The sequence below is a fragment of the Leuciscus leuciscus genome, assembly GCF_965113295.1.
Source record: "Leuciscus leuciscus genome assembly, chromosome: 10".
In the NCBI taxonomy this organism is placed as follows: Eukaryota; Metazoa; Chordata; class Actinopteri; order Cypriniformes; family Leuciscidae; genus Leuciscus; species Leuciscus leuciscus.
In genome coordinates this window covers 6,936,197-7,053,087 of record NC_138734.1, presented here as the reverse complement: position 1 = coordinate 7,053,087, position 116,891 = coordinate 6,936,197, and the positions used below count along the sequence as shown (strand labels likewise).

At 38.6% G+C, this 116,891-nt stretch overlaps 6 protein-coding genes and 4 long non-coding RNA genes across 18 annotated transcripts in view; 5 read left to right on the top strand and 5 right to left on the bottom strand.

The window, feature by feature from the left end:
* Positions 1-1,421: 1,421 nt before the first annotated feature.
* Positions 1,422-17,752, top strand: napab (N-ethylmaleimide-sensitive factor attachment protein, alpha b). Of its 2 annotated transcripts, none has more exons than XR_014209108.1 (11): positions 1,422-1,599; positions 4,746-4,825; positions 5,014-5,130; positions 6,213-6,259; positions 7,257-7,334; positions 7,461-7,516; positions 7,880-7,964; positions 15,905-16,009; positions 16,117-16,185; positions 16,493-16,646; positions 16,681-16,812. XR_014209108.1 is itself a non-coding variant. In XM_082181456.1 (11 exons), the coding sequence occupies exons 1-11, from the start codon at positions 1,502-1,504 to the stop codon at positions 17,096-17,098; spliced, it is 888 nt and encodes a 295-aa protein (XP_082037582.1). In that variant the 5' UTR covers positions 1,424-1,501; the 3' UTR covers positions 17,099-17,752. The 2 variants fall into 2 exon arrangements, 1 of the variants encoding a protein (XP_082037582.1); XM_082181456.1 differs by lacking the exon at positions 16,681-16,812 and adding an exon at positions 16,997-17,752 and having other exon boundaries at positions 1,424-1,599; positions 16,493-16,543.
* A 137-nt stretch (positions 17,753-17,889) lies between these two features.
* On the top strand, positions 17,890-22,142 carry b3gnt2l (UDP-GlcNAc:betaGal beta-1,3-N-acetylglucosaminyltransferase 2, like). The gene is made up of 2 exons (XM_082181455.1): positions 17,890-18,566; positions 20,501-22,142. Exon 2 carries the CDS (start codon positions 20,770-20,772, stop codon positions 22,033-22,035), a length of 1,266 nt encoding a protein of 421 aa, XP_082037581.1. The 5' UTR covers positions 17,890-18,566; positions 20,501-20,769; the 3' UTR covers positions 22,036-22,142.
* A 150-nt stretch (positions 22,143-22,292) lies between these two features.
* Positions 22,293-26,687, bottom strand: LOC309507296. Its single transcript, XR_014209110.1, has 2 exons — positions 24,900-26,687; positions 22,293-24,739 (listed from the first exon to the last, which is right to left on the bottom strand). It is a non-coding gene; the product is annotated as an uncharacterized lncRNA (long non-coding RNA).
* Positions 26,688-26,722: 35 nt separating this feature from the next.
* On the bottom strand, positions 26,723-72,426 carry LOC309507283 (myelin-associated glycoprotein-like). 5 transcript variants are annotated; one of them, XM_082181451.1, is made up of 8 exons: positions 72,219-72,426; positions 40,926-40,980; positions 39,853-40,212; positions 37,816-38,124; positions 37,479-37,736; positions 34,701-34,785; positions 34,585-34,606; positions 26,723-28,550 (listed from the first exon to the last, which is right to left on the bottom strand). In XM_082181451.1, exons 1-8 carry the CDS (start codon positions 72,252-72,254, stop codon positions 28,389-28,391), a joined length of 1,287 nt encoding a protein of 428 aa, XP_082037577.1. In that variant the 5' UTR covers positions 72,255-72,426; the 3' UTR covers positions 26,723-28,388. The 5 variants fall into 5 exon arrangements, with proteins under 5 accessions (XP_082037577.1, XP_082037578.1, XP_082037579.1 ...); XM_082181452.1 differs by lacking the exon at positions 72,219-72,426 and adding an exon at positions 41,099-41,167 and having other exon boundaries at positions 40,926-40,969; XM_082181453.1 differs by lacking the exon at positions 72,219-72,426 and adding an exon at positions 41,099-41,162.
* LOC309507303 lies at positions 31,421-33,007 on the bottom strand. The gene is made up of 2 exons (XR_014209116.1): positions 32,890-33,007; positions 31,421-31,656 (listed from the first exon to the last, which is right to left on the bottom strand). It is a non-coding gene; the product is annotated as an uncharacterized lncRNA (long non-coding RNA).
* On the top strand, positions 42,863-56,187 carry LOC309507297. Its single transcript, XR_014209111.1, has 2 exons — positions 42,863-43,527; positions 55,100-56,187. It is a non-coding gene; the product is annotated as an uncharacterized lncRNA (long non-coding RNA).
* LOC309507294 lies at positions 67,038-72,259 on the top strand. The gene is made up of 3 exons (XR_014209109.1): positions 67,038-67,052; positions 69,995-71,680; positions 71,751-72,259. It is a non-coding gene; the product is annotated as an uncharacterized lncRNA (long non-coding RNA).
* A 6,060-nt stretch (positions 72,427-78,486) lies between the features above and the next one.
* Positions 78,487-82,495, top strand: LOC309507387 (uncharacterized protein). 2 transcript variants are annotated; one of them, XM_082181554.1, is made up of 10 exons: positions 78,487-78,852; positions 79,744-79,845; positions 80,043-80,275; positions 80,643-80,736; positions 80,840-81,039; positions 81,131-81,248; positions 81,335-81,426; positions 81,539-81,645; positions 81,854-82,030; positions 82,179-82,495. In XM_082181554.1, exons 5-8 carry the CDS (start codon positions 80,986-80,988, stop codon positions 81,623-81,625), a joined length of 351 nt encoding a protein of 116 aa, XP_082037680.1. In that variant the 5' UTR covers positions 78,487-78,852; positions 79,744-79,845; positions 80,043-80,275; positions 80,643-80,736; positions 80,840-80,985; the 3' UTR covers positions 81,626-81,645; positions 81,854-82,030; positions 82,179-82,495. The 2 variants fall into 2 exon arrangements, with proteins under 2 accessions (XP_082037680.1, XP_082037681.1); XM_082181555.1 differs by lacking the exon at positions 78,487-78,852 and having other exon boundaries at positions 79,695-79,845; positions 80,643-80,694.
* Positions 82,496-85,723: 3,228 nt separating this feature from the next.
* LOC309507242 (uncharacterized protein) lies at positions 85,724-88,183 on the bottom strand. The gene is made up of 4 exons (XM_082181387.1): positions 87,856-88,183; positions 87,201-87,268; positions 87,017-87,060; positions 85,724-85,933 (listed from the first exon to the last, which is right to left on the bottom strand). The coding sequence occupies exons 1-4, from the start codon at positions 87,980-87,982 to the stop codon at positions 85,843-85,845; spliced, it is 330 nt and encodes a 109-aa protein (XP_082037513.1). The 5' UTR covers positions 87,983-88,183; the 3' UTR covers positions 85,724-85,842.
* Positions 88,184-107,278: 19,095 nt separating this feature from the next.
* Positions 107,279-116,891, bottom strand: part of LOC309507280 (myelin-associated glycoprotein) — a 34,291-nt gene continuing 24,678 nt past the window's right edge. For all 3 annotated transcript variants that reach the window (XM_082181444.1, XM_082181445.1, XM_082181446.1), the window contains 5 exons: positions 115,878-116,186; positions 115,541-115,798; positions 113,492-113,576; positions 113,375-113,396; positions 107,279-108,681 (listed from right to left, as the gene is read on the bottom strand). In XM_082181444.1, the coding sequence (XP_082037570.1) occupies positions 108,520-108,681; positions 113,375-113,396; positions 113,492-113,576; positions 115,541-115,798; positions 115,878-116,186 (836 nt within the window). In that variant the 3' untranslated portion in view covers positions 107,279-108,519. The remainder of the gene's footprint in view (positions 108,682-113,374; positions 113,397-113,491; positions 113,577-115,540; positions 115,799-115,877; positions 116,187-116,891) is intronic.

The window sequence follows — 116,891 nt, the reverse complement described above, 5'->3', positions numbered from 1 at the left end:
TCAGGACTTCGACACGGTCTCTTTATGGAAGACGTTAACATCCCCCTATTTGGACTTTTCTTCAGGCCTGAATCCTGCAAGTTTCTCTCTGTGTGTGTGGTGACAGAGTTACAGAGGCTGTGTGAACATGCAGACATTTGAGATCCACCTCATAAATTGAGCAAGTGAACACAAATCATTATAATCATCTGCAGCTTATACTGAAGCTCCTAACAAATTCCTTAAACAAAACCGGGTGGTTAAAGTATTTGAGGGTAAAAGAATACGCAAATATATTGCCCATTAAACAGAGAAAGAACATATTTTAGTCAGTGTGTCAGCATAACAATATTCCCTTTAGGATACAATGGCATGTCATTTTCCATAAGTATACCAAGCGTTTGAATGTGTTCACATGCAAACTATAACTATAAGGGATAATTCACCCAAAAATGAAAATGTTGTTATCATTTACTCACCCTTATGTTGTTCCAAACCTGTATGAGATTCTTTCTTAGGTTGAACACAAAAGAAAATATTTTAAAGAATGTTTGTAACCAGACAGTTGACGATAGCCATTGACTTCCTTTTCTATTGGGTGCCTTCAACTTGTGCTGTCTGGTTACCAACATTTTTTTTAAATATCTTCTTTTGTGTTCAACAGAAGAAAGAAACTCATACAGGTTTGTAACAACATGGGGTGAGTAGACTAAATGATGACAGAATTTTCATTTTTTTGGGGTGAAATATCCCTTTAAGAGGGAAAAAAAGTGTTACATAAAGTCATCAAACACGTGGCAGTCTTGACTACATAGCAACCACACAGGCAAGAAAACACGCACAATATTTGTTCATGTCTTGGACACCGCCTCCACGCCGGGATTCCCTCACAGACCAGCACACAGGGGTCGTATACACGTCACCATGCCTACATAGGGAATTCCTCACAAAGATGCCCAGCAAACCGCATGATAGCTGGGCCAGTGTCATTTCACATTATCAGAGTGCGTCCTCTGGTGGACTTTTACAGAGACCGCACTGGTTTAAGTGTTTGACTCGTAGACTGTAACAAAAAAGAAGTTTGAATTCGATCATCGCTAGGCCTATATCCTGGAGCTCGGAATATCAAGGAGTAATTTAACACATTTGTTATGTTTATAATTTTAAACGTATTGTAGTGGTTCGTTTATAAGAATCTTTCATTAAGTGCCAAAGAGCGCAGAATTTTATTTAATTTTATTTTTTTAGAAAACCATATTAAAAATATTTGTGCTCATTTTTGACCTTTGAATAAAATTGTACTCAAAATGTATTGGAAATGAATAAATAAATAAATATTATATTAGGGTACTAAAAAAAAAAAAAAAAAAAAAAAAAAATATATATATATATATATAGAGCCCAACTTAACTTTTATTTTGAAAAGAAACAGTAGACGGGCATATTGGAAGTTTCCGGAGGGATGTGTTGATGTGGCTGGATTCCATAGTCTGCCGCTAAAGTTGATCTGTAAACAACACTCATGGATAACTCCGGTAAAGAAAAAGAGGCCATGGCTCTCATAGCAGAAGCCGAAAAGAAAGTGAAATCCTCGCAGTCGTTCTTCGGCTCTCTGTTTGGGTATGTTTTCTAACTTTTAACACACTGCTGATAGGCAAACCAGGGCAAACAGACAGTTAGCATGCTAGCAAGTTAGCTGTCAAACACTAACTTTATATAAGTAATTATTAGAATGAAAAGAAGAAGAAAAAAAAATTCCAAACATAAAATCTTGTGGCTCTATATCGCAAAGTTTGAGGTCTAGTCTTGTGATCTGGCGCTAAATGATAAAATAGTCTAGTCAGGCGACGAGAAATCAAGTCAGCTGACACCCTCTTCAGCCAGTTACAACATCACTCAGCGTATCTGATCACATGAACTCCGAGAACCATCAAAACCCTCATAGCTAAAAATGTAATTAACATTCATTTTATGGTAAATAAAAAAAACGTAATACGTGTGTCCTTCCTGACAACATTTACTGAACCGAAACAACTTCGGCTTACTTGACTACCTACACACACACACACACATACATTATATGTGTTTTGTGTATATATATATATATATATATATATATATATATATATATTAGAAAAATAATGTTAAAAATGATACAGGAGGCTTATATTAATAACGTTTATTTATAGCATAGCCTAGCCTACATCTCAATCAACATTGCAATTGCACAATTCCACGGGTATGAGCTCCATATTCTCACTATATCATACTATATGTGCAATAAAAGCCTCAAATATATTACTTTTTAAAATTATTTTAAATATATATATTTTGTTTAAAGGTTCATAAGGTTCATTCCATTTAAAAAAAAATATCCACATTCCTATCAACAAAATATATTTACTAATCAACATTCATTTTATGGTAACAAAAAGAATTGCTTAATAATGTGTCCCTCATGACAAATATTATATTACATATATTATTCAAGCTCTTTCGTATGTATATCGTGGCCACAAATTAACTATTCGTTCTTCACCGTTCTTCAAGCTCACATTATTAAGTTCAGTAATTTCACTTAAATGGCAATGAAAATAACCTATTAATTGTCATTTAAGTGAAATTACTGAACTTAATTGTATGAGCTTGATAAAAATGATCATTCTAGAAGAAAATTTCAGATGGCACTTAGAGGCTTTTGCATCTGAACTCTTCTCACACACACACACACACACACACACACACACACACACACACACACACACACACACACACACACACACACACACACACACACACACACACACACACACACACACACACACACACACACACACACAGAGTTGTAATCGATCTTATTCAACCCCCATTGCAAATCAGGTTTATTGGCAAAATGTACAGACGTTCAGCTGTTTGCATTGAACAAATCAAACAAAAGTAATTGAAATCGCTCAACACAACAAATGTTTCAAGTGGTTTCCCTAAATTCAACTGAAAATTCAACTTTTAATGACTTCTGCAGTCTCAAAATTATTCAACCTCTTCATGGCAAGCATCTTTAGTACATAGTAGAACACCTTTCTGCTGTTATGACCTGCTGCAAACGAGATGTATAACCAGACACCAGCTTCTGGCAGCGTTTCTGAGGAATCTGAACCTGTTCCTCTTGAGCAATGGCCTCCAGTTCAGTAATATTCATGAGATTAGTCAGGACTTAGTCAAGTCAGGTGACTGTGATGGCCACTGTAGAATCTTCCAGGACTTCTTCTGCAACCAAGCCTGGGTGGAATTTAAGGTATGATTGGGATCATTGTCCTGTTGGAAGGTCCGATGACGCTCAAGCTTCAGCTTCCTCACTGACGGCATGACGTTTTCTCCTAGGATTTCCTGATATACAAAAATGAATCCATCTTGCCTCCCACACGCTGCAGGTTTCCAGAGCCAGAGGATATAAAGCAGCCACAGAGCATCACCGAGCCCCACCATGCTTCACTGTAGGCAGACTGTCCTTTTCAGCATATGCTTCATTCTTCTTCCTCCAGACATACCGCTGATCCACAGGGCCGAAAAGTTCCAGTTTTGTTTTATCGCTCCACAGAACAGAATCCCTAAACTTATGTGGCTTATTAATATGATTTTGAGCAAATTGGAGCCGACTTTTCTTGTGCTTTTGGGTCAGTAGTGATGTACGTCTTGAAGTCCGGTATGCGTTTAACGCGCCTTACTGTGCAGCTGACACCTCAGTGCCTGTTGCCACCAAGTCTTGCTTCAGGTCTTTTGTCTTTCGAGGGTTTTTCTGAACCTGCCTTCTCAGAAATTTGGTTGCAGCCGTTGATCGCTTCCTTTTTCTGCCCTGTCCAGGTAGTGTAACCACTGTTTGTTTAACTTTGAACTTGCGAACTATGCTTCCAACGGTGTCTCTAGAAACATTTAGTACCTTCGCTATCTTTTTGTATTCTGTTCCTTGTTTGTAAAGGGTGATGATATCTTCTCTTAACTTTTTGGACCATTCTTTTGACTATTTCTAATAGGAATGCACCGAAATGAAAATTCTGGGCTGAAACCGAAACCGAAACTTCTGGATACATTTGTCCCAAAACCAAAACCAAAACCGAAAATAATCGGAATATCGGCTGCAAAGTGGGCACTTGCGAGCACCCTTCTGAAACCTAAAATGACAAATGGGACACCCTATGGTCTCATGGACTTAACGGGCATGCAGCAGCGATTGTAAGTCCACAAGACCGAAAGTGCACATGAAGTGTGCTCTTTGTGACAGGGCCTGAGCAGTTGCTTTGAAGTTGTGCATCTTCAGAAGCGGAGCCGCTTGCAAAGTTACAAAACATGCTGCGTCCATAGGTAATTCCTGATTGCTGAACACAGAGGGCCGGGGCAGCGCGGCATATTTTCGGCTAAAATTTTAGGCCTTTTTTCTCTTACGAACAAAAAACGAAAATAATAATATTATAATTTTCGGTGCATCCCTAATTTCTAACATGGAGTCAAATGTGACACTCAACAAACCTAGCCAGTTCAGATATTTCATGTGTTCTAGCTCAAGCAAACCTGGTGCAACTAATGAAGCCCTTGATTTGCATCAGGTGTGCTTGAGACAAATATTTAGCAGATTATATACATATAGTATGTACTCTATAAATATGTCTGCATGCCATGTGTGGAGCTCTGTAGTTTATGCTTTGTTATAATTTATGACTTGTTATGATTTGTTTGAAATCATCATTCTAATATTCATTATATTTCACCAGGGGCTCTTCAAAGATGGAGGATGCTTGTGACTTGTATGGAAGAGCTGCAAATATGTTCAAGATGGCCAAGAACTGGAGTGGTAAAGACATTACATTTAGCTTCAGTATAAATAACATATTAACATATCTACTTTTGACTTTTGTCATTTTGTCCTCTTCATTTACATGTGTGAATGGGACAAAAATGAGGAAGAAGTTTATGTTAAAGCATACAGTCTATTTATGTTTATTTAATGTTTGCATTTTGTTGTGTAAATGTGTTTGTTAGCTGCAGGAAATGCTTTCTCGCAGGCGGCCCTCCTACACCTGCAGATGCAGAGTAAACATGACGCAGCCACCAACTTCATTGATGCCGGAAATGCCTTCAAAAAATCCGACCCTCAAGGTATTTATTTAAATGTCACGTTTACATTTCTCAACTACTATTAACAAGTATGCTTTGGGTCTCATTCCCTAACTGTGCACACACATAAAGTTGTGTGTGAAATCAGTGTACAAAGATTTTCACGAATATATCATGATTCATCAATAACTTTTGCACTAAAATGTATTCAGAATTTTAAACAAAAATATGAAATATTATTGCAAGTTAAAACAACTGGTTTGTATTTTAATACATTTTCAAATGTTTTTGCTTCTTAATATTTTTGTGGAATTTGTGATACACTCCCATTCAGAAAGAAATACTTTTATTCAGCAAGGACACATTAAATTGATCAAAAGTGACAGTAAACCTTAAGTGACACAAAAGACGTTTGGAAAGTTACAATAGATTTCTATTTCAAATAAATGCTGTTCTAGTGAACTTTCTATTCATCAATAAATCCAGAAAAAAATGAATCAGTCTGCACAAAAATATTAAGCAGCAATAAAAGTTTTCAACGTTGATAATAATAAGAACCACTATTAATAGAGCACCAATAAGTCAGCAAATCAGCATATTAGAATGATTTCTGAAGGATCATGTGACACTAAAGACTAGAGGTAATAGCTTTTGAAAACTGTAATAATATATAATAATTTAGAGTTTTTGATCAAATAAATCCAGCCTTTGTAACATGAGACTTCTTTCAAAAACCTTTTAAGTGCATCTTTAGAGAGTGTCATGTTTGTTATGAGTGACAAAAGGTGAGTTTGCGCGGAAAGCCCTTATATGGGCGTTTTAATCAAATGACTTGCCTAACGCATGCGGTTGCTCATTTAGAATACAACAAATACATTAATGTTAAAATGAGGTAAAAAATTATTCATATGCATTGTGAATTAGTATAACAAGTTCTCCTGTGTGTACAAATATGAATAATTAACACATTTATTAGTGAATGAGACCCATTGTTTTGTTTTTTTGTGCACCAACAATACCAAAAAAATGGGTTCTTATTACTTTTGAGTTAATAGTTATCTAGCAATCTGCAGTTCATTGGAAATGATTATGGTTCAGTCAGATGTCTGTCATTCTCTCCACAGAGGCCATAAACTGCCTGAACAGGGCCATTGAGATCTATACAGACATGGTAAGAGTCTTTCTTACATCTGTGGAGGCTGTAGACAGTGTTTTAAAAACAAATAGAGCTGCTTTAGTGGCACAGAATCATTTTGACTCTTTTCAACTAGTCTTTTTGCAGTGAAAACTTGTTTTGGAAATTATTCAACATATCCAAAGCATTTGTTTATAAAACATATTGCAAGTTACTTAATACACCACTGGAGGGCACTGTAACCCAATGCATGTGTTTTAGTGTGCAGAGACCTGAGTTCTTATTCCCGCTTTCACAGACAAGATTTAAGCCTAGTCTCAGACTAAAATGCATGTTTGTGCTGTTTTAACTGAAATCAATTTGCACTGGCAAATCTTAAAATGTCAGTGCCATTGTTTTATCTCAAGAGGCACACCAGTCATGTTTTTTTCTAAGCCACGTTTATAAAAGATACTTAAATATCCTAATTAAACCAAGGCCTAATCCTGGCTTAATCCAAGCCCTGTCTGTGAAAATAGGCCTAAATGTCAAGTTTTTAATCACAATAAAAAAAAAAATGACAATATGACCTGTAATTCCTGATGAAACCACAGTCTCAAACTTTTAACTTGAGAATATCATGAGCAGATGGAAATAATCTCCAAAAACCAGTTACTGTTTTTTTTTATTATGTATGGGAACCTTAAGGTTGTCAAATGCCATGAGATGCGACTCCCCAAAAACTTGATATTTATGAATTCGTTTTTTAAGATATTTGTAAAACTGCTTATTAAGTTTTGATATTTTGAAATTAGATTAGATTTGAAATTAGATATTTTGCTTGCAGAATTTTTTTTTTAGCAGTATAATCTGATATTTTCGAATGGCTTTCAATGGAGGAAATAGTTTTCCCCCAATGTAATGGTGTAGTTTTTCGTCTGAAACTGACCAGCTGAACTCGTGAAAGACATTTAAAGACATTTGCGTGTTTCCTCTTGCCTGGGAGGAATGAACCCGCATCACTAGTGATTGTTTTGTGTTTCTCATCTTGTAGGGTCGATTTACAATCGCAGCGAAACACCACATCACCATCGCTGAAATTTATGAGACTGAACTGGTGGATATTGACAAGGTCAGACTTTTTTTTGTCACAATATTAGATAATTTTCTATTGTAAACCATCAAGTTTATACAAAATCTGAAAAGAAAATGTATTCACCTTATTCAGTGGTTGTTGTACTTTATAACCTTTTCTCAGGCCATAGCTCACTACGAACAGGCAGCAGACTATTATAAAGGCGAGGAGTCCACAAGGTACGGCAGTTTTGAAGCTATTTTTTTCCCTGCTGTTGCTCAATACTTATAGGTCTTCAGTGACGATGTTGAGAAGACCAGTACAAAATGGGTTATCTATAAATTCAGATGTTCTCCAGGAAATAGTTTAGATTACTTATTAAAAGATGTAATGAATAGCAAGCATGTTTGCTGAAGCAGACCTTTGCCCCCTTCACACAGTTACAGTACTATTCGAGATATATGGCCTTGTAGGCAATTTATGACACTATTATTCATTAGTTCATGGCCTTTTTGGGGGATTTTTCCCGTAATTGTAACAGAGTCATACTCTAGGACTGTGAAATAGTTTCTAATCTGTTCACTTTGTTTCTGATGCCAAAGTTCAGCCAACAAGTGCTTACTCAAAGTTGCCACCTACGCCGCTCAACTGGAGCAGTACCCTAAAGCCATTGAGATCTATGAACAGGTATACCAAACATATCACAGCCTTGGTTTCAGTGCACTTGATCTCATTGGAGATCCCATATAAGGGTCATCAGAGTCTAGCCATAAATATTTCCTTGTACAAATTTGTGTTGCTAACATTGATCTGAGATACGTAAATGAAGGTAGCTGTTAAAGGGATAATTCATCCTAAAAGGAAAAGCAAGTCATCATTTGGCCACCCTGGTTTTGTCCGAATGCCCTTCTTTCTTTCTTTCTTTCTTTTTTTAACCACAAAAGGAGAATTTAAAAAAAAATGTCCCGCTCACGCTCGTGAGTATAATGGCAGTGAATAGCGATTATCAGGGCCGGCGCTCCGCACACGCACATCACGCACTGCGCGTAGGGCACCAAGTGCTTGGGGGGGCACCAAAAAATCTGGGTCGTGAAAAATCATCACAATAGGGTACTAGTATAAATAACAAATAAAATATGTCTAAAGCATGTTAATATTGGGTTTAAGTGGTCGTTCAATGAGGCCTATTATATGTTGATCCGACGAAAATTATGTGTGTATTTAAGTGGTCCAGTGGTAGAATTTTTGCCAAGCGTGTCAGAGGTTCTGAGTTCTAATCCGCACTCATATCGTTTTTTTTTTTTTTTTTTTTTTCATCAAAACCGATTATGTTTTTTAGTGGTTGTATATCAGGCAGGGACACTTTTTGTTTTCTAATTGTACCGGAGCGAATAGAGAGTCTCTCCACAACGGATTGAAACGCGCGTCTGAGTGAAGGCTGTGCGCGAGCCAGAAACAAACATAGTATCCGCGCCACTGATCGCTCGGCAACGAGCACTTTGATCAGTTGATTTAAAAAAACAACACATTTCAGCGCTAGATCGACTCTTATTTAAAAAACGAATGAAATGAATGCTCTGCTGGTTAACTGGAGATGTTTTGTTTGTTTGTATTGGTACATTCGTGCCGCGAGATGTTTCAAAAGTGGTGGGGACATGTCCTACCCGCAAATTACGCCTATGCGTATGCATGTCCAGGGGCGTCGCTATAGTAGTGCAAAAGATCCGGGGCTTTAGCCCTGCATGGCTAAAATCTTTTCTTTTTTTTTTTTTTTACTTTGAAACTGCAATTAGAAGAAAAAAACCCCCCACAATCTCAGTGTTTGTATATTTTCATATTCACAGAGTTGTCAAATTATGGACAGAATTATTATATTGTGCCTGACCTTTGCACTTTTAACTTTCTGTGTTTACATTGTTCAGTTCCAAATCTGTGTTTTTAGTAATTGTGGTGGTATTTGGTATTTATAATTTTAATGCTTAGGGCACCCAAATGGCTAGCGCCGGCCCTGGCGATTATGCTTTATCAAGCTTTAAAAAAAGATGCAAAAATATCACAGGATTATCTCGTGTGACTCGTGCTGTATATTTCAAGTGTTTTGGACGTGTAACGATAGGGTTTGGTGAAAAACAAACCGAAATTTCAAGTATTATTTAACATAAAAAAACAAAGAACTCCCGCACACTATCCGTACTTGCAAAAAAGTATCAAATTCTTTATTGGCAACGTTTCGGTCTCATGACCTTCATCAGGCATATATTATTTAACGAAAAGCCTGACCTTGGCCGTTGGTCTTCTGTGCACGGCATGTGTTCATGAGACTCTGTTAGTGCCGCAGTTTCCGATTGAAAAAGCACGCAAGTCGTGGTCACTTACTGGCTCGAAAGAGGAAGCTAGCGCTTCTCCATCAGCGTGTTAAATTCTTTATTTTAAGGTGTTTTTTTATTTTATTATAAGGTGTTGTTGACCGGGGCCGGTTTCACAAAGCTAACCGTAACCCTAGTGTTAGACAAGTCTTAAATTTGCTCATAGACTAGTCTAATGCAAGTTAGACTGTTTCACAAAAATAAAGACTGACTTAATTTAGACCAAAAAAAATTTGACACCTTACCCCCAGGCTAACTTAGGTCTAAGACTCTGTTACCTTGGCAACCAGCAGTAACAATCAGTTACATTACAAACAGCCAAAAGAAAAGGGAAAATGGCTCATAATTTGTGGTTTGCTGACGACGTTATGGAGAGAGCTATGAGAAGGGAATATTTCCTCTTAAATATTTCTTTTTTGGCATCTTGTACCATGTTTTTGTATCTTTTCTGTACGTCTTTAACGCTCCGCTCAACGGTCGGATTAACGCTGTTAACTTTCATAGCAATCTTTTTCCAAATTAAACATTTCCTACTACATTCTCTGCTAATTTTCCCAAGTGAAATGTCCTTGTAACTGTTATACTCCTCCAACAAACACATATTTTCCGCTGGGGGTAAACTGCACTGAGCGGTTGAATGCGCTTGCTCGATCCGGCATGTTTTTTGTTTTGAAAAGTCTTATTTTACCCAGAATGCATTGCAGTGTAGTCCTACATAAGATAGTCAGTCTTAAGTGCTTTGTGCAACGGTCTGATTTAGATGTCTATCTGAAGTCTGACTATCTACTATAAGCCATAGTCAAAGTCTATCTTTATGAAACCGGCCCCTGGTTTTGTATCGGATGTTACTTGTGTGTTGACTCTGCTGCCTTTTGATCGCCTGCATCTGTCTTCTGGAATTTACCTGCTGCTAAAATGCGTCCTTGCTGGATTTTACTTGTTTTTATACGGGCATTATTTGGACTTTACGGCAAGATTTATTTCGACTACCCAGACTGCACTATCAAGGCTCGAAATTGCGACCATTTTGGTCGCATATGCTCCTGAAATTTAATCTGTGCGACCTAAAAATATATTTGGGAGCATTTGTGCAAGTGCTAATGGTTGTGGTGAGACCTGTTTTCATTTCTCTACAAAACGTTCACAAATTACTGTACAGTGTGTACCTTATGTGCGCTGATACGCAGTGTCCGGACCATCATTCTATCCAACGTTACATAACCAATCAAACTTCATCCTTACGTTCTTAACTTTTAAAGCAGATTTTAGATTGGTTAATATTAGCTGTCAATCACTCCCACTCCCTTTCACTGCTCTCCGTTGTCACGTGACAGGGAGCTGACTACGGCGTGAAATTTAAAAGGCTGAATAAGAGAGAAGATGACACGCTGACAGATTTCTTTTGCAAGCCGTCACCTAAAGTCACAAATAATCCTGAAGATGATGTGGTTAATGTGGATCCACCAGCTGAAATGAAATCGTACAGCTTTTGGAGAGAGTGGCTAAAAGATTTTGAGTGGCTCCGCTATGCTGATGGTTCAATGCATTGTGTTCACTGTAAAACCTGTGGGACAGAGTTTTGCAGGTAACACAGCGTTCGCAACTGAATCAATACATTAAGCGCGAGAGCTTGGTTAAACCATAGACTGTAAAAAAATATGGACGTAGTGTCGTTGACGTCACCCGTAGGTTTCTGAAGACCGTTTTTGAAGCCTAAAGTGGGCGTGGCTGACCGTCGCCATCTTGGCAGCGCGTCACTCCCGAATTTATTTATTTTTACAGTCAGACAATGAGCTGAGGTAACGTGACGGCTAACAGACAGCAGACAAACGGCTAATGATGACTAATGACCACAGCAGCGGGAATCCTCCTGTCAAAAGTGGACACCCTTAATTATGCAGAACTTTAAGGCTTAATATAATTTAAACGGATGAGTTATAAAAAAAAAAATCACCCCCCTCACAGTTGTCATGAAGGGCAAAATTAGCTGTATAGACAAAAGCCAGTTTTTGCTCCAGGCTGTAAACATGTTTTTTTCTGCTGTAAAGTTGGGCATTTCAACATGGGGGAAATGTAGCCTGGGTTTCCCCATGCTGCCTTGTGCGCAGCGCGATTTTATTCACGCTGCTAGGCAGCCTGGATTCCATGGACTAGATTTTCGCCTCAGCGAGGGGACCAATCACAGAACGGGGAGGGAGCAGCAAGATGATGACGACGTCTATGCGACACACCGAAGCAGTTTGTTTATATCTATGGATCCAACATGGCATCAGACGCGAAGTTACCTTTCGATGCAGCCTTAGATAGTGTTCTAAGTAGTTTAGAACGCAAGTTTATTTCGTCGTCTTCCTCGTCGAATTTCTGTCGCTCTACATACGTCATCTGGTATATTTGAAACGATTGGCTATGAGCTACGTACAGGCGCATTTGATAGACATTCGTAGCGTCCAATAAACGGCTCTGGGCATTCGTAAACCACGCCTCAAATACGAGAAAAATGAACATGTGGTTCCCAGACCACGTCTCAATGAGAAAGAGGTCTGACGTTAGCCAGCAGGGCCGGCTTTGCCGACAGGCGACACAGGCGGCCGCCTGGGGCGCCATCTGCTGGACGGGGTGCAAAATTGCAACAAAAAAAAAGTTAATTAAATGTATGTATCGTATTATGAAAGCTGCGCACACGCTGTACACTTCTACTTTGCACTGTCCACACACTGCTTGTATTTGTCCATTTCTTTTACTAGATTATACAATCCTAAAAAATGACTGAGTCACTCTGACAGGCAGCTGTCAAACTCACGCGCGTTGCTCAGCAACCGGGAGTGGCGCGAAAACATCTGACAGCTGGTTTTAGCGCTTTAAATGATGGGGTAAAAGTCCCCCCCCCCCCACCGGTTGTAGGCTATAAATGATCATATATATAATCTTTTATGATGAAAAGAACACCCAAGCCATCGGGATCGGCTTTCCGAAAACGAAGGGAGGAGGAAGAAGAACGGGCCCAAAGCAGAGGTATGTAGACTATATCATCAAGCTCACAGCCTACCCGGAGGAGATAAAGACAAGGATGACCAACAACTTTTTGACATTGACTCAATGACATTGGAAAGTGTTTGAGTTTGAGATTATCTCTTTGTGTAAATAGGGTTAGGGTCTCGCCTTGGGCACCAAATAACCTAGAGCCGGCCCTGTTAGCCAGGCTAGGGGAAATGCAGATTTGACTCACTTTTGCAGCCAGCCTCAAGTGGCCAGTTGATGAATTGCCGTTTAATTCACTTCCGTGTTGGTTTCAAGAGAGAGACAGGGAGGTTGCCGCTTGGGTTAAACACGGAGAGAGTGCCAAGCACAAAAAATGCAGGGACGACAAGTGTGTGGCAAACAAATCAGGTTCATCAGGTTCGATTATTAAGGCTTTTAATCATCAGGATGCTGCCGGTCGTTCCGCTCTACTGGCAGAGCTAAATGTCAAATTCTGTGGGTGCTCCTGAATTTTTGCCGGTGCTCCTAACTTTTTGAAGGAGCCAGTGCTACCAAGTAAAAAAGTTAATTTCGAGCTCTGTCTATGCTAAAATACTCTGCCATGGAACTTTTACAGCTTGGTCATTCTGTGCTACTGGTGTTTGGGAAAAACTGCGATCGCTACATCTTCTCCGCCTTTTCCGCTATCACTGTTATGCGGACGACACCCAGATTTATATCAGCTCTCAGCCTGATCTCTATTCTTCCTCTTCAGAACTTTCTGAATGCATTTTGGAAATCAAAGGGTGGATGAAACTCAACTTTCTAAAACTAAATTGCTCCAAAACTGAAATCTTATTAGTTGGCACTCCATCTAATGTCAGTAAATGTAATGATTTTAAACTTTCAGTAGACAACACTCAATTGTCCCCTTCTGGCCAGGTGCGTAATTTGGGCGTGATTTTTTATTTATTTATTTATGCTCAGCTAACTATTAATTCTCATTTTAAAAACATAACAAAGGTTGCTTTTTTCCATCTGAGGAACATTGCTCGTATTAGACCCTTTCTTTCTAGGCCTGATGCAGAGAGGCTTATCCATGCCTTCATCACGTCAAGGCTTAATTATTGCGGGTTTACCAGCAAATTCTATTAAGGGGTTGCAATGTATACAAAACTCTGCCATACTTGTTTAGACTTGTACATCCTCAAGCCATCACATTACTCCCGTGCTCCAGCAACTGCATTGGCTTCCAGTTCAGCCATGTATTGATTTAAAAATTCGGATTTTAACCTATAAATCAGGGTTGGCTCCAGATTAAATCTGTGATTTGGTTACTCCATTCATTCCCACTTGCACTCTCCGCTTTGCTGGCTCTCTCTCTCTGTGTCAGCCTCGTTGTAAATTAAAAACCATTGGGGGAAGGGCCTTTTCCTATAACGCGCCTAAGTTATGGAACACACTACCTGCATCATCTATTAGGGATGCTGCTTCTGTGGATTGTTTTAAGAAACTTAAGACACATCTTTTTAGTCAAGCTTTTAATTTATATTTTTATTGTGTATTTTATGTATATATATACACAATATTATTATTATATTTTGATTTTTTGATTTTGTTCTGTACATGCTGTTGCGCTTTGAGTCTGAGAAAGGCGCATTAAAAATAAAATTCATTATTAAAATATTCTATATTATCTAAACTATTCTATACAATTACACATAGAATGCGTAATTGTATAGAAACAAACGAGACGCGGACTGTCGAATGGGAAAAAGGCAAGGTTATAGACCCCTTTTCAGTTAGTAAACATTGTGACGTTTTTTTGTGGGCGGAGCTTAGGTGGAGGCAGAACGATTCCCCTGGCCACATCACTAACGCTAGTTAGCAAGTTTTGTTAGCTTGTTTTTAACAATGACTGGAGAAAATCCAATTTTATCTGAATATGTAAGGTCAGTCAATGTCCAGATCTGTGATTGTTATTTGGAAAAGTGAACTTTAATGGACAGAGCCAGATTGGCCGACCAGTACACGTTCAATCTGACAGGATTACCTCCACTGCACTTATGGCAACTGTAGAAAATGAGATGACACAAACAGTTTCCTTTGTTTAGTCTCTAGTCGTTAGCTAGCAAGTTACCTAACTGCAAGTTGTACGACTAACAAAGTTAGCTAACTTATGCGCTAAACAAATTAGCATTACGTGAGAAATCACTTAACTTGTTCCCCAATTTCTGATGGTATCTCTAGGTGGGCATGCATGGGAAATCTTTAGACACGTAACCAAACCATAATCCATCCAACAAAAGACAATAGTTGATTGATATGAAGTGTGCGCTGCAAACACGAGCATTTTTGATGATCGTTTCTGTCCAGTCTGCTCGTTTTATTGTGTTTAACCACAGCTGTCGTCTGGTTTTTTATCAGGCAAAATGCGATAATTTCCAATTGGAGGCTGGAGCATGTACTCCGTCGATTCTGGCACCCAACAACATAGCAAGATGACATTTTAGGCTTCTTATGTAGCCGACTATAAATATTAATAGCTGACAAACTAGCTTATTTGTATTGGCCGCCTCCAGTTTTCCCTTTGTTTTGCCTCCAGCTAACGATGTGACGTAATATTGACGTCGGCACAAAAAGGGTCTGTTAGACGAGAGTTGTATAACCCACAAACACGTCTGTCTAGAGTGTTTACAGCGAAAACAATGGAAAAACAGCTCAGTGGAATGCAAAAGTCTACCAAGAACTACTACTGTATGTTAGATATGTTTGCATGTGGGTGACTTGAAGAAATGTTTAGCATTTTTCTTATTTTATATTATTTCTGAGCATATATCAATCATTCTGATGATTCTTCTGCATGTTGATGTTGGTCGCTATTCACTGCCATTATATGGACCAAATATATTTTTTTCAAAATTTCGCTTTTTGTGGTCTGAAAAAGAAAGAACGTGATACTGCATTAGAACGACACCCAGGTGAGTAAATGATGACTTAATTTTCACTTTAGGGAGACATATCCCTTGAAGAGTGATGATACACATGTTTCACCAGTCACAAAAACATCACATTTATACCACAGTCCTAATATCACTTTTTCTCATTTTCTCAAGTGAAGCCTGATCGGATCTCATGTGTGGGTTTCATTATCTAATTAAAAGATCTCAAGAATGCAGTCAGTTTAACCTCAAACTCACTATTTGTACATCAGCTTGAAACAAGAAGTTGCATCTTTTTGCAAATGTAGATTTGGAGGAAAAAAGTTAAGCTATTTCTTTATTTGTGCTGGTGGGTTTCCAGGTGGGAACGCATGCAATGGACAGCACTCTGTTGAAATACAGCGCAAAGGACTATTTCTTTAAGGCAGCTCTCTGCCACTTTTGTGTGGACATGCTGAATGCTAAGGTATGAAACACCCTACAATTACGCATTCCTTCAAACAAGCAATGGAAAACAGCGGTGTCTTTTGCAGCTTCCTTTCATATTCCTTGTCTTTGATGCCCCCCTTGTAGCTTGCCCTCCAGAAATATGAGGAAATGTTTCCGGCCTTTTCAGATTCACGTGAATGCAAATTGTTGAAGGTAAGGTTGGCTCTCAGCTCAGTATTTATACAAGCCATTTTTGTATTCTTCCTGCTAAAGGTGGGTTTCTAGATTGCAATGATATTTAACCAAATCTGCTGAGAGTTCAAACTATACAAATTGTAATCGCAACTGTTTTAAACCAGTATGTTTAAACGAAACTTTCTGGTGATGTGAAAGTATTGTGAATAAACCACAATCATTCTGCCTGAAAAGTGTGTTTGGTGACATTAGCACACTGTGGTCCTGACAGTGGGATAATGCATGAATTATGTGCTTAAAATGTTCTTTTCTGTTTTTTTAACAGAAACTTTTAGAGGCCTTTGAGGAACAGAATGTGGATTCATATACTGACGCTGTAAGATGAGCTATTAACTGCTCTTTCCATTTGGTTTCACACATATCTACTGATTATTTAAATATTACACCATCCTTTGACAACTCAGTTTCACTAAAAACAAGTAAAACTTGACAACTCAGTTTCACTAAAAACAGGTAAAACTACCCATGTGACACGCCGAAAGCCTTTATCAGTAGCCATGATTCCACCCACCTATTTTTATGCAGTTTTTAGGGTATTGCGTTAAAAAAAAATGATGGATGGAAACACCAAGATGTGCATAAACAGCGAAATAAACCTAAAATTCTCGGGACAGAAGCATGTGTCCAAATTTTAATCTTAACCGTTGTATTTCATCAGATACGATCTGTAAACAGGGCTTTAAGTGTAAAATACCGAACTTGTCCTTTAAGCCGAACGACACCAACTTTATCTTCATCAATTTCACTGTCATTTCTCTCCATCCTTCAGGTGAAGGAGTACGACACAATCTCACGGCTGGATCAGTGGCTCACCACCATGCTGCTTCGTATCAAGAAAACCATACAAGAAGACGAAAGCGACCTTCGCTAAGATCCTCCTCCTGACCTCTTCCCCTTTCCGCTCGCTCTGCCTCGTGCCTTTAACAGCACAACTTCAATACGATGGTCGACTGTCTCTCTCTTTTACCACCAGCTCAACTGTCAGTGCCTTAATTTCCTTGCTTTACCTCAGACCACTCTCTCTATGACATGCCGTGCCGCCAGACCTCAAAGAACACTAAATAAAGTGGGGCTGGTTGTTTAAATGTGATTTTGAGCGAGTGTTGCGTGAGAACTGAAACCAGCCACATTTATATTATGGGGTGCTGTGCACACCAAGCTTCAGGAATGCTTTGTCATCTGGCTATTACTGTATTACTGAGCTCAAAAAAAGTAGTTCTTTCTGTTAACCTCTTTAGTTGTGGCATACATATTTTAATTCTTAGCGGAAGTAGGCCTACCTTATCTTGCATCTCTGCATATTTTGCTTGCGACTAATCTTTTTAATCAAAATTTTCCAGTTTGTTTGTTTTTTTATTGTTATTATTTTGGCTTAAGGAGAAGTAAAAGAAGGACTGATTCCAACATGTACAGGGTGATTTTATTTATTCTCTAAAAAGTGAAAGGCAAGTGCTGGCCTGTCCTGTAACGTTTAAAATATTTACTTTCATCTGTGATTAAATTGTCTCTCAGCTTAAAATCTAAATACATTGCTTCTGTAATTAATAGAGCTGCATGTTTTAATGCTCTGGTGTGCAAGGAAGTTTATAGAGGACATCCACCCAACATAACCACTTCCTCACCACACTGGAAAAATTTGAGATTCATTAGGGTCTTAATTATAAATATATTATAAATTAGAATCTTTTCATTGAAAGATGACATAAGAAGAAATTATATAAACCATTTCTCTGCTTTGTTTATAATGTTAATATTTACCAGTCACAAATAAGTGATCAGCGGTCTTGTAAAACGTGTCTCGAGAGACAACTCTTGAATTTGCATGTTGATAAATGAACGAGGAAACATCAAAATATTTTCATATCGTGACAACTGTTTTTATAAGTCAGGAACACGTTCATGCCCTCAAAATAATTTTGAAATGCTGTTGCAATTATTTGTAAATAAATAATAATAAAAATAATGACTTGTGAATAGTGCTATATTCTCTAATTGTACATTGCTATTCTTGTTATGGCGGGGCTTAGGAGCCGTTCCTTACACATCACATCTGCATAAGCATCTCAGGGATTTGAAGACATCTCTGTTTTATATCAGAGCACTCCGCATAATTAAACTCCCAAGAAAAGGTGTTAACAGTCTCATGGTTCAGTGTCCAGGTGTGTTGAATGATAAGCACCAATCATAGACAGGTGCTGATGGGGAAAAAAGGGAGAGGCCGACGTCGTGTTTTACAGTGAGGAACAAGCTCACACTCCTCGTGGGCAACAACGTAACAACGCGGTTCCTGTTGTGAAGGCGATCAGTGTGGACTAAGAACATTCATAGACGCTCACACGGTAAGTCCTAAATGTTTTTTCTCTCTGTTTTGAAAAACGTTTAGCAGCTAACGTTACTTTTAATTTAAATTTAACTTGCCAGTCGGTTTAATACTTTCCATAGTAAGCCTTTACCTTTTATCCACCGTTAGTAATAAACTATCATAGATGGTAGCCTATAGCCTACATTCATCTGCTCAAATCTTATTCAAATTTTTACAGCAGTGATACCGCGACGATTTAATATAGGATCTCCTCTAAGAGCGTATTTCTTTGTTTAATAACTACTTTCTTGATCTATTGCTTTCTTTTGTAACAAATGTAGTGAACCTTATATAACTTATTTTTTCCGAAAACAATGCTTAACACATTGTAGGTAATGTGATTTTTTTTTTCCAAAGTCAGTTTCGTTTCTAAACGAGTTTAGAACTACCTTTTTCAGTAATGATATGACTCTAGCTGTTTCTCAACCTAGCGCACTGTCTTTAGGCAGATGTGGCCAAAAATGTAGTCTAGAAGCAAGTGTTTAGACTGGAATTCTAGTAATGCTTAATGCATGCATGCGCATATATGTTCAGACTGATTCACACATACACATTTATTCATTTAGCAGACGCTTTTATCCAAAGCGACTTACAAATGAGAAAAATAGAAGCAGTTAAACTAACAGTATGACAACAATATAAGTGCTATGACCCTTCTGTTTAATCTAACGCAGTAGGCCTACATGTTTTTTATTTTTTATATAGAATAGAAGAGAAAGTGTTAGTATTACTGGATCAAGTGCTGTCGAAAAAGAAGCGTCTTCAGCCGCAATATGCATATGCACCTACACTGTTTAACAAAAACATTAAGTGAAGCAGTAAGCATTTTACCTTAAGTGTTTCGAACAGTTACATTTGATGAGGTATTATCTTGGAAATAACTATTTTGCCATGTAAGTTTTTGTAAACATGCTTAACATTTCAATTAAATAATGATTCAAGACAGATATGGTTAAAATAATAGTGGATTGCTTGTGGTTTATCCATAATACTGGTAATACTGGAAAGGCAAGCACATTCCTGAAAATAGCCATGGCTTTGAGATTCAGCCTAATTTAAAATGCTTTTAACATTGAATCAGGGCAAGGCTGAATCATAAGTCACATGTTAGATCAATCAGAATCCAAATACCGCTCCTGAAAGATAATCCATCGAGAAAGGAAACAAATATTTGCTTTAGATGTTTCTACAAGACCAAATGCACACATTTTCTAAGGTTGCCTGCGTTATCTGTCCCTGAGCTCATCTGTCCCTGAGCTCATCTGTCCCTGAGCTCAATACAGTGTCCTTACGGGAGTGAAATGTACTTCATCTATAGCGTGTACTGTTTAATTGGTCACCTGAGACCATATTTCCAATAAATGTAAAGCTTGTTTATTTTTAGATCCAAATATATGTTTGCCAATGTAGCTGTAACGTTGGCATCTACAAAGCTCTAGCCCTGTTCCAGTGAGTTTTAAAGAGGTTGTTCACCCAACAATGAATGTTCTGTCATCATTTACTCACCCTCATGTTGATCCAAACCCATACGACCTACTTCTCCTGCGAGGAGTTCAGATGATGCAAACTCTGAATCAACAGGCACCAATGCTAAATTTCTAAATATTCTAATCATTATGTTGACAACTTGTAATTAATAACTTCAATGAGCTCATTGTCTTAAATGTAATGCATTGTTTGCTATTTTAATTTTAATTTAAGCGAACTGTCACTTTAACTTTCAGAAAGTTAGTGTTTAGGCAAGGCTTAGAGCCCAGTGGTATTTGAGGTGCTATGTGATGTTCACAGTACAAAACCAAACAAACCGTACAAAACCAAACAAACGATCTTTGTTTTAATCTTTTTCAAACTGCTGTTCAAGAGGGTGTTCCTGTGATCTCACTTGCATTACTGTTTCCTTGTGTCTGTTAGGCTCACAGCTGAACTTGACATCAAATGGGAATATAATCGAAGAAACTGAATTCGGAGGAAGCTGCATATAACAGATGTTTGTCATGCTTATAAAAAGCAAGTGTAGGATCAACTAACATTGATCCCCCCCACCCCCACCCAAGAAAGAACAAGGAAACAGCAGCACTTCAACGCAAGAGCATTCTGTTGTGTGAACCCCACCATTTCCTGTTGAGACCAACTTCCTTTCTTGCTACGCAAAGTTAGCTTCTCTCAATAGTTGTTGTAAAATGAGAAAGAAGTATACAAAATTCTTCATCGTAGCAGTAGCTAGCTGCCTTTGCTTTGTCATATTCTATTCCAAACTAACGGATGTGGAACGCACACAAAGAGACTTTGCCACAATCCCTTCGGTTGCAACTTCCACTTCTAGAAAACCCACAGCTGGACTGACAAACACTATAACAAAAAAAAACAAAAGTGTTAGTCCAAATGAACTTCCTCCCCTTACAATTTCTGAGAAGTTCCGAAATGACATTCCCAAAAACGGTGCCTTCTGGAACCGAAAACTTCATTCTCTCGTCAGGCAGTTTGACTCCACCAACAATGAAACGCATAGGGAGGCGCATAAAAAGTTTCACTGTCAGCCTGAGAGTTTAGAGTTGCTACAAACGAACATTCAGGATATTCATTCGTATCCCCCTCTTTACGGAGACTTCCTTAAAAGTATGGAGTGTCGAGACCCACCGGTTCTTCACGATCAGCCTGGCAAGTGTGCGTCGGATCAAATTTTCCTTCTCTTTGCAATCAAATCCATCCCAAAGCACTTCGAGAGGCGCCAGGCAGTCCGAGAGACCTGGGGAAGAGAAGGGTCGTATGAAAACGGACTTCAGGTACGAACAGTCTTTCTGCTGGGTCGATCATCTGTGGATGATCCCAGTCTCGACAAAATAGTTTCATTTGAAGCTCAGCTGTTTAAAGACCTGCTCGTTTGGGATTTTCACGACACCTTTTACAACCTGACTCTCAAGGAGCACGTGTTCTTCAAGTGGATGCTGGATCACTGTCCTCAGGTGTCTTTCATTTTTAAGGGTGACGATGACGTTTTTGCCAACACTCAAGCAATCCTGAATCACCTGAAGTCTCTTGATCCCGCACAGGCCTCAACGTTATACACTGGGCAGATAATTTCTGATGCCACGCCATTACGGGACCCTAAAATCAAATATTATGTTCCTCAGTCTTTCTACGAAGGTCCTTACCCTCCTTATGCTGGTGGCGGTGGATTCCTCTTTTCTGGAAACCTTCTCCCATCTCTTTACCATGTTTCCTTTTACATACCCTTCTACCCTATTGATGATGTCTACAACGGGATGTGCTTTAAAGCAATTGGAATCACTCCGACCAAACACGATGGTTTCAAGACATTTGACATTCGGGAGCAAGATCGAGAGAACCCCTGTGTGCACAAAGACTTGCTCCTGGTGCACCAACGCAACCCTCAGCAGACCATGAGACTGTGGAGAAATATGCACAGCTCCATGCTGACCTGCTGATATGTTTGGGCAATTGTAAACGGACTATTATTAGACCAATTAGATGATGAATAAGCTGGCAACATTTTCTGGGGACAATAATGTGCATTAAAGTATCTTTCAAGACATTTCTGAGACTCTGGATGAAGGCTTTTTTTTTGTTTCTAGTTTTCACTTGGGGTTGAAATGACTTGGGATTGTTTCATTATTGTACTTGAAAGAGAACACGGGTGATGGTGATGAACACCATTTGTTTCTGTGCAATTGACACTGAGCTCTTTATAGGTTATCTTTAAGGCAGTGTTTCCCAACCCTGTGCCTAGGGGCACACCGACACTACACATTTCTGAACTCTTCCAAATCAAACATGCCTAATTCAACTCGTCTGCTCCTTTATAGAGACTTTAAGACCAGAAATGGATGGTCAGATAACAGACACATCAAAAATGTGCTGTTGGTGTGCCTCCTGGAACAAGGTTGGAAAACGCTGCTTTAAGGGTTAGATCGCCCAAAATTACTCTGTCCTGCAGAACGCTAATATTTTGAAGATTGTTTCAGCTGTTTTTTGTCCTTATAGTGAAATTGGTACTAAATCTTTCAAATTTCTAAAAAGACCAAGATTGTGTGAAATTAACTCCACTGGAATATCATGTCACTTCAGAAAATATGATCACGCTATTTGATGAACGGATCCAAATGGTTGCCATTCTTCTAAATATCTGTTTTTTTTTTATTATATTTTATTATTATTATTATTGTGGGTGAACCTTTATTGAATGTCAGACCTTGTTTTTCATGTTTCATGACGTTTGGTCACATTTTAATCTGTTCCTCATACAGAGATAACATGTTTCACGTGAGGGTGATAGAGTTCCCCTTCGAAGATTTTGCAACACTTTCCAGCTGATCACACTAATTTGCCATATTGAGAAACGGAAAACTGCTTGGTTTTAAAAAAGTAACTTCTGTGTGAGCTTAGCTTCATAATTTGCTGTGCTATTGAAAATAGATAATTAACCTTTTTTTTCCCCCTGCAAAATTTTACTAATGTGATTATACCTTTAGAATATGCAGTATTAGTGAAGCTGATGGAAGTTTTGAAAGTTTAACGTTTTGGCTTTTCGTTGACTTCAGCAGTTTGTCTTTTCTTCACAATATATTCTGTGTTCAATGGGAGAAAGAAAGCTACTATTTTTCAAGTTTGCATGTCCTCAAATTGGCATGGGAGTAAATAGCGAGGGTGGCAGTATTCCTTGGAAATCACTGTTCTTGGAAAGCACATGTTCCTGGAACATGAGCCTTGTGGGAGATGAATGTCTTATCAGGCATTATATATCTGGGCTGTGTTTCTCAAAAGCATCTTAAGCTTAAGTAGATTATAGAACCATTAACACCAATGGTCTCTACGATCAACTTGGCTCATTATGCTTCTGAGAAACACAGTCCAGAATGTTGAGCTATGACAAGTTTTGCGACTGGCAAAGTTATGTGAATTGTTTCTATTCGTGTGTAAAAATGTAACAAAGTATGAGATGTTGTATTTACACTCTAAAAAATGCTGTGTTGTTTTAACCCATGTGTGGGTCAAGTATAGACAATTCAATAAAACATTTAAAACAACTGTTGGGTTTGTCTGTATTTGACCAAAACATGGGTTGAAACAATCCAACATTAAGTTCAGTTTGTAGTATGTGCTGAAATGGTATTTAAATGTATAGGGCTAGGCTGTTATATCATCATTATTTTTGTTTTCCCCATGTCGCAGTATCCATGTGTGTCTCTGTGAATTATAATGAATTGCACAGCTAAAACATAATGTAAATTTCACATCAAAGTTATTGTGTGAGTGTTATATCTTGTTATATCCTAATGCAACTCAAGGGGCCGGTTCTGTTTAACAAGTATTGTAGGTGATGGACAGTTTCAATTTCATTTTGTATATGGAGGAAACATGCATTCACACAGAGCTCTCAGAAATGAGGAAGCTGTGGTAGGTAAGAATTCATCATTGTGACATGAATGAACAAGTAAGGCTACGTGCTGTGTGTCTACGTTCTTTGACACTTGCTTATGAGACTGAATATTGGTATCAAACTCTGCATCAACAAAACATCGTACAGGAACAGGATGTTTTGGGGCAATGATGTACTAAAAACAGGTTTTTCTTTAGCATTTTTCACGCAGAGATGACAATGTTTTCAAAATGATCCCTACTCATACGAATTCGCAGAAATGAATAAAAGCGTTGTATTATGCTTGCCAGGCCAGTAGCTGGAGATGTGACTGTAAAGAAACTACGTGCCTATAGACTGAACACGTAAGACACATGCACACAAATTCACCATTTTCACAAATTCGTGAATTATTTGTGAAAATTAAGCAATAATTAATTTACTGTTACAATAAAGACAGCATAGTTAATAATAAATAAATAAAAAGTTAATTTATAAATAGACACTAGAAACCACTAATTCAGTCACCATCCCCTACTGATTGAGATGGCCAATACAAGTTTGCATGGAAACTTTAATTATTTTCTGTTTTTCTAACATTAATCCTTGCCATTTCACTGGTAACATTGTTTTGTTGGCATACAGAGGACATTTAGGTAAAGTTATCTATTTATTGCTCTTTTCTCGTCTGTATTAGCATGTGGTGATGCTATGCTGATGAAAAAAAATAGAAAGATTCTATTTTGATTGATTTTTGTGTTCACTAGCAAAACCTTTGCATTCCCTCGAGAAACTTTGCTTTCACTCAAAAAAATCTAGGAACCTGGTGTTTTTATTTTTACTCCACATGTCGTTCCTACGGGGTCTCTACAAGGACTTGATGAAAAAATATGAGAAATTATAATTTAATGCTTTTGTGTTTGCTAACAGAACCTTTGCATTCCCCTGAGAAACTTTGCATTGACTCAAACTATATTTGAACACTTCTGCAAGCAAATTCAAAGTTAATCAGGGGAATGCAACACTTTTTCAAGAGAATGCAAATCTCCAGGAACAGGATTTGGCACCCTTGCCCTAGTCTCAGACTACATACCACATACTTATGAGTATGAGTATGTATGTACTCATACATATGTGGCCACATACTTAAACCCCTGCTTTAGGGGATCTGTACATTCCAAACCCTTTGTAAGATCTTCACACAGACCTTTTTTTCCTACAATAATACAAAAAGCACACAATTGACAAACTATTAGTTGAGTGAAATTAGAAACTTTACACAACCATTGTAAATTTAGCAACAATATTTATACAGAGACCTGACTGTTACAATAGAGCCAGCATTTTACTAAGTTAATAATAAAGTTAATTTATAAATAGACTGTTAAAACTATTAATACAGTTACCAATCCCTACTGACTGAGATGGCCAATACAAGTTTGCATGGAAACTTGAATTATTTTCCTTTTTTCTAACATTAATCATTGCCATTTCACTGGTAACATTGATTTGTTGGCATACAGAGGACGTTTAGGTAAAGTTATCTACTTATAACTCTTTTCTCGTCGGTATTTGTCTTGAGGTAGGCCTCATCCAAATGACGTATTGATTTCAGTACTTTCCTTTTTGTGGAATTTGGATTAGGTTAATGATTACTTCAAGTATGGATTTATGAGGTCGAATGGTACTGTACATGCTGATAGCTTGATTGTTTCTCATGAACTGAGGCACTAATAACTGTGAACAGGCTGTTTTTAAATATTTGCTCATTAATTTCCCCAGGGGCTATTTTTTATTATTTTTTTCTTGTTACAAGTTTTTAGCACTTTCCTCACAGATCCTGCTGATGTCTTTATCTTCATGTAGAACATTTGTAAGGTTGTTTGAGTGCATCGGTGTATGAGAACCCTGGTGGTAATTATTCTGTGAGAATGTGACAGTCTCAGAGACTTTATTACCAAACTTATTTAGAATCCATATTGTCAGTTTACATCAATAAATGACAGGGGAAAATGTGACATGAAAAGTTTTTTGTCTTACGGTGTTGATTCTGAACACATAATGATTGTGTTGTTTTCTTGGGCACAATATTTAAGAGCTTATTTTCAGTAGTCTAATTATATTCTGTAATATTTTGTTCTGTCTCTTATTGTAATTACATAATTATGAGATTGTTATTGGTGAGTTTCACTGTAAAATAGTGCAAAATGCCGCTTTAATTTTTTGAGAAAATTCACAGCAATTTCATGCAATTACTGACTTGAGAAATTCCACTGGTTGTTGACATCAAGTTTTTGGTCTGTCTGATATTTTAAGATAATTTAACATTTAGTCTGTTGATATTAATCATGAAAATTGAAACACTTTTTTTCAACTGGTTGTGGAGTTTAGAGAGATGATTATTTTACTTGTAGTGCCTCCTGGTGCTGAACTACAATATTCACTGTCCTTCCTCAGAAAGTTCACGTCTAGACTGCATGAGCGTTCCCATGACTATATTAATTATATTAATAATAAATTAATATTATATCAATACAAAAACGATTATGTCTATTTATTTCTATACCTATAATATGTCCTTAAAGTCCTATAATATGCATGACTCGTGTCGTCTGTTTTATGCAGTAATTGTTGTGTGTTCTCTTCAGAGTTTTTAAAAAGCACAACATGAAGAAATAAACTCATCCTATAATAATACTACAGCAAAAACAGTTCAAAATAGGCTATCCGTATTACTATTCTTTACCTGCCTCAGCCCTGCCTGTCGTCTTCTCATCCAGAGAGGTTTTCTGACCCAGGGGACGCAGGTATTATCCTGTGTCATCATCCCCATAAGACTCATTACTGAACCACTTAAAAGACCATCTCCTCCTTCAATGTCTCCATCTAAGGACTTATACAGAGATTGAACTCTCTATTGCCCCCTAGATCACAAGGTGTGGTGACACCACCACTTTATTCTTTTATTCTTTATTCTATGCATTGGCCAACCATTTGGTTCTTTGTTTCGTATACTTGCATATAATGTTTATGGCCTAACATTCACCGCCATTTGTTCTGCATATCTGCCTGAACGGCTCTTAACTCCAGGATGTTCTGGGGGCATTTGTACTTTGCTTGTGTAAATAAGTGTAAATCACATAAGATCTAAATTATCCTTATGAAAGAATGAAAAAATTACCCATTTGGCATGAAATGGAAGTTGTGGTAGTCTTTTTCTACTATTTTTTTTTTCACAGAACAAAACAAAAGGAACATTATCTGAGACAAGTGATAAAATAACAAGAGTAATACAGAGAAAAATAATAATAATAATAAATAAAAATATTCTGTATATATATATTGCTGCACGTAATATGAATGTTCACATCTCAACAAACATGATACAATAATATACAGCCATATAATGATATAAAATATATAATGTATATATAAAAAAAAAAGAAAAAAAAACCCCACTTTTTAATTTATAGATTTAAATATTCTTTAACCATGTGCCATCTCTGATTAAAAAGGTCAGTTTTCAATTGTAATGATGCAGTCATTTTTTCCATCATATAAATCTGTTTTAGTCTGTTTTCATTCAGTTACAGTTAGTGATTTCACAGACTTCCAATTAGCAGTAATGTTGTTGTTTTTTGGCAATTAGTAGTAATACACGTAAAATATATCTTTGGTCAGCACTGAAAACATCACCTGATATAACACCCAGACCAGTAAGAAAAAACATACATTTGAGGGAACTTCTCTTTTTACAATTTTCTCCATCTCTTCTTTAATATTTTTCCAATACGCAAGGATTACTGGACAGTACCAAAATATATGTGTATGGTCACCTGTTTTAAAAAAAATGTAGAGTAGGACTTGATTTTGTCCATGGGGAATTGATTGGATGGTTGTGGTTTGCTATTGCTGTGATCTCATGTGAGTGACAGTTTGTGTGTGAGTTTGTGTGAGTAACGGTAATTTACCTTTGCGGCAATAAACACTTATCAGAGAAGAGATTTGGCAAGAAATTCTTATTAAAGATTATGAGGGCACATACATTAAAAAAATATATATAATGATGCTAATAATGATTAATTAAAATAAATAAATAATGGTGCACATGTAAATCATTTATAATAAATGATGCAATGTTCCATTAAAAAAAAGGAACTCAAATTTGATTTCATGGAGCCTTTAAATTCTTTAATTGAGCAAAGTGAATGTATCACAAAAACAAAAATAAAACATACAGAAAAGTATTCAGAGTTTAATTATAATTATTGGAGGAGAAAAAGGGGAAAGGAAGTATCAACGACATAGTTCTGAACATAACAGATGTGAAGTTGAATATGCTGATGCTTATTAAAATGATCATTACTGGCATGCAGAAAGTAGACTAATTGTTCAGTGGTGATCCATATTCCACTTCTCACTTCAACAGTTTGCATAAATGTCTTCGTAGGAGAGATTATTTTTGAATGTGCTTTCAGGGTTAACGGTGCAGGTCTCCTTAGTTTCATATGTATTTGACTGAAGCTGATGGGTTTTTGTTGCCTTTGACACATTGGCATAAATGTCCTGATCTTGGTTTGTTTCCTGAAATGCATTAATACATGAGCTGTGAACTTGTACTTACGCTGTTAGCTTTATGATAATTCACTCACAACATAACATTGTTCTGAAAGCAATGAAGCACTCATCATGAGTAACACTGCAGTATTAGCCCAGTTTCAGTGTGCTGTAAAATAACGGTAATCTACTGTGGTTTTCAGCAATGTACTGTTAATTTACAGCTCTCTACCGTTTTTACAGTATGTTACCGTAGAAATACCATGGAACGCATATCATTTGGGAAACCGATTGCTTCAAACAGTTCGAGTTTAAAAACTAGTATTTATACTGACAAGACTGTGAACTTACTTCATTTGAGTCCACTGAAAAGGAATATCTCTAAATATAAAACTGCAAACATAATGTGTAATAGTGAATTAATTAAACTTTAACTCAAATCTTTGTGGTTCGTATTTAGCGAACAAAAGCACACATGTATGTGCTAAAGTACTTAGCAAGGAGATTGTCTCTGCATCAGCAACTACACAAGTTACTGCTTTTAAATAAAGCAACAGACAGCATAACATCAGTATTTCTCTGCTCATCTTTGACTGAAGCACAGGCTCTTTTCTCCAGCACAATGGTGACCCACAAAACGAATTAATTACACTAACAGATCTCTCCTATATCCTCTTGTGCAAAAACACATAAAACACTTAAATTTAATATTACTCTCCTTTTCAGTTATTGACTTCGCATAAATTTTTTCAAGTTTTTCAATATTTCAGTGAAATTAACCTTCCGTTTAGTAAATCTGATTGTTATGGTTTACAGTATATATACTGTATTACTGTATTACTGTTTTACTTGATTTTACGGTAATCTACTGGCAGCTGTGGTTGCCAGTAAATTGCTGTTGTTTTTAATCAGTTTGATGCCGTAAATTAATTTACAGTTGATTACCGTTAAATTACGATTCACTCTGTTTTTTATTTTATTTGACACATTTAACCCTTTTAACCCCACTGCAAAATCTTCAGTTTTAAATGAACACTTGTGTGTCCACACTACAGTGTTGAAGTAACACTGAAGCAGTGTTGAAGTTAATGATATTATTCAGTGATTAATTAACTGATGATTGAGCATTAGTGATGAACACCTGATGTTAACAAGCAGAATCACTGAAGGACAGAGGAACAACAAGAACAGAAAAAAAGTGAAAAACAAGAACTACAACTGACTTCCAGCTACAGAAGACATTAAATCTCTCAAGATCTCAGCAGTGGAGGATTAAACAACTCCAAAAAATAGCATTACCAGCTTCACTTATTACTAACCAGATTGACTTTATTTTTTCATACAACTACAGAAATTCCTATTGAGAATTAACAGAGGTTTAGATGTTGTTTTGTTTAATTTGACATCACCATTATTGAGATCAATGTTTGCTTTAGTTGGGCTCTTGACCCTTGACTTTAACATTAGTTTTTTCTTTGGCTGCTGTAACTGTTTTTAAGACACATTTGTTGTGGCAGAAACAAAACCAACAAAAATGAGATCAGGGGCCCGTTCTTCGTACGTTGCTTATTACATCCGAGATCAAATGACACATCCAAGATGATATCATCGTGCTAATCATGATCTGGCTAACTCGGTTCTTCGAACACACTTGCCGGATATGATTAGTATAGCTGGATTGAGTTATCTGAGATAATTGCGCGTTCATGCGCTGGTTGAAAAGGGGATATGTATCGATAGTAGAAACATTGATCAGCAACGCTGCTATTGGCTGTTCAGCGTGGCCAAAGAGCGCGCTCAGTTTTTCTCCTCAGCAGAGCAAGAACTAATAGTCGAAGTTTATTCTGAATTTTAATGTTTAATTAAAACGCCAGGGAACACCTCAAAGTCTGCAAAAGCCAGGAGAGAGGGCTGGCAAAAAGTAGCAGATAATTTAAATCCGTTAGAAGTGGCCATGTTAGATGTTTTTATCACTTATTAGCCTATATTTTTGCATTTTAATAATTGCATAATTACTTTGTTCATTGTAATGTCAGAGTCACCACACTAGAACATGGGAACAAACAAAAGTGAAGTACAAAAATATTCTACATAATGGTCATTTTTAATTATATTATAGTCTCTTTTATAAAAGACACTGTTAAATAAATGGATGTCTGTTTATAAAAGCAACCAAGAAAAAGGCTGAGAAAAAAAAAAAGAAGAAAAGATCTTAAGAAGTAGCCTACACTGTAAAATAATTTTTGCTGCATTAAATTAAGGCCGTATAGTCATTTCAACTGTTAAATCTTGAGTAATGAGGAATTGCTTTGACTTGTGAAAGTGAAAACTGATAAACTTATGTTAATGTAAAATATTTTTCCCGAGTGTAGTTCATTGTAATGACATTGTGTTTTCCTCTTTTGTGCACTTTTACATAATACACCAACACTTGTATCTGTTCCCAAGAAAGTGGTGGCTGAAATATGTGCAGTAAGTGGACATTTTCTAACTTTCCAAAGGAAAGAAAGTATAAGACTTTGTAATGTCCATTTGTTTCCATTGCACTGGACAGTGAATAAACCCTCTCAGATAACTGTCATATGGAGGAACTAGCCTACCTGCAAGTGCATAAATAAGTTTACTTAATTCATACTTGTATGCTTTATGGCTGCAATATAAGTTGCAGGATTCCACCACATCTACAGAAAGGCCTACAGAAGAGTCTGCACAGACAGAGGAGACATAGGCCTACAGGTGGGCAGTGGATAGACAACTTTTCCTTTTTATTTATTGCATGAGGCATGTGTCTAATATCTCTTGTTGCAGGCACTTGACCACTGGCTTTTCTTTACAAAGAACAATTGAAATAAAACTCAAGGAACTAAGTATATTTGTCTTTTATTAAACATATAATGAAAAGTTTTTTTTTTTTTTTTTTTTTTTGCAATGTTGTGTAATATGGCACATGCAACAATGTCACAGGCCCTGTCAGGTGTGAAACCCTCAGACTTTTCAGACACTGAAATCTTCCCTTTAGTTAGCCAAAGTTCATTTGATTGTGTGCCCTTGTCCTGGCTAGAGCTGCATTGTAACTGGTTTGGGTCAGGGAATGGGGTCATACTGTCTGCAGGCAGGAACATGTCATAATCACCTATGAAAAAATGCAGTTCTACCAGAAAGACTCGGGAGAATTATTTCAATAAACCGTACATTTATTGACAGCTCAGCAAGCTGATAATCTACAAAGTCATTTGGCGTAGGCCCTGTCCGTAGTGCATAATCCGAGAGTATCGGATCTGCAATTCCTGCCTAAAGATGAAGGCAGGGGCGCAGCAGACCCCCCGGGAGGTATGGACAGGACCATCCTGGTGGTGGTGGGGAGGATGGGGGTAATCGTCGCTTCAGTATCTGCGAACTCAAACATGTGTAAGTACCGAGCTTTTATACATGAGCATGAGAATATGATTGGATAGAAGTGAAGGCAATAGGTGACGTAGTAATTGAGTCTTCCCGGCAGAACTTATGCTAAAGCTTTCATTTCTGTTAGGATCAGCATAAGTGTATGTAATACAGTGAGCTTGATATTTAATTGTGGAACTTTCCTTACCACTTTCAAATAATGTGCATAAATGCAACTCTGAAAATTCTTAAGTCATACACAGATCCTGGCCATTTTGCTTTCACATTTGTGATATGGAAGATTTTAGTCAACTGCCTTTTTTTTATTTGATATAATATTATTAATCTGGAATATTAAGAATCCCAATAGTAACTGGGCGTCACATTTACATTGTGAACCCCCTTTCTGTTCACATAATCCCCTTCATTGAGGCCTTGATGGCAGTCTATGGTAGCCTGTAGTCTATGGTACCAATCACGTTAGTGAAGCCTGAGTGACATATACTGTAATCGGCATGGTCATGATTGCATGATCTTCATAAAAAATTATGATAGCAAAAAAAAAAAAAAAAAACTGCTTTAAAAAAACTGCTTTACAACATTGGGTCTTAAAAACCTAAAACTGTTTTTTAAACCTAAAAGCGCCAGGTAAACTCCGAATGACACGACAGACAGCACTTTCCATCAAGTTCTCCGCATCTCCAATAGTGTTTAGGAAAGAGCCACTTGCAAATAATCTTAGGGCAATGCAAACAGTTTGTGCTGTAGTTAAAACCCGACTCCGACAAGTCGAAAATAAATGTGCGTTTCCAACAAATTAATAATGTAAATGACAATCTCACGAGTCACGAGAAAAAATATAAATCTCAGAAAGTGCACTATCGCGCTGCGCTGGACTTCCCGTATCAGCTCCGCTTATGAAGCCACAATCTAATCCTGTTTACATGAAATAAGCCTGCTCCCGAGCAGGTTTAAGTTTACGGACCTGTTGCTATGACAGCAAGTCCAGGATGAGCGTCGAAGAACCAAACAATCCAAGATCATGCCAAATCGTCAACAATCAAATCCAGCTAACTGAGTTAGCGACGTACGAAGAACGGGCCCCAGGTGTTGCTAGTTATGTTTTGATTTTGACGTCATCACATGATGTTTGGATCACCGATCTTATCCCGTGTCTAATCCCTTTTCAAAAAATTTTTGTTTTAATGCTCCTAATGTTATATTACTACACTGTGAAACTATAGCAATAGATCCAGCAGAGCTACGCAATCAGTTATGAAGGATTTTAAAAATCATCCTTCACAAAAAAATTTTTAACTAAGACCTTAGACACACACAGACATCAAGAATCAGCCAATGAATCTCAACAATGGTGACAATCAACAAAAAAGATATCAACGCTGAACCTCATAAAACACGCAACTAAAACTCAACACAAAACCAATAGCAAAAATAAAAGCAAAAAGTAAAAATTTAAGAAAATAACCAGACAATTCAGCTGCATAATTTGTTCATGCCACAATGCATGCTGGGAATAATGGACGATTTTTTTGTACTATGCTGGTACCCATCATGCACTGCAGCATTAAACATTTGATTGTCACCATTGTTGAGATTCATATGCCGATTCTTGATGACTGTGTGTCTGGCTGATATAGAAGTTAAAATGTTTTGAGCATTAACTGTTTTTTAAATCCTTCATATTTTCTGGTTGTCAAAACTCTGATAGATCTCCATCTGTAAAATCACAGTGACACCACAATCAAAATTACAAAACATCACCCATATAAATACATTAGACAATAAATGAGATCAGTGAATCTGGCCACTAGAGGATGATTGTGACTATTAACAAACACTGTCATCTGATCCTGTTTTCTTTCAGCTTCTTTTCCATAGAAAATGTATTTTAAACACACAGTTACAGCAGCCAAAGAAAAACTAATGTTCAAAAGTCAAGGGTCAAGAGCCCAACTAAAGCCAACACTGATCACCATCATGGTAACATAAAATGACATCTAAACCTCTGTCACCTTTTAATAAGAACTTATGTAGATGTCTGACAGAAATAAAGTCAATCTGGTTAGTAATAAATCAAGCTGGTGATTCTGTTTGTGGAGTTGTTTAATCCTCTGCCGAGATCTTCAGAGATTTAACGTATTTTATCTTCAGTTGATTTCATATTTTTTCTGTTCTTATGTTCCTCTTTCCTTCAGTGATTCTGCTTGTTAACAGCAGGTGTTCATCAGTCATCAATTAACTCACTTGTTTTCATTCACTTCTTCAAGTGGACTATATTAGTGAACTAATGTAGGGAATAGTGAATGAGGGTATAGTGCATGATTTGGAACACAGCCGCTGAGAGTCAACTTTGAGCGCTGTTAATTCACAGTATATTCCTGTAGGCTACTTTTTCGAAAACGCCAAATATTACCCAGAATGCATTTTTATACGGTATATTGCTGTTTTAATGGAAAACAGCATGTTACTGTCAAAATTTTGCCATTTTTTAGTTGTTTGCCTTGCCCTTAAAGACCTCAAACTGAAGTTGTATAGCTTTTACAGTCAAATTTACAGTCTATTTCAGAAAACAAATGGACTAAGAATATTGAAGACATGTTTTATCTATCTATCTATATCTATCTAACTCACTTCATAAGAAACATATCAAGATACTTACACTTCTGTGTGGTTTTTTGCACCTGCATATACCAAAAAAAAAAGGAAAACATTCTCATTTATTTTAAATAATGTATAAAATATTTTATGTCATTTAAATTTCTAGCAGGATCCTACCTTCTGTAAATCAGAACAATAGGAAGTGCAAATAAAAGCAATGAGAACAGTGCCAAAACTGCGAGGAAAGCAGTGAATGATATGCCTGCAAAAACAAAGAGAACTTACAAACATGGCTTTTGTTCCTGTTCATTTCAGTAATGACAGTAATGTACAAATATATGGTTAATCTGTACAGCAGGGTTCCTCAAATCCGGTCCTAGAGATCCACTGCTCTGCAGAGTTTAGCTACAACCCAAACAAACACACCTGAACAAGCTAATCAAGAGCTGTGTCCCAATTCAGAGGCTGCGTCCTTCAAAGGCCACGAAGATCAGAACGAGCGTTGTTAAATGGGATGGTCTAGCCGACGGAGGATTGTTCTTAACGCTTAGCAATTGTGACAGCTGCTGTTGATGAGTGGCAGTAACATTTGTACTGGACTTTTTTGAAAGTTATATTAAAGGGGATGTCTAACACTATTTCATGCATTCTGACATATTTACACTGTTAAAGAGTTGGATTCTCATGTTAAACATGGCCAAAGTTTAAAAAAACGTGTTGGACCTATGACAGAGTATTTCTGTACCAAATTCACTCCTTCAGGGTTCGTATAAGTTTCGGAACGTTTTTTTCCGAGTATGGCCCTGTATGGCGTCATCAAGGGTGGAATTCCTTGTATGGGCACTTCTCCTGGAAGAGCGTGCGCACACATCAACCAGGGCTGTGTTTCCCAAAAGCAACGTAAGCCTAAATTGATCGTAGAACAATGGTCTCTACGATAAACTTAGGCTCACAACGCTTTTGGGAAATGCAGCCCAGAGCAAGAGCAACGCCCATCAATGTGTATCGTTTGTTGCTCGAGAAAGATTTGACATTTAGTTTTTAGACCACAAAATCAACAATGTCATCAAAGAGTGTTTTTGGTTGTGAGGGAAAGACAATCTTGTTCAGCTTCCCAAAGAACCCAGCGGCAGTGGATGCAGTTTGTTTTTCCGGGGCAGCAACGGAGTTGTGCCAAGTGTGTTTTGCTGGCACAACATTTCGGTGACGAATGTTCTATAAACAAGGCCCTGTTCGACCCTGAATTTGCAGATCGTTTGAAACTGAAAGATGGAGCGGTCTCAGCGAATACAATATCCCGGTCATGAGTCGGAACTGCAGGCGGTAAAACTGCATCAAATGTCTGTGTTTTGCTGGCAATCGGCAATCAAAAGTTATCCAGGGGAAGTGTAATGATGTATTGTGTGTGTTTAAATACATTTGTTTAGCTGACTACCATAAGTGTCCATTTTTTTATTTTAAAAACAGTCCGTGCTTGTGACTCTTTAGCTCCGCCCACGCCACACCTCCAGGAGCTTGACTGTTTTCGGAAAGAAACGGTACAGCTGTATCTATCTTTTATAAATCTGATCAAACTAAAGACTCTTCGGAGATATGAAGGATTCAATACTATTCTATAGGTATTCAAGATTTACATGAGATTGGCAGAAAATGTGTGTGTTGTTATGTACCCACTGTCGGAAAACAAAACAGGGTTCACAAACAGCCTAAATATGTTCACCATGGTCCATTTCTGTATATAGCAAAGAGTATAAACTATATATATATAATCGCATCTTAGTAAGATATAAGTCAACATTTGAATTGCTTTAGAGTTTTTTGTTCTGTTTTTACATTTGCATCATTAGATATATGAGTAAGCTGAAACCCAGTGCTTATGTTAAAAGTGTAATTCAGCAAATTCTCTCAAAACAATCCTGTCGTCACCAGCGCACAAAGAGTTGTATCCTTCATTTCATGGGAAACGAAGGACGCTTTTGGAGGCCGCATCTGAAGCAGCCTTCGAATTGGGACAACCTTCGTCGCGTCGTGGTGAAGCAATGGCCTTCAAATGCGACCTGTGAAGGATGCAGCCTCTGAATTGGGACAGAGCTGAGGTCTTTAGAGTAGGTACTATTATGGCGCTTTTCCACTGCATGGTACGGTACGGCTCGGTTCGGTACGGCACGCTTTGGCGCTTTTCCACTGCATGGTACGGTACGGCTCGGTTCGGTACGGCTCACTTATGACGCATTTCCACTGCATGGTACGGTACGGTACGGCTCGCTTCGGCTCGCTTTAAATGGTACCACCTCTGTTGAGGTTCCAAGCGTACCGTACCGATACTAAAATGTGACGTGGAAACACTGCAGATCACTGATTGGTCAGACAGAATCATCAATACCAGCGTCATTGTATTTACAACACTAGACACTAAACCCGCTAGATTTAAATAGCCAGTAGACAACAGCCAACACTGTAGCGCCTGTTTTAAAAGTATTTGCTTCAAAAAAAAGAGTATAAACTTAAAAAAAAGAAATGGCTGAATCGTGGTCAGTGGACGAGGTGCAGACGTTCCTCTCGTTGGTTGCCGAGGAGCGGATGGGGAAACACGGAATGAAAAATTCGCATTTAATATGATGATGTCATGGCAGTAGAGACGGCAACTATAACGATCAGTCCCACCCACTTTGAAGCGGTACTAACTGCAGTGGAAAAGCAACCGAGCTAAAGCGAACCGAACCGTGCCGTACCGAGTCAAGTCGTACCAGCAGTGGAAAAGCGAAGCGAGCCGAACCGTTCCGTGCCGAGTCGAACCGTACCGAGCCGTACCATGCAGTGGAAAAGCGCCATTAGATACGAGGAAAATTGCAGGTAGGTGAGATTGATTAGGATCTGAACTAAACTCTGCAGGACAGTAGCCCTCCTGGGCAGGATTTGGGGAACCCTGCTCTACCATCTCAAGCACAGACTGACCTGGGACAGTGATCTGTAGGATTGTAGAGTTCCCTGCACCATGTAGGTTCTGTGCCTCACAAATGTATTCCCCACTATTATTATGGGTCGCAGTAAAGGAAAGCACACGCGAGGCACCTACTTCTTCCACTATAACATCCTTCTTCATGAACCACCTGTGGACCGCTGGAGGGTTGGAATTACTTTGGCAGGTAAGGGTTACATTATTACCAAGCCAGACTGAGCCTGTAACAGAGATCTGTGTTTCCTTAGGAGGATCTGTGGGCCAGAAAGAGAAGAAACTGAGTATTTTCAGAAAAACAGAAAAGCTGCAAACTGTGTTGGGTTAAAACCTCACACTCCACATTGAGGATGATGGTCTTGTGGCTGAGCAGGGGTTTGTCCTGTCTGTCTAGCAGATGGATGGAAACACAGTTCACTTTCAGCTCATGATGGCGGAACGATGGGATGAAGTTCAAAATGGCAGAAACATTCTGTGTCCCATCAGCATTCAGCTGTGTCCATTGTGTTATGTTCCCACCAAATGCAGGATCCCATGTTACATTTGGAGAGTTAAAGGGGCAAGGCGCTGGAACAGTGCAAGTCAGATTCCCCACCTCACCCTCCCTGAGTCCCGGCACAATCACATACGGCTCAGCCAACGAATCTATCAGGATATGGAGAGGAGAAAGAGTGATCGTAATGGTATTCATTTGTATAGAAACTCTGAGCATTTACAAATAATAACACTTTATTTCAAGGTGCCCTGGTTAACGTGTATTTAGGTAATATTTAAAGTTAAAAATAATAAAGTTTTTTTTACAGTCGCTATAGGATACATTTCTCAATTAATTGATAAGATAACAGTACAACTGATAAAGACTTTTGGAAAACCAGAACTCAGACGTGTCTGATCTAGTTCACAGCTAAGAACAGCTAACATAGGAAGTGTCTGTGTGAATGACGTAAAGAAAACTTTTTGTTTTTCAATATCGTGAAGTATCATACGCCAGCATAAGGCGCCAAGGGAAAGTCTTTAAAGACGCTGACTCATTCAGTAACAAACCAAGGGTAGGGATGGGGAGTATTTAAAATACCTAGGCCCATTTGCAATACAAAATATTATTTAATGAAATTTCAATTTAAATACATTTAAGTTTAGTATTTTTGTAAGTTAACCTCTTTATTAGGCTACTGATTTCCTGTATCAACTAGTTCATTCACGTGAGCTGCAGCTGCAACCTAGCATAGGCCTATATACAGTACTACACAAAGAGATAGATATACGGCTGGAGATTTAATTGTTATTTGTGTAATTGTGAATATTTTCATATACAGATTATTGTTCCCTACTTGAGTTTGAAAATAAAGCTTACAACTCCATTGAGAACAGGGTGAGAGCATTTTCTGCATTAATAAGGATCTGAGAATGTCATGAGGAGAAATAAAAAAAAGTATAATTATTATTTTTGTCCAGAAAGCTTATATAATTTGATAAGGTTCAATGCATTTCTCTCTAAATTATTAGATTTTATAAATAATTTTAATATAAATAAGCACATTCTTCACATTATTTCACTTAAATACAAAATAACTCATTAATGCATAACCCTGGTAAATCAGGTCAAAATATCTCATTTTGGGTGTCTCTGCTGACCTATTGTGGGGAAAAAAATATATAAACGTGATATTTCATGACTCTTGCCACTAGATGGAGCAAATTAACTGTTCCCCTGGATCCCAAAGTCCCATTTGAAGTCGGGTTGCTTCAGTGTGCATTCATGTAGAGTAGACTATATATTTAGATTTTAGACATTACAATTTATTTTTGTTTTGGAAATATGTGGGCATTTTAAGCATGGTTGGGGGGTTAGGGGGGGGTGGTATTGTATTTATACTGAAGTGGTTTATTTTGCAATAGTTATAATTATTGCAAAATAATTAATATGAAAAATTATTGCAACATAATTAATAATTATAATAATATAATAATAATTATAATAACAATTTGTGTGTGTATTCCAAGTTTAAGTGTGACAAAAGTCCTAAGGTCTTGGACCACTCCGATTAACACTCAAAAATGTTAATATTTCGGGTCAAAACGACCCGAGGAGAGGATGAGCTGTTGCCGCAGGAATAATGTTTTGCCGCGGGTTGATTTCCATCACCGTATGTACAATTTTGGCGCTCCAACACAAACAAAACACAACTATGTGTTTTGGGAGCAAAAATACACAAAATTAGTGGCAATGTTTGACCTAAAATGTAAGTTGCTTATAGCTAGGCTACTATGTGCCCCGTGAAACTCTGAACATTTTTCAAAGATGTGATGCCACAAACCGCTTAAACTGAAAAGTAATGTCTGATTCTTCCTGGAACATTTGCACTGCCTTACCTGACACATTTATCTGCACAGCTGTAGTTGCAGTCACACTAAACCCCTCAGATGAAAACCTGAAGAAGTAGCGATCTGAATGCTGGCTCGTGAGATTCATCATGACAGAAGTGCAGTTTTTCTTTCGTAAGTCCCCCACCACCTTTATCAGAGGTTCCTTCTGTCGGTGAGCGTTGGTAAAAGCCTCTGTGTCATAGAGTGACCACAGAGATCCTCGTCTCCAGGTTACTTCTGGTGAAAGGTCAAGATACTTTTCATTCTCCGTTGAAATTTCAAATCGGCAGGGAATCAAAAGGCAGGAGCCGCTGGTGGCGTTTAGGGTTTTGGGGGCGTATATTTCGATGTCATTACACCAAGCAGCTGGAATACAAATGTGCTATAATGAAATGTAATACAAATCTATAGGCCTATATACATTGTCCCTCAAAAATATTTTGACAATTATGCCACAATTAACAATTTATAGGCTACATGTATACATTATAGACTATATAGCCTAGATTTATTTGAAAGAAAATAGCACAAGAACACTTTTCAGTCAACACATTTCACTCAATGAAGCTTTAGGTTGTTTCAAAATGAACTTTCTGGTTGTCACAATAGAGCACATGTACACTTCATATACACTCTTAAAAATAAAGGTTTGGCATCTTTGGTTCCATGAACCTTTTTGCAACCTTTAATTTTAGGAGTCTATGATAAACATGCATTAACTACCATGAACTAACAATGAGCAATACATTTGTTACAGTATTTTCTAATCTTTGTTAATGTTAGTTAATAAAAATAATGTTACTAATGACAACTAATGTTAACAAATACAACTTTTGATTTTAATAATGTACTAGTAAATATTGAAATTAACATTAGTCAAGATTAATAGTTGTAGAAGTATAGTTCATTCTTAGTCCATGTTAATGTTAACTAATGAAACCTTATTGTAAAGTGTTATTTGTTTGCTGATCTAATTAAATGAATTTTCTGACATTTTCAAGTATGATATTAGTGTCCAATTATTATTATTATTATTATTTAATTTAATATTCTCAATGAAAACATAAAAAAAGACCAACCTGATAGAATGGTGCTGAATACAAGAAAATCTGCAGCAATCATTCTGAGAATCACCTGATGTGTAGAAATAATGAAGATTAAATGTAGCATCTTTTTTATAGTCATTTGTCTCGACAGTTGTAACAGTTTACAATGAAATAATTTCTAATTTGAAACACATTTGATAGTTTACCTCAAATAGATTTTCATGAGACTACAGCGACCCATATAAGAGTGTGAAATATGTTGCAAGCTCTGATCGAGATATTTGATAACGCCTTCAATGCAAAAAGCAGAAGTAAAATGTTTTTCTTAGTTCCCAGTTAAAGAAATGAAAACATCAGAAAGAACAAGAAACCAAGAGATGAATGAAGAGAGCAGGATGGGATGAAAAAGAACCTAATACAGAGGAATTTGTTACATTGTAGCCAAATGTGTTATTGTTTCTACTGTAGATTAATAATTCATAAATTCATATTGTTGCAGTGTTGGTGATATGCCAACTGTTTTAATATTTTTGTCTAACCTAATACCCTGATCTTGCTCTTGATGTTGTAAACTGTTAAGATATAGCCTATAGTCTCAGACTAAAATAACTGAAAGCAACTTGCACTGACATATCCTAAAATATGTCACTGCTATTGTTTTGACTCAAGATCCACACCAGTAATGTTTTTATCTAAGGCACTTAAATGCCCTAATTGAACTAAGGCCTAATCCTGGCTTAATCCTTGTCTGTGAAACCGGGCTTAAAGGGCTTAAACAAACAAAACCCCTGCTGTGGTCCTTGCAGCATTAGCTCTTTTTTATCACACTTTTTATTTTTTTATGGTTTATATTGTGCGTTGATGCAACCAAGAAAATTTGAAGTAAAAAAAATGGCAGAAAAACAGTCCATGCTTTTAACACTTTTAGATGACTACAGAAAGAAAAAAATATTCTTGTTTATTTCAAACCATCTATTATATACTTTTATCTCCTTTAATGTTCCACGGAAGAAATAAAGTCATACTGGTTTGGAATGACGTGGCGAGGGTGAGTAAATTAATTTATACATGAATTAAACATATAATTAATGAATGAAACAGTTTTCATTTTTGAGATTATTAACCTTTTAAGTTTTCCATGAGACTGACCAGCAGCCCAGACAAAAGTGACCAGCGTTTACTACGTGAATAAACTTTTTTACTTTGTTGGTGTGAAAATCTATCACATAAAACGTACTTGGTTACAGATGTAACCTCGGTTCACTGAGAGTAAGGGAACAAGTATTGCGTAGCTAATATGCAGTGGGGAAACTTCTTTCCTCGAGAAATATTGAAGCTAATAATTTAAAACGCAGTGCAGCTGCACAGCGAACACAGCAGAGCGTCTAGCTCGCCCATTGGCTGTGCTGCGGCAACTGCACAACCTATGGCCAAGCGCCTCTGACACACGACCCAATCAAATGACTTGGCACCCAACACGTCAGAGTGCGCCTAAATGGGCGTGGCCTTAGCCTATAAAGGAAGCCCATTCTGGCCATTATAGCAGGTTTAAATCGACTGAAACGACAAATCCTGACAGATTGTAATAGTGCGGCAGGCTACGCAATACTCGTTCCCTTACTCTCTGGAAACCGAGGTTATGTTAGTAACCGAGTACGTTCCCCTTCGAGAACGGTCACTTCGTATTGTGTAGCTAATATGCAGTGGGGACGCAATGTAAAACACTGCGCCATTAGCAACTGGCTGCAACAACTGGAGCCTAGGGAGCACCCCGAGGCTCACAGAAACAAGCCATAATAAACCCCAACATGACAGTAACCAGACCTGAGTCGGGTTTCATGAATAAGGGGCTGGAGCCTAAGAGCCAGGCTCGCTCCAACATAAGTCCCAGAACAATTGTGCTTATGGACAGTAATAATAGAATGATAAGACCGGACATCGTTGGGTCTAATTATCATACTGAGAGGAACCTCTGTTCGTTAGCCTCATAGCATAATTGCCTAAGTCATATTTCAATGTCTTTGGAAAACTAGAAAAAACACAAAATGACTATTATGCAATTATGCTATGAGGCTAACGATATTATAAAATCTCGCAAATGTGGACGGCGAGGACCAGCCGGCCGCCGCACATATGTCTTGAATTGGTACACCACTAGACCAAGCCCACGAAGAGGCCATGCCTGTCACAATGGAAATAAGCAGGAGATGCAATTGCAAATAAACAGTAGGTTTATTAACCGCAAAGTGAGATAAACAAGTCAGAATACATATGGTGCAGGTAACAGTCAATCTGGGTGGCGCAGGGACGTTCAAAGGACAACCCGATATCTCTGGATGACGCGGAGAACAGAATCCAGGAATTCGGGCACGGTCCACAGGTCTCCAGACGAGAGAATAAACCAGGATGGAACGTGCAGAAAAGCAGAAACTTCACGCCAAACATGAGGATGCGACCACTCAGAAGTCAGTAGACAATAAACATGACACAGGGGAATCCAAACAACGATCTGACAACAACAGGACTAAGGACATGAGTATAAATAGACAAGGCTGATCAGTCGCAGTTGGCGCTGATGATCAAATGAGTGGTAATCAGCGGCCACACCCACACCCACACATACACACAGGAAGATGTCATGATTCTGCCATCTTGTTCTTGATTTTCTCTCGTCTTGAGGCAGAATCATGACAGACCCATGTTTTTATGTGCAGCACATGGCCATTTGTTTGGGCCATGTGCTTGCGTTGTCTCGTTTCTAACCCCGCCCCCTTGTTATCCTCATTTTGTAATTATTACCATATTAATTTCACCTGTTGTGTTCATTTTTAGCCTCCCTTTATAACCCCCTTGTGTTTCTCTGTCCTTTGTTGGTTCATTGTCAAATACTGTCTATCGTGCGTGTCTATCTTTATGAGACACCTCTGTGAGTACTTTGTCTGGAATCCTGTTTAATGTATAGTGAGAATTGTATTGCTGTTAGTTACTGTCCAGTCATCGTCATCGTCAAGGCTATTTGCCTCTTGTCTTGTTTTGCCCCCTCGTGGGTTTTGTTTTCTCTGTTTTGTCAACAATAAATTGTGTGTGAGCATTCAGTCTGCTTTTGGGTTTGTCTACCTTCATCCTCATGACAGAATGAACCGACCAAAGCAGAACCCAGCAGACAGTTTGTCTTCCCCTGGTGATCAGCAATTGGATCTTCTTGAAGATTGGTGGCTCAAGACCATTTCTGACTCGAGGGGGGGCAAGCTCCCAATTGCTTTTGAAAGAGTACGCTCAAGTCGCAGAAGAAAGGAGGTTTTTCTTACCTGACATCCTCCTAAATCGCTACTTCGTTGCTGGCCTCAAGGTTCCCCCTCCTCTGGCTGAACGGGAGAGGCTGGTCCACCGCCCGTTCCGGGACATGGTGGACTGTCTGTGTCGAATGGAGCCGCAGGGTCCCACCGTGTTGTCGCCACCAGCCAAGCTGCCCGTGATCCTGGAGGGTCGGGTCCTGGCTGTGGTTTCTCAAGGGGAACAGGCCCACTCCACTTCTCCTGAGGTCTCATCCACACCCGTTGATCTTCGTGGCAAACGAGGGAGACGGACTTCGTGGGATTCTCCGTCGGAGTCATCCTCGACCGAGTCAGCGCTGCCTGAGACTGCCCTTCCAACTCAAGTCACAGATCCCGCTGAGCTTCTCCAACCGGTCACTAGTCCGGCTATGACTTCCACACCGCGACCTAGGAGAAAGAAGAGGAGGAAGGGAGCCTCTCGTCCTTCATCGCTACTGCAAGCGCTGTCCCAGAGCCCGCTACTGCAAGCGCTGTCCCAGAGCCCGCTACTAAGAGCGCTGTCCCAGAGCCCGCTACTAAGAGCGCTGTCCCTGAGCCTGTTTCGACTCAGGGTACTGTTACTGAACCAGCTGCTGAAGGCGCGGTTCCTGAGCCTGCTGTCGTGAGCGCCGCAGAGAGGGCCGCGGCTGATTCGGCTGCTGAAGCCGTTTTGCGGTCAGTGTCAGCTGGTCGGGAGTTGCCTATCGTCGTTGCTGCAAGAACATTGTCTGAGTATCTGTCGAGTTTAGCCAAGATCCTGGAAGTTCCAACCAGAACTGGCATGTTGTCTTGTCCCGAGTCCACTGTGTCAGAGGGCGCTATTCTGAAGCCAGCTGCCGTGAGCGCCGTACCCCAGTCAGCTGCCGTGAGCACCATACCCCAGTCAGCTGCCGACAACGATCTCCCCGATTCAGAGATGTGGAGCTTTGGTACAGAGCCGTCTTCGGGGAGCTCAGTTCTTGCTTCTGCTCCACAGTTACCCGCAGCATCCCCTGTCTTGTTTCCTGTTGTCAAGTCAAGTCAAGTCAAGTTTATTTGTATAGCGCTTTTCACAATACAGATTGTATCAAAGCAGCTTCACAGTATTACATTAAAATAATACAACAAAGTTTGTTTCAAGAGGAATTTATTGATTGATAAAATTAAATTAAATATCCCCAAAATATCCCCAACTGAGCAAGCCAAAGGCAACAGTGGCAAGGAACCGAAAAACTCCATCAAGTGACCTAATGGTGTCCTAAAACCTAATGGAGAAAAAAAACCTTGGGAGAACCCAGGCTCAGTCGGGGGCCAGTTCTCCTCTGGCATTTATGAGCTAGAGGCCGGATTGTAGTTTGAACTGTAGGATTATATGAATGCCTGGTTGAAGAGATGCGACTTTAATCTCGTTTTAAACTGGGAGAGCGAGTCTGAGCAACGAACAGTATCAGGAAGACTATTCCAGAGTTTTGGAGCCAAATGTGAAAATGCTCTCCCTCCTTTGGTGGTTCTGGATATCCTAGGTATGACCAAAAGCCTTGAATTTAGTGATCTTAAAGAGCGCGATGGATTATAGGGTGATAGAAGATCCGTTAAATAGACTGGAGCTAAGCCGTTTAGGGCTTTATAAGTCAGTAGCAATATCTTATAATTAATACGGAGCTTTATAGGTAACCAATGCAGTGATGATAAAATCGGTGTTATATGATCATATTTTATTGATCTCGTAAGAACTCTAGCGGCGGCATTTTGGACTAACTGTAGCTTGTTTATTGAGGATGCAGGACAACCAGCTAATAAAGCATTACAGTAATCCAGTCTCGAGGTCATGAATGCATGAACTAACTTTTCTGCATCAGAAACTGATAGCATATTACGTAGCTTAGCAATGTTTCTAAGGTGGAAAAAGGCTGTTTGATATGATTTTCAAAAGACAGGTTGCAATCGAGTATAACACCCAGGTCTTTTACCGTAGAGGATAAAGTAACAAGACATCCTATGATGTTAAAGTTGTATTGTGCGAGGTTTTGTGGGCGTTTTTTTGAACCGATAAGTATTACCTCTGTCTTGTCTGGATTTAATAAAAGAAAATTACGCGTCATCCAATCTTTTATATCTTTAACACACTCTGTCAATTTGGAAAATTTAGCGTTTTCATCCGGCCGTGATGAAATATATATTTGAGTGTCATCAGCATAACAATGGAAACTAATTCCATGTTTCCTTATAATATTTTCAAGTGGCATCATATATATGGAAAATAACAGAGGGCCTAATACAGATCCCTGCGGCACTCCATAGTTTACTGGAGTTATGATCGATTTTTCTCCATTTAAATAGACAAAATGGTAGCGGTCAGATAGGTATGATTTGAACCAGCTTAGTGCTTGTCCTTGAACACCAGTATAATTTTGTAGTCGATCTAAGAGTAATGTGTGATCTATAGTATCGAACGCAGCACTAAGATCAAGTAAAACTAGTATTGAGATACAGCCTTGGTCAGAAGCTAAAAGTAAATCATTTGTGATTTTAACGAGCGCAGTTTCAGTGCTATGATGCAGTCTGAATCCAGACTGAAACTTTTCATAGATATCATTTTGTTGAAGAAAGAGCCCAGTTGAGCGGACACCACTTTTTCTAATATTTTAGACATAAATGGAAGATTTGAAATGGGTCTATAATTTGCTAGATTATTATGATCTAATTGTGGTTTCTTAATGAGAGGTTTTATAACTGCCAGTTTAAATGTTCTTGGAACATGACCTAAAGATAAAGACGAGTTAATAATATTGAGGAGAGGCTCTTCCACTACAGGTAACACTTCTTTCAGTAGTTTAGTTGGTATAGGATCTAATAAACATGTTGTTGTTTTAGATGAAGTGATAAGTTTATTTAACTCTTTTTGTTCTATAGTTGTAAAGCACTGTAATTGTTCTTGCGGGGTGATAATTGAAGCTGAATTATAAGGCGCGATTGAAGATTGAACGTTTACAATTGTGGTTCTGATGCTTTCTATTTTCTCAGTGAAGAAGTTCATGAAATCATTACTACTGAACTGTAACGGGATATTTTGTTCGGGTGACGTCTGTTTATTTGTTAGTCTAGCCACGGTGTTAAATAAAACCTTGGGTTGTTTTCTATTAGTTTGCGGAGGTGCTCAGCCCTGGCCGCTTTTAGGGCCTTTTTATAACGTGACATACTGTCTTTCCACGCGATTCTAAAGACCTCTAAATTAGTTTGTTTCCATTTACGCTCTAAAATACGGGTTTCTCTCTTTAAAACATGCGTAGTATTGTTATACCATGGTGCTTTATTTTTCTCTCTGACCTTTTTTAATTTAATAGGTGCAACCACATCCAATGTTCTAGAGAGAATGGTGCTCATAGTGCTAGTTAGTTCTTCTAGTTCATCTGTTTGTTTGGGTTCAGGCAGCAGCTGAGACAGATTAGATAAGCAATTTGAGAAATTATCTATGGTGGATGGGAGGATTGTTCTGCCTGGTTGATAACGCGACGCCGCATGACATATTACAGCAGTACGTAATATGCAAGTTACCATGTAGTGATCAGTGACTTCATCACTTTGTGGAATGATATCTATATCGGTTGGATCGGTTCCATGTGATATAATTAAATCGAGTGTATGATTAAGACGATGTGTCGGTCCGGTGACGTTTTGCTTGACCCCAAATGAATTTAATAAATCTGTAAACGCAGCTCCTAACGCATCATTTGGATTATCTACGTGTATGTTAAAATCTCCAACAATTAATGCTTTATCGACATTGACTAATAGGTCTGAGAGAAAATCTGCGAACTCTTTTAGGAAATCAGCGTAAGGCCCTGGCGATCTATATACGGTAGCCAAGGCTAGAGATAATAGGGATGTTTTTCTAACATCTAAGAGCGTAACATTTAGTACTTACTTCAAATGAAATAAACGTATAACCCGTTTTCTGAGTAACATTTAGAATATCTCTATAAATGGTTGCAACACCTCCGCCACGACCAATCAGACGGGGCTCATGCTTATAACAGTATCCAGGAGGAGTAGACTCATTAATACCGAAATAATCATTTGGTTTAAGCCAGGTTTCAGTAAGGCAAAGTACATCGAAGCTATTATCTGTGACTATTTCATTTACAATAACTGCCTTAGGTGTGAGTGATCTAATGTTTAGAAGACCTAGCTTTAGAAATAGTTTTTGTTTACTAATAGCAACATTTTCTGTTTTAATAACAATTAGATTTTTCCTAGATCCTGCAGTAGATTTATTATTTGATCTCACTAAACGAGGAATAGACACGGTTTCTATGCAATGTTCTACACTAGTATTTATATCAGTTAAATTGGTGCAGCAGAGACTATGATTTGGACTTTTGGTTACTAGTCAAAGGGTATTTAACATTTTGGAGATATTATCTGACAGAAGATCCGCTCCGAATCTGCTTGGGTGTAAGCCATCAGCACGGAAAAGCCTAGGACGCTCCCAAAACAGATTCCAATTATTTACAAAGAGCAGTTTCTGCTCATTGCACCATGACATTAACCATTCATTTAGCGCAAATAATCTGCTGAACTTTTCATGCCCTAATCGGTACGTGGGAAGCGGTCCTGACACAATGATCGTTGTTTCAGGTGATGTGCTGCGTACCGTATCGATTAGATTCCTGAAGTCTTTCTTCAGAATCTCCGTCTGGCGCAGCCTGATGTCGTTCACTCCCGCGTGCAGGACCACAGTTCCGACGCGCTCGTCACCGTTCAGAATCTCGGGAACGCGAGCAGCGATTTCAGAAACACGAGCACCAGGAAAGCAGTGACTGTGCACCTTACTTTTACCTAACGTAGCGTGTACGTGCCGAACGATGGAATCGCCGATGATCACAGCATCGCGTTCTGTTTCGCGTAGAGGGGAGAAGCGGTTTTGTGTGGATAACTCGAAAACCGGGAGGGTCGGAGAAAGTCTTGGTCTAAATAACTCGCGTCTTCCGCTGCGGAACCACCCAGGCTTCGTGGTGGCGTGTTGGAGCCAGAGTGAACGAGACCATGGCTGATTGCGACCGATGCTGAGGAACGCACGGAGTAGACGCGGTAGGAGTCAGCGGGTTAGTAACGTTAAACACTGATTTGTGTGCATCGGTTTCAAGAGCCAAACACTGGTCTCTCAGCTCTGCCTGTCTCAATAAAAGGTCGTGGATCTGTTTCTCAACAGCTTCCAGCTCAGACTGCAGTGCGTGCAGCTCAAATGTGTCCTCACCTGCACCAAAAGGTAGACTACTTACATCTGATATATTCGCCATTTTAACAGATGGACAGTGAGTTAGCAACGAAGCTACCAGTGATGCTATCAATATTAATACTAATTTATGACTGAAGTCTTGGATATAATCCGTTTATTTTATTTAAATTTATTTAAAAAATATATATATTTTGTGATAGGGGTGTAGAGTAGACGCACGATAGGCGAAAAAAATTAGATAATGTTTGTTTGTAAGTGAGTGTGGAGAAGACGCGTTCAGCCGTGATGTTGTGTCGCCTCCTGTGTCCCCTGTCAAGATTCCTGTCCCGCCGCTTGCTGTTTCTGTTCCTGTGGCGGTTTCCACCCCTGTCAGGCTGCCTAGTGTTTCCCCTAGCACCCCTGTCATTTCCCAGCCTTGGACTGTTTCCCCCAAGACATCTCCTCATCAGGGCCGGATTAACATAAGGGCTAGGTGGGGCTGAAGCCCCAGGGCCCGCTGGATTTGGCATTGTCAAGTCATAGGTGGTTGATTTGTGAATAATAAAATTACAAGAAGTTATTGGAAAATGTGCCTGACTGATATAATTCACCGCCCAATCAAATTAACTCTACAATTTGCGCCATGACGTTGGGAAACGCCTCTTTTCGTTATGCTTCGTGTAGATTAGAACATGGGTAACGTTAGGCCTATAAATTGCTCGCTTGCTGTTCAAAAATGATGAAAAAAAGTGATAGTGGTGCACAAAAAAGGAAAATCAGCGTGTTTTATACGTCGAAGAAGGTAAGCAAGCAGCTGAAGTAAATTAATGAGTTAAGCACTATTTGGATGGTAATTGTTTCTCGTGGAGTCGTAAGGTATTTTCAATATTTATAGGGGCTATATAGTCGGTGATTTTATTGCAGTCTGAATCCAGAATGTCAGTGTTTTTTCTCCCACCACCCTCCCCCTCCTGCGTAAAAATCCCCGGCCGAATTACTGTCATCAACATCAAGGTCCAATATACAAGGTACATGGGCATTTTTGCCTCGATGAGTTTTTGTCTTTGTAGCGAGCAGGACGAGGGCCGTGGGAGAGCGGCACGAGGCCGGTGGCGTGATTACTCTGATGAGCGAGACCTGCGTGACGCACCCGTCTCGCTAATCAGATTAATCACGCCACCGGCCTCGTGCCGCTCTCCCACGGGCTGCTCGCCACAGTCTTATTTTAATATTACATAATATAAAATAAATATATCACACAAGTAAAAGCGCAGTTTTCCCCAAATATCAGCACAATTGCTAATGTGATATATATGTTATGCAATAATAAATGAGTTGACCAATAAGTTAACATTGAGAGTTACGTTTTGGTTTATCGTAATTTCGCTGATGAAAATTCCAAAATGAAACCACAGCAGAAACAATCTCTGAAACTGATAGTGGTGATTCGTTACTGAATGATCCGCGTTTTGAACGAATGGGTTCATTTAATGATTCTTGCGTCGTCGTTGAATCAAACAGCCGTTTGAACAAATCGGTTGAATGAATGACTCGCTTATTAAGACAGTGACTTGCCGCCACCTACTGTTAGTTTTAGTTTCATAATTAAAGTACCCTTAAAATAAAAAAATAGAAATAATTTTATATTTGAATATTAAATAAAATAATCATAGCATTTATGTAATTGTAAATGCAGTGTAAATGTATTAATATTTTTTTTACAGATATCCACATGAGAAACAATTACCACCTGAATAGGGCTTTAGAAAGCAAATGTTTTATTAATGCTTACTTTGTCCCTTTAGATAAAAATGAGAGAAATAGCCTGGTGCACGATGAAATATTGGGGCCATCATCACCACCACCAGACATCATATCGGATCAGAATGCAGGGAAAAATGACATCTACAGTACTGATCCGGGATGTTGGCCTGCTGACATTAACATACAAGGCCAAAATTATTGGATCGAAAAAGGACCAGTGTCATGTCAAAATCGCGGCTGTGATTTTTCTGCTTCCGAAAAACAATACAAACACCAAAAACGGGCGTTTTCAAAGACACTTCTGAGCCGAAAACTTGCGAATGGTGAGTCTGTTCCACGTGACTGGCTTCTGTACTCTCCAATCAAAGGATCTGTGTTTTGTTTTGTTTGCAAATTGTTTGGAGGCATTTCATCATTTTCCGGAACATCTGGATACAGTGACTGGAAACACGCACACAGTCGCATTCCTGATCATGAGAACTCTGACCATCACAGAGAGTGCATGGTAACCTGGGTGACAAGGACATCTGAAAAGGGGCAGATAGATGCGGGCCTTAGGGATCAGTTCAAATTGGAGCGTCAGTACTGGGAGGATGTGCTGAAAAGGGTTGTAGCTACAGTAAAATTTTTGTCTGAGCGTGGTCTATCGTTCAGGGGCGATACCGAGACTTTCAATTCCACCAATAACGGTAATTATATGGGAATACTTGAACTCATTGCTCAATTCGATCCATTTCTGCGGGAATACATAGCTCGTTTTGGAAATGCTGGGAGAGGAAAGCCGTCCTATCTGTCAAGTACAATATGTGAAGAAATTGTCAAATTAATGGGAGAAAAAGTTTTATCAGAGATCGTCAACAAAATAAAATTAGCCAAGTACTTTTCTATAAGCGTGGATTCCACACCAGACATTGCCCATATCGATCAACTCACTTTCATAGCGCGATACCTTTCTCCAGAGGGAAATATAGAGGAGCGCTTTCTTGAATTTCTTCCTATTACAAGCCACACAGGGGAATCACTTTTTAACTCTGTGATGACTGTACTGAATGAGCTGGGAATTGACATAAACAATTGTCGAGGACAGTGTTACGACAATGCAAGCAATATGTCGGGGGCTTATAAGGGTGTACAGTCACGCATTCGGGAGGTAAATCCACTGGCAGAATGGGTGCCTTGCGCAGCACACACACTTAATTTAGTGGGAATAAACACAGTGAATTGCTGCTTTGAAACAAATGAGTTTTTTACATTTGTGCAGACACTGTTTAATTTCTGCTCCCGATCATCCTCGCGATGGCAGGTGATTACCAGTGGTCTCGAAGCAAATGAGAACAGGCGAATTGAGAGTTTAAAGTCCTTGTCAGACACCCGCTGGTCTGCGCATGCCTCAGCAACTAAAGTACTGTGCTACAACTATTCAAATATTCAGCGGTCTCTCATTGACTTGTCTGAGGACGACAATCAGAATTTATCCACGCGTAACGAAGCTAGAGTGCTCTCAAAGCAAATGGACAAATTGGAAACCGCTCTTCTTTGCAAATACTGGAACTGCGTACTTCAACGTTTTGATGCAACTAGTACAGTCCTACAAAACATTGACCTTGATCTCTCCAAAGCTGTGGATTTAGTTGCATCTTTAAGGGACTTTGTTGCAGAATTGAGGGGCCAGTTTGATAGTTTTGAAACCGCTGCGAAAGGAGTGTCACCTACTATTTCACAGGCCTACAAAAGTGACTCCCAAAGGAAGCGAACACGTAAAAAACATGCAGATGAACCAGACAAACCTCATCTGGACTTGCAGATGTCTGGTAGACAGAAGTTTATTGCAGATGTTTTTTATGTGATAAATGACCGTCTTATAGCCGAGCTTGACAGAAGAAGTGAATCATACAAAGAGATCACTAACTTTTTCACTTTCCTGAATAATATTCATACTCTTTCTGATCAAGAACTTCGTTCTTCTTGTGTTAAATTACAACAGAAGTACAATACAGACTTGCAAGAAGATTTTGCTGATGAGTTTGTACATTTTAAAGCATTTTGCAAAAAAGAAAAGACAGTTTCAGCCAGGGAATTGCTGCAAGAAATAAGAGCAAGGGACCTTCAAAATGTTTTTCCAAATGTGGACATAGCCTTGAGAATATATCTCACCTTACCAGTCACGAATGCGTCAGGAGAGCGCTCCTTCTCAAAATTATCTTTCATTAAATCTCGATTGCGGTCAACAATGGCACAAGAAAGACTAAGCCATCTAACACGCATGTCCCTGGAATGTGACATTGTTAGAACCATGGATTTGAATGATATCATTAAGGATTTCTGCTCTGCTAAAGCTAGAAAAAAGACTATTTAACTGTAAGACCCTATGTAAAAAGTTGTAAACCTTTAAAAAGTATTCAAATGTAAAAAGTTCACCCAAAAATGAAAATTCTGTCATTTACTCACCCTCATGTTGTTCAAAACCTGTATGAATTTATTTCTTCTCACACAAAAGAAGATATTTTATATAGTGTTAGTAACCAGACAGTTTACGGTAGTCATTGACTTAATATATATTTTCCCTACTATGGAAGTCAATGGGTTGCCGTCAACTGTCTGGTTACTAACAATATATAAAATATCTTCTTTTGTGTTCAGCAGAAGAAATAAGTTCATACAGGTTTTGAACAACATGAGGGTGATGTTATTGAACTATCCCTTTAAATTATTCATGGTTAAGTACTTATTGAGGAAGTATGACTGAAGTATGAGTAATGTTTTTGCTGATTTTGGCAACCTTTATGCTTTTGAGTTCATATCTGGAGTAAATGCACTACATGGGGTACAAATGTTTTATCAATAAAATGTTCCCAAAATGAACCAAGAAATTATGTGGAGTAATTTTGATCATGATGTTCCATCAAAATCTGTGCAGTAGAGGGTTAATGTGTTAAATAGCCCGGACTATTTAGTGTGCAAAAATAATAATAAGTAATGATAAAGAAAAACATTAAATACATTGATTAATAACAATAAAAAAATATTTATTGCGGTAGAAGACTGGCGTGGCAATCAGATGAAAGGGGGCCCTTGGTGTTGCTATAGCCCCAGGGCCCAAAGTCCTCTTAATCCGGGCCTGCTCCTCATGTGTCTCCAGCCAAGTCCCCCCGGATTCCCCGTCCTCAGCCCTCGCCCCGAAGACCCAAGACCCCCAGTCCTCCCATCCACCCTGGACTGCCCCCTAAGTACTTTGTGTTTCCCCCACCTCCTCTGCCTTGTTTATTGTTTTTGATTTTGCACCCCAACCCTGTAATCGTTTATTCATGTTTGCCGTTGTTGTTATTTGTCATGTTTTGTTGGTTCGTGTCCTTGTCACAGTCTGTTGTGTCTCGTGTTTAGTTCCCCTTTGGGAGTGTCTGGAAGCCGCTCCTTAAGGGAGGGGTTCTGTCATGATTCTGCCATCTTGTTCTTGATTTTCTCTCGTCTTGAGGCAGAATCATGACAGACCCATGTTTTTATGTGCAGCACATGGCCATTTGTTTGGGCCATGTGCTTGCGTTGTCTCGTTTCTAACCCCGCCCCCTTGTTATCCTCATTTTGTAATTATTACCATATTAGTTTCACCTGTTGTGTTCATTTTTAGCCTCCCTTTATAACCCCCTTGTGTTTCTCTGTCCTTTGTCGGTTCATTGTCAAATACTGTCTATCGTGCGTGTCTATCTTTATGATACACCTCTGTGAGTACTTTGTCTGGAATCCTGTTTAATGTATAGTGAGAATTGTTTTGCTGTTAGTTACTGTCCAGTCATCGTCATCGTCAAGGCTATTTGCCTCTTGTCTTGTTTTGCCCCCTCGTGGGTTTTGTTTTCTCTGTTTTGTCAACAATAAATTGTGTGTGAGCATTCAGTCTGCTTTTGGGTTTGTCTACCTTCATCCTCATGACAGAAGAGTCATGAATTCATAAACCGTGACAATGCCTCTCGTAGAATGGGCATTAGCGCCTATGGTACAACCTGACCCACGGCCTCATATGCTAGAGAGATGCCGTCCACTATCCATCTATCTCAGTATGGCAATATAGTTTGGTAAAAGCTAAACTAGTAGATGTGTTCATGTAAAAATAACATGTTTACTAATGTAAGTGCAAGTGTGAATGAACGTCACAGATGCCTGCTGTTGTTTACTACAGCTGTAGTAAACATCTGTGCCGTTCATTCATTCACACACAGACACGCGATTCATATTTAAACAGTCTTTTTGCGGTTTACAGACACTATTGCATATCATGATTAGAACAAAGCACTTAAGAATAAAGAACTCACTATTAACAACCCTCAGCTGGATCTGTTGCTCCTCGAAGTGAAACTAAAGCAGCACTTATGAGGTAAATTTCCCAGGATTATTCCTCACAGCGAGGCAAGACGACGTAAATTACATGAGTCTGATTAAACTTGATGTGTTTTATTGAGCTGATGTGGGCGTTGACACGTTTGCATGGATTGCCTCAGATCATATGCGTTTGAATAGCGCGCGCTCTCCGTGGGTGTGTCAAATTAGCACATTATGAGATATAGTGAGCTGAAATGCGAATGACTAACATCTTTCTCTTTTCATACGTATATTACATAAACTGAGAATATTTGTTTTTTATATAAATTACTTCATTTAAAAGAAGAGAATTCAAGCTTTGTGCCTGAATGCCTGTGTGACTGAGTATTCGCTGAGTTAGTTCATTTTCGGACGCGTTTCAGAATGGACTTCACTGACAGAGAGAAGGCAGAACTCGCATCATGTTTATTTTTCTTTATTTGGCAAAAAGCACAACACTTTGTTTTTATTGTGAGTATACACACAAAAAAAAATAGACACTTAACAGGATCGAATGATGTATAACACTTATATGTAAGATCAAAATCGACAGAGTATTTTGAGTCTCTTTTGCACTGAGAAGAAAAAAAGCGAGCAGATCACGCCGGTCGTGATCGCCGACCCCAGGGGGTTAAGAGTGACCCTGGAGTCACCTATCCCAAATTCCAGGCAAGAAGGCCTCACAGAGAGCGCCTGTAAATCTCCCATTCGCTTGACTGATGCCAGAGCCAGCAGCAGAGCAGTTTTTAGCGAAAGTGGTTTGAGATCAGTCGACTGTAGCGGTTCGAACGGGGGACCCTTTAGTGCCCCAAGGACCATGGAGAGGTCCCATGCCGGTATAGTAGGAGGCCTGGGTGGGTTCATCCTCCTGGCTCCTTTAAGGAAACAAACAACAAGATCGCGTCTCCCCAGTGACTGGCCAGCTACCGGAGCATGGTAAGCTGCTATAGATAGATAAATACTTTATTCATCCACTAGGGAAATTCAAGTTTCCAGTAGCAACAGCTAAAAAACTAAAAAACAAAACAAACAAGACAGACAAGCTGCCGAATTAATAAATACAATTAAATTAAATTAAATTACACACTGTTCACAGGGATAAATTAAAAAGCCGGATCGTCTGAGGGACAAACGACTTCCTCAGTCTGTCAGTGGAACAGGACAGAGAGAGCATCCTGTCGCTAAAGGTGCTCTTCTGTCTGATGATGATCTTGTGCAGTGGGTGTTGGGCATTGTCCAAGATGGAAAGAAGCTTGCTAAGGGTCCTTCTCTCTGCTACAGATGTTACAGAGTCAAGTTTCACACCCACCACAGAACCAGCCTTCTTCACCAGCTTATCCAGCCGCGTAGCATCCCTTTTTTTAATGCCGCTCCCCCAACATACCACAGCATAAAAAAGGACGCTAGCGATGACCGTCTGATAAAACATCTGCAGCAGCTTCTTACAGATATTGAAGGACCCTAGCCTTCTCAGGAAGTAGAGTCGACTCTGTCCCTTCCTGTATAGGGCATCTATGTTTTTGTACCAGTCCAGTCTGTCGTCCAGCTGCAGGCCTAGGTATTTGTAGGTTTGGACCACCTCAACATGGTCCCCTTCAATAAGCACAGGCTGCAGTTGGGGCCTTGGTCTCCGGAAGTCGACCACCATCTCCTTTGTTTTTGTAGTGTTAAGCTGCAGTTGGTTATAGCTACACCATCTCACAAAGTCCTTAATCAGGGTCCGATACTCACCCTCATCTCCATTCTTAATACACCCCACGCATGTGACACAATTCTGAGTTGTACTTAAAATCGGAGGTGTACAAGGTGAACAAGACCGGGGAGAGCACTGTCCCCTGTGGTGCTCCTGTGCTGCTGACTACGGACTCAGAGATGCAGTCCCCCAGTCGAACATACTGTGATCTCTCAGTAAGGTAGTCTGTAATCCACGTTATTAGTTTTAGGTCCACACCCATCCCCGTCAGTTTGTCCTTCGGCAAAGGGGGCTGGATGGTATTAAATGCGCTGGAGAAATCGAAAAACATGATTCTCACAGCGCTACCACCCCTATCCAGGTACGAAAAGGACCGATGTAGAAGATAGAGGATGGCATCATCCACCCCCACCCTCTCTTGATACGCAAACTGCAGAGGGTCAAGCGCGTGGCTGACCTGTGGTCTGAGGTGGTGTAACAGCAGCCGCTCCATGGTCTTCATGACATGTGATGTCAGGGCAACTGGCCTAAAATCATTCGGCTCCTTAGGGTTTGGCCTTTTCGGTACAGGCACAATACAGGACGTCTTCCACATCTCAGGAACCTTCCCTAAACGTAGACTCATATTGAAGATATACTGTAAATGGTCGCCAAGCTCTATGGCACAGCTTTTAAGCAGTTTCGGACTTACTTTGTCTGGGCCAGCCGCTTTACTGGGACGGAGCCTTCTCAATTCCCCACTCACATGGGCTGCTGTAATGATGGTGTCGTGGAAATTCTTTCTAGACTTTAAACAATAATTGGAAGACAGCTGGAAATTTCAAAAGTTAAAGAGATCTTTATTTCTTGCAAGAAAGGCCGTTCACACATCAGTCAGAGTCTGATATGAGAAGCGCCCTGACTTCTCCTTTTTGCCCAGCTTATATAAAGAAAACCTATCACACTTATTCTAACACCCCTTTATGCGCACACACTTACACACATATGTCATTAAAAACAATTGAGTATATCTTTTCCAATGCAACACCTTTGCTCTTAGTGCAAGCGAGCTTATCTGTATTTAGAAAGAACAAACTGTCCTTTCTGTAAATGTCATTTTGACCTCGTTCTTCAGCAGTAAGGAAGAAGATGATATGCAACTTGCAGTTTCTTTAACACCATGTATGGTTTTAAGCTGGCTAGAGTAAATATTTCCACACCATGTATGGTATTATGCTGGCTGGAATAAAAATTTCTATTACATTCCACCCCTTTTTCATATCTTGAAAACAAAATAAAACAATAATACATTTTTAAAGGAAAGAAATAAACACTCTAAAAAAATGAACAGAAATAAATCTTAAAAGAAATAAATAAAACACTCATTCATTTGAAAATCATCCATCATCATAGTTGCCTGGTATCTAATACCACCTAATATCTTTAATCATACCATGTTCCATCTTTTACTTTAGATCAAGTTTCATTATCCTTTGCAAATTTTCTAATCACATTGATCTATTAGGCCTTTAACAGGCTGATACTGCTGATTAACCATTTTTCTTAACCTTATTTTGCTAGCTTTTAATTCAAGTAGGCGATTGTTTTACTTAGTCAGATCTATTTAAGGATCTGTGTAATAAAATCTAACCAAAAAATAATATAATCTTTTCATTTTTATCTTTGTTAAATATATATTATTTTGTTTCAAACAACCCAGCTGTTGCCATGAGAATAGCTTTAGCTGCTGATGTGCCATTTAATCATTAATTACCTATCCTAAAATCCTATTTTTCCAGAATTAACTGATGGACATAACATGTCCTGCCTCTATTTGTTGGCAATGCGGAATAGTTCATAATGGATCCATTGATCCAGAATATTAAATCTGTAAATTAAGAAAGCTTTTTAGAATTTTGCTTTATGAACAAATATTCTATTTCACTAAAATGTCTTAACTGTTTAGATTCATTTTAGTTTAAATTTAACATGTTTGGGTTACATTGTTCTTGGTCTTTACCCAATTATCTATTCTGACCTAGTCCGGCAAAGTAACTTATCCTCTCTTATTAGAGAACAACTATTACAAATATATATATATATATATATATATATATATATATATATATATATATATATATATATTTTTTTAGCATCTATGATATATGAATTAGGGTTCTAAACCCCTCAAGATTCTTTAAAAATATTCCCTAGATTATTTATTATCTTTACAGTAATGTACCTATTTAGAGTCCCTATACTCTACAGAATTAAGAGATTTTCCTCTTTCCAATTTACATATACCTGAAATATTTTCAAATTCATCAGCAATTGTTCAAATCATGAGATCTAAATACTCAGTCCTACAGTATAGTTTGATTGAACCAAATAAAACATCAATAAAAATCACACAAAATTAATTATTCTGCTAAGCTTAAACCATTAGGTTGTCCACATCTTCCTCCAGATGTGTCGATCATCTCGTTGCCCCATGGATATTCCATCTTCACCAGGGTGATTCTTTGCGAACCGTGGCAATTGGCTTTCCCTCGCTGGCAAGGGAGGAACGTTACTAGCACGTCCTTGGTCCCCCACTTGACGCTGTGCGTTGCCGTCGGTGTTGCCGTTGGTGTGTGGGGTTGTTGAGGGCTGGTTGGTGTAGTTTAAGTCGAGATGCTTGGACGGAGGTGTCACCGCACCCCAGATGGGACCTTGTTTGTGGAGTGAACCACAAGAACAACCTGTGAATGGAGACCGTAAGTATTTTTGTTAGTGACAACATGTATCATGTCGCCAGACTCATCTGCTTGTCTGGCCGGTCGTCCTTTTTTGATGAGACCTGTGAAATTTCATGTTAAACAGTAACAAGACAATATTTTATATATTTGGAACAGAATCAGTTCTGTTCGATGAGATCCATCATGACATCCTGTAAAAAGTTAAAAGTTAAATATGGGGTGGACAGGGCAAGCTTGCTTGCTCTCTGCCATCCCAAAGTTATTCGCTGCGCAGGTGTGGCATTGTTTATTTCTGCCACAACAATAACCCAGCTCAGGATAGTTAGCCAAAATCATCCATGGCCGTTATTTTATTGGGTATATTTTTTTTCCCTGTTGGGTCATATTTTACCTGTTTAGATATAGCTGTTTTGATTGACATCATTTATGTCTCTGAACACCATAATTCACACACTCACTTTCACACACTCCATACACCCCTCTCTGGCCAGAGATTCATACATTCTTGTCTGCCATAGCAGTTTATGAACTGAATGGGGAACATATATTAGGAGTGGAATACCACCAAATATGAACGGTAACAAAGTTCGACGACGACAGAAATTACTGAACGTAGACACACTGTGGCATTCCCCTTGCGACAGTGTCTGAACGTTAGGATATAAATGTTCAATTGTCCGATGCAGTCATCATATGTCTGAGTTTACTCAGTGAACGTAAACCTAACTTTTCAAAATCAAATAGATTAAACACTTTAAATAATAATAATCGCATAGACCTACAATTGCAGTTGAGAGAGTCAGTTTTAATTTCTCAAATGCAATTTGTCATTCCCTGCACAATTTAAATTTTTCAGACTTTTTGTTGTTGCTCATAAACCATTCAAAAGAAGATTTGGAAATCTTCACACAATCTTTGATCCATGGACAAAAATAAAAAAACATTTCTATCTCGTACCCCTGGTGATGCAGCATGTGATTTCAAAAGTTTAGAATTAGAAAACATTGTTTCTATTGAATCTAGAAAATTACCTTTAAATGAAATGGAGTGACCAATATTTTTGCTTTTCTAGTCATAATTTCTCTTTAGACGCCTTGTGGCCTAGATTGTATTTTTCTTTTCCATAGAATTCTGCATAGTCAATCTTTTACATAACTCTCACTGCCATATTCAGCCTCAGTTTTAACTGAATGTTAACTTCCGCTATTGAACTTCCTGCAGAAGGGCTGTTACTGACTGGTACCTATTGAAAGCAGATTCAAAACCATTTTTCCACACTGTCTCCCAGGGATAACGGGATACAAATTCTAGACGGCTTCATATAAAAAGTATAATATTTGAACACGTGCAATTCATATAGTTGTATTTATTCATCACTTTAAGAGCACCTGTTGCTCGGTTTTATATATCTCATCTACATTTTTTTTATTTATTTTTTTTATCCTGTACACAAATATGTGCCAGAGCAGGTGGGAAAACAGGACTATAATTAAATACGCAGATGACTCAGTAATTGTCAGCCTGCTCCAAGACAGTGAAACAGGCCATGGTCCAGTCATCGATGACTTTGTTGAATGGTGTGAGGTGTCTCACCTTAAACTAAATGTAGTTAAAACAAATGACATGCTCATTGATTTTAGGAAAAAAAAAAAACAAACACAAGAAATTACATCAATCAATGGTCAAACTGTTGAATGTGTCGATTCATATAAATACCTGGGAATGATAATAGACTCCAAACTCACATTCGGAACTAACTGTGAAGTGGTATGTAAAAAAGGGCATCAGCGCCTGTTTTGTTTGAGGAAATTGAGTAAGTTCCAGGTTGATAAATCCATCATGACCCTATTTTATCACGCTTTTATTGAGTCAGTTTTATCATTTGCATTAGCAGCCTGGTTTGGGAATCTCACTTTGAAAAATAAAAACTCACTCAACCAAATAGTAAAGTGGTCTAGCAGGCTGATTGGTGAGCAACAGCCTAACGTGGAGACCTTATACACAAAACAGGTACAGCGCATAACTAGCTCAATTTTAAACGACAGTTCTCATTCACTGCACACAGAGTTCCAGCTTCTACCCTCCGGGCGTAGGTTTATGATCCCCAGGTGTAAAACAAAAAGACACAAGAATAGTTTTGTTCCTGCAGCCATTACATTGAGGAATAAGTTATAGCTATATTTTGCACAAGTGTTCATTCTGTTTGTTGTTGTTTTTTTTAACGTATTTTTATGTATTTTATTCTTGACCGATAAGAACTTTTTTGATGATGTATGGTAATGTGATGATGTGTGAAATGTGATGGTGTGTGACTCTACTGCAAACAAAATCTACCTTCGGGTATAAATAAAGTAACTTGAACTTGAACTTGAACTTGAACTTGATAAATACATAATCAAAGTCTAACTCATAAAAGTTTATTTATGACTCAAAATTTCCTAATTATCACAGAATGCATTGCAGCGTTTATACGCCCACGTATAAATCTAATTAATTATTATTCATAACGAATTTTGATCAATAATTAATAATTCAATTATTTTTAATTATCTTCAGAATTTACCGTAACAGAATCAATAGTATGATAATTTTATCAGTTCATCCAATGAACAGAAAGCATAAACAAGTATTAACTCTAGGAAATATAATATCTTCCTGGCCAAGAAAGAATTAATCCCCAGCTAACAATAAATTAAGAAATAATCACGGGTAAAAGCATCGGTAACTTAGATCGAAGTTCAAGACAATAAAATGTATAAACAGATTAACACAAGTAATCTCTTTGTTAAAATACGAACAATACTTTATTGATTATATACTACTAACACATAAAAACTAATATCTAACAGAAACACACACACACACATTCATACGAGTTGCAGAAGGAAAAAGAGTAAGGAAAGATTAAGTTTTAAGAGTGAGTTTAAGAGTGAGATGATGAAAACCCAAGTTTATGCACTTATAAGACATGACCTGGACGTACAAACCATCAATCATTAATTTAACCCTTCTATCGTTTCTTAGACAGGTTATTAACTGTATATTAATACACCAGTTCAGCTCTTAGTCTGGAGATACTTGCTTTTGCTTGCTTGCTTGCTTTTGGGGATTCCCTTTTGTTGCGTGAAAGGGGTTTTCCCGGTCCGTTCGTTGGCTGGTGTCCTTGTGCCTGGGTCTGGGGCGGCCAGTCACGTGGTGTGCTGGCCGAATGAAAGTCTTTGTTTGAAGCTGGCTTTGCAGAAGAAACGTGGCTCGAAATCTTGTCGCAAAACTTAACTTAGAACCGAGACTCACAACGGAAAATAAAGGAAAACTTTAGAAAAGAAAAGACAACTTAGACGAGAGTAGTAAGATGGCTTGAATAAAGCTGTTGAACCCGTTCTTCTGATCTTAATTTGGGTTCTTTGTCTCTGCGTTTACATGGTTACTCGTCTGATTGAGATCTTCATCCTTTTTCTGCCCATCTCTCTTGAGAGTGGTAGCAGAGCGTTTCTTGGGGGTGAACCCAGAGAGCTAGAGTTAGAGAGCAGATCGAAGAGAGAGCCGAGCAGAGCAGAGCTCTTCTCTATCAGAACATTTTGAACGAGCAGAGTTAGAGAGCCGAGAGAGAGAGAGAGAGAGAGCTTGTTTTGGGTCTAAGATTTTAAACTCAAAGTTGTCCAACCTCCAGTATGAGTTCTGGCCAATTAGACACTGGCTAAATTTAGGAGGTGGCATTCTTCTCAGTTCTGATCGTAAATTATCTTATCTGGGGGGTTTCCTTACTAACAGAGAGAACAGATGCCACAGTTTAGACATGATCAGTATTATAAGAATATGAAACATTTTACACAGATTTCAATCCAGCCATCTTTTTAATCACGAGCATACGATCATACTGATATGAAACACAACACACTTTCATTCAAACATCTAACAGTTATAACATTACATGAGTTATATGGTATCTAAGCATATTAAACACACATATAAGTTGCAGACACAAAATAGAGTTATGTAGTTGCATGATGTTTGATTGTAAGTCCATTGAAAATTGTTCTTGAATGAGTTTTATGTATACTGTAGGAAAAATCTCAGTTTTCTGGTTTAGAGAGAAACGGACTCTGTTTGTTCGTTCAGAGGTCTTAAGGGGGAAGGGGTCATGAATGTTGTGGGGGAAAACAACATCTGCTGGTATCGATCCGTCTTGCAAACTATCGAAGTTGACCAGTTCTGCCTTCAGTTAACCAATAAAAGTCTTTGGTTACAGACTCTCTGGAGCCTGGGTGAGTTATGGCTCTGGGATGTGAAGACACTTGTGTGATGCCTTGGTCTCTGTCTTTCTCTTAACCAATCAGTAATTTGGCAACAAAGCTAGTCATTGACCAGTTATGTGTTAGTGCTGGGGGCTCTTTTAAATAGCCCGACAGGTTGGCGCCTGGACCCCATGACAAGATTGATGAGGATACGGAGTCCTGACCAAATCTTCCTCTTTGTTCACAGAGAGTTTGAATTAATATTCTGGACGAAGATTAGTCTGTGTTTGGTTCATACCCATTGTCGCTACAGCATATTCCTATTATTATGATTTATAATTTTATCAATTTCTTCATTTTACATTGTACTATCATACATCACTTCAACAGTTCTGATTCCCTTAATATTTTTTCCTTAGTGACTGTTTGTAAAACCCTGCGCTCTCAGATTGCCACACATTTTTGTCAGTGGTTGGCCACCAATCTTTTAGTGAGTCACATTGTTTCACAAAAAGCCCCTATTCAAGCTAGTACCTGTGATGGTCTTCATGCCCTCCCACACCTCCCTCATACTGTTTTGCTGCAACTTCTGCTCCATTTTTCTTCTATACACATTTTTAGCTTCTTTCAGCTGGAACTTGAGCTCCCTTTGTATGCGTCTTAACTGTTCCTGGTCACCAATCATAAAAGCCCTCTTCTTCTGGTTGAGGAGGTCTTTGATGTTGCTCGTGATCCAGGGTTTGTTGTTAGCAAAGCAGCGTACAGTTCTAATGGGAACAACAATGTCCATACAGAAGTTCATGTAGTCAGTTGTGCAGTTAGTGATACCCTCAATGTCCTCCCCATACGCCTCCTGCAGCATTTCCCAGTCAGTACACTGGAAACAGTCCCGCAGGGCTTCCTCCGTCCCCGGAGACCACTTCCTGAAAGAACGTGTGGTAATGGGTTGTCTTACAACTTTGGGCTTATAGTGAGGCTGGAGCAGAACAAGATTGTGATCTGATCTCCCCAATGGCGGTAGAGAAAGGACAGTGTATGCATCCTTAACATTAGCATACAGTAAATCAATAGTTCTGTTACCCTCTGGTGGGACAGTCAACATACTGGCAGAAAGCAGACAGTGAGGAGTCCAATGTGACGTGGTTAAAATCCCCAGAAATAATCATGAAGGCTTCTGGATGCTGTGTCTGCAGTCTCGCAACGACCGAGTAGATGACGTCACACGCGGCTTCGGCTTGTGCTCGCGGGGGAATGTAAACACAAACCACGATGGTGTGTGAAAACTCTCTAGGCATGTAGTAAGGGCGTAGACTTACAACCAACAGCTCAATGTTCCTACTGCAGGTTGTCATCTTCACAGTAACATGTCCAGGATTACACCATCTATTGTTGATAAATATCGCAAGCCCACCTCCCTTACTCTTCCCGCTTGCCTTCGTGTCTCTGTCTGCTCTGACTGTAGTGAAGCCAGGTAAATCCAAGTTAGCATCTGGGATGTTAGCGGTTAGCCATGTCTCAGTGAAACACATTAGACTGCACTCCCCGTAGATCCTCACATTCTTTACCAATGCAGCCAGTTCATCGGTTTTGTTAGCCAGTGAGTTGACGTTCCCCATAACCACAGTCGGAACAAAGGGCTTGAATCTCCACCGCTTCTCCCTGCGCCTTGCTTTTAATTTAGAGCCCGCCTGGCATCCGCGGTATGGCCGTCTCACCTCCTGAGGTAGATGCGGTACAACACCGGCACTGGCCGAAGTCCTGAGAGCGATCAGCTGATCTCTCATGTAAACAAGTCCATGATCATTATTCAGTAATATAAAATCCATATCCATAGGATAGAATAAAAACGTATAAATAACACAGTTAAAAATAAAAATAGGCTATAAAAGACCGAAAACACGAGAGCACAAACAAAGCTACTGGAGGAGCTGACACTTACAGCTGGCGCTCATTAGGCTCATTTAGCTGCATGCTATGGCTGCCACATACACTTTGAGCGTGGACGGGGAGCGACCCGCATCCAAAAGCTCTTGTAGGAAGGAGAGTACCACCGAAACCTCGCATGACTGGGGCTCGAGGCCTCTGGCTGAGCACCAGCCAGTGAATACTGACCACTTCAGAGCATAGAGGCGCCTGGTAGACGGTGTTCTAGCCTCAGTGATGGTATTCAAGACCTTCTCTGGGAGGTCCCAGGATACCCGTTGGGCCACGCTCAGATGCAGGGCCCATAAGTCGGGGCGAGGGTGCCAAATCGTCCCGTTCGCTTGTGTGAGGAAATCTTTCCTCATTGGCACCGGCCAGGGAACAATGTCCATCATCTTCGCCAGCTCTGGAAACCACGCTTGGGTTTTCCAGAGGGGGGCTACTAGAAGGACTGGGCATCCACTCTCCTCGATCTGTCTGATGACCTGAGGGATCATAGAGACTGGTGGGAATGCATATAGAGGGCGTCTGGGCCAGGAATGGGCCAGCGCGGCCCTGCTCTTCGAAAAGAACATTGCGCAATGAGTGTTGTTTTCTGAGGCAAAGACGTCGAACTCTGCCTTGCCGAATACACTCCATAACAGACAAACCATCTGTGGATTGAGAGACCACTCGCCTGGGGGAGTAAATGCAGAGAATGCAGAGAGAATGCAGGTTGGTATGCGACCAAAGGAGGAGATTTCTGGCCATGACGTACAGGTTGCCTGATCTGAGGTCGCCCTGATGATTTATATAGGACACCACTGACATGTTGTCCGTGCGGACTAAGACGTGGTGTCCCCTGAGATCTGGCAGAAATACGTTCAGGGCCAACCAAACTGCCCTCATTTCCAGCCAGTTGATATGTAAGCTCTTCTTACAGATTTGCCCGCGGACAGCGCTCCCAACCTTGGTTGGAGGCAGTGTTGTAGTCGAGTCACCAATTGTCGAGTCCGAGTCAAGTCTCGAGTCCCCGTGTTCGAGTCCGAGTCCAAGTCCGAGTCACCAAAGAAGAGACCGAGTCGAGTCCGAGTCGAGTCACCATTACCTGAGTTCGAGTCCGAGTCGAGTCTCGAGTCCCCAGTGTTCGAGTCCGAGTCGAGTCATCAAGGTTGAGTCTGTGTTATATTTCAAGACTGCCAACATTTCTCTACTCTGGCACCTTTAAAGAGCTGATATAATTATAAAAGAGGGTCTACATTAAACAAAAATGACACCACTGTGTTGACAATTATAAATAATAAATACAATATAAATAAATATAAATAAAAAATTTGATTTCAATAATGTAGGCTATTAGTAGGCTAAATGTTGAAATTAACATTAACAATGCTGTAGAAGTGCAGTTTATTAATAGTAGCCTAAATGTTAACTAATGTACTGTAGTTAACTAGAGTTTAATAAATGGAACATATTGTAAAGTGTTACCGATTTGTTATACACCGATTCAGACGTCTCGTGAGTTCGTTGTTGGACAGATGGTCAGTTGTTTTAACCATTCATTAAAGTGAATCGTTCAAAGGAGTCATTAGTTCGCGAATCGGACGTGTCATTAATGGACGTGTAGCCTATACGGCACGCCTTGTGTGATTATCTCGGCAGTTTAGGACAGGACAAGATTTGTGTCAACACAGAAAACATTTCATCACTAGATAGGTCTTTTCGTTTATTGAAATTGTGGCTAATGTCAGCTGAATGTGAGGAACGCTTTTCAGAGAAGATAAGGCAAACGTTTTTTGTTTTTTTTCAGCACAATTCACACCTCGCGGTAATTCAGGAGAAAAAAATCTCTGAATGATCTACGTGAAACTTCGGTCTTCCGACCTTTTACTATCGTGTCAATTGATTTTGATTAATATGCGTGAGGAGGGAGCACCGCTCGTGTTGTTTGAAGACGGTGAGAGCGCGCGCGCGGCTGGGGCTTTCTCTCTGCTCGTTCATATATGCAGGAAAAAAAGAGATCCCGTCCGGTCTTGGAGCCCAAAACAGGAAAAGTGTAACATCTTATATCAAATTTTAAATCCTATTTAGTCAGAAACTTCATCCAACGTCATTCATTTGATGAATGCTCAAGTCCGATTTTATATCCTCGAGTCCGAGTCCAAGAACGAGTCATCAGTCCGCGAGTCCAAGTCAAGTCACGAGTCCTGAGAATAGAGTCTCGAGTCGGACTCGAGTCCAGAGAATAGGGAATAGAGAATAAGCACGCCCGACTGGTACCAGTTCTGGGCTTTCCAGGGAACCAGAGCTCTGATACAGTGCTGGTTCACCATAATGTGCAGGCGTCTTGACCGCCACGCATGGGCTGGCACACGGTGCTTTAGCCAGTGCTGAAGGCGGCGCATATGCAGTAATCCTAGCTGGAGTACTGACGATGCAGCAGCTATGAGACCAAGAAGCCTCTGAAACTTCCTGAGGAGCGTGCGTGCACCTACCCTGAAGGAGGCTATCAGCTGTTGAATAGAGAGAATGCGCTCTGGTGTGAGCCGCGCTCTCATCGTTGTAGAGTCTATAACTGTGTCCAGAAAGATTACGTTCTGGCTGGGTAAAATTTACCCTGAGTCCCAGGCATTTCAAATGACTGAGGAGCATGGATCTGTGTGTCAATAATTCGGTCTTCGACTGAGACACAATAAGCCAATCGTCGAGACAGTTCAGCATGCGCACTCCCTGTTGCCTCAGGGGAGAAAGCGCTGCGTCCATGCACTTCATGAAAGTACGGAGTTGGACAGACCGAACGGTAGGACCGTGTATTGATAAGCCTGCCCCTCGAAGGCGAATCTCAAGAATGGCCTGTGAATGGGCGTTATCTGAATGTGAAAGTACGTATCTTTCAGATCCACCAAAAAAAAAAAAGAATCCCCCGGGTGAACCTGCACGAGGATTTGTTTGGTTGTTAACATTCTGAACGGCCGTCTCATGAGAGCTTTGTTCAGATGTCTCAGATCTAGAATAGGGCGAGTGCCACCATCCTTCTTTGGTACAAGGAAGTAACGGCTGTAAAAGCAGCGCGGCTCAGCGTGGGGGGGGCTAATTCTATTGCCCCTTTTGCTAGCAGATTTTGCACTTCTCACCGAGGTCTCGATGACCGCCTGAAACCGTGGGGGTCTGCGAGCGAATTGGAGCTTTATAATGTTCAAAACCCATTTCGACACTCCGGGGATAGCTTGCCAGGCCTGGGCCCTTGTGGCTAGGGTCTGAATACACACTGGGGCTGGGCCGCCTAGCATAGGGGGACCTGATACCCTTAAGTTGTGTTTTGTGCACATTTTCTCTTCTGGGCTGTGACAGGCCCGACACAGAGACAGAGTGACAACTGAAGGAGGGCCGCCTAGTGAAGGGGGACCTACTACTCCTGTGTTGTGTGTGTGAAACATACTCTTTTTGTGCTTTATTTGGGTCGCTGTGAAAACAGCATTTGTTTGTATTGCACAGAATCCACGTGCAGTGCAACGGGCCCATTGACTACAATATAACAATCTCCAGCCGCCTGAACTGAACAGGGAGCTGCGAGATCTAAACGAACTTTTTTCGAGGGCGGTCCGGCTAGAGCGAGACTTGGACCCTCTCTCTTTCCTCCTGTGGCTAGGAGGGCTTCGGCGGCTCGGGGTCCAACACAACGCGAGGTCGCTGGCCCTGGCGCCAGGGCAGCAGGTAGCACTTAGCTGATCTTGAGCGATGACGGGTATCAGCCGCAGGGCGAGGCTGAGAGACCCGAGGCGCTGGTTTCGCTGGCTGGGGAGGCGGCGTGCTCTTATGGCGGCTTGAAGCAGAGCTGGAGTGCTTAGGCAGGAAGTGCTTCATAGCTTGTGAAGACTTCAGTGCTTCAGTGAATCTCTCGGAAAACCCTTTCACTGCCGGGCCAAAGAGACCGGTGCTGGAGATAGGTGAGTCGAGGAAAGCCGTTTTATCCGCCTCCTTGATGTCTGTGAGGTTCAGTCACAGATGGCGCTCGAGCACGACGAGGTTAGCCATTCCCCTGCCAATCGCTTGGGTGGTAGCCTTAGTAGCGCGAAGCACTAGGTCTGTGGTGCTGTGCAGGTCACGGAACGCCTCAGGGTTCGGCCCAGACTTGTCCATTGCCTGGAGAAGCTTGGCCTGAAACACCTGCAACACCGCCATGGCGTGCAGAGCCGATGCAGCCTGACCGGAAACAGAGAAAGCGCGTCCAGCAAGGGCTGAAGTATTTTGGCAGGGCTTAGAAGGGTGAACCGCTCTGGATCTCCAGCCAACAGCAGTGGGCGGGCATAGATGGGCGGCAACTGCTTCTTCAAGCAGAGGAAGCTTCTTGTAACCTTTTTCCGCCACACCGTCAACAGAGGAGAGCGTGGCGCAAGCAGAAGTAGTTCTTCGTGGACCTCAGGGAAAAAAGGTGCTGGCTTGTGACGGGGGGCCTGCCGGCGCCCAGGCAGAAACCATCCATCCAGCCGACTTCTAGGTGGCTCCTCAGGCGAAGCCCATTCGAGACCGAGGTCTGAAACGGCCGCAGTGAGGATACGCAGCATCTCAGCGTCCAAATTAGTCCCGGTAGCAGCGGCGCTAACACCAGACTGCGAGACTGCCAGACCACTCTTCCTCAGACGCAGCAATGGAGAGGCTGTCGTCGCGTTCTTCGTCCGACCCACCGAAGGAGACGAGACCTGCCACTTGAAGAGGGGGGTGTTGGTCTGCCTGAGTGAACAGGACCGGCAAAGGAGACTGAGATGGAGAAAGCAAGGCACGCGGGCACGTGGCCGGCGTGGGCTCGCTTAGCTCCATGTGCTCGGGCTGCCGTTGGCTGCGGCGCTTCTTCTTCCACGGCTCTGCTGTGTTCGCTGTGCAGCTGCACTGCGTTTTAAATGATTAGCTTCAATATTTCTCGAGAAAAGGAGTTTCCCCACTGCGTATTAGCTATGCAATAGGCAGTGACCGTTCTCGAAAGGGAACAGTAGTGTCGTGGAAGTTTTAAACTGTATATTAAACTAACCATGTTTCTAACATCTAACCTTATAACTTTAACATCTAACAATTTGAACAAGATGTACTGTGACAAAACCAATGGAAAACTTTGACTGTGTGCGTATGTATGTATGTAAAAATAACATAGTTTGGGAGATGAAACTAGACAGTCTGTTAGAATCTTGTGATTAACGAATGAAGTCATCATTAAAACAGTTTGCTTGTGCCAGTGACAGAGGAAAAAGGTTGGGGCTTTTGAACCAATTGAACCAATCATATTGAAGGTGACATGTTAGTCTTATTTGTTTTCTCGATTCTATAAAAACTGTTGTATATGTGTTTTACGGTGGGATTTCTCAATGGAATTTGTCTGAGATCCTCCGGCCTTGCTTCTTGGGAGAGTTTCTCTGAGAACTGCTCGAAGACTCTCCCGGCCGTTATTAAAGCATTTGAAGGACATTTGTTGATGTCTCTCTGTTAATTTCTGCTGCGCAGCAGGTCAGTTTAGGGAAGCAAGTAAGTTAGGGTAAGAGACTCGGCCAGTTGTCGACTGAAGACGCAAGAGCTGGAGTATAAAGGTTATTAAGTGTCGATTTGTAGACGCTCTGTGTCGATGAGGCTCTGTGTCGATGAGTAGACGCAACAGTTTTATTTATTAAGTGTCGATTAGATGCTCTGTGTCGATGAGTAGACGCAACAGTTTTATTCTAAATAGTTGGGTTTAGGGAAAAATCCACTACAGTAGTTCCCCAATTAGTTTCTCACAACAAACATCTCAAACCAAACCTACACAATTGATTTAGAGTTTGATTTGACAATCTTTCACTTGAATGTCTTATGCAAAAAGCAGAAGTGAAATATTTATTAACAAAAGCATATTTGATTGCAATCTACATTTGTCTATTGTGGAAAACAAGAGTTTTCGGCAGTTTCTCTCAGTGGCTGACTAGAAGTACACCCCAGTGTGTCACAGAACATTGGCCTCAAAAGTACGAAACCTTACTGTGGAGCGATGCAGGAAGCTAAAAACTGTGTTAAGCAACACAAAATGTATATGTGTCACGATCAGAAGCAAGTCCAGCAAGTATAAGAGTACAAATTATGAAAGATTCAGATAAACTCATTCATATTAAAGATGAAATCTTGTTAAACATACCTGGTTTACAATGAAGCAGTGTGACCACTGGTACATTCAATTCAATTCAATTCAATTCAAATTTATTTGTATAGCGCTTTTCACAATACATATTGTTTCAAAGCAGCTTTACAGAAAGTGCATTTCAGAAATGTACATAGAAAAATACAGTTAGTTAATCATGTATTAATTTAGGGCATAACATATCGCCGGTGTGGAGTCGACTCTTCACAGGCGTGGAGTCGTCTCTTCACAGGCGTGGTACATCCAAAAAACAACAAAACAGTTCAAGTCATCTACAGCAAACAGAACCTGCTGTGAAGGCAGTATAAGAGTGAGTGTGAGAGTGAGAGTGAGGGCCTTTCCAAATCCCCACACTTGCATTCAACTGTAAGTTAAATTAATTAGATATTACATGGTAAATGGACTGCATTTATATAACGCTTTCACAGACCTATGGCCACCAAAGCGCTTTACATATAGCCTCACATTCACCCATTCACTCACAATTCACCCATTCACTCACACATTCATACACCGATGGCGGTGTCAGCCATGCAAGGCGCCACCCAGCTCGTCGGGAGCAGCTGGGGTTAGGTGTCTTGCTCATGGACACCTCGACACTTGGTCAGGTGGAACCGGGGATTGAACCACCAACCTTCCGGTTTGTAGACAACCTACATGAACCACTGAGCCACTGCCGCCAAATTACATGTAATTTGGAAGTAAAACAAATTGTTAAAGTGTAATTTTATTGGTGCAAAGATGAGTAGGCTATGTGTATTTTGTACAACATTTGCAACTGCTTTTTGTCACTTAATTAGAAGCACCACAAATTTTAATTCTGTCTTCTGTTGCATAGGGAAGTAGTTGATATGACGGACCACCTGTCAAAAAATGATTGATTGACAGGTGCCACGCCCCTTCCGGTGACAGGTCCCGCCCCTTCCGGTGACATGTCCCGCCCCTTCCGGTGTCCCGCCCCTTCCGGTGACAGGTGCCCCGCCCCTTTTGACTTTTGATTGACAGTTTGACAGCTAGTTTTGACTTTTGATTGACAGGTTGACAGTTAGTATGACTTTTGATCATGTTTTGACAGCTAGTTTTGACTTTTGATTGACAGTTTGACAGCTTTTGATCATGTTTTGACAGCTAGTTTTGACTTTTGATGTCTTTTGAAGTCTTTTGAAGGCTTTTGAAGCCTTTTGATATTGACAGAAAGTGTTATAACAATATGTGATGGTATCTGACAGCTAGTTTGATGCCTTTTGAACATGACAGTTAGTGTTTTTGAAGCCTTTTGATCGTTTGAAGACACTGTGATTAAATAATACGTCATGGCTATATGACAGCTAGTTTTAATTGTTTGAAGCCTATTGAAGCCTTTTGAACATGACAGTTAGTGTCTGTGAGTGTGTGTGTGTTTTTGAAGTTGGTATCACACACACGATCCTCCCTACATATTCCTGAGCGTATCCGGGCTGTACTGTGAAACTGATAAGGGGAAAACTGGAAGTTTATCTCACACACAAATGTTGAAAAACCATTCAGTTCTTTTAAAAGAATATAAATGAAATGTTTATAAAGATCTTACTAAAATCTCACTCCAAAAGTTTAAATAAAATGGAGTCATAAAAACAATTGCAATAAGTCTCTCAAAGCATCGTCTGTGTGGGCCGCGCGCGCGTCTCTCTCTCTCTCTCTCTCTGTGTGTGTGTGTGTGTGTGTGTGTGTGTGTGTGTCACGGGATTCCCCCTGCCACCCTTTTGAGCTCTGACATCTGAAACGTGCTGTTCAGACACTGTGATTAAACAATGTCGTACAAAAACATTCTATCCTTTAAAATAATGATCTTGCTCATTTAACTAAAGTTGAAAAAAACATACTGTTCTCATGCTAATTTAACTAAGGTTGAAAAACTGTGGAAGTTTATCTCACACAAACGTTGAAAAACCATTCGGTTCTTTTAAAAGAATATAAATGAAATGCTTATAAAATATATCTTACTAAAACCTCACACCAAAAGTTTGAATAAAATGAGAGTCACAAAAATTGCAATCAGTTAAATGTTTATATAGTTAAACAAGTATATGAATGGGTTCAAAATTGTTTTACACACCTTGTTTACTGAATTCATATAGTCATTCCTGAATGACCTCACACTGTCTCAAAACATAGGGAGTCATAGCGTCTCTCTCTCTCTCTCTCTCTCTCTCTCTCTCTCTGTGTGTGTGTGTGTGTGTGTGTGTGTGTATGTGTGTGTGTGTGTGTGTGTGTGTGTGTGTGTGTGTGTGTGTGTGTGTGTGTGTGTGTGTGTGTGTGTGTGTGTGTGTGTGCGTGTGTGCGTGCGTGTGTGTGTGTGTGTGTGTGTGTGTGTGTGTGTGTGTGTGTGTGTGTGTGTGTGTGTGTCAGAGAGTCACACAAATTCGGTGATCAGGATATCAGGTGCTGAGTTTATTTATAAGAAGTATAATAAAGTTTAAATGATATATTTTAAAAACAAAAGACTGTTTAAATAAAATCTTTAAAGTTTGAATACATACACATCTTCTATTTATCTTTTAGAAGATTACTGTAATGATTTTGTTTAACGGTTATTAAACAATGTCTGTTCAAAAACTGTACTTAGTCGTCTTAAATCTCATTTCAATTCAATCATTCAATGAATCATTTCAAGATTCAATCAGCATTTTTTGTCCATGCGGAGTTTCAATTTTTGTGGCTTTCCACAGCCATAATTGATTTGTGTACCTTAACTGCATATTCTATCATCCCTTACACCTAAACACGCTGATCTTTCTGAATTTATTTCTAAGCATAATCGTAAAAGTTTAAATATGATCTTTTAAAAATGAAAGATTGTTTTAGTTTGAAGTTTAAATTTCTTAACTTTCTTGCTTGAAAAAATCTTTAAAGTTTGAATACATTCATATCTTCTATTTATCTTTTAGAAGATTACTGTAATGATTTTGTTTAAATTGAACCTAAGGTATAATTGTTATTAAACAATGTCTGTTCAAAAACTTTAGATGGTTGAAAAACTGTACTTAGTCGTCTTAAATCTCATTTATATGTAAAGATTCAATCATAATTTTTTGTCCATGCGGGGTTTCAATTTTTATGGCTTTCCATAGCCATGATGATTTTTGTACCGTAACTGCATATTCTATCCCTTACACCTAAACACGACCATCACAGAAAACTACATTTTCAAAAATGTAAAAAAAAGTTTTAGCTAAATAAATATATAAATAATTTAATATCATTTCAAAGCTGTATTGCACGCGCGCGCACACACGGTTCTAAAAAAAAGAACTAATCTCTATGTGGATCATGTCACAGCGTATGTAATGTTAGTCTGCTAACGCCTTTCCAGAGCCAAAGTTTTGTTCATACTAAATTTATTTCAAAGCATAATCGTAAAAGTTTAAATATGATCTTTTAAAAGTAAAAGACTGTTTTAGTTTAAAGTTCTTAACTTTCTTTCTTAAAAAAATCTTTAAAGTTTGAATACATTCATATCTTCTATTTACCTTTTAGAAGATTTCTGTAATGATTTTGTTTAACGGTGACCCTAAAGTATAATTGTTATAATGTGAGACAATGTCTGTTCAAAAACTTTCGATGGTTTAAAAACTGAAAAACTCGGGGAGATAATGTCACAGTAAATCTAGTCTGCGTTCCAGAGCATACTACATCCAGAGTTTTACACTAAATTCATTTAAAAGCATAACCTTAAAAGTTTAAATTAGATATTTTAAAAATGAAAGATTGTTTTAGTTTGAAGTTTAAAGTTCTTAACTTTCTTTCTCGAAAAAATCTTTAAAGATTTATTAAAATCATATCTTCTATTCATCTTCTTAGAAGACTTATGTAATGATTTTGTCTAACGGTGACCTAAATTATAATTGTTACTAAACTTTAGATGGTTGAAAACCTGTACTTAGTCGTCTTAGATCTTATTTATACAAAAAATTTTGTCCATACAACATGTTGTCAAAGTCTGTCACAATGTTTTGTTGTTTTTAAGACATCCGAGGACTCTACATTGCTCTTACTTAGACTAAGTTGTATCATTTGGAAAATCACCACACAATTATATTTTCATCTGTGGGTGGCTGAAGGATTTCCTTGTAGTTTATGAGTCTCTGAGCTGATGTGTTTAAATTATGTGTCGATCTGCCAGATCTCATGTTCTCTATTGATGGGGTCAGTCTCATCATTGATGATAAACAGTTCAGTGTAGATCTTGTTTAGAGAGACCGACTGTGGTGCACTTCCCTCCAAAGTCCTCTCATTCCTTACATTCTGAAGAATTTCTAAAAATCAGGACAAAGTTGGATAGTCATATTATTAACAGGAGCATCACGCTTATGAATGCACAGTGTTCTACAACAAGAGATCTTACCATGTTCGTTTACCGAGGTAGAGTGAGACACCTGAAAAACAAAACAAAAAATACTCATACATAAATATATATATATAACATACACAAATCATTTCTTAACTAAGCAACTGTTTCTTAAATTTTCAGACACTCACCACACTGATGTTAACATCACCATATATTGTCTTGTCTACCATGATTGGAGCAAATATTGACCCACCATTCCTCTGGACAATTGTTAAGTTAAGCTGTCCGAATGATGTAGAATTATTATTATGCTCTCGTTGTGGAAGGTTGTTAGGCTGTTGATTTGTCATGTTTCCAGAATGTGCACCATCTGTTAAAAAATTAACAATTAAATACACAACCAAAACCATGTAAAGCTTATTGAAGATTGAGAAACATATTGACTACTAACAAAGTAAATTATAAATCTTTTCCTACATTTGATATTCTTTTTTCTGATTTTTTTCACAATGTACTTGATCCTTTTTAATGCTGTTTTCTCTCCATATTTATTCTGTAGTTCCTCTACTGTGTCTTCCAACCTCCCTGTTGTTCTTCTCCAGCTGTGTTAACCAAAGACAAACAATTAGAAGAATAAAATGTATGTACAATAGCAAAAATAAAGTTGGTCATTAGTTGTTAGGGTTAGATACACCTGCAGACACATTCATACACCTGTTCACCTGTTTTCATTTAGCATACACCAGAGTTCAAACATTCACTTTTTCAAAGGCCAGATTAGCTCATAAATATGGCAACCAAAGCCACATGGCAACCCGTTCTCATCTCAGGGCGTCATATAAGGCCGTTTTGTCACGTCCTTCGGCGTTTTCTGCCCACGCATATAGCACCCTTTTGCGTATAGATGACACGCACATGGCTTTCAACCAACTTCAATGTAAAACCATCCGCGATGTAATTACACGCTCAGGGCTTCGCCAGTCGTCAATTCACCTCAACATTGACCGACTGCACAGACTAAAGACGTTTTCAGCAACGACTTATGTTTGCTCTATGATTAGGATTGCCTACACCTAATATAGGAGGTCATTGTTTTCCATTATTTATCTTTTGAGAGGAGATATTCGCCATTTTCAACACCCTTATCGTCTGTGAGAGACGCTCGCGGCTTAACCACCTCCAATGCAACCCACCCGCGTTTTACAGGACGCAGTTGGACTTTGCTAGCCAATCCAAGTGCGTGATATCAGACGCTTTCAGCAACAGTAGCATGCGTAGGCTACAATTTCGTTAAGTTTTAAATAAGCCTGTGGTAGCCTACTCAATTTAAACGTGAATGTGTGCTAGGTATCCTAACTAAAAACACGACAATATAGGTTCCATCATCCCTTAATTGCCCGCAGGAGTATATTGGCCGAATTCAACACGCACCCTTTATCGTGTGTGAGAGACGCTCATGGCTTTCAACCATCAATGCAACCCACGGGCGTTTTACAGGACGCAGTTGGACTCGTTGAATATGGACGCTTGGCCAGGACCCCTTGGCGTCACTTTTTAACGCACTGGGTATACCTTTGGCGTCATTTTTCAACGTGCAGGGTAGTCTGTTTGACTTCTATAGAACTCTGAACCGGAGCTTGCGGCGTTGAAATTTGACGTCTTGGGTAACACCGCAACCCGTCTGCTGTGTATGGGTCGAGGCTACAATAAATACAAATAAAAAGGAATAGACTACAATAAATGATCTATGCCAGGGCTAGTCAAATGGCGGCCCCCAGATGATATCTGGCCCTCCAACTGGTTTTTGATGTTTAAAAACCCTCGCAATCTGATATCAAAGTGCCCTCTCTGCGCAAAGGTTTAGCGCGTTCGGCAACCGCATTCAGCGGTGAGTTTAACAACGCCCATGGTGTGCAACCGCCTTCAGCGGTGAGTTTAACAACGCTCAACTGCAGGTAAAACGGCATTCAGAGGTGAGTTTAACCAAAACAACGCTCAACTGCAGGTAAAACTGCATTCAAAGGTGAGTTTAACAACGCTCCACGGCGTGCAAGTAAGCAGTTTAAGCGTTTTCTTGTCATAGGAACTGGTACATAGGTACACTGCTTTAACTAGAGCATGCTGGGTAACGTATTTTTATCGGAGGTTTGTTGATGTTAATAAATATATATAATATGCTACGATTGTGTTCAATTAATATTTTATTTTTTATTTTATTTTTTATTGATTAAATCCTCTAAATGAATAACGCTGACGTCACTGTATGGGGCGATCCCAGGGTCCATTGCGATTTCCCACTTGGTAAGTAGAAGAGTTAATTAATAGAGATTGATACTATTCTTAAATTTACACATCTAAAAACTGTTGAATCAGGACAAGAAGTTGTGTTTATAACCTTTAGATGTGTAAGGTGGCAATTTCGTATGACGGTAAATAATAGAAGGCATTATAAAAATATAGCTTGCTGCACCAAATGTGCAGGCTAGCAAAGTTAGCTAATTGAATTCAAGTTCATTTTTGTCGCATATAATCATCATGTATCGTAGGGGAATGTAATATTTTCAGTATTACATTAGCCCACAACTATTATCCAATATTAGAAATGTTCAGATGAAGAACAGTTGCCAGATTGGTTTGTTTTACAGCCGAATTGTTTAAAATCCACGCAAAATTATATAATTAACACCCAAATAAATCTATAATTAACAATACAAATTAATTCATAACTACTAAATTGTGGCTCATCACAATTTTTCAATATGAAATAAAACAATTATGTATAATTAATGTAACAAGTAATGCTGTCATAACTTATTGACTGATTTATTTATATATATATATATATATATATATATATATATATATATATATTAGAAGTTCTGATGTGGCTTTGTTTGGAATTTTTATTTTTTTATTTTTTTTGAAATAGAGCAAAACTTACATTTATTGACAATTTTTGTCTAATTTCTATCTAAAATGTAATTAACAATATTCACTTCTTGTTTATTGAAAAGGAATATCACATACAATTTAGCCCATTCTGGCAACACAGATGAAGAGAATACTGGTGTAAAATGTTCAATTCTGTTTTTTTTTTTTCTTTTTCTTTAGGTCCCTCTTCGGCAGCTTCAAAATTTATTTTTAGCCTTACCCCCTTAACATAATTCAAGTGTACTGTATGCTCTTTTTCAGTCCGGCTTGTACCTGTGGAGATGCCTGACAAAATCTGTGGTTGTTCACCAGAGTTATTGAGGGTTAGTCCAGGAAAGATTGTTGCTGTGGTCACAATGAATGGTAAGAATGTGAAGAACTTTATTTTGTCCTGTTTGAGAAGCATCTTTAAAATAAATATATATCCATACGCGACTCCCTACAAGTTTGACATAGATATAAAACTAAAAATATATGAAGTATACAAAGTAATATATAAATAGTACAAAGAACCCAAACCCTGGTTTACATTACAGTGGATGTGTTTTTGATATTTCCAGGATGACATGATCGAACCATGCCCGAGTTAATTTGTGAGGCATGCCAATCCACTTGGACTGCTGGAGTCGATGCCCTAAACAGAAGTGACTACTGGCCTGCAACCCTTCAATTTGCCACAGTTTATGCCACAGATGTCTTTTTTTCATTTGAAGAAATGAAGATGGCGGCACCAGGACTGTCCTGCCAAGCATTTTTAAGAATACTGAATCAGCCAACGGTCCGCTTTGGTCGTGTGAGTATTGAATTTATCTATCCTGCAGTGTTGTTGATATCTTTGAGTTGTTGGTTGATAAGCAAGATCTCAGCAGACAGTTTTCTGAAAAGTTTTTTTGAGTGGGAGGCTGTGAGATTTGAGGTGGACAACATATGCAAGGAAGAGCCCTTCAACTGTCCTGCATGCACCCTAGATATGCTTGCAGTTTCAGTTGATGGAAACCGCAAGCATTACCGTTTCAAGAATGCTGCTAGCTACTCCAAACTGTGTATCACAGTGTCTGTATTAATAAGAAAACATAGCTCTTTAATGTGAACTAAGAAATCTCAGATTTTAAGTTATAAATTGTTGTCAATCATCAATTGTTGTTTTTTTGTTTTTTTAGATCTGAGGAACAGGCCATCTTTGAAGGCGTCTTCATAGCCAAGGATGAAGACGTAAAAAGATTTGTAGACCACATTCACAACACAACCAAACATGTAAAATTCTAGATGATAATTAGACTACAGCACTATAATAACCTCTTTCTGAAGAGTTTGTTTAGGAGAGTCTTATTTTCATCAACAATTTTCCATATTGTAGTTCAGTGGAAGAAGTGTTTGTGGAGGGGAGTGGTCAGCAGCCAGAGATACCTCATAAAGATCTGCCAGCAAGGTAGACGAGGAGGGATTGGAGCTTGTGGTGTGTCGGCACAGAGTCCTGCTCCAGAGCTCCAGCACCTTCTTAACATGAAGCCATTCCTTTCGGTATTTCATGCCAAAGCCCATGATTTTAAATACGAGGTAAGGAAGTGTTGCTATGTGATAGAATCGTATTATCTAAACTGAACATCTGCAAACATCTGTTTATTTTTATTTTTTTATTCTTAACCAGGTAAAATGGAGTGGGGCATATCAGGACGGTGCTGGTTTAACACTAGGGGAGGAGGTGGAACAGTGCAATGCCTTCCTATCTAGGATTGCAGTAACCAGTAAGCATATGTCAAAAGCAGGTAAGATTACCACATACTGCACTAGTTACATCCTTACATAATACGTAGGAGGAATATGGTAACATCATATTTTCTTTGTTTTTCAGGATGCACAGACTTGCTGACTCTCATGGCCATGCGCTGGAATCAGCAAAAGTTCAACAATTTGGCTATCTCACTGACCTGCCGATATCAAAAGGTAATGACATCATTAGAATTAATTTTAGATGTTCAGTACTGCATGTTAGCAGTGTATGAAGCTGTGCATTGAGCATTTGTTTTTTGTTTCTTACCACTGTTTGTTATTGTAGACCACAAAAGCTCTGCAAAGCCAGTTACAAAACCTAGAGTCCATGAAAGCGCAATTGACAGTGACAGCGAGCCAATTGGAAGAATGATGTAAAGGATTGGGCTGACGGTGAGGAAATGATTACTTGTAATACATTTAGTCACAAATAATTGTAATTGTTACTGTTTGTTGACTGCTTCTGACAAATCTGATACATAATGACACATAACCCACAATGCTTCAAATGTCATTCTGTAACCCCATACTATTTCAGAGATTCTTTGAAGGTTGATGTTTAATACAAATTATTTATTTATTTATCATAAATGCATTCCAGACTCTGTCGATCTAAGGACAAAGAGAAAGGCATTTGACATCATCATGTCAGTAAGGAGACTTGAGGAGGAGCAGAAGATTCTTGTTGCAGAGATGGACCACCATTGGAAATCTCTTTCAACTCGTTCCGATACCCTCAGAGAGCTGTCCTGCTTGTTTTCCAGTGAGACAATGAAAAGTATGTATTTGTAATAAATTACATAAACATAGGGTTGCCCCGACCAAAGATTACTATTAGGGGGCAGCCCTAATAAATATACACAACAATGATGACTGTTTATAAAGTTTCTAATGCTGGTCTTATATTCTTGTGTTCCTCTTTTAAGATTCGCAATGTGGCCTAAGTGAAGAAGGTTTGAAAGGTCTGCAGAGCATCATCCTCAGAAAGTGGCATCAAATCAGAGAAATGAAGGTGCAAGCAAGAGACTGTTACCTGCAAGTTTTGTCTGGAGCAGAGGACATCAACTTCTTGTACAGTGCTTCAGCTGATGAGTACGACAGTGACTACGAAATATCTGATGATGGACTGTAATCTACAAGACAGTAACACCTTTCATACTTCTGGACAATGACCTTAACTATGAATATAAAGCATGTAATAAAATCTGCTTTTTATCACCATAAATATAACCAAAGTGTTACCTCTTCTTTCACATACATAGAAATGTGTGCATGCATGCATGCACTGTGTGGTACAGTAACTTTCATTAGTTGAACTGTAGGGTGCTGTATAACAATTGAAACCTGTTAAGAGACATGGAAGAAGCAGATTATAAGGAAGAACACCATAATGATGAGGAATAATTTTCTCCCCAACATAATATTCAATGTGCTTTCTGTGTAATCTAGTACAGGTTTCATAGTCAACTGATGTGATTCTGTGGTACTCAGAACATTTCACCACTCAATTGTGTAGATTTATCAGCTGTGACCTGATTAACAGTATAATGTTACAGTTTTCTGGATTGCTAAAACACATTTCTTGAAACTCACATTCTCAAAACCTTAAACACAAAACCAAATTTTCAAACCACATTCAGAGAACATCTGACTCTTATGGCAAAATCAAACAATTGCCTCAAAACCATTTTATCTGTGCTCAAATCAAACAATGCTTTCAGATCATACACACATCAGTCAATATTATAAACACTACAGATCAACCGTTAGACACTACAGAGAAAAACGAAGAGCAGAATCCGAAACACGCAGTTACCGAAATAAAAGTATATCGTAACTAAGTAAACAAATTTTGCAATTGCGTAAAAAAAGTATAGTAATGACAACTTACAGTAGTAAGGTGAATAAATTGTATACTGCACTGCACTGCAAGTATAGTATTGTACTGAATATTGTATAGTATTGAAGGTCTGTATATTCAGCACTTTTTATACTGTGAAAATACAGTGACCCAACTGCAAAAGACAAAAAGGTTACAGTAAAAAACTCTAAATGAAAAGCGTGACAGTCACTCAGGAGAGTTGTGCAACTAGAGGAATCAAGGTCAGTGAGAGAGATTTTATTCTGCTTCAGCATCATGTCTTCATGTTGGTCCGGCCTGATGACTTCTTCCACATAACAATGTCATCTCAGGAAAAGGGAAAATCCCTAAAGCAGATCCAGCCTTGACAACATTCTTCACACCTTGCTCTTTCTCATCCTCCTCCTCTTCCTCTTTGTTCACCACCTATTTCACATACTCTTCTTCCTCCTCTCCCTCTTATATTGTTTCCATCCATTGTTGGTAACATTCAGTGTAACATTTTGAGTCAGTTTTGGCACTCTTAACTGACTTGTATGATGTACAGTTGGTTTGGTCTCATCATTAGAAATAAGTGAACAATTTTGAGTAGTTGTGTGTTAACGATGACACTGTGTTATAGTTGTTTAACTTTTGCCTGCCCGTGTTTAGTGTTTTGAAACATAAATGTGTCAGTGCGAAATGTGTTTTAGTGAGTGAGAATGTGTTTAGAGTTTTGCCAAAAGAGTGCATGAGATTTGCAAACAGTGTTTTAACTACCTGAACTTGTTTAATGTTTTACAGAAAGAGTGATTTACTCGACAAATTCGATTAGGCTATTGATAATTTGGGAGGTTTAGTGTTTTAGCAATTCAGAAAAGGTCTATTTTACAACATTTGTAAAATATTACTGTATTTTTGTATTCCGAGTTCAGAATCTTGCAATATAATAATAATAATTCATTACAATTCAATAATACATAATCAAAACCTAACACAAGCATGATGTAAATATAGAAAAGGCAGGAAAGCAAAATAATGTTCAGATATAAATGTGACTCAATACAGTTTGTTGTCCATGATGAAGAGAGTACATATGTGTAGGTTTTACTGCCCTTCCTCCCCCAGGGGTCCCGTAGCACCCCTGGAAGAGCAAAAAACTGCACATTCTACAAAGTCTGCAAATGCAAAGTCTGATAAGTGTATAAAAGTGAAAATTGGTAGGACAATTATTTATGCTATGTTTAATACATAATGTTGGACAGAGATGTCTGGCATACATGGAAAGGTGTTAAAAAAGCATTTTAAAAAGTGCTCACAGTAAAATACCAAATTTCAGTCTGGCTCTCAAATATGTCAAAGAGGTATGTATAATGAACATATTTGGATGTCCCTTTGTTCATTAAAGATTGTATTTATTTAATTCCATTACTAAACGTTTTTAAACTACATTACCCATAAGCCTCTATCATTGTGTCCATGGGACGGGCGCTGTAAATTGTAGTTCATTGAAGTGTGTAGTTACACTATAGGGTTAGGGTTAGGATCTCGGTAAACGTGTAATTTCTTTCAATATAGCAATACCTTATTGTTAACTGACAGTATTACTGACAACATAACGCAAGCAAAACATAGTTTGCGATATGGAGCGCTTTTTATTCTGACCTAAACGTTAGTCCAACCACAGCTTGTCCTTCTGGGGCCATGGAAACGTCAAAGCCTCGTCACACTTGTCCATATATGGTATTTACAGGCTCTTCCGACTTTTGATGTACGCAAATCCAGGATATTTATTTATTTTGTTGTTATTTTTCATTGAAAGATATACAACAACGCTTTATTTCCATGATCATTTATGTATAAGTTCTGCAATAAAAAATAAATAAATAAAAAAACAGACTCTTCCCAGTTCTGACTGAAGATAGGCTATGTAACCTATGTTATGTAACCCTACAGGGATCTTACAGAAAGAAAATTACTCTTGATAGTTATTCTAGCATGCAGTATTTGTTTTAAACAGATGTAAGTTAATCTCTTAATCAAATAAAATGCGTCTGTAACATTTAAAGATGATTGCGCTCACACTTTGTACTAATTTCCCAAAATGTATTGATATGCCAAACTATTTAAAGACTTTAATTTTTCTTTTCTTAAAAAAAAAAAAAAAAACCCAGGAGATGCAAGGCTGCCACCAGAAAATACATTATTTTCTTCCCTTTGAAGAACACTTTGCCCCCCAAAATAAAAACAATATATATATTTACATGATTAATTTTACATTATTTTGTAAAAAGGCAAATATAAATAGGTAATTACAATTATAAATGTTAAAGGAATTAATATCGGAAATTGTAGGATTACAACATTTTAATATCTTTAGGAGTATTCTGTGGTATGTATTCATGGCTGGCATACCAAACAAATAGTTCAAGTAGACTTACCTAAACTATATAATTTTTTTTTTTAAAAGTACAAATAATGCCTTTGGGAATGCCATTATGCCAAACAGCACTAATTTTCTCCCTTATGATCTCCATGGCACACTTCCTGGCTGTTGTGCAGTTATTGAAAATGCAAAAGTTTTTTTTTTTTTACACACCATTAAGAAAATAAACACAAAAAGAGACTGGGTATTGTGCAAAAAACTTTAATGAACAAAAGCAAGAGAAAAAGAAAAAGAAAAGAAAAGAAAAAACTCACAAAAAAAAAGAAAAGAAATTAAGGGTGCTTGAGTCCAGGTGACTAGGCTGTCATGCTGAAAGCTGGTTGGGATGTGGGGAATTAGGCATAACATGCAGGAATTCACTGGCAGGCTCCCATGTGTCATCCCAGGTTTTGCCACTGTAAAATATCATAAGTGCAAAAAAATTCATTAGAACACAGAGAAAAAAAAAAAGAAAAAAAAGAAGAAAAAAAAACCTGTTGGGTTAAATTTAGAGAGTTCATTGAAATGTATTTATGTTTGTTAAAGTAGCATTAACCCTGGTTAAGCCCAGTGGTGGAATGCAACTGAGTACATTCACTCAATTTACGGTGTTTTTTCATTTTACACATTTTTATACAACATTGCATCTCACAGGAAACTATTGTACTTTTTACTAAACTACAATTGTCTGGCAGCTCTAGTTACACAATGTTCCACACAGTTCCTGTACATTGAAAGCCATGTATCTCAATTTACGGATTTCAAAATGTTTCTGATAAACTGAGGGATGAAGTTGTCATTAGTGGGAAGAGGAAAATCACATTTCCAACACATGTACAACAGGAAACAACTAAATTATGACACATAAGTGTTTCAGATGCTGAAAGATTAATTTATGTGTGCATGAAACACTGCTACTTTTGTAATGCATTACCAAGTGGATGTCCTGCTGCAGGCTCAATAAATAAGATATTTCAGAGCTAGAGCTAGCCACTAGAGAACTTACTAGAAACAGTAAAACCAGATCACATCAGGACCATTTTATTGTCCATACATTGGCTGTCTGTCAGCTAATTTTAGAGTTCTATTAATTACTCAGCAAGTACTGAATGGTTCAGCTCCTCATTACCTACAATCCATTGTGTTAATCACAAAATTCCAGGATCTTACAAACAGAATATTCTAAATAAAGACAAGGAGGTAGATCATTCGCCCATTTGTCTTTAAAATTATGGAATAGTCTTCCGAGCATTCCAAATTCAGACACACTCTCTCAGTCCAGACTAAAGACAGTCCAGATATTTGTCTTTAGTCTGGACTGAGAGAGTGTGTCTGATTTTGGAATGCTCAGAAGACTATTCCATAATTTTTCATCATCGGAATGCATGTCCTAAAGGTTACAAGGGCCTACCTGCCAGATCTAGCTCTTCCAAATGCCTCCACCTCATCGCTATTTGCTTGAGTACTGAGAATTAAATAATAAATAAAATATGACTTACCACACAGTGCATGGCAACCAGTGGACTTTCAACTCGGCTTTCCCCTACACACAAAAACACGAATAATAATTATTTGAACTGTTTTAGCAATCACTGATTAGGGCATAACATATTGTTTTATTATCTTTGAAAGGTCAGAATCAGTAATTTAGACAAGAAAGCAGCCTAACAGAACACATTTTACCTCATTTATCCGTTCCCCAGTTATTCGATCAAAGAGGAAAACCTTCTGCCTACTACATTTTCGGCAACCTGAAATGATGAAAAGACACGGAAAGTTTATTAAGCCATGATGCCATGCTTTGTAGCTAAATCAGTTCAAATTTATAATTTCACATGTGAGGTAATATGCAGTCCTTTTCATTCATGTCAAAGTAAATTTGTCCCTGTTTTTGAAAGCAAAATGTACAGGATTGGCTTTCCCAAAGTCCTCTTAGCTTAATGGTCCTTGCACACTGACTCTGAAATCGACGAATAAATATGTTTTGTCAATCACGTTTACACACTGCCGTCATAAAAAAATAGGATCGGGTTCGATTTTCTGCGTTTTTCGGATCAGTAGCAAGAATTTGGAATGGTGTTTTGACAATTCAGAGCCACCGATTGACGAATACGGAAAAACGCATACGAAAATTTCAGACTCAGTGTGGAAGGACCTTAAGTCAGGGACTGACATTAACCACAGGCCTTGGACATTGGCCACAGCTAAATAACTAAATACTGTGAACTGGCTACCAATGACCCGGTTAGCCCAATGAATCAAATTTACATGAAGTCAACTCTGACTGGGAGCAAATTTATTACCAGTGTGGGGTAAGATGTACCATGCAAAAGGTTACCTTTTCTTCTGTTCTTCACACGTGGCCCTTCCTGACACAAAGACGTGGAAATGTAAGAGGCAGACGGAGATGGAAGAGAGACAGAGGGAGAATAGTGTGAAGAGGCAGAGGTGTTTGTCCTTTTCATTTGTTGCAAAGACTTAGAGCATGGCAGTGGAAGTTTGGAAGAAAGTGAAGGAAGAATAGTTGTACAAGTAGAAGAAGTAGAAGAGAGAGGTTGGAGAGAGTGGGGAAGACAGAGGAACAAGGTTAAGAACAAATACAGTCTCAGACTCCTTGGTTTGACTCTCCGCCGCCGCTTGACTCTCCGCCTGCTGCACCATTTGACTCTCCGTTTGCTGTGCTGTGGAGGTTGCTATAATACAAGTTTACTTTCATTTAAAATCTTTACATATTAACAAAGAAATATACATTTTAAACATTCATAATTTCTAAATCAAAACATTACTTACATTTTGTCAAGATAAATTCATAGGCCCTCCGCATCTTCTCCAAAATAATTTTAGTGACAGGAGTGGGGTGCAGATGGGTTATTATTTCTGCAATCCATTTATTCGAAGCCCTTTTATCTGGCTTGCCAATAAATAAAATTGGCTTGTATCATACAGCTTCAAGTTTACTCACCTGAAATGAACAAAAGCAGTTATCAGACATTAGTTAAATCCACTGAATTATTAGAAACATCAATGCAATGCAAGAGTACAATGCAAGAAACATTCCTCTTCAACTGTATGCAATCAATGGCCAGTTTCAGATAAGGCCAGAGGTACTCTGCAGTTTCTGCCATTGCCATCATGACTTACAGTAATACTTGACAGAAAAACACAAGACAGACGTGGCTCTTAAAAGTGCCTTTATTGTGTGTGTTTCTGTGTGTGTATGTGTGGTGGGGGATTAGAATAAAGAGCAGGCAAAATTGAAGGACCTGCAATTCAGCAATTCAGAATCAAACACCTTATATTTTACACCAGTATTCTTCATGTTGCCAGATTGGATAGTTTCCCAGCCATTTGGTTGGTTTTGGGTTGATCTATGTGTGATAAAAAAAGGCTTGGGAAAGTGGAATTTTTTTTTATTTTAAGGCAAAGGACAGAAATGGAAAATAATTTTACAGTTGCACTGTTCACTGTAGTAGCCTTAAATAGCCTCTGAAAGAACACACAAATTATTTATCATTTCATATTGTGATGAGCCACAATAATGTTGTAGTTATAAATTAATTTGTATTGTTAATTATAGATTTATTTGGGTGTTAATTATATAATTTTGCGTGGATTTTAAACAATTAGGCTGTAAAACAAACCAATCTGGCAACTGTTCTTCATCTGAACATTTCTAATATTGGATAATAGTTGTGGGCTAATGTAATACTGAAAATATTACATTCCCCTACGATACATGATGATTATATGCGACAAAAATGAACTTGAATTCAATTAGCTAACTTTGCTAGCCTGCACATTTGGTGCAGCAAGCTATATTTTTATAATGCCTTCTATTATTTACCGTCATACGAAATTGCCACCTTACACATCTAAAGGTTATAAACACAACTTCTTGTCCTGATTCAACAGTTTTTAGATGTGTAAATTTAAGAATAGTATCAATCTCTATTAATTAACTCTTCTACTTACCAAGTGGGAAATCGCAATGGACCCTGGGATCGCCCCATACAGTGACGTCAGCGTTATTCATTTAGAGGATTTAATCAATAAAAAATAAAATAAAAAATAAAATATTAATTGAACACAATCGTAGCATATTATATATATTTATTAACATCAACAAACCTCCGATAAAAATACGTTACCCAGCATGCTCTAGTTAAAGCAGTGTACCTATGTACCAGTTCCTATGACAAGAAAACGCTTAAACTGCTTACTTGCACGCCGTGGAGCGTTGTTAAACTCACCTTTGAATGCAGTTTTACCTGCAGTTGAGCGTTGTTTTGGTTAAACTCACCTCTGAATGCCGTTTTACCTGCAGTTGAGCGTTGTTAAACTCACCGCTGAAGGCGGTTGCACACCATGGGCGTTGTTAAACTCACCGCTGAATGCGGTTGCCGAACGCGCTAAACCTTTGCGCAGAGAGGGCACTTTGATATCAGATTGCGAGGGTTTTTAAACATCAAAAACCAGTTGGAGGGCCAGATATCATCTGGGGGCCGCCATTTGACTAGCCCTGGCATAGATCATTTATTGTAGTCTATTCCTTTTTATTTGTATTTATTGTAGCCTCGACCCATACACAGCAGACGGGTTGCGGTGTTACCCAAGACGTCAAATTTCAACGCCGCAAGCTCCGGTTCAGAGTTCTATAGAAGTCAAACAGACTACCCTGCACGTTGAAAAATGACGCCAAAGGTATACCCAGTGCGTTAAAAAGTGACGCCAAGGGGTCCTGGCCAAGCGTCCATATTCAACGAGTCCAACTGCGTCCTGTAAAACGCCCGTGGGTTGCATTGATGGTTGAAAGCCATGAGCGTCTCTCACACACGATAAAGGGTGCGTGTTGAATTCGGCCAATATACTCCTGCGGGCAATTAAGGGATGATGGAACCTATATTGTCGTGTTTTTAGTTAGGATACCTAGCACACATTCACGTTTAAATTGAGTAGGCTACCACAGGCTTATTTAAAACTTAACGAAATTGTAGCCTACGCATGCTACTGTTGCTGAAAGCGTCTGATATCACGCACTTGGATTGGCTAGCAAAGTCCAACTGCGTCCTGTAAAACGCGGGTGGGTTGCATTGGAGGTGGTTAAGCCGCGAGCGTCTCTCACAGACGATAAGGGTGTTGAAAATGGCGAATATCTCCTCTCAAAAGATAAATAATGGAAAACAATGACCTCCTATATTAGGTGTAGGCAATCCTAATCATAGAGCAAACATAAGTCGTTGCTGAAAACGTCTTTAGTCTGTGCAGTCGGTCAATGTTGAGGTGAATTGACGACTGGCGAAGCCCTGAGCGTGTAATTACATCGCGGATGGTTTTACATTGAAGTTGGTTGAAAGCCATGTGCGTGTCATCTATACGCAAAAGGGTGCTATATGCGTGGGCAGAAAACGCCGAAGGACGTGACAAAACGGCCTTATATGACGCCCTGAGATGAGAACGGGTTGCACATGGACAGTGAACAGATGTACAGCAGGTTAAAACAATAGTCTATGTTAGGACAATAACAATAATACTCTATGTTAGGACAATAGTATGTTCACAGGAGCCGCTGAGAGCGAGTTCCTGCTGACAACGTTCATAAAGTGCGAGATAAGGTGCAAGTAGCTAAACTAAACATTTCAAATTTGACAGAAAAGTTTTGAGAAATGTTAAACAACGAAAAAAATTATCAAGGCAAACTAATCAACTTTTTTCTAATTTCACCATTTTGAACTTAAAATAGGCCTATATAATACATGTGATTTAATGTGAGAGGAGAAGAAACAAATAACAGCCTTTTTCATCATATTAGGCATAAGATTAATAATGAATGTGTACATATTGTGAATTAATTTAATAAACATTTACCTAAAATCCATAGCCTTCAGTAAATTAAGGCTAGACAAGAACAACAAAGTTCCTTTTTAACTCTGCCCCCTGCTCTAGTTAGAACTTTGGAGCGCTTAAAATTGTGGGGCTCAAAAATAAGTGTCATTTGGAACTCTTTTATAGTTATTTTTATCAAAAAATATGTTGATAATGATTAAAAACTTTAGTGCCCTTCGAAGGCACCATTTTAGATAGTTTGGCATGCATGGGATTGTGTGTCCATATGCTAGTGAGAGCGAGCGTCTGGTGCTCAGAAATACATTCTACAATGATATAAAATATATCTTCATTAAATGCCTATTTTGTCTATTCTACTAATGTCTATTCTTTAATCCACACATAAATCGTAAGCGCATAATATCACCTGCTCAAGTACTTCTTGATGAGTTTCTTCTGTATTAAACAGCGAATCTTCTCAGTCAGATCGTCGCAAGATCTCAGGAATCCTCCCACACTGCTCGTGTTCACGCGCTCCATCGCTGCACTTGTGTGTATGACTCCAACGATTCAAACTTCCATAAAGCGCGCCAAAACAGCAGCGCGGAGATGTGACGTCACGTGTCGAGCGGGCGTTCGTAAAAAGCACAAAAATAAATAAATAAATTACATTACCTTCCGTCTTCAGCATCTGATGATTCCCGATATTATAGTTACTTTATTCCTTTATGACTCTGTTTTTCGGTTCAGCATTTAATATCAAATTAGAGGTTATGGTTTTATTGTTTTACACTTCTCAAGCGATTTCTGTTTGCTTTAAACAAGCGACTTTTTATTTAAATTTTTAGATTTGATAGAGTATTTTATATTACAGCGAATTTTGTCCAACTGTTTAATACAGATGTGAATTTGTTTGATCATTTCAATGCTAAAAACTCGAGTTTTTATTAAACCAATGTGCTTCGACATTAAGTAGGCTAATTGTTGAGTATGATCTGAAATATTTAATCTTTTAAATCATGTTTTTTAAAAAAAATGATTCTAAATATTATTATTATGTATACTATTATAATACTATTTTTATGTGTTGCAACTGCGGTAGCCGTTATGTGCCAAGAAGCTATGACAACATGTCTTCCAATAGCACTTCATCGAGTTTAATTGTACTTGTTCTACTGTTATGCTGCCTATATAATGATATAATGATATAATGATTTACACAACCAAGCAATGAAAAAAGCTTGTCATTTAGACCGTAACTTTGACTTACCTGTCGAGAAGAAAGCAGGCAACTTCAGCATCCCTTTCAAAGTAAATGGTAAATGGACTGCATTTATATAGCACTTTCACAGACCTATGGCCACCAAAGTGCTTTACATAGCCTCACATTCACCCATTCACACACCGACGGCGGTGTCAGCCATGCAAGGCGCCATCCAGCAAAGTCTTTCTCCTTCATTAGCTCTTTCCACCTGTGAAAAGCTATCCCGATATTTACCCTCGTTTTGAATTCGCCGGTCACGTTTCCTTTTAAATAAATGTTTTGCTTTTTGGCGACGAGGATTCCTTCTCCTGTGGCTCTGCATAACTATGATCCTGCATTATATTGTACCGTGCAGTGCAGCCTTTCAAATGTGCCGGGGCAGTATCAACGCCTCCCATAATGTCTAACGGTTAGGATTCCTGGTTTTCACCCAGGCTGCCCGGGTTCGACTCCCGTTATGGGAAGGCAATTTTTTTATATTGCCAACAAAATTCAAGTTATTCAAGTTCATCAATAATCATTTTTAGTTATTCATAGTCTTAGAGGCCTACACGAACTGCAGAAACAAGCAGAAGATATGTAAAAACTCATAAATGCTGTTTCAGTACTGAATCATTTTCACAAATACAATTATACTAAATTCAGAAAATTTCACTATGGAATATTTTACTTTATCTATCATAATTTCAATTTAGTATGTCATCATTTAAACTTTTCATCTCATAATTATGACGCATAGTCATCATTTTAATTTCAACTTTTTAAGTCATAATTTCGACTTTTTGTCATAATTATTACTTAATTCAGAATTACAATCTTTGTCAATTACGCCTTTTTAATGTAATACTTAAAACGTTTTTAAGTCATCATTTGGTAGCAGTTGCTGTTGACTATAGTAGTGTTGCACCTGCATGCCCACTAACTCGCTTGTGAGAGTCAGAGTGTGTAAAGTAAACTCTCATTAGTGTTAGTAGAGTATTAGTGGACTGGTAGGGTTAGAATAAGTTGAGATATAGTTGAGTTACTTATAGTTGAGTTACTTATAGTCAGTAGAATATCTGTTGGGGAGCATCACAATAAAGAGTTAGCAGATATTAAGCACAGTCTATTTTTTCAGATGTTTAAATGACAAAATACCATTTTTTCAACCGAGTGAATCAAGGCCTTCAGAAGTCATAACTTCAGGGGTCAACGGTTTAGGTCAGTTGGCGAAAACACTGCGTGTGTAAAAATCAAATACTGTATTACACTTTTCAAAGGATAATCTAGCTTTAAAGTTAGAATAAAAAGTAAATAAAAACCAGACATATCTTCATACCTGTTGTGTTCTGACACAAGGCCATTAACTTGTTCTTTTTTGTTTTATAAATGTATTTCTACAAATATCAATCTGATGGACTGAATACACGATTAAACAAGATAATCATGCTACCAAATACGTCTGACACAACATTTTTAAGAAAAAACAGTGTTTTAAAATACAACTAAACCATGATAACAGATGATTTTTGACAGTCCTACAGTTTTTGACAGTCCTACATAAATGCATGTTGATTACTGAGTTTCAGGCATAGTGCAATGTTCGAGAAATCTAATATTGGCGTAATCTTTGCGAGGTCTCACTCACAACGCACAACTTTGTGTTGGGCATACCTTTACTAAAATAAAATATTATGGAAGTCATTTTCAAACTGTAATTATACCATATTTTATTTATTAATATTATGGCTTCATGTTGATTTTAAGTTTTTTATTTGTTTGTTATTAACTAATACCTTCATCTTTTAACTAACATCCAGCACAAAATTAAAGAGATGTATGAGCTAAGGATGTTCTCTGACCCCAAATAAACTGCAATGTTCACAATCTACAATATACAGTTAGATATTCTCCTACATAGTATGTGTGTAAATAGTTGTGCTTAAATCTTTGGGTGTATTTTTACACACCATAGTGATGCAAAGTTCCACACCCTATGGACTAACTTTAAAACATCATCTTATTTTTTATCTTTAAGATTCAAAAGACCAAATCCCTAAGAAAAGAGGATTGAAAAGCTCCGTTTATAATAAAAAGTATCCAAATGATGGTTTTGTTACTCCGCTAGATTTAGTCATCTTGTTCAGACGACACTGTTTCACATTTTGTATGTTGGACTGTGTGTGTGTGTGTGTTTTAGGTGAAGACGTTTCTTTGAGAGCCGTCAACATTCAGTGTTTATATAAATAAATGACCATTAAGAATTTAAGTGAAATTTTAAGAAGAAACTTTCCCTCTATCTACGAATCACACAAAGCGCATGCTGTTTTACACTTAAACTATTACAACAGAATCACATCTGACTATGGCACTGAGAGAGGCATATTCATCAAAGCTTGAGGCTGTTAAACAAAGTTCCACACTTTGGTAAAATTGCACAAAAGTAAATTCTAGAGGTCAACTAGGTTAAAAGTAAATGAGCCATTTAAAACAAATACAGAAAAGCCATTATAGTGATCAGTTTTAGCTTTTGAATGTCTGTAATTGATCTTGTTTTTGTACAGTTTGCAAAAAGTATATAGTCTCCGAGCGTGGTCAAACATGTTCATATAGGAATGTATGAAAAACATGAACAAATATTGCATAAAGAGAATTAAATAACGGTCCTTCTAGTATGAGAGTGTTTAAGACTAAACAAATCATATTTATTTTAGAACATCTTTCTGCTATGTCTACGAAACATCGACGTGAAAGATGAGTATTGCTGTTTTTTCTGTTACCTACTATTACGCTTCAAACTTGTCTAACTATTACACTTATTTTGTTATTATTACACAGTTATTTTGTGTATGTCGCTAAACAACAGTTAAGCTAATGAATCACAGTTGATAAGTGAAAGGAGGGTTGATTCATTTTATTACGTCCCCACCAATACTTTGAGTTTTAGGCATCTGTCTTTTAGGCCCGATCCAGAAAACAGACGTTGTGTTTATGTCTTAATAATTGTTCTTCTTTTTATGATCTTCTTTTTATTCGGCATAATGCTGAATGTTTTAACATATCATAAATTTCAATGGTTAGAAAAATCATCTAACTATTATATCTAACAATCAACAGTTATATGTGAAACAAGCTGAGGCGCATTAGAGTCGGATTCTTGTTTATATTGAACATTGTTATTGAAGCGCATGTTTAACAGCGCTATTATTCTTGGCCTCATCAAAGTTTTCACCGGAGCATACCGACTCTGAAACAAGACTTTGTTTAAAAGATTTTGTTTGCATTTCTTCTGAAACAACCTGTTTTGAAATTGTTTAACAATTTTTAACATCAGCGTAACACTTATCGCATTGCTGGGTGTGATTGTAATGTTTTGTATGGCGTTTTCTTTACACTTTCCCCCGGATATCTGTTTCCTACAGTTAGCTAATGTTAGTGAACTCTAGGTCTTCTCTTTGTATATATACGACAGTATTCACATGAATTGGTTTGATTTGATAAAATGATGGTTTAAACCATCATCTTCACGTGAGACATTTACATTATATTATTATTATACCGTCCTAATTTTTAAATAGCGCTAAAATTTATATTTTATATTTTAACCCTTTATGCGGATATAGAATACCACACAAGGTTCTCTGTTCTCTGGTTCTATGTTTTTAAAAATACAACAAAACACATGTAGGTGTACTATGATTTATCAGAAAATTACCTTTGTTTGAAGAAAAACTTCAATCAGCTGGTGCTTGATAACTATTGAAGTTATTAAACACAGTAATGATGTGTTTAATGCGATATTGATTTTAACTCAATACATTTGAATGCGCTAAAGGTCTATGAACTTTAATATCTTCATAGTCGGTAAAATTAACTTAAAGCCAACTGAATACAGTGTTTAATCAGATTTTGTAACTGGAATGAGTGAAAATAATAATAAACTTCTCTCTGGTGGCATATGCATAACTTCTCCATGATGCTACTTCTGTTGCATCGTGACTATAATTTACATAGGCTTCCCTGATGACGACACCCTATTCAACCCCTCCAGTGGGGCGAGGGGGCGGACCCCAATCGCTGTCCTGATAAATATTTCAGGACATTGCACACTCTAGCTCTACTTCTAGCTCTACTAGCCTCGGACTGCTGTGCTACTACATCATCTCATTGATCAAAGGTTGAAGGAAAAAGTTGAAAGTCCTGTTTGCCTGAACCTGACGCAAACTACGCTTCTGACCCAAAAACACAAACTTCCGAGCATTAACGCACAAACCCTGGACGACTGTGCCGCAAGGACTCGCTCAGGAGATTCCAGGAACATTCCAGGAACGAAGAGCATCTTTCATCATCGAATAGTGGACTATTCGAAAAGTTGAAAAAATGGCGACGCAAAAACGGATGGAGAACAAGTATCATCCGGCGTGTGAGTGCGCCACGGGCAAAGAGTGTCCTTTAAGAGCTACGCTAGACTCTATGTTTAAAGATCATTTTAGAGGTCAGATGGTTGGCTTGATGCACAGGATCATCGATGCTGCGTGTGGTATGAAAAACGATTGTGCGCAGGATACCAAACGTGTGACACATCTCAAAAATGAAATGGATGTCGTAAGAGGCTTGACAAAGCCATGGCCTGATGTAACACCCATGTTTTTTAACGGCAAAGAGCCGAACGGCGTAATCCTCAAACAAGTTCTGGATGTGCTGCGTGAATGTTGTGACGAATTCGAAATCACAGAGATACTCGCTATATGGACTTTTGTAACAGATCTCTGCATGTCACTGGTGTCAAAAAATGCAAAAACTGACGTTGGTGAAATAGTTGAAAGTCTGGTCAACTATACCCTAGAGCAAAACATGATAGCCTGCAGAGATTTTCTATTCTGGTTAGACCATCTGTAAACGTCGTTTTACTTTATGTACTGCCGATCTATCATTTTCTTCACCACTTCAATGTATACTCGAAAGTATAATGTTGAAATAAAAAAAAATCTGGTTAAAAAATGTCTGAGCTCATAATAATAGTATTATAATAGTATACATGATAATATTTAGAATAATAATATTTAGAATAATTAAAAATACTACATGATTTAAAAGATTAAATATTTAAATATTTGATTTCTGCATTTAAATGACTGTATTCCCGAGGTGGCAACCATTTCCAAGATGTGAATACCTGAAATTGTGTGGTGATTTTTCAATTTTTGAAATTGTGGTGTGTTTGATTTTGTTTTTAGCATCGGTTCCTGCATCATAGAGGGTATTTAATAAGTTTAATAAGATTATGTGTTCTGTCATGGACGACTAGACACTAGTCATGGGATGTCCAGCAGAGAGAAGGGCTTGAGTAGACACACCCTGTGGTCACATTTTTACCCGCCACCGCAAACCTCCTGTCGTCCTCTCACTCTGCCTTTTCCCCCCGCTTCGCAACGTAGCCATCTTACAGCTTTCCAACCCTGCGACAGCCGTAACATCAACCGCCACAGCATCTTTTTCAAGCCAAATGGAGGAGCAGGTGGGTTACTTAAACACGGCATTCAGCAACCTGGCCCTCTCCAGCCCCATTTCCTCCCGTGGAGTTGAGGATATGTCTCACCAGCGACCTCCGACTTGTCACAATCCTGGCATGCGTCGGGAACTGGAACGCCTTGACACCTTTCAGAATTGGACTCTTGCTACATTAGCTCCAGCTGAGCTTGCCAAAAGTGGTTTCTACTACGTTGGCCAGGGCGACAGAGTGGCTTGCTTCAGTTGTGGAGGCCAGCTTAGCAACTGGGAACCGGGAGATCGGGCAGCATCAGAGCACCAGAGGCATTACCCCAACTGCCGCTTTGTTCAAGGTGACCGTGCAGATAATGTACCTTTATCTGGTGGCGGCCTTTCCAATGGATCGGCAATGCAACAGTGTGAAGAAAGGTTGCTCACATTTGTCAACTGGCCCTCAAGAATAACTGTTCGACCAGACCAATTGGCTAAGGCTGGTTTTTACTATGTTGGTCGTAATGATGACGTGAAGTGCTTTTGTTGTGATGGTGGACTCAGATGTTGGGAGTCTGGTGATGATCCATGGAGAGAACATGCTAAGTGGTTTCCAAGATGTGAATACCTGTTGCAAGAAAAGGGCCAAGAGTTTGTTCATCAGATTCAAGCAAGATTTCCAAGACTATTTGAACAGCTATTGACTAATGGAGACAGCAACTCAAGAGAATTTGTTGATCCAGCTGTTGTACACCTGGGTCCTGGAGAAGATGCAGTGATGATGAACAATCCTGTGGTGAAGCAAACCGTTCAAAGCAAAATTCTCGCAAGTGGAGAAAATTACAAAACCGTTCAAGAATTGGTGTCTGATTTACTTCGTGCGGAAGATGAGAAGAGAGAGGAGGAGCGAGAAAGTAAGTTTCTTACTTTTCTTAAGAAACATCATCTTGCCGTGTCACAGCGGCTAAAAAGTGTGCAGTGCTTAATGGACCATCTTCTAGAGGAGAACGTCATCTCACAGAAAGAGTATGACATTATTCGTAACTACACTACAGTCAAGCAGCAGACAGGGCAGCTCATTGAGTTAGTCCTGTCGAAAGGAAATGCAGCAGCAGAGGTCTTCCGCAACTGGATCAAGAAGAATGATGTCTGCCTGCTGAGAGAACTGATGGCCCAGACAAATGAAGCTGCATCACCGAGTCAAGATCTTTCAGACTTGCCTATGGAGGAGCAGTTAAGAAGACTTCAAGAGGAGCGCACATGCAAAGTTTGCATGGATAAGGAAGTGAACATTGTCTTCATCCCCTGTGGTCACCTAGTTGTGTGCAAAGAATGTGCGCCTTCTCTACGCAAGTGCCCCATATGTAGAGGCTTGGTCAAAGGCGCAGTCCGTACTTTCCTATCATAAAGTTTTCCTATCATTTGGATTTGCAAATTTACATTTAACTTGATGATACAACTTAGTCTAAATAAGAGCAACGTAGAGTCCTCGGATTTCTTAAAAATAACGCAACAACAAAACATTGTGACAAACTTTGACAACATGTTGTATGGACAAAATACTGTTTGAAATATTTTTTTATAAATAAGATCTAAGACGCCTAAGTACAGTTTTTCAACCATCTAAAGTTTTTGAACAGACGCTGTTTAGTAAAAATAATACATAAGTCTTCTAAGAAGATAAATAGAAGATATGATTTTAATAAAACTTTTATTGATATATATAAATATCTAATTTAAACTTTTAAGGTTATGCTTTTAAATGAATTTAGTATAAAACTCTGGATGTACTCTGGAACGCGGACTAGATTTACTGTGACATTGTCCCCCGAGACTCATCTGGTCTGTTACCCTATATCCTGAAGCTTCAGTTCACACTGTAGTTTATCTCTGAAGGATCTGGGGGTGTTTTGTTTGACAACTTAAACTATTTGCTTTTTGGATTGTTTTTTATCGTTGCATAAAGAACTACTTCACCTCTCTGGAAATGTAAGGTGTTTTTATTTATATATTTATTTAGCTAAAACTTTTTTTTACATTTTTGAAAATGTAGTTTTCTGTGATGGTCGTGTTTAGGTGTAAGGGATAGAATATGCAGTTACGGTACAAAAATCATTATGGCTATGGAAAGCCATAAAAATTGAAACCCCGCATGGACAAAAAATTATGATTGAATCTTTTCATATAAATGAGATTTAAGACGACTAAGAACAGTTTTTGAACAGACATTGTTTAATAACAATTATACCTTAGGTTCAATTTAAACAAAATCATTACAGTAATCTTCTAAAAGATAAATAGAAGATATGAATGTATTCAAACTTTAAAGATTTTTTCAAGCAAGAAAGTTAAGAACTTTAAACTTCAAACTAAAACAATCTTTCATTTTTAAAATATCATATTTAAACTTTTACGATTATGCTTTGAAATAAATTCAGAAAGATCAGCGTGTTTAGGTGTAAGGGATGATAGAATATGCAGTTAAGGTACAAAAATCATTATGGCTGTGGAAAGCCACAAAAATTGAGACTCCGCATGGACAAAAAATGCTGATTGAATCTTGAAATGATTCATTGAATGATTGAATTGAAATGAGATTTAAGACGACTAAGTACGGTTTTTCAACAGACATTGTTTAGTAACAATAATACTTTAGGTCACAGTAATCTTCTAAAAGATAAATAGAAGATGTGTATGTATTCAAACTTTAAAGATTTTATTTAAACAGTCTTTTGTTTTTAAAATATATCATTTAAACTTTATTATACTTCTTATAAATAAACTCAGCACCTGATATCCTGATCACCGAATTTGTGTGACTCTCTGACACACACACACACACACACACACACACACACACACACACACACACACACACACACGCACACACACACACACACACACACACACACACACACACACACACACACACACACACACACACACACACACACACACAGAGAGAGAGAGAGAGAGAGAGAGAGAGAGAGAGAGAGAGAGAGAGAGAGAGAGACGCTATGACTCCCTATGTTTTGAGACAGTGTGAGGTCATTCAGGAATGACTATATGAATTCAGTAAACAAGGTGTGTAAAACAATTTTGAACCCATTCATATACTTGTTTAACTATATAAACATTTAACTGATTGCAATTTTTGTGACTCTCATTTTATTCAAACTTTTGGTGTGAGGTTTTAGTAAGATATATTTTATAAGCATTTCATTTATATTCTTTTAAAAGAACCGAATGGTTTTTCAACGTTTGTGTGAGATAAACTTCCACAGTTTTTCAACCTTAGTTAAATTAGCATGAGAACAGTATGTTTTTTTCAACTTTAGTTAAATGAGCAAGATCATTATTTTAAAGGATAGAATGTTTTTGTACGACATTGTTTAATCACAGTGTCTGAACAGCACGTTTCAGATGTCAGAGCTCAAAAGGGTGGCAGGGGGAATCCCGTGACACACACACACACACACACACACACACACACACACACACAGAGAGAGAGAGAGAGAGACGCGCGCGCGGCCCACACAGACGATGCTTTGAGAGACTTATTGCAATTGTTTTTATGACTCCATTTTATTTAAACTTTTGGAGTGAGATTTTAGTAAGATCTTTATAAACATTTCATTTATATTCTTTTAAAAGAACTGAATGGTTTTTCAACATTTGTGTGTGAGATAAACTTCCAGTTTTCCCCTTATCAGTTTCACAGTACAGCCCGGATACGCTCAGGAATATGTAGGGAGGATCGTGTGTGTGATACCAACTTCAAAAACACACACTAACTGTCATGTTCAAAAGGCTTCAAACAATTAAAACTAGCTGTCATATAGCCATGACGTATTATTTAATCACAGTGTCTTCAAACGATCAAAAGGCTTCAAAAACACTAACTGTCATGTTCAAAAGGCATCAAACTAGCTGTCAGATACCATCACATATTGTTATAACACTTTCTGTCAATATCAAAAGGCTTCAAAAGCCTTCAAAAGACTTCAAAAGACATCAAAAGTCAAAACTAGCTGTCAAAACATGATCAAAAGCTGTCAAACTGTCAATCAAAAGTCAAAACTAGCTGTCAAAACATGATCAAAAGTCATACTAACTGTCAACCTGTCAATCAAAAGTCAAAACTAGCTGTCAAACTGTCAATCAAAAGTCAAAAGGGGCGGGACACCTGTCACCGGAAGGGGCGGGACACCGGAAGGGGCGGGACACCGGAAGGGACGGGACATGTCACCGGAAGGGGCGGGACCTGTCACCGGAAGGGGCGTGGCACCTGTCAATCAATCATTTTTTGACAGGTGGTCCGTCATATCAACTACTTAGGGACTTCTGACCAGACATTTAGAAGTTTCTTTTAAAATGCAAACTATTGAAAATCAAATAAAGCTCTGTAATAAGGGTGTCACGATTCTCCAAATCCTCGATTCGATTACATTTTCGATTCTAAAGTCACGGTTCGATTCGATTCTCGATTTAAAAAAAATAAATTGAAAGCACAAGCTATGCCATTTTAAGACTTTTATGCAATATAATAATATCTGACCTTTGTTCGCAATACCACACACTACATTGTCAAATTTAAAACGTTTATTAACAACATAATGTAACAATAACTTATATCTTCAGTCAATTGGAAACTTAAACAATATAACCTATTACCTGGCTATTATAGTCCCGGGGCTCCCTGGACTGCTCAGAGCAGTCACAGGCGAATAGCACGGCGTTTTAAATTGGGTTCCCACAGCGTTTGCAACGCAGTACGAGAGAACGTTCTCGTAAGGGAACGTAGGCTACTTGGTTACTTGCGTAACCTCGGTTCCCTTAGAGATAAGGGAACGAGTACTGCTTTGCCTTGCCGTGCTATTTCGCTCATATCAGGTACTTCGCTTCAGTCGATTTAAACCTTAAATCCTTTGGCGAGTTTTTTGTGAATTACACTCTCCAGCCGCGTCCAAATTGGCGCGCTCGAGGTTGGCAGGGCGCCATGCGCTCCCAATTGGACCGTACGCCACTGCTAACTTGCCATAGGTTCGTGCAGTTGCCGCAGCACAGACAATCAGCTCGCTCAGACGAGATATGATGCTCTCGCTGTGCAGCTGCAATGTGTTTTAAAATAAAGGCTTCAATATTCTCGAGAAAAGGAGTTTTACCAGAGCCCGTCTACGGAGAGCCTTGGCACTTCCTATTAGCCCCATTTTATCGATCTTGGTTGCAGTTCCATTAGAATTCCACTGGGGGTGATCGCGGGCGAGTGCAGACTGAATGAGAGTCTATGGGGCTAGACGGCTAAATGTGTCTCTTTCACCCGATTGCCGTTGAGAAATCTCAGATTTTATTGTAGGTTTTGCAAGTTCAACATGGGTTATAGGTCGAAAGTTGAATGAACGAGTACTTATTTCTTTTCGATTTCTTACAGGTTGAGTTGTTGTTGCCCATAACACGCTAGCATTCTGCTAATGACGTCAGCATTCTGACGTTATTGACATTTTAAAAGACTTTTTAAACCAAATAAGTGACACTAAAAAATCTAACACCCAGCAATGTGTAATTTCTTTGCATCTCCTTTCGAATACAACATTCAAATTACTAGACAAAAAATTATATCCTGAGAAAAGTGGATTTTGAGGGTTTTTCGCCATAGACCTCCATTCATTCTGCACTCGCCTGCGAGCGCCCCCGCATGGACAGAGACGTGTTACTGCAGCCAGTCCAGAAACCGGGAAGTAAGCAGAGAGTGCCAATTCTCTTCCTATTAGACATTCTCTGGTTTTACCTATTACAGGCAAGCCGAGCTGCCGTGACATGGGGGCGTGGCAGCATCGACGATCCCATTTTTTGATTCGATAATCGAGATTGAGCATTATTTTCGATCGATTTCGATTTAAAATCGAAATCGTGACACCCTTACTCTGTAAACATTTGAATTTTTGGAACACTATAAGTGTGTCCCATCGGGTAATAAGTTCTACACACACTTGCGGTCTTCACGTCTACTTTAACACTTAAAGTGTCAAATACAGGAAATACGTCATGTATAGACGAGGTCAAGTGCAAAGACCGCAAGTGTGGGTATTTTGAAAGGCCCTGAGAGTGAGAGTGAGGGTGTGTTGTCTTGGTATTCCCTACGTTGTGGGGAAATGTCTGCACATGGATAATATTATTAGCAGAAAGATAATAACAGCACCATATAAGAGCATACAGTAATTGTTGCTAATTATTATTTTATTTCAGTTCGTTTTTCAGTAAGTGTTGTTAGTTTCGTTTAGTTTTTCATTTAATATGACATTTTTATTTATATTTATTATTTTTTATTTCTTTTTTTGACCAATCTTTTTAGTCTTAGTTTCAGTTATGAAAATAACCTTGAAACCCATGAGTCCACTCCAGAGCCCGCTTCAGTCTATGAGTCCACTCCAGAGCCCGCTTCAGCCCACGGGTCCACTCCAGAGCCCACGAGTCCACTCCAGAGCCCGCTTCAACCCATGAGTCCACTCCAGAGCCCGTTTCGGGCCACGAGTCCACTCCAGAGCTTTTTTTAACATGCATGTTAAAAAAACATTGAAAATTAAGCAATAATTAATTGACTGTTTCAATAAAGACAGCGGGCCCTGTTTTAACAATCTGAAACACAAGTATCAAGGGCGAAACGCAAGTAACTTTGTGGGCGGGTCTTGGGCGCTGTTGCTATTATATTGGCGGGATAAATGACTCTTGCGCCCGACACAATTCTAAAATGGGTTGATCTGAAGTAGCTACATACTCATAGGTGTGGTTTGGGCGTACCGTGAAATAAACCAATCAGAGCGACATCTCACATTCCCTTTAAGAGCAGGCGCTTGTTCCATGGCGGATGGCTATTATAACGGCGGATTTGCCAGGTGCGCGCCAGGAGCGGTTCACAGCCGAGGAGACTGACATTCTCGTCAGGGCCGTAAAAGACAGAGAAGTTACATTGGGGATGGGAGAAACCCACCCAAATTAGCTTCAGTTAAACAGGCGTATAATAATTTGGGTAAATGTGTAAGCTAGATTTATGCCTATTTTTTCACATCTTCATGGACACAACAATGATTTCCCTTGTAATTTCCTTGTAATAATCTATGGTTTTCTAAAAATGAGAACTGCTGCGTCTGTGTGTAGATGAGATAAGAAAAGTGTATGCGCGTTGTGCACACGCTACATTGATTATGGCCAAGCATGCGCCCTTAAAGCTACACTGTGTAATATTTTAAGTTGATTTTTAGCAAAAAAACACTTTGTTCTTTCAAAATTATACATTCTCATTAATGTGTAATCACTTAAACCAACTAATTAAGTATTCTCGTAAGTGTATAATCTGCAATTTAGAATACATACGAGCGAGTCGCTCGAATGGCGGAAGCCATGTTGCGCATCGATCTTGAAAATACATTAGACAAAGAAATTCAAGCTTCGCCTTTCGCGTTTTTACACTCAGTGGCACCGTGACGAATGCGAGGGGGAGATTACTCATGACTGCCGGCAGATTTGAAATAATACGGCCACCATAGGAGTTAAAACGGCTTCGGAATGGGAGGGGCTAGAAAGTAATATTCAGTTGGTAGTCATATACAATTTTACAATTTGGATTTATGAGGTCAAATGGTACTGTACATGTTGATAGCTTGATTGTTTCTCATGAACTGAGGCATTAATAACTGTGAACAGGCTGTTTTTAAATATTTGTTCATTAATTTCCCCAGGGGCTATTTTTTATTATTTGTCATCATTTTTTCTTGTTACAAGTTTTTAGCACTTTCCTCACAGATCCTGCTGATGTCTTTATCTTCATGTAGAACATTTGTAAGGTTGTTTGAGTGCATCGGTGTATGAGAACCCTGGTGGTAATTATTCTGTGAGAATGTGACAGTCTCAGAGACTTTATTACCAAACTTATTTAGAATCCATATTGTCAGTTTACATCAATAAATGACAGGGGAAAATGTGACATGAAAAGTTATATTTTGTCTTACGGTGTTGATTCTGAACACATAATGATTGTGTTGTTTTCTTGGGCACAATATTTAAGAGCTTATTTTCAGTAGTCTAATTATATTCTGTAATATTTTGTTCTGTCTCTTATTGTAATTACATAATTATGAGATTGTTATTGGTGAGTTTCACTGTAAAATAGTGCAAAATGCCGCTTTAATTTTTTGAGAAAATTCACAGCAATTTCATGCAATTACTGACTTGAGAAATTCCACTGGTTGTTGACATCAAGTTTTTGGTCTGTCTGATATTTTAAGATAATTTAACATTTAGTCTGTCGATATTAATCATGAAAATTGAAACACTTTTTTTCAACTGGTTGTGGAGTTTAGAGAGATGATTATTTTACTTGTAGTGCCTCCTGGTGCTGAACTACAATATTCACTGTCCTTCCTCAGAAAGTTCACGTCTAGACTGCATGAGCGTTCCCGACCGGAAGTGACTATATTAATTATATTAATAATAAATTAATATTATATCAATACAAAAACGATTATTTCTATTTATTTCAATACCTATAATATGTCCTTAAAGTCCTATAATATGCATGACTCGTGTCGTCTGTTTTATGCTGTAATTGTTGTGTGTTCTCTTCAGAGTTTTTAAAAAGCACAACATGAAGAAATAAACTCATCCTATAATAATACTACAGCAAAAACAGTTCAAAATAGGCTATCCGTATTACTATTCTTTACCTGCCTCAACCCTGCCTGTCGTCTTCTCATCCAGAGAGGTTTTCTGACCCAGGGGACGCAGGTATTATCCTGTGTCATCATCCCCATAAGACTCATTACTGAACCACTTAAAAGACCATCTCCTCCTTCAATGTCTCCATCTAAGGACTTATACAGAGATTGAACTCTCTATTGCCCCCTAGATCACAAGGTGTGGTGACACCACCACTTTATTCTTTTATTCTTTATTCTATGCATTGGCCAACCATTTGGTTCTTTGTTTCGTATACTTGCATATAATGTTTATGGCCTAACATTCACCGCCATTTGTTCTGCATATCTGCCTGAACGGCTCTTAACTCCAGGATGTTCTGGGGGCATTTGTACTTTGCTTGTGTAAATAAGTGTAAATCACATAAGATCTAAATGATCCTTACTTAGTGTATGAAAGAATGAAAAAATTACCCATTTGGCATGAAATGGAAGTTGTGGTAGTCTTTTTCTACCCTATTGTATTTTTATATTTTTTTTTACTTTTTATTTATATTTTTCACAGAACAAAACAAAAGGAACATTATCTGAGACAAGTGATAAAATAACAAGAGTAATACAGAGAAAAATAATAATAATAATAATAAATAAAAATATTCTGTATATATATATATATATATTGCTGCACCTAATATGAATGTTCACATCTCAACAAACATGATACAATAATATACAGCCATATAATGATATAAAATATATAATGTATATACAAATTTAAAAAAATAAAAATAAAAATAAAAACGTTTTACTTTATAGATTTAAATATTCTTTAACCATGTGCCATCTCTGCTTAAAAAGGTCAGTTTTCAATTGTAATGATGCAGTCATTTTTTCCATCATATAAATCTGTTTTAGTCTGTTTTCATTCAGTTACAGTTAGTGATTTCACAGACTTCCAATTAGCAGTAATGTTGTTGTTTTTTGGCAATTAGTAGTAATACACGTAAAATATATCTTTGGTCAGCACTGAAAACATCACCTGATATAACACCCAGACCAGTAAGAAAAAACATACATTTGAGGGAACTTCTCTTTTTACAATTTTCTCCATCTCTTCTTTAATATTTTTCCAATACGCAAGGATTACTGGACAGTACCAAAATATATGTGTATGGTCACCTGTTTTAAAAAAAATGTAGAGTAGGACTTGATTTTGTCCATGGGGAATTGATTGGATGGTTGTGGTTTGCTATTGCTGTGATCTCATGTGAGTGACAGTTTGTGTGTGAGTTTGTGTGAGTAACGGTAATTTACCTTTGCGGCAATAAACACTTATCAGAGAAGAGATTTGGCAAGAAATTCTTATTAAAGATTATGAGGGCACATACATTAAAAAAATATATATAATGATGCTAATAATGATTAATTAAAATAAATAAATAATGGTGCACATGTAAATCATTTATAATAAATGATGCAATGTTCCATTAAAAAAAAGGAACTCAAATTTGATTTCATGGAGCCTTTAAATTCTTTAATTGAGCAAAGTGAATGTATCACAAAAACAAAAATAAAACATACAGAAAAGTATTCAGAGTTTAATTATAATTATTGGAGGAGAAAAAGGGGAAAGGAAGTAGCAACGATATAGTTCTGAACATAACAGATGAGAAGTTGAATATGCTGATGCTTATTAAAATGATCATTACTGGCATGCAGAAAGTAGACTAATTGTTCAGTGGTGATCCATATTCCACTTCTCACTTCAACAGTTTGCATAAATGTCTTCGTAGGAGAGATTATTTTTGAATGTGCTTTCAGGGTTAACGGTGCAGGTCTCCTTAGTTTCATATGTATTTGACTGAAGCTGAGGGGTTTTTGTTGCCTTTGACACATTGGCATAAATGTCCTGATCTTGGTTTGTTTCCTGAAATGCATTAATACATGAGCTGTAAACTTGTACTTACTCTGTTAGCTTTATGATAATTCACTCACAACATAACATTGTTCTGAAAGCAATGAAGCACTCATCATGAGTAACACTGCAGTATTAGCCCAGTTTCAGTGCGCTGTAAAATAACGGTAATCTACTGTGGCTGTCAGCAATGTACTGTTAATTTACAGCTCTCTACCATTAATTTACAGCTCTCCTTTTTTACAGTATCTTACCGTAGAAATACAATGGAAGGTAACGCATATCATTTGGGAAACCGATTGCTTCAAACAGTTCGAGTTTAAAAACTAGTATTTATACTGATAAGACTGTGAACTTGCTTCATTTGAGTCTACTGAAAAGGAATATCGCTTAATATAAACCTGCAAACATAATGTGTAATAGTGAATTAATTAAACTTGAACTCAAATCTTTGTGGTTCGTATTTAGCGAACAAAAGCACACATGTATGTGCTAAAGTACTTAGCAAGGAGATTGTCTCTGCATCAGCAACTACACAGTAACTGCCTTTAAATAAAGCAACAGACAACATAACATCAGTATTTCTCTGCTCATCTTTGACTGAAGCACAGGCTCTTCTCTCCAGCACAATGGTGGCCCACAAAACGAATTAATTACACTAACAGATCTCTCCTATATCATCTTGTGCTAAAACACTTCAATTTAATATTTACTCTCCTTTTCAGTTATTGACTTCGCATAAATTTTTTCAATGAACTTTCACTAATATTTCAGTGAAATTAACCTTCCGTTTAGTAAATCTGATTGTTACGGTTTACAGTATATATTCTGTATTACTGTATTACTGTTTTACTTGATTTTACGGTAATCTACTGGCAGCAGTGGTTGCCAGTAAATTGCTGTTGTTTTTAATCAGTTTGATGCCGTAAATTAATTTACAGTTGATTACCGTTAAATTACGCTTCACTCTGTTTTTTATTTTATTTGACACATTTAACCTTTTTAACCCCACTGCAAAATCTTCAGTTTTAAATGAACACTTGTGTGTCCACACTACAGTGTTGAAGTAACACTGAAGCAGTGTTGAAGTTAATGATATTATTCAGTGATTAATTAACTGATGATTGAGCATTAGTGATGAACACCTGATGTTAACAAGCAGAATCACTGAAGGACAGAGGAACAACAAGAACAGTAAAAAAGCGAAACACAAGAACTAAAACTGATTTCCAACTACAGAAGACATTAAGGGCGTTTTTCCACTGGGTTCGTTTGCTGCGGTCCGAACCCGAGTGCGCTAGTTCCCGGCGCCCCCTGCAGCATTGGTCTGGTTTCACACTCAATTAGTTGTATCGAACCCAGGTGCGTTTGCAGTGATCTTACGTCATCGCAAACGCAATCAAACAATGATATCGACAGTGATACGCATGCGCGGGATACTATACTTCCTGAACAAGCGCGCACCCGAGTCCGTGTTGCTTGCACATTAACGCGAACCGCACCACGGTTCGGGAGCAACCGAGCTCAGACCACCTCCTCCAGGTAGTCTCGGGTTCGGTACTCTAGTGCGCACCCGGGACCGATGACAGCGTTCACATTAGCGATTTTTCATGCGAACCGTGCCCCGGTCCGCACTAAACTGCCAGTGTGAAAGCGCCCTAAATCTCTCAAGATCTCAGCAGTGGAGGATTAAACAACTCCAAAAAAATAGCATTACCAGCTTCACTTATTACTAACCAGATTGACTTTCTTTATTTTTTCATACATCTACAGAAATTCCTATTGAGAATTAACAGAGGTTTAGATGTTGTTTTGTTTAATTTGACGCCACCATTATTGAGATCAGTGTTTGCTTTAGTTGGGCTCTTGACCCTTGACTTTAACATTAGTTTTTTCTTTGGCTGCTGTAACTGTGTTTTTAAGACACATTTGTTGTGGCAGAAACAAAACCAACAAAAATGAGATCAGGTGTTGCTGGTTATGTTTTGATTTTGACTTCATCACATGATGTTTGGAGTTTGGATCACCGATCTTAATCCGTGTCTAATCCCTTTTCAAAAATGTGTTGTTTTAATGCTCCTAATGTTATACTACACTGTGAAACTATAGCAATAGATCCAGCAGAGCTACGCAATCAGTTATGAAGGATTTTAAAACTCATCGTTCACTAAAAAATGTTGAACTAAGACTTCATTTAGACACACACAGACATCAAGAATCAGCCAATGAATCTCAACAATGGTGACAATCAACAAAAAAGATATCAACGCTGAACATCATAAAACACGCAACTAAAACTCAACACAAAACCAATAGCAAAAATAAAAGCAAAAAGTAAAAATTAAATAAAATAACCAGACAATTCAGCTGCATAATTTATTCATGCCACAATGCATGCTGGGAATCATGGACGATTTTTTTGTACTATGCTGGTACCCATCATGCACTGCAGCATTAAACATTTGATTGTCACCATTGTTGAGATTCATATGCCGATTCTTGATGACTGTGTGTCTGGCTGATATGTACCCCCTGAGACATATAGATCTTCCGGAGTACCCCCAACACCACCAATTGTTAACAACAAGTTTTTTAAATTTTTTATTAATATTTATTTTTATCAATTTTGTCGAGAATAGTGAATAGAATCATAAACATATGATACAAATCTCATCAAAAGTCAACATATGATACAAATGTGCTGAATATAATGATTTTAAACAGATATGCACCCAATCTCACACACAATAGGCCTACAACACATAATGTGCAGTGCAAATGCGGAAGTTAAGTTACCACCGTGGGACAGAGAAAACGTTTGAAAAGGCATATGACTTAGAGTCCTGCATGGGTTCGGGTTCCCGCGGGTACCCGATGGGTGACCTGCAAATTTTGCTCAAACGGGTGAAAAATATCCAACTGTGTCGGATACGGGTGCGGGTCGGACACGGGGGAAACACGGGTTTAAAACAATCACATGCAAACGTAAAAATATATGCATATTTTTAGGAACACATCTACAAAAATATTCCTGTATTTCAAGTTGATAAAATAATTTAAAATCCACTTCAGTTTATTTGTGCCCACGCGCCACGCCCTCCCAGGATCTATAACGTTACCTATAGGCTACTTTCACTTAAAAAAATTCCTCATAACCGCGCGCGCGATCTGCTTGCAGTCGTCGAGATGGATGCTGAGGAGTTGTAGAAAAGAATAGCTAGTGGAGATTGTAAAGTTGTCGACAATACGTCATCAAAAGTCAAGTCCAGTGTGTGCGAGAAATTTGGAGTTATCTGAAGAAAACACTATTGTGAAAGGATTTGCTGCATGCATTTTCGTGTTGGATAGCGGCAAATGTGGAACTTCATCGCCGAGGAAGCACTCAGATAACTGTGGTAACAAACCAAGCAGTTCTATTGAACAGTATTTTTCTAATTTAATACTGTTCAGTATTTGTGGTGTGCAGGGCGTGTTTGAACCCAAAATTGTCAGATGTAGGCTAGACGAAATTGCGTGGCAGATATAGTGTTGTAGCCGCGTCTGTTAGGCTACTCAGTTTTTTGGTAACCTTAACCATGTTCTTCATGTACCGGCCTTTTGACAGCTTCGGCTGAAGTTGTCCTTGTGTTAATTGTCGTTACAACTTCTGTATGACCTGGCAATAAACATTTTTGTAATTGTGTCTATAATGTGATTGGCTAAACTGATTTTATTTCTTATTTCTGACTTAGATATTTTTTCACGTACCCCCTGAAATTAGTCCATGTACACCTGGGGGTACGCGTACCACAGTTTGACAACTGTGGCATTAGACAATAAATGAGATCAGTGAATCTGGTCACTGGATGATGATTGTGACTATTAACAAACACTGTCATCTGATCCTGTTTTCTTTCAGCTTCTTTGCCATAGCAAATGTATTTTAAACACACAGTTACAGCAGCCAAAGAAAAACTAATGTTCAAAAGTCAAGGGTCAAGAGCCCAACTAAAGCCAACACTGATCACCATCATGGTAACATCAAATGAAAATAAAATGACATCTAAACATCTGTCACCTTTTAATAAGAACTTATGTAGACGTCTGACAGAAATAAAGTCAATCTGGTTAGTAATAAATCAAGCTGGTGATTCTGTTTGTGGAGTTGTTTAATCCTCTGCCGAGATCTTCAGAGATTTAACGTATTTTATCTTCAGTTGATTTCATATTTTTTCTGTTCTTATGTTCCTCTTTCCTTTAGTGATTCTGCTTGTTAACAGCAGATGTTCATCAGTCTCCAAATTAACTCACTTGTTTTCATTCACTCCTTCAAGTGGACTATATTAGTGAACTAATGTAGGGAATAGTGAATGAGGGTATAGTGCGTGATTTGGAACACAGCTACTGAGAGTCAACTTTGAGCGCTGTTAATTCACAGTATATTCCTGTAGGCTACTTTTTCGAAATTGCCAAATATTACCCAGAATACATTTTTCTACGGTATATTGCTGTTTTAATGGAAAACAGCATGTTACTGTCAAAATTTTGCCATTTTTTAGTTGTTTGCCTTGCCCTTAAAGACCTCAAACTGAAGTTGTATAGCTTTTACAGTCAAATTTACAGTCTATTTCAGAAAACAAATGGACTAAGAATATTGAAGACATGTTTTATCTATCTATCTATATCTATCTAACTCACTTCATAAGAAACATATCAAGATACTTACACTTCTGTGTGGTTTTTTGCACCTGCAAATACCAAAAAAAAGAAGGAAAACATTCTCATTTATCTTAAATAATGTATAAAATATTTTATGTCATTTCAATTTCTAGCAGGATCCTACCTTCTGTAAATCAGAACAATAGGAAGTGCAAATAAAAGCAATGAGAACAGTGCCAAAACTGCGAGGAAAACAGTGAAAGATATGCCTGCAAAAACAAAGAGAACTGACAAACATAGCTTTTGTTCCTGTTCATTTGAGTAATGACAGTATTGTACAAATATATGGTGAATCTGTACAGCAGGGTTCCTCAAATCCGGTCCTAGAGAGCCACTGCTCTGCAGAGTTTAGCTCCAACCCAAACAAACACACCTGAACAAGCTAATCAAGAGCTGTGTCCCAATTTAGAGGCTGCGTCCTTCAAAGGCCACGAAGATCAGAACGAGCGTTGTTAAATCTAGCCCACGGAGGATTGTTCTTGACGCCTAGCAATTGTGACAGCTGCTGTTGATGAGTGGCAGTAACATTTGTTCTGGACTTTTTTGAAAGTTATATTAAAGGGGATGTCTAACACTATTTCATGCATTCTGACATATTTACACTGTTAAAGAGTTGGATTCTCATGTTAAACATGGCCAAAGTTTAAAAAAACGTGTTGGACGTATGACAGAGTATTTCTGTACCAAATTCACTCCTTCAGGGTTCGTATAAGTTTCGGAACGTTTTTTTCCGAGTATGGCCCTGTATGGCGTCATCAAGGGTGGAATTCCTTGTATGGGCACTTCTCCTGGAAGAGCGTGCGCACACATCAACCAGGGCTGTGTTTCCCAAAAGCAACGTAAGCCTAAATTGATCGTAGAACAATGGTCTCTACGATAAACTTAGGCTCACAACGCTTTTGGGAAATGCAGCCCAGAGCAAGAGCAACGCCCATCAATGTGCTACGTTTGTTGCTCGAGAAAGATTTGACATTTTGTTTTTAGACCACAAAATCAACAATGTCATCAAAGAGTGTTTTTGGTTGTGAGGTAAAGACAATCTTGTTCAGCTTCCCAAAGAACCCAGCGGCAGTGGATGCAGTTTGTTTTTCCGGGGCAGCAACGGAGTTGTGCCAAGTGTGTTTTGCTGGCACAACATTTCGGTGACGAATGTTCTATAAACAAGGCCCAGTTCGACCCTGAATTTGCAGATCGTTTGAAACTGAAAGATGGAGCGGTCTCAGCGAATACAATATCCCGTTCATGAGTCGGAACTGCAGGCGGTAAAACTGCATCAAATGTCTGTGTTTTGCTGGCAATCGGCAATCAAAAGTTATCCAGGGGAAGTGTGATGATGTATTGTGTGTGTTTAAATACATTTGTTTAGCTGACCACCATAAGTGTCCATTTTTTTATTTTAAAACCAGTCCGTGCTTGTGACTCTTTAGCTCCGTCCACGCCACGCCTCCAGGAGCTCGACTGTTTTCGGAAAGAAACGGTACAGCTGTATCTATCTTTTATAAATCTGATCAAACTAAAAACTCCTCAGAGATATGAAGGATTCAATACTACTCTATAGGTATTCCAGATTTACATGAGATTGGCAGAAACTGTGTGTGTTATGTACCCTTTAAACCTCAAAACAGGGTTCACAAACAGTCTAAATATGTTCACCATGGTCCATTTCTGTATATAGCAAAGAGTATAAACTATATCTATATAATCGCATCTTAGTAAGATATAAGTCAACATTTGAACTGCTTTAGAGTTTTTTGTTCTGTTTTTACATTTGCATCATTAGATATATGAGTAAGCTGAAACCCAGTGCTTATGTTCAAAGTGTAATTCAGCAAATTCTCTCAAAACAATCCTGTCGTCACCAGCGCACAAAGAGTTGTATCCTTCATTTCATGGGAAACGAAGGACGCATTTGGAGGCCGCATCTGAAGGAGCCTTCGAATTGGGACAGCCTTCGTCGCGTCGTGGTGAAGCAATGGCCTTCGAATGTGACCTGTGAAGGATGCAGCCTCTGAATTGGGACACAGCTGAGGTCTTTAGAGTAGGTACTACTAGATACGAGGAAAATTGCAGGTAGGTGAGATTGATTAGGATCTGAACTAAACTCTGCAGGACAGTAGCCCTTCCTGGGCAGGATTTGGGGAACCCTGCTCTACCGTCTCAAGCACAGACTGACCTGGGACAGTGATCTGTAGGATTGTAGAGTTCCCTGCACCATGTAGGTTCTGTGCCTCACAAATGTATCCCCCACTATTATTATGGGTCGCAGTAAAGGAAAGCACACGCAAGGCACCCACTTCTTCCAATATACCATCCTTCTTCATGAACCACCTGTGGACCGCTGGAGGGTTGGCATTACTTTGGCAGGTAAGGGTTACATTATTACCAAGCCAGACTGAGCCTGTAACAGAGATCTGTGTTTCCTTAGGAGGATCTGTGGGCCAGAACGAGAAGAAACTGAGTATTTTCAGAAAAACAGAAAAGCTGCAAACTGTGTTGGGTTAAAACCTCACACTCCACATTGAGGATGATGGTCTTGTGGCTGAGCAGGGGTTTGTCCTGTCTGTCTAGCAGATGGATGGAAACACAGTTCACTTTCAGCTCATGATGGCGGAACGATGGGACGAAGTTCAAAATGGCAGAAACATTCTGTGTCCCATCAGCATTCAGCTGTGTCCATTGTGTTATGTTCCCACCAAATGCAGGATCCCATGTTACATTTGGAGAGTTACTGGGGCAAGGCGCTGGAACAGTGCAAGTCAGATTCCCCACCTCACCCTCCCTGAGTCCCGGCACAATCACATACGGCTCAGCCAACGAATCTATCAGGATATGGAGAGGAGAAAGAATGATGGTAATGGTATTCATCTGTATAGAAACTCTGAGCATTTACAAATATTTACACTTTACTTCAAGATGCCCTTGTTAACGTGTAATTATATTACAGTTTTTTTTTACAGTCGCTATAGGATACATTTCTCAATTAATTGATAAGATAACAGTACAATTGATAAAGACTTTTGGAAAACCAGAACTCAGACGTGTCTGATCTAGTTCACAGCTAAGAACAGCTAACATAGGAAGTGTCTGTGTGAATGACGTAAATAAAACTTTTTGTTTTTCCATATCGTGAAGTATCATACGCCAGCATAAGGCGCCAAGGGAAAGTCTTTAAAGACGCTGATTCATTCAGTAACAAACCAAGGGTAGGGATGGGCAGTATTTAAAATACCTAGGCCCATTTGAAATACAAAATACTATTTAATGAAATTTGTATTTAAATACATTTAAGTTTAGTATTTTTGTGAAGTTAACCTCTTTATTAGGCTACTGATTTCCTGTATCAACTAGTCATTCCTAGCATAGGCCTATATACAGTACTACACAAAGAGATAGATATACGGCTGGAGATTGAATTGTTATTTGTGTAATTGTGTATATTTTCATATGCAGATTATTGTTCCATACTTGAGTTTGAAAATAAAGCTTACAACTCCATTGAGCACAGGGTGAGAGCATTTTCTGCA

What these genes read in the sequence shown, in the direction of transcription:
- napab (XM_082181456.1), top strand. Translation starts at nt 1,502, where the DNA reads ATGGATAACTCCGGTAAAGAAAAAGAGGCCATGGCTCTCATAGCAGAA. An exon ending in CAAAAAATCCGACCCTCAAG is followed by an intron (nt 5,131 to 6,212) that starts GTATTTATTTAA and finishes TTCTCTCCACAG; the next exon opens with AGGCCATAAACTGCCTGAAC. An exon ending in TTGAGATCTATACAGACATG is followed by an intron (nt 6,260 to 7,256) that starts GTAAGAGTCTTT and finishes CTCATCTTGTAG; the next exon opens with GGTCGATTTACAATCGCAGC.
- b3gnt2l (XM_082181455.1), top strand. Translation starts at nt 20,770, where the DNA reads ATGAGAAAGAAGTATACAAAATTCTTCATCGTAGCAGTAGCTAGCTGC.
- LOC309507283 (XM_082181450.1), bottom strand. Translation starts at nt 41,031, where the DNA reads ATGACTATAAAAAAGATGCTACATTTAATCTTCATTATTTCTACACAT. An exon ending in TGTGCAGATAAATGTGTCAG is followed by an intron (nt 38,125 to 39,852) that starts GTAAGGCAGTGC and finishes ATATCCTGATAG; the next exon opens with ATTCGTTGGCTGAGCCGTAT. An exon ending in CATCATCCTCAATGTGGAGT is followed by an intron (nt 37,737 to 37,815) that starts GTGAGGTTTTAA and finishes TCTGGCCCACAG; the next exon opens with ATCCTCCTAAGGAAACACAG.
- LOC309507387 (XM_082181554.1), top strand. Translation starts at nt 80,986, where the DNA reads ATGAAGCCATTCCTTTCGGTATTTCATGCCAAAGCCCATGATTTTAAA. An exon ending in CCCATGATTTTAAATACGAG is followed by an intron (nt 81,040 to 81,130) that starts GTAAGGAAGTGT and finishes ATTCTTAACCAG; the next exon opens with GTAAAATGGAGTGGGGCATA. An exon ending in TGACCTGCCGATATCAAAAG is followed by an intron (nt 81,427 to 81,538) that starts GTAATGACATCA and finishes TTGTTATTGTAG; the next exon opens with ACCACAAAAGCTCTGCAAAG.
- LOC309507242 (XM_082181387.1), bottom strand. Translation starts at nt 87,982, where the DNA reads ATGAAAAGGACAAACACCTCTGCCTCTTCACACTATTCTCCCTCTGTC. An exon ending in CTGGGGAACGGATAAATGAG is followed by an intron (nt 87,061 to 87,200) that starts GTAAAATGTGTT and finishes TTTTGTGTGTAG; the next exon opens with GGGAAAGCCGAGTTGAAAGT. An exon ending in TGGTTGCCATGCACTGTGTG is followed by an intron (nt 85,934 to 87,016) that starts GTAAGTCATATT and finishes GATATTTTACAG; the next exon opens with TGGCAAAACCTGGGATGACA.